This window comes from Culex pipiens, chromosome 3, assembly GCF_016801865.2.
Source record: "Culex pipiens pallens isolate TS chromosome 3, TS_CPP_V2, whole genome shotgun sequence".
NCBI classification, from domain to species: domain Eukaryota; kingdom Metazoa; phylum Arthropoda; class Insecta; order Diptera; family Culicidae; genus Culex; species Culex pipiens.
This window is the reverse complement of record NC_068939.1, coordinates 29,139,309-29,261,204: the sequence shown is the minus strand read 5'-3', so window position 1 is coordinate 29,261,204 and position 121,896 is coordinate 29,139,309. Positions and strand designations below refer to the sequence as shown.

General features: G+C 36.8%; 3 protein-coding genes, 1 long non-coding RNA gene and 1 pseudogene across 6 annotated transcripts; 3 read left to right on the top strand and 2 right to left on the bottom strand.

Annotated features, from left to right (window-relative positions):
• The first annotated feature begins 15,545 nt into the window (after positions 1-15,545).
• On the top strand, positions 15,546-22,746 carry LOC120426220 (uncharacterized). Its single transcript, XM_039590942.1, has 5 exons — positions 15,546-15,713; positions 19,533-19,721; positions 20,180-20,255; positions 22,000-22,358; positions 22,568-22,746. The coding sequence occupies exons 2-5, from the start codon at positions 19,554-19,556 to the stop codon at positions 22,679-22,681; spliced, it is 717 nt and encodes a 238-aa protein (XP_039446876.1). The 5' UTR covers positions 15,546-15,713; positions 19,533-19,553; the 3' UTR covers positions 22,682-22,746.
• LOC120426218 (putative odorant receptor 83c) lies at positions 15,793-17,130 on the bottom strand (annotated as a pseudogene).
• A 573-nt stretch (positions 22,747-23,319) lies between the features above and the next one.
• LOC120426190 (uncharacterized) lies at positions 23,320-35,014 on the top strand. The gene is made up of 7 exons (XM_039590899.2): positions 23,320-23,621; positions 23,689-23,854; positions 23,916-24,021; positions 24,074-24,280; positions 24,474-24,715; positions 34,206-34,616; positions 34,677-35,014. Exons 1-7 carry the CDS (start codon positions 23,400-23,402, stop codon positions 34,880-34,882), a joined length of 1,560 nt encoding a protein of 519 aa, XP_039446833.1. The 5' UTR covers positions 23,320-23,399; the 3' UTR covers positions 34,883-35,014.
• Positions 34,888-115,821, bottom strand: LOC120426173 (pro-resilin). 3 transcript variants are annotated; one of them, XM_039590891.2, is made up of 6 exons: positions 115,070-115,819; positions 77,595-78,067; positions 77,258-77,535; positions 77,086-77,194; positions 64,303-64,953; positions 34,888-35,423 (listed from the first exon to the last, which is right to left on the bottom strand). In XM_039590891.2, exons 1-6 carry the CDS (start codon positions 115,094-115,096, stop codon positions 35,210-35,212), a joined length of 1,752 nt encoding a protein of 583 aa, XP_039446825.1. In that variant the 5' UTR covers positions 115,097-115,819; the 3' UTR covers positions 34,888-35,209. The 3 variants fall into 3 exon arrangements, with proteins under 3 accessions (XP_039446825.1, XP_039446830.1, XP_052566471.1); XM_039590896.2 differs by having other exon boundaries at positions 64,303-64,905; positions 115,070-115,818; XM_052710511.1 differs by having other exon boundaries at positions 35,233-35,452; positions 115,070-115,821.
• Positions 84,920-85,354, top strand: LOC120426200 (uncharacterized). Its single transcript, XR_005606668.2, has 2 exons — positions 84,920-85,124; positions 85,195-85,354. It is a non-coding gene; the product is annotated as an uncharacterized LOC120426200 (long non-coding RNA).
• Positions 115,822-121,896: the final 6,075 nt, after the last annotated feature.

Here is a 121,896-nt window from a genome sequence, read left to right as displayed (position 1 = left end):
ATTACATATTACAAATTACAAATTACAAATTACAAATTACAAATTATAAATTACAAATTACAAATTACAAATTACAAATTACAAATTACAAATTAAAAATTACAAATTACAAATTACAAATTACAAATTACAAATTACAAATTACAAATTACAAATTACAAATTACAAATTACAAATTACAAATTACAAATCACAAATTACAAATTACAAATTAAAAGGTTACTTGGGATAGGTTTCCTATGCAGATAGGACAAATTACAAATTACAAATCACAAATTACAAATTACAAATTACAAATTACAAATTACAAATTACAAATTACAAATTACAAACTACAAATTACAAATTACAAATTACAAATTACAAATTACATATTACATATTACATATTACAAATTACAAATTACAAATTACAAATTACAAATTACAAATTACAAATTACAAATTACAAATTACAAATTACAAATTACAAATTACAAATTACAAATTACAAATTACAAATTACAAATTACAAATTACAAATTACAAATTACAAATTACAAATTACAAATTACAAATTACAAATTACAAATTACAAATTACAAATTACAAATTACAAATTACAAATTACAAATTACAAATTACAAATTACAAATTACAAATTACAAATTACAAATTACAAATTACAAATTACAAATTACAAATTACAAATTACAAATTACAAATTACAAATTACAAATTACAAATTACAAATTACAAATTATTAAAAAAACATTTTTTACTGGTTATGTTGTCTTGCTATCATAAGTTTTGAAAAAAAAATGTATATGATTTGATGGGTGCATGTAATTCAATAACTTTTGGCGAAAATAAAACTTTTTCTGGTACTGTGCATCGAAAATTTTCAAAAATTCTAAAGATTTTTGAACAAACCCAAACATGCTAAAAATGATCCTAAACGCAGGGGATTGAATTTAAAATGGATTTAAGCTGGTTGCACTTTAAATTCCAATAAAATTTGAAGTTTTTTGAAAAAATATTTTTGATTCTTGATTTTTCCAGCTGATTTTGAAAGAACTTTTTGAAATATGTGTACCTGAATTATTCGTGCTTTATAAATAAATGAGTAGCCGCCCTGTCTTTTCCAGCAACCACTCTGTCATTGAGTGGCACAACCTTGTCCGTAAAAATAACGGCTTCTTCCTGGCAAATATAAAAATATAAAAAGAATACTCTTCCCTGAACAACTTCGAACAATGTAAAAATACCCTGCTCCAACGAGTTGTGGAAGATCTCCGCTGGAAACGCTGTGGAAAGAACTGTAACACAAAGTGTCTAAATTGGAATGCTTTCCTTCTGTTCTGCGGCAGCACATTCTAATCAGTGAAAACTTTTTCGAAATCTCAGCCCAGCTTCATCTCGTCCAATTTTACAGCCGTTCCGCAGGGTTGGCAAATTATTGATGTCGTCGGCCAAGTTTGCACCACATTCCCAGCTCCAGAGTTGAGCTCCCGGTGGAGCCATAACCATTCGGGAAAGTTTGTAATCTTTGCGAATTAATCGCAACGCCGTTTCTTGGGCGATTGTTGGACATTTAACGCTCAACGCGCCGCAGATTTTCACACTTATTTTTGGATTTATTTTTGGGTTTTGATTACGTGTCGGCAAATTAGGAGATTTGAAGAAAGCTCGTTTTGGGGATTAATCTTATTTTATTTGGCAAAAAATAAACGCAGAATTTCCGCAAACTGCCCTTGCTGAGAAGAGAAAACATAATTTTCCCAGAGGAAAGTCTACGAGCAGAGAGGCGGGCAGCGGCCAAAAGAGTTGGTTTTTATTTTATTTTTAAATTATAATCTTCATTGATTTTGTGATTCGCTACTTAAAACCACAAAATCAATGAAGATTATATTTTAAAAATAAAATAAAAACCAACTCTTTTGGCCGCTGCCCGCCTGTCTGCTCGTAGATTTTCCTCTGGGAAAATTAAGTTTTCACTTGTCAGCAAGGGCAGTTTGCGAAAAAATCACGTACCGTTCCATAATAATAAAAATTCTTTGCAGCAGATTGGCGCCAAAATTGGCAAAGTTGCCGTCATCGTTCTGCTTAAAATTCATAGTTCATAAGATTGGTCACGGTAATTGAATTTAAATCGAGCAGCACGAAAGTTTTCGCAGCTGCCTAGTGGGGGTAGCGTTTTTTTGTTTCAGTTTTTGTATTTTTTTACATTGTAGTATTTCTAAAAAATATTCCTATAAATTGGCTTTAACGTTGCAACAATAAAATTTCTTAACGCACATTCCGTGGAACAAAAAAAAAACAACAGGCTCACGGATATGAGATTATTTTTTGCTATTTATAGATTCATTGGTTCCCAACCAATGAAAATAAAAATTCCATGAATAATTAACCAGCTTGCATTCAACAGGTATTTTACAGCGCAAAACAAATCGAATCTAATTTATGTAAAACAAAAAAGATGTTCGAATTAAATCCATCAATTGTGATACAATGGGTTCTAGCCTTCCACTAGTTATTCTCAGGAACCAAAAGAAGAATGTTTTTATAATGATAAAGTTCTAATCTTTCTACAAATATTCAAATATTCAAATATTGAAATATTCAAATATTGAAATATTCAAATATTGAAATATTCAAATATTGAAATATTCAAATATTCAAATATTCAAATATTCAAATATTCAAATATTCAAATATTCAAATATTCAAATATTCAAATATTCAAATATTGAAATATTGAAATATTCAAATATTCAAATATTCAAATATTCAAATATTCAAATATTCAAATATTCAAATATTCAAATATTCAAATATTCGAATATTCAAATATTCAAATATTCAAATATTCAAATATTCAAATATTCAAATATTCAAATATTCAAATATTCAAATATTCAAATATTCAAATATTCAAATATTCAAATATTCAAATATTGAAATATTCAAATATTGAAATATTCAAATATTCAAATATTCAAATATTCAAATATACAAATATTCAAATATTCAAATATTCAAATATTCAAATATTCAAATATTCAAATATTCAAATATTCAAATATTCAAATATTCAAATATTCAAATATTGAAATATTCAAATATTCAAATATTCAAATATTCAAATATTCAAATATTCAAATATTCAAATATTCAAATATTCAAATATTCAAATATTCAAATATTCAAATATTCAAATATTCAAATATACAAATATTCAAATATTCAAATATTCAAATATTCAAATATTCAAATATTCAAATATTCAAATATTCAAATATTCAAATATTCAAATATTCAAACATTCAAATATTCAAATATTCAAATATTCAAATATTCAAATATTCAAATATTCAAATATTCAAATATTCAAATATTCAAATATTCAAATATTCAAATATTCAAATATTCAAATATTCAAATATTCAAATATTCAAATATTCAAATATTCAAATATACAAATATTCAAATATTCAAATATTCAAATATTCAAATATTCAAATATTCAAATATTCAAATATTCTAATATTCAAATATTCAAATATTCAAATATTCAAATATTCAAATATTCAAATATTCAAATATTCAAATATTCAAATATTGAAATATTCAAATATTGAAATATTCAAATATTCAAATATTCAAATATTCAAATATACAAATATTCAAATATTCAAATATTCAAATATTGAAATATTCAAATATTGAAATATTCAAATATACAAATATTCAAATATTCAAATATTCAAATATTCTAATATTCAAATATTCAAATATTCAAATATTCAAATATTCAAATATTCAAATATTCAAATATTCAAATATTCAAATATTCAAATATTCAAATATTCAAATATTCAAATATTCAAATATTCAAATATTCAAATATTCAAATATTCAAATATTCAAATATTCAAATATTCAAACATTCAAATATTCAAATATTCAAATATTCAAATATTCAAATATTCAAATATTTGAACATTTGAATATTTGAATATTTGAATATTTGAATATTTGAATATTTGAATATTTGAATATTCAAATATTCAAATATTCAAACATTCAAATATTCAAATATTCAAATATTCAAATATTCAAATATTCAAATATTTAAATATTAAATTATATTATATTAAATTCTTTAAAAGAAAAGTGGGTCTCTATGAATTTCACAATTTTCGTAAAAAATACCCTTCTTTTAGTAAAATATCATCAACAAAAATTTCCAGTAAATTTTTAATTTGAGACATTCTCGTCCCATCTTGGTTTGTTCCAAAGAAAATCCTGAAAGCAAAAGGATGTCTTGTAACCCCCTTCCCCTAGCATAGACTACTTTTTTGCACGCCAGAAATTCCCCGTTACGAAACCGGAAAATATTGCTACCCCTGGCGGAACGCGAGTAGCATTGCAAAGACCCATTAGAATTATGATTATTTTCATTAGGGAACCCCGCGGTGCGCGCCATCTAGCGTTTCAACCGTGCGTTGCGTTCTTTCAAATTCTTGTTGGAGAAAGAGGGAAGTTTTTTGCTGGTTGGACTGTTAAGTAGTGTGATTTTGTGTGACAATTTTATTATTTGATTTTTTTGCCAGATTTCGGTTATGGAACCTATCGTCACTTCAATCTTGAATTACAGGTATTTTCTAAGACAATTCAACTCACTCTGTTCTACGGTAAATTTCACGAGACTGAGCCCACTCGTTCTAAATTATTTTTCATTCCGGGAAGTTCAGGCAAGAACGCGTTACACTTATCAAATCTCGGCATTCACTCTTCAAACCACCTGGAGGCCTATTTGTGCGTTCAACGGGTGAGGTCTTCATAAAAGTATACGAGCATGTAAGGTTCACACTTGGGTAGGTTTTTCGCGGTTGGATTTTTGAGGAAATGAGAGTTCCAACTTTGAAGGAAATGGTGCTCAAGGGGAAACGAGTTCCACGAAGACTTTCTTACGAAATTGCGTTTCTCGTGTGGCATTGTGATAACCAGAATTGGAGATTTATGCAAATGAGTGCGATATGAACTTGTCACTCGCGAGCAGCTGTGTTTGAAACTTATTGAAGATAAAAACAAGAGTTAAGTTTAAGCACCCTTTAAAAGAACATAAATTGAGCCCAATCAAACTGATGAGGGCAAACAGAGGGAGGGAGTTCCCAGTCCTAAGCAAATGTTGGTCCAATCGAAGGGAGGGCAGAACTGACATCGACATCGACATTGGGGTTTGTCGGAGTTTTGAGCTGACGACAGCGCAAACAGACGGCAACCCTTTTGTGCTTTTCTCTGTGAAAATAACCATACAATGAATGGTTGATGGCATGGCGTGGGGCAAATTTATCGCTTCACGCAGTGCTGATAACGATGATGATAGGTAAACATTTAGAAAATTTGGAGATAGGCTCCGATACAGTGACGAGGATTATCACAAACTTTTTTTCAATGTTTTATTACATTTGCAATGCCATATGAAGTGTTTTCCAGTTGGAAAGTGTCTTTGTTTGTTTTGTTTTTCTCGTTCAATTTTTTACATCGTGTTTAACCTTGTCACCCAAATATTTGATAAATATTCCTAAAGTTTCCATATCGGGTTTTTGTCTAATTTTTACAAACAAAAAAAGATATGGATTTTTGTTAAATGCAGGAAATAACATGATATTTTCACTTCTTTTTTTAAAATTCAGATAAATTCAATTCAATTTCTTTAGAACCCAAGTGGCATTACCCGTTCAGCTGACAGCCACGAATCAGCTAGGATCTTAAGGTGTTCCCCTAAAAACCCAATCGCACTTACGATCAACCCAATTGCAAGCGCCATCCAAGCCGGTTTCAACGGTCTGTCTCTGGGCACAGCGATCCTTGAAAACATGGGAAAATGGGTGCAAAACGCTAGCAATGATGTTGATGTTATCTACACAGGATTCAATACGAAGTCGTAGGCACCCTGAACGGCTTGAAGTTTTTGTAGACAATCGTAGAAAATAAAAGCCGTCTCAGTTCCAAGGTATCGAGCCGTTTCATTCAGCCAATAATTGTTTCAAAAGAGATCATAGTACATATGATTGATGTAGAATATTTTCCTGCCCTGGAGTAAACGACCCCCATAGGAGAAATGGTAAATAATTGCAACATATTTGAAAAACTCCAGCAGTAAACTCCGTTATACTATGAAATTCGTTTCGTCACACTGTCCACGAACATTGTATTGCCCATCATGGTCCAACGCAGATGTGACATCATAATGTTCGTTGCTTGATAATTTGAATAAGAAGAATAAGAATAAGAACAAGAATAAATTGTGTAATATTCCGTCTAATTTGATGCACATATCTGGACAGTCTCACGAATAAACCAAAATTTGCACAGCAAAAAAATTCTGTGTAAAATCGCATGCAAAAGCATGCACATCAGCTTTGTGAGAAAAAGCATGTAATATTGTATGAGAAAACGTGTACACAAAAAGCATGTACCGAAGAAAAAAACTTAGGTCTGCTCATCCCAAAAATAACATTAATCCGGCGAGAGTCATGTTCAGATTACCAAGTCCGCGCCCCAACCCACTCGGCTATCTCGCCGCTATGAAAATAGTCGGATCAATGCCGATGTAACAGTAGGTTCTGTTAGTCGTATACTGTGTTAACTGCATACGATGTATGGGGAACCTACAGCTACATCGGTGAAGATCCAAATATATTAATAGCGGCGAAATAACCGAGTGAGTTGGGGCGCGGACTTGGTAATCTGAACATGACTCTCGCCGGATTGATGTTATTTTTGGGGTGAGCAGACCTAATTTTTTTTTCTTCGGTACATGCTTTTTGTGTACACGTTTTCTCATACAATATTACATGCTTTTTCTCACAAAGGTGATGTGCATGCTTTTGCATGCGATTTTACCATCGGATTTTTTGCTGTGTGGTTGTTTTGAATGATTTTATTAAGTTTTCACGGTTATTTGCACTTCCACATTTATCTAGTAATCAACTCAAAGATTAGCACATAAACACTGAGTCTTCCTCTTTCTGCTTGTGGATTCCGCCAAAACAATCACACTTGTTTATTTTTTGCTTCAACTTCCTTCTAAATTTTCTGTATTCTGGGTCAGGTTACTTTCTTGAAGTAGCAGCCGTTTTGAGTTGGCATCTTGGAGTATCGGTTTCCCCGGCAGCAATTCCACGGCTGCTCTTCCGGATAAAAATGTATAACTGCAACCAGAAACAAAAAGTAAACAAACAAGCTGCACTTTTCGTTTAGATCCGACCGCGAACATTAAAACTTACCTCTGTCAGCGTTTTAATCGTGCCATCCAGGCCTTGATTCCAACCTTTTCTTCGGTCCCTCAGCGGAAAAAAATATTCTCGTTGCCAAACATGAGCAATGATTTGACGTTTCAACTTCAGGCGCGTGAGAAAAAACACGTGGTATTATTATCGCGGGCGTTAATAATTAGAGTTCACGCGCGCTGATATGACCGCAGAAGAATGGCCGCATGACAGCCGCAGAACAAATTTTTGGCTGTTGTCAAAGATTGCCTTGAGTTTTCTGCTGACTTTTTGGAAAATATTCAAAACAAATCAGGTTGACAGGCAAATCAACGCTGAATTTCAGTTCAATCTGCTGATTTTTACACAGCGGTAGTTCGGCGGCTGTAACCTCCTGTCAGTCACAGCGAAGGAGAAAAGTGATTTTATCTCGCAATAAGCAATACATTATATTTGATGTAATCTATATATATAAAAAATTTCGACGGTTTTGTTCGAACGCGAATCAGTTCAGTACGGAGCATCGGATCGAGGTGCTTTTTGTTGCGTTGGGTTCGTATAGGCCCAAGGAAGGTTCTTACGCCAAAAAGTTACAACTTTGGCCACTCTGGAACCGATTCCGGAAAATCTGCAGATTGAATGGAAAAAGTTGCGAAAAATCAAATTTTGATCATAGGAGGCTGAACAAGGAAAAGCTAAAAAACGTCAACAAACGAAAAAAGGAAAAGACGAAGTTTTTCGGGTAAGGCTTGTGTTACATAGGTAATTCTCCGCCAACTCACACAGCAGTTACCCCGACATCGAAAAAAACACTAAAAAAGTTTTAAAAACTCTTCTTTTTCTTTTTTCCGTTACTCGACTGTAAAATTTTTTGGAACATGTTATTTTATGGGAAATTTAATGTACTTTTCGAATCTACATTGACCCAGAAGGTTCATTTTTTCATTTAGAACAAAATTTTTCATTTTTGAATTTCGTGTTTTTTTCTAACTTTGCAGGGTTTTTTTTAGAGTGTAATAATGTTCTACAAAGTTATAGAGCAGACAATTACCAAAAATAAATGATATATAAACATAAGGGGTTTGCTTATAAACATCACGAGTTATCGCAATTTTACGAAAAAAAGTTTTGAAAAAGTTACTTTTTGCGTTTCTCTTTGTTTCGTCGTCCGTGTCTGTCGTGGGAGACGATTAACGGCCATGATCAACGACGACCAACTTTTTCAAAACTTTTTTTCTTTAAATCGCGATAACTCGTGATTATTATAAGCCAGGGGTGCCCAACCTTTTGGCCCTGCGGGCCAGATGTGATGTTTCTGAAGCAGTGGCGGGCCGGAACTAATATTTGATAAAAGTTGAAAATGTAAACAAATTTTTTTTCAATTTTTTAATGATTGGGTTCGTTTAAAATAAATAAATACAAGAACTAGTGTTGCAAATTAGATTCATAAATCTTTATTTTAAGAATGAAAAACAAAAAATAGCATTCAAAAATGTGTTTATTTGACTTATTTCAATTTTTTTTGTTTAAAATTGTACAGTTTTTGTTTTTGACGATTGCAATTAAATACATTGATACAACAAAAAAATAAACATTCGAATTTCAATGCTCGTTGCAATTTTTTAAAGTTTTATTTCCTAAACACTACGATATAAAAAATCAATGAGACATGATAAAATTTATTCAAGCGAAATTTAGATTCGAATATCCTTGTGCACCTTCTTTAAAAAAAATTAAAAAAATATTTTAAAAAGATTTTGAAAACACACTTAATTTAAAAAGTGTAAAAAATATACATAAAATCATTTTCAGTTCGTTATTCTTAGAAATTCAAAGTTTATGAAAATATATATTTTTGTTCCCAAATTTCTTGACTCAATTTTAGACATTTTTTAATATTTTTAAAATATGTATTCTTAGTATGAATTATTTGCCTTTTTAAGAATTATTAAAAAAAAACTTTATCACTGAAACGTTGTTCTGGAAAAATACCTTAGTTTTTGCTTACATATATTTAAAAAAAAAAGAAAATAGAAAAAAAATCGATTTGAAGTAAACAGTCTTTTTGTACAATTTAGACAACAATCAAAGTTATTTTTAAAAATTTCCCAATTTTACGATAAGAGTTAAATGCAAACATGAAGAATGTTTTTATAATATGTTTAAATTTGATCTCAAGATTTTTTTTAATTCAGACAATCAATTTATTTATTTATTATTTATGAACAGCCTTAAAGGCCGGTCAAAGAACTATTTGGAAAAGCCGTCGCGGGCCGGATGAAATGGCTTCACGGGCCGGATCCGGCCTGCGGGCCGGACGTTGGGCAGGCCTGTTATAAGCAAACCCCTTATGTTTATATATCAAAATTTTTGTAATTAACTACTCTACAACTTTGTAGAACATTGTTATACTCTAAAAAAGAACCCTGCAAAGTTAGAAAAAACACGAAATTTTAAAATGAAAATTTTTGTTCTAAATGAAAAAATGACCCATCTGGGTCAATGTAGATTCGAAAAGAACATTAAATTTCCCATACAATGACGTGTTCCAAAAAAATTTACAGTTGAGTAACGGAAAATGGCAGAGTTTTTAAAACTTTTTAAGTGATTTTTTCGATGAAAAATACGTTTTTCCGGAATTCTGAGTACGCCATCAAACCGGGCGTCTAATTTTACATAAAAGTTCCTTTGACACAAAATTTCTATTTCATCACCGTTTCAGGCTGCCAATTATTGAAATACAACTCTTTTTTCGCATGCTCAAAAACGGAAGGGGTCGTACCGCACCTCCGTCACGAGGTATCAAAAAATGGACCTCGGATTCGTGATCAGGGACAAAAGTAACCCCTTAGGACAAAGTTTCAAGCAAATCGAAGAGGGGTCGGGGCAACTTTTCCCGATTTCGTGTGAGTTGGAAGAGAATTACCCACATCTTAAAACACGCTCCAGTTATGTGCATCAAATATAACGTAAAATCTGGTCAAAATAGATGTACTATCACATCAGACGTTCTGCATCACTTTTCCAATAGAAATTTTGACATTTTGTGTCAAATAAAATGTAAACTTACATCATAATCTCGTTTAAATAATTATTTTTCATGTCGAATGGTAAATTCCGTTAAATGCAACAATCATTATTTTTTAGACTGCAGAACTTTCGTCGCAGGGTCAAACAAGTAAAGGATCAAGCAAATTTGAAGAGCCGTTTCATAATGTTGCAAATACCCAACGTCATTTCCTAGATCTATCAAATGCAGCGACGGATTTTTGGGTATTTGCTTAAAATCTTCATGTTATGACGTACTTGGCAACACTATTCAGGCGGGATGATTTCAAAATGGCTTCCCAAATGGAACCACGAGGTTGTTGCGGAGCAACACTGTAAAACACAAAACTAAATGCTCCCGGTTTGTCCAGTGTTTCCGAGCTCTAGCTGGAAAACTGTACTTTATTTTGGATAGTAATTCCAACTTGAGTAACATTTGCCAAAACTTCTGATGTTTTGATGTGAAGGAGCAAAAAACAACAGATGGTTTTCATTTTAACGATTCAACTATACATTAGACTGGCTCGTCGTTAAATGTAAAAATTCAAATATGATCAAATCAAACCAGAACAAAGTTTTTATGATGTCTTTTGGGCCTCAAAACAACCCCTTAAAATTTGGGAGCGATTGGTTGCGTCCACACTTTGCGCATTGCATTTCAATTTTGTATGGGATTTAGTATGGAAAAACTGTCTTTTTTCATTTTGATTTTTATCTTTTTCATTTTCCACTAATGTTTTCAAACCAATAAATAGCGTTAAAATTGAGAAAATTCTCTTAAAACTTTCTCGAAGAAAGTATTGTGCTATCTTGCTCCTGTCAAAAGATACAGCGTCCTCAAAACTTGTCTAAAACGTATTTTTTCCCATACAAAATTGAAATGCAATGCGCAAAGTGTGGACGCAACCAATCGCTCCCAAATTTCGGGGAGTTGTTTAGGGGCCTAAAAGCTGAAATTCTGAAAATTGGCCATCTCGAGCCATTCTACTATACATTTAATTCGGTGAACTGATTGAGCTCTACTATGAATTCATACTGTTTTGTATTTAAGTGGTGAAAGTGATTTCGTATGAAACAATCGATAAAAAATATTACTTTGTCCAAAACACCAACATTTTAATTTGCAACCTACGCCTTCTACGACTAATTTTGTCAATAGAATTAGAAAAAATCTTAGAAATATGTTTTTTTCTTGAACGTAGCAATTTTAAGCATACGATCCGATAAAACTTAAATATCTGCATAACTAATATCTATTGTTCATTCGAAAATAATCCAACTATGAGCAAAAGTGTCAAAATACACTTTTCCAAACACAAAACTTTATAGCCCGCCAGCCTATCGAACTCCCCTATGGTTAAGTGAGATGGCTTAAGCGCCACTCCAGAAGGAGACCATCCACCTGTTTGTCGGTTTGCCCAGCCGTAGAGACCTCTCGAGGGGGGTTCAGTAATCCCGTTTCGGGACAGGGAGTTCTGTGGGGGTGTAAAACGCGTCGGAGGTACTCCGACTAGCGTACCAAGCCACTACCCAGGAAGGGTAGCTGGAAAAGAAACCGGAAACGGACTGGAGACCTCAGGGCGTGTTTCATCACCTGCGGCCTTCAACAGTTCACCTGAAACCGTTCTGCCAGAAAAATAGCCAATGGTCCAAGGGATTCGGAGCCCTGACTCCAGTAGAAAAATAAAGTAAAATAGAATAAGGAAAGAAAATCTACATTTATTTAATCGGTCGCGAATCAAAACATGAGTCGACTCTCTCGGTCACCCTAGCATAAGTGTTTGTTTTATAGCTACTGTGTGTCTAGGTTAAGTGCAGCAGGAAAAACATTTGTAGTGTTTTGTGTTCGTTTATTTACAGTGAGTCATACATGTTTTCGTACGTACGATTGTGTTTGCCGGCGATCCTCCCCTCTTCCTTTCCCTGAGATCCTGTTACTTCATCCAAAATCTACCGTGTGTTTGTCTTCCTTCTTCTCTCTTCTTCTTCCGGTTTAGGTGTGTGTGCTATGTGCGTTTTATGTGTTCATTTTAGGCGAGTCGGAACAGTCTCGACGCGCAGCGCCGCGCTACTTAGTTGGTAAGGTTGGTAGCGGGCGAAAAGGTGTGGGCCATGGTCTTACCACTAGTGCATGCTTTACTCACGGTTTGCGTTCGCTGTCGACGATCACGTGGTCGTCTTGATACCTGTTCTGCTGCTGCTGGTTTCGAAGAAACTCTGGACGGTTGCTCGGTTGGTGTTTTGCTGCGGACGGCGTCTACGACGTCATCACTTGCTGCTGCTGCTGTTGCTGCTCTCCGGTTAGCACCGGACGGGACTCGAGCACGTGGTGGGTCGCACCTGCGAGGGAACCTCGACGACCTACTTTTGAAGATCTGCTGCTGCTGCTCGGCGGGAACGCCGGTTAGGTTGCCCTCGTCTGCTGCCGGTTCGTGTGTCCGCCTTCGAGGCCGGACTTCTCTCTCAAGGGTTAACCTTCTTCGCCCACGTGGTTTCCTAACCAGGTTAGGTTGATGGCGGTTGGCGATCGCGATGGCGGATGCTGATCGCGATGGCGGTTAATTCAAGGACGCTGCGGTGACGGTTGCTGCTGTCCTGTTACGGCGTGGCCGTACAGTTCCGCTGCCTAGCGCGGTTTGGCGAGCGCTGGCCTTCGGCGGCGTGGGCGTTGCGGCCGGATCGAAGCGGTAGCTGGTCCCCGGTAGATCGGGCCGTCTTTGACGAGCGTGGCGGTGGATGCAGAGCTGGTCATGGGGCAGATGTTAACTTGGCACTCGCACAGGTGACCACGAGGTGGTCAGCGCACTTACCAGGATTTCTGGAACGCACATGCACACGGTCTTCACACACGCACACGACACGGCACTAGAACGATCTACTAATCTCGCTAAACTAGCTAATCAGGGAAAGGACAGAGAAACACATTACACTAGAGATAACCTAAAAAGACAAACTCATGGAAAACTAGAAACCTACAATTTAATCACGAGACGCGCACAATCGAGGGCCACTGGTGCCTCTTCCGCGGAACTGTTAAAAGTGAACCGTTGGGCGCGTCATCAGAACGCCGAGACTTATGAGAGGCTTCAGTTCCGAATTCCGTTCCCTCTCACGGTTACCCACCCTGGACAATAGCTTGTCATTCCCCTGGACCGCTTTACTACCTCCGCGATCTCATCACCCCCGAACCGCGAAAACGCGAAACTCTTCGCGAGATTCGTGCGGCTGGCTCTCCCCGATCTCCTGTGCTGGCTCACCTCAAGAGCAGAGTTTAAACCACTCGGCCATCTGGTTGAACGGGAAGCTTTTGGGATAACTGGCGCAAAAGGTACTCGGCATTTGAGTGACCAAAGGAATGAGCAAAGGTCACTCAGCAAGAAAGCTCTACTCTGCGGCGTGTACGTTTAATACAGTTTAAGTATTTTTACTTCCCAATCATACCGACTGTACTTTTTAATCCATATGTACTCGTTACAACTTTCTGAAAAAAATCCAAAAATTTTCCTGGTAGGTTCTATTTTACAAAACACCCTAATCGTGAACCATCGTGTCAAATGTAAACATCTACCAACATGAGCAGGACAGCCTACTTGTTTAAAAATACACATTGGCCCATTTACATTGTTTTGCTAGAATTAAATAATCGATCAGAAATGATTTGTTTGAATTGTAATGTTAGAATCACCATAGTTTTATCAAAATGAAAACATTATAAACTTCCAAAAAAATCACAACCCGAGCAGACGGAAATAACTTGGGAATAACATTTATTGATATTTGAAAATACTAGGTCAATAAAATTTTATGTTATTTATAACAAGATATGTTATTCGTCGTTATGATTTTTTTGTTATTGGATTGTTATTGTTATAACAGACTAATCACATCTTTAGTTATTCTTCGAACAAATCTTTGTTATTATTTTTTATTATTTTAACAACTAATCCGATCATCCCAATAACAGTTGGCGGTATTCTTCCATAACAAAAAATGTTATTCCAAAGTTGTTCTGGCTGTCAACCAATATTAGACCAATAACATTTTTTGTTATGATAACATAAACTGTTATTAAACTCTTATGCAAAAAAGGATTTTTCGAGAAGATTCCATAACACTTTCTGTTATTTTGACAGTACCGTCAGTGGGGGTGACATTGGGTCTTGGGGGTGAGATTGGGTAAAAATGAATTTTTACGGATTTTACCATTTCTCAGGTTATTCTCAATGAAACTGAATTCTGTTAAAAGGGTTGTGTAGGGGACATCTTAAGATGACTTCGCTGAAAAAATCTCGTTCCTAGAACAAATCCTGTCATTTTGGCAGCTGTCTAAAGTTGAGGTACGTTTTTGGCCAAAAATTGCCTCTCAAAAAATCATTGTTCTAATATTTTTGTTGGAATTGCTCGAAAACTATCCAAATGATTGAAAATTTCTACTTCAAACATTGTAGCATGTCAATACGATTCCCTCGAACAAGAAACACTGTTGGATAACTTGTTTTTACCATATCGTTGTATTTGAGCATCACTTTAGTTTCATTTGACCCAATGTCACCCCCTCTAAGAGGTGAGATTGGGTCAATTTTCAAACTATTGGCATTTAAGGTAGTGTTCATCAAAATCCACCATATTTTGGGAAAATGTCTAAGAACAAATCTACGTTGAAAGATTTTCGATGTTATTTAAATTGTTTTTGTTATTAAGAAATTACCAGAGGTGTATCGTTTTTTGACCCATAGTAACCCCTACTGACGGTATTTGTTATTGAAATGGCATGAATTTTGTTATTACCGTCTGCCCGGGAATCGCAAGAATTCATTACTCTGAAAATTGTCCACCTTTTTACAAAATCAAGATTTCCTCGAAACACTTTCGCACACTGTCAACACGCTTCTGCACTTCCAAGGATTCACTTTGTAAATTGCTGCTGCTGCTGTTTTCCATGCCACCGCGTATGACGCTGTTAGTGAATAAGTGTGTGTGGTGTGGGTGGTGCACGATAAGTATTATTTACAAAACAGTAAAACGTGGAAATCGTAACCGTCACCGCTCGTCAGAAATGGCAAACTAACACTGCACAAATACGCACACACATGTTGGGGTTGGGGGAAACACATTTTCAAGTCAAATATTTGTGCTGGATTTGTCCCAACTTTTACACCAACACTGCCACGGATGTAGCAGTTTTTCCTGGTGTCAGTCAGGTGAGGTTCACCTGTTTTTTATTGCAGTAAAGTTTTTTTTCCAGCGTGAAAGTTACACTTTTACAGGATTTTTATGTTTATTCATTTGATTGCAATGTGACATTGGATCGTGGCTGTGTGTGTGATAGTGTTTGAGTGTTATTTCTACAGTTGTGCGCAATTATTTTCATCAAACGGCCGTAAACGTAATTAATTTGAGTACACAGGTAAGCGAGTTAGGTTGATTATGAAAAGCGTTTTCCTTCTGTAGCTTAATTGCTTGGGTGTGTGCTTAGAGTTTTTATGTTCTAACCAACAAAAGCAAATAGTGCCATCACAAAGTTGTAGATGCTTCTCATGATCGACTCGTAGCTCTCGACGTCGAGCGGCCCGATCTTTCCGATGGTCAGCGTTGGAGCATTCTGAGCTGCTTGCAACATCAGTGTCAACTGCTTGGCCTCTTCTCCCGGCAGCTGGTACCACTTGATGTCATACAGAGCTTCGGTGAGCTTTTCATTCTGAAAGATAATTGTGATCATTGTGAGAAATTGAGATGTTTCTACTGATTTGTTACCTTAATTGTAATGACCGTTCCCAGCAGACAGTTTTGCGTCAGTTGCATCAGCAGAAACACGCTGAAGAAGGCTGCCATGTGGTCTCCGGTTTCGTAAATCGCAACGATCGTGCTGATGATTCCCAGCACGATGGATCCGATCCTGACCAAAGCCATAAAGTTGTAGCGATCTTCCAGCATTTGCTCGTACTCCCGCAGCAGTTGGTGAAGCTTTGCGATGCGGATCAACTTGGTCCGGATCACCTTCTGATCAGGTTTGGTTTGCTCCGTCGATTTCGTTAACCAATCCGTCCACGTAGGCAGCAATCGGGACGATCATCGCGATAAACAGACAGTCGATTCCCACGTATTTGCAGTATGCGATCGGTATTATGAACGCGTGCAAGGCTAGGTTCATCAGAAACCCAACCGTACTCCACTCATCAATGCCCGGAATCCGGTACAGAAAGATGAACGACTTCGTGCCGGAAATCAACCCAACGATAAACGGCGCCACCAAGATGAACCCGTTCGATCCACCGTACGACCCAATGATCATCTTCTGCAGGAACGTCGCAACCTTCAACAGCTTTGCCATGCGCGGTCGGTTCGTCAGATTTTTGTTCAGCAACTCAAAAACCTTCGTCGACTTGCCCTGCAGGTCCTTGAAGTTGCTCGGATTGGTCACACTCTGCAGCATCACGTGGAGTCCCTGCACCGGGAAGGTCGCGTACGGCAGAATCACCATGACCTTGAGCAAATCCGCACGTTCGCGCCACATAAAGTACACGACCTGGATCGTGGCGAAAAGAGTCACGACCCAGGGCACCAGCGTGCGGCCTCTGATTCGGTACCGGGGATCCAGCACGTTCATCCCTATGAGTCCGTACAGACGGGAACGGTTAGAGAAGATGCGATCGAACAGCTCCCGGGCTGGGTCGGAAAATGCTGGTTTGACCACGGTCACTTGCGCCATGTTACAGCGTTACTCAGGAAATGAGGCTCGTTAGCAATGAAGAGTCCTATTTTAATTATTAGCTTGAGTTTATGACAAAGAACTAGTACAAAGCTGGGATTTTATGCATCTGTCAACTTCCTGTCGGAGACAAACTACTATTATGACTTAGCATATATTTTTAGTTATTTTAATTAAATTAATAACTACTTCGCTGGAACATGACGTGCAAGTTTCTTTGTTTTTTACAAAATACTTAATCAATTTCTTATAATACATCATATATATGTAAAGAGGTCAAATTAATGTAAAAAAATCGAAATCTGACACATATCTATTTGATTAAAAATCGGCCTTATATTACTCTTGACAGTATCATCAGAAAAAACTCATTGACTGAGAGAGCCACTGTAACTGTATACAACTTGGATATTGGGTAATTCTCTACTAACTCACAAGAAATCGGGAAAAGTTGCCCCGAACCCTCTTCGATTTTCGTGAAACTTTATCCTAAGGGGTAACTTTTGTCCCTGATCACTAATCCGATGTCCGTTTTTTGATATCTCGTGACGGAGGGGCGGTACGACCCCTTCCATTTTTGAACATGCGAAAAAAGAGGTGTTTTTCAATAATTTGCAGTCTGAAACGGTGATGAGAAAGAAATTTGGTGTCAAAGGGACTTTTATGTAAAATAAGACGCCCGATTTGACGGCGTACTCAGAATTCCGGAAAAACGTATTTTTCATCGAAAAAACACTAAAAAAGTTTAAAAAATTCAGCCATTTTCCGTTACTTGACTGTAAATTTTTTTGGAACATGTCATTTTAAGGGAAATTCAGTGTACTTTTCGAATCTTCATTGACCCAGAAGGGTAATTTTTTTCATTTAGAACTAAATTTTTAATTTTGAGCAACTCTCTACGAAATCGGCCGATTTCGACCATTTTTATTTTTTGTATTTTTTTATTTGACTCAAACTTTGTGGGGGCCTTCCCTATGACCAAATAAGCTATTTTGCGTCATTGGTTCACCCATACAAGTCTCCATACAATTTTGGCAGCTGTCTAAACAAAAATGGTACGTACATATTCAAACAGCTGTAACTTTTGAGTGAATTTTATGATCAATTTGGTGTCTTTGGCAAAGTTGTAGGTATTGTTGAGGACTTTTGAGAAAAAGTAGGTACACGGAAAAAAATTGCAGATTTTTTAATCAACTTTTTTTTCACAAAAACTCAATTTCCCAAAATACGTATTTTTTGATTTTCGAGATTTTTTGATATGTTTTAGGGGACAAAAATCCGCAACTTTTGAGCCATAGAGAAACATGGTCAAAAAATCTGCCGCCGAGTTATGAATTTTTGAAAAAATAGTGATTTTTGGAAAAAATCGAAGTTTCATGCAAAAACAAGTTTGACATTATTTTTTAATGCAAAATTGAATTTGCAATCGAAAAGTACTTTACACATTTTTTTGATAAAGGGCTCCGTTTTCAAGATATAGCCACCGAAAGTTTGATTTTAGCGAAATATTTGCAGTTTTTCAATTTTTAAAAATAGTGACCTTAGTGACCATTTCTAAAAATATATTTTTTGAAAAGTTCAGAAAATTTGCTATAAAATTGTCTAAGAGACATTGAAGATTGGACCTCTAGTTGCTGAGATACAGCGGCTTAAAGAAAAAGAAACACGAAAATTGAAGTTTTCCAAGTCTCACCCAAACAGCCAACCATTTTCTAATGACGATATCTCAGCAATTAATGGTCCGATTTTCAATGTTAATACATGAAACATTCGTGAAATTTTCCGATCTTTTCCGTTTGTATCTCTGGCTCAAAAGTTGCGGATTTTTGTCCTCTAAAACTTATCAAAAAATCTCGAAAATCAAAAAAAACGTATTTTGGGAAATTGAGTTTTAGTGAAAAAAAAGTTGATAAAAAAAATCTGCTATTTTTTTTCCGTGTACCTATTTTTTTCTCAAAAGTCCTCAACAATACCTACAACTTTGCCGAAGACACCAAATTGATCAGAAAATTCACTCAAAAGTTACAGCTGTTTGAATATTTACATACCATTTTTGTATGGACAGCTGCCAAAATTGTATGGAGACTTGTATGGGTGAACCAATGACACAAAATAGCATATTTGGTCATAGAGAAGGCCCCCACAAAGTTTGAGCCAAATAAAAAAATACAAATAAAATTCATTTCCGGTTTTGGTAGAGAATTGCTCTTTTAAAATTTCGTGTTTTTTCTAACTTTGCAGGATTATTTTTAAGAGTGTAACAATGTTGTACAAAGTTGTAGAGGAGACATGGATAGGATGAAATATAACTAGCAAATTAACATAAAACCAACTAGCCTCCCCCAGAAAGGAGAAAAATAAACAAATCAAACAAAGGACCCTAACAGAATTTCGTTGGATCATCGCGGAGTGGGGCATGTTTTTGGGGTTGTAATTAGGCTATTCGAGGTTGATTCATCATCTTTTTTGTAACTTACCTTTTGTTCTACATCAGCGCAGTTTCCCTCGCATTTTCAGAATTACATCCCGCACCAATAAATGGCCATCAAACTGCTCTTTCTGGCGGGCTCCATCCTGCTGTGGCTACACTGGCTGCCCGCGACCGATGTGGCCAATTCGTACTCCACGGTCATGTGCCACCGGTTCCGCAACGCTTCTCGGGCCACCGTGTACGACTTTGTGACCTACAGTGACCTGGTCGACAAGGTATGTAGGACATTTACCGCTCTAAGTCCCTATTTTCGATCTATTTGGGTCGAAAATGGGAACAACAGCCTTTCATACCGTACTTTTTATTGCTATTGTTTCCCCCGAATTTCAGCTTTATTCCTTCAGCACTTGTCACTTGTGCGCACACAAAAATTTCGAGCCGTTCGAAACCGTCAAGTTTGAAGAGGTGGCCGGCAGTAACGGGGACCGTTTTTGGCGGTGCGATTTACTGCCAGTGCTGCTGTAAAGTGCCCGACTGCACTCTTCCTCGTTGTAAAATAACATTTCCACTTTTGGGAGGAAAAATATTTGCTTTATAATTCATCGCTTGACCCAGATTACGAAAGGTCCTGGCATCGGTTGTAGGCTTGGTTTGTTGATTTTTTTCAGTTGAGGTGGAAATTTGACCTGGATTATTTTTTTGGCCCTCGCTGCACCGGTAATTTATGCTTCAGTGGATGAGTGCAGTGTCGTTTGTTGCTACCGACCAGAAGCCGTTAGGAGTTGGAAAGACTTATAAAGTTGTTGTTGGTAAGTGGTTGTTGATGAAAACTCTTCTTTTTAAAGTGTTTGAACTTATATTTAACCATCAATTTGGTCGAATCGAACAGTATTCTAAATATAGACAGAAGTTTCTAGAGTACCGTAAAACGGGGTGACTTTGATGGCCGGGGATGACTTTGATAGGTTTGCGATTTTTCCGCAAAATGAAGATTACAATTAAAATACGTAAGGAATGGTTTAGAAACATACTGACCGTGGTAGAGAAGTGTTCAAAGTACCTCAAGAAAAACTTTTCATAAAATTTTGACAAGTTTAAAAAGTTAGTTAACTATAGTTAAGAAAATGTTGATGAAAGTCATTATTTTATACTTCTCAAGGTGTCATGATTTTCTCAATGAAAATGATTTTCAATCGGAAAACGGAATGCATTTTCGGATTCTTTGGACAATTTTCCACTAGAAGAAGGTTTAAAAAGTTGTAAATAATAAATAATATGTGTTTTTGAAACACAATTAAAAAAAATCTCCAAATTTATAGGCAATTTCAGTTGATCAAATTTCATGTATAATGTGAAAACTTGTGATTCGTGCTTCGAATTCAGTATAAAATGCAATATAAATCGATAATTTTATAAACAAAACTAGTTTTAACAAATTTCAGGCAAAATTCCGACTATTTAACAATTTTACCTAAAATTTATATGTATTTTGCTAAAAAGCTTATACACTTAGTTAACTAAATATAAACATTGATTTTGTTTTGCTTAAGAACTATATCAGCTACTTTAGTGATGGTACATTTAACGTACAAATAAAGTTTGAACATCTGAAATATGATTTTAACAAGAAAAACTATGACTATCAAAGTCACCCCGGAATTAAAACTAAGAATTTTTAACGTAACTATTTTTCGAAACATTATTAAAAAAAACTTTTTTTCCGAAATAGTGCTTGGACTTTGTTTGGCCTACCAGTACATGTTTTAAAAATAATAATCATGAGAAAAACCTTACCTGTTGGAAAATATTCTAAAAACAAATTAAAATCCTATCAAAGTCACCCCGGTTTACGGTACATGAAAGATTCAAATTTGGAAATCGTTGAACAAGTTCAGTTGTTCTTTGAATGTTATTGCACAAAACATTGTGCAAAAACATATCTTACATGAAGGATGAGCAATTGTTCCTATTTGCCCCTTGTGGTTCATAGTTTGACCTTATATAAACAAAAACTAGGGCACACAACAACAAACTTGTTTTATTTCTGTTATAAACAGAAGTTCCAGCCTTTATCTTTTGAAAAAAAAAATAACTTATTAAAAAAATCAGCCCTGTACAACAAGCGATAATCCAAGCAGGACGAGCTGTTGCACAACCAGGAAGGAAAAAAATGTTCAGGTGGTTATGTTACAGACATGACCAGTATAACAAAGAGCACTTTTAATAAAAAATAAATCATTTTTCATGTCTGATATCAAAAACCATGAATCTTGAAAGTTATATTGCCCAAACTTCAATCCATCCATGAGAGGAGGTTGTGGCAAAATCGATCCGAGGAACTTTTACATTTATGAAGAATAATATTATTTTTTTGCTAGTTTTTTAGATACAAGAAATACGAATTGAGGTTCTAACGTCCGTAAAATTAAAATAATAGAAACCAAATATCCTAATAATCCACACAAACAATATATAAACAGTCACTATTTATTATAATAAATTGTATTATGTTAAATTAAACGCTTTGAAATTCATAAAATACACACCCCCCAGATTCTGCCACCGTGGTCCACTTCACTGTCACCGACCACATACCGGGCCACCACGTCGGGCTGGAATCGGCCATAAATCTGCTCTGGCCGCGGTTGGAATTATGGTTCTTTGCCAATCCGGCGGTAACCAATGCCACAACCACCGCCAATGGCACCGGTGCGGACTATCGGTCGTCTGGGCAACGACGCCACCACCTGGCAGAGGAGGAAGGGGGAACCACAAATGTCATTAGTGGTGATGCGGAACGCCATCATCATCAGCCACGGCGTCTGGCGGCTACAGCAGCCGTGGATGGCGGCCATCATCGCAGCAGTCTGGGCTTGAAGTTTTATTTCAAGCATAACTCATTTTTATTTCAGGTGATTATGGGGTGTTGAATGAGAGGGGGGAACTGGGAGGAATTTTGGGATAATTTTTTTCGTATTTTTGCTGAGGTTTTGGACTCTTTTACACATAGATTTCAATATACTGAAATAAAATTTAAATTGTAAAATTTATTAGAAATTGTTTTATGTCATCAATAATTTTTCTTAAATATCTAACATATTCATTTTAACTCTTTTCTCAGCACACTCTTGGCCCCCTGCTACGACACGTGTTCGGACGTCATTTCCGGCGATCGCTGCGGCATTTGGACGCCATCTTGACCGAAATGGAAGCTCATCGTGTGCTGTACTCTTGATGGATTGGGTTTATTTTAGTTGTAAAAGAAAATAAAACAAGAATCATATCCATTCCGCCAGTGGATTCTCCGTCGGTCTTTGAAATCTTTGAAGAATTGGCCCAGCAGTCACGTTGAAAATCTGCTGCAGAAAGGTGGTTGCCATCTGAAATGGTTTCTTTTTAAAGTTTGAAGTTGTTGGCCTACAGTTGGGTTAATTGCCTTAAATAAATTCACCGCGTTGTCACTAACTAATGATGGATCCATCGGAATGCACAAAACATTAGAGCAGTAGAGAACGGTTGGAAGCTGGAGAGGTTCTGACTGAAAATGTTCGTTATGCTCTAAAAGCGTTACGCTCATTAAACTTGGCAACGTTGCAATCGCGATCTGAAAAGCCGATGTTGAAATTTATTAGGGTCATTTTTAATTGACATTTATCTAGTGTGAGTTAAAGTAGACCAATCTTGATTTGTAGATTTTTCTCAGTAAAAAAATTGGATTGCTATGTCAAATCAAGAATAAGACCACTTACCTTTAAATCAATATCTCGTTAATTCTCAAACTCCCTTCCTTCGGCATCTACCGATATCTTATCTTATCAAGTACCTTTCCCAAGTCAGACCCCGGCGCACCGTCAACAAAAGATAACACCACCTTCAGTCATCAGTCAACACTCGGAGAGTCCAACGCAACAACCGAACCGCTGAATGCCCTAAATTTGAGGTTATGTCGCGTTATGACAAATTCTGTCCACCGTGAAGAGTCCACCGCCGTCATCGCCGTCATCGACAGCGCAATGTCCCGCGATCGTGTCAAATATCAGCCGCTCAATTCCCGGTCCAAACCGTGGATCGTGGCCCACTCGCTGTTCTCGAACAGCTTCGTCCGGAAGTGGGGCTTTCTGTGCATTGTGCTGTGCTGTCTGTTGGGCTTTCTGTTCTATCAGCGGGTTCTGTACGTGAGTAAAGCGCGCTGTTATGGCTGAACTGTCAAAATGTTATGGCAAGTTGGGGTTCTCTTTATAGCAAGAGTACATCTACCATACGTTGCCGCTGTTCCAGCGCAGCGTCAAGCTGGAGTTGGCCGTGGGGAAGGAACCGGTTCAGCCGGACCGCTGGAAACCGATTGGGGATCCCCAGCTGAGATATCAGATGTTCTCGGCCTACTTTGATCCGAGGTTGGAGATAGTGGGTAAGTTTGTGGTTTGGAGTTTTTTTTTTGCGCTGAAATTATGGAGTATCATTCTATTCAGAGGGTCTTCCTACGAGCAACAACGGAAGGCTTCCGATTGGTAGCGTCAGAGTTTTCGCGGTTTTACCTTTGAAGATTCGTCAGATGGAAGTGTTCTGCCATTTTCGGTACGTTGAACGAGCTCTTGAACAAAAATCCACTTGAGAAGTACTCTTTTAGATACGCTGAAGGTGAGGTCGTCCGCAAACGAGCAGACTTGGTGGAAGCGGTTCACGAGAATTTCGACATGCCCTTCTCGGCTACATCGGTGGTGTGCAAGCTTACAGGGGACAAGTCCCAGCTTAAAATCCAGCTCCCTTACGAAGTTGGCCTGAGCTACAACTTTGAGCCAAGCATGATTGATGCGACCAGCTTCGTCCAAATCCAGTGAGTATTAATGTCCATCTAATTGCAACCGTTTAATTAATCCCAAGATTTCCACCCACTCATCATTCGAGTCACGTTTCCCGGGGGTGGATTATCCCTTGAACCTACGCTAATTGTCGGCAATTTTCTTTCCTTTTTGCATTCCACCGTGTTAATTCGAATCTTTACCTGGCCGAATGGCGACTAATTTCAGCTATCCCCGGGGCAACCTCCTGCTCCGGATGAACCCGAGCCGGGATTTGGCAGTTTGCGTCGGGCCGGTACATTCCAATTATAGCAACGCGGCCCGGATTGTGGAATTTGTCGAGTACTGGCGGCTGCTCGGGGCCGAACGGTTCTATTTGTACAATAAATCTGTCACGGAGGACGTGAGCCGGGTGCTGGGACACTATCGGGAGCGGGGGATTGCCGAAGTGCTCGAGTGGAATCTTGAAGGTGAGGCTTTAAAGCTAAGAAATGAGCACAGCACAAAATCACGAATGTCATCAATCAGAAAAATACCATACTCCAAATCAATCATAAGAAACCTAAAAATTTAATCTTAGCAACTGATTACAGGTGGTAAAACACAAAGGAATAAAATTACAACATCAAAAATACATAATATACCTAAATTGATTTGCAATAATGGAAACAGCATGTAATTCCATCGGGTACCATATGTTGGCCTATCGGCCTTTTGACATATTGCAAAATTTATTTCAATTTCAATTTAATTCATGTATTATTAGAAATTTACATTTCATATGCCAAATATAACATTTTCATTTTTGAGATTTGAAAAGATCTTTCAAATGGGATTAATTCATAAGCCTTTCATGGAGGGCACATATTAGGATTGCCCGAATTCGTGCTTCGATCTTTAAAATATGATGTCTTTGGGAAAGTTTTTCCAAATTTAATGAAGGTTCTACATCCAAAAAATGGTAAAAAAAAACTTAAACAGTTGCCTTTCTCCATACATTGCCACGATTTTTCCCATACAAACTTCAAAGGCTTAGAGAGAGAGAGAGAGAGAGAGAGGGGTTCCCGTAATCAGAATGAGCTCAAATTTGGAATTTAGCCTAGTGATGAGTAAATCTTTGATTTCAGGTGGTTGCCCCGAGTAAGCCCAGTTTTGGACAACCCTTGTACATATGTTTTGATTTAGCTAGCCTGTTGAAGCAATTCTAAGGGAAAATCGCGATATGGAGGCAGCAAAATATTATTCAATTCAATTCGGTTTTATTTGTGAATAATCAAATTACAATTTGTACATATTATGAACCTAACAGAGTTTTTGTTTTCATTTCAGCTGTGTGTGTCTTAATTCGGGTTAGAGCAATTATTACTGTTAATTAAATGCACAAACAAGAGTAAGAAAAAGTTTTCAAAAAACTTACGCATTTGCTAATGATAGGGGATAGGAATAGAAAAAGCTTACAACTAGATCACAGCAAAATTTAATCAATCATAGATGTGCTTGATCATCAGCTCCACAAGGGCTAGGAATTGCTCCGCTTTGTTACGGCAGGTCCGAAATCGCGTCATCATCTCCCCCGCGAGAGCAAAGAACTCCGGCAGGGTAAAGAGATCTTCCCCGGTGACTTATTGCTGGGCCGCATTGCCGCTACCGGCAGCGACCACGCTGGCGAACGATCGACCCCATCCAGGAGGGAACGCTGGGTTGTCCGCTGGAACCGTACGATGACTAACAGCCGGCACGGTTACGCTCGTACTTCGCTGAGGAGGGTGGGACGCTGCTGCTTTCTTTTCCCTCTTTTCCTGCTCCTCGAGGTAGGTTTTCCGTGCGCTGCATCCACGGTAGTTGCTGGTATGGTTACCTCCACAGTTGGCGCACTTGATGCGCGCCTTGGTTTGCTCTGCCTTGTCGCCCAAGTCCGCCTTGTAGGCAGTGCGCACGCCTCCGAGAGGTGTGTTTCACCGCACTTCACGCAGCGGGGCGGGAGGTTGCAGTTCCGCGAGCCGTGGCCAAATTTCTGGCAACGGTGGCATTGCGCTGCGTCCGTCGGGTTCTTTGAGTAAAACCGCCAGTTTACCCAAAAACTGTCCAACGCCTTAGTTTTCCGCAGGTCTTGAATTTTGACGGTGCCGCGGTCAAAGTACAACAGGTACAGTGTGTGTGTACCTGTGACCGTTGTCTTCCGCGAGAGGACTTTTATGTCACGCGGCGTAATTCCAGCACCCGAGAGGTCCTTCTTTAGGTCGGGGATCGGGCGGTCTTGGTACCCCTGCAAGACGACCTTCACGGCAGTCTTCTGCACGGGGTCGAATGTGTAGAACTTGAAGTTTTTACTCTTCAATTTCTCCACAACCAGCTCGAAGTTCTTGCTGTCAAATGTGTAGACTTGCACTGACGACTTACCGATTTTCAGACAATATCCGAGACCTTCCAGCAACTCGTCAATATCGTCCGTCAACGTGTCCAAAACATAGATTGGAGGTGGTCTACGTTCCTTTGGAGAATTGTTCGTTTTTGACGTCGACACTTTCTTCCGTGCACCTCCATCGTATTCGTCGTCGTCGGTAGTGCTGCTACCGTCGGTGTTGTTGTTGTTTTCTTCGTCGTCGCTCAGCATCTGGAACTCTGGAGCAACATTTGAAAAGGGCGCATAAGCATTTTGACAGCTGCAACTATTTTGCAATTTCCCAGGCAATAGGCAACTATTTGACAAAACCCATAGTGTTGAATGGTAGCTGTGGAGGTCAGCTATTGTTTCCCATTTCGAATTTTGAGAAAATGTTAACTGAAGCTTGAGAAATAGCAAAATAGTTGAATCTGTCAAAAAGCTTATCCGCCCTTTTCTCGTGTTGCTCCAGAACTCGTTCCTGATGGGAATGTTGGCGGACGTTGACGTGTTGGTCGTGGCACCGGAAGTACCGGAACGGGTTCGCACTGGTGATCTTGGAACATATCCGGGATGTAGTAACTTTTTGTCGATGCCTTCTGCGCTCACGCTCCCCTGCGCGATGGCGGTCGACACGGCGTTGGTTTGTTTACCTTTTTAGACACGGCCGGTAGACGAACTTCGCGGGTTTTTCGAGGCCGCACTCGAACTGCCACGGCCACGGCCGGCCTTTGGCATGCTGCAGGAGCAAACTCGCGGGTAATCACGGTAGACTACGGCGGAAAATTTCGAAAAAACGATAGAGCACTGAGCACTTGACTGCTGCTTGCTCTCGTGCGTACACGGAGGTCGAGCAAAATATTTTAAATCGAGAACACCCATGGAAGGTTCATACGTAGAAAGTTGTGTTTTTCCTTCCTGGTTAAGAATATGTTCAATTCAAAATAGTCTATCGGTGAAAATTGCGTCTTCCAGGAAAAAAAAAAATGTGCTTTCAAATATTAAGTAGCATAGGAGGAGGTACATGGTGGCTCAAGTAAAAACTTTTAATTTGTTTATAAGCCTTATTGATAGCCGCAATATTTGTCGTGATTCAAAATGTTTTAAATTTTCTTTATCTTAGATTAGCAAAAATTTTCAATAAAATTTGTTTTATTTTTTATTTTTATTTAGTACCAGGCGTCTCCACTAGTATGATTTTTTTTTTATGAAAAACTCAATTTTCACCGATAGAATATGTTGAATCAAACATTTTCTTAGTAAAAAAAAGAAAAAAAACATTCTACGTATGAATCTCCAAAGGGTGTTCTCGATTTTTAATATTTTGCTTCCTCTATACCGTGAAAATTGTTTGAGAAAAAACATTCGGAAATGTTATTTAAGCATTAAGAATCTGCAAATTGGATGAAAATAAGAATCCTCCCTGAATACTTAACTGGCCAAACAGACGAGATTTTTCCTTAGTAAATTGTGTGTGGAGTGATACACCCTATTGCGATGTATGTGAGCGTACTCCACTGGATCGAGTCGAATAGGCCCCTCGTACGCTGGGCTTGACGCAGCCATGCTCTGACAGCGCATGGACGCAGCCACACGAACGGTGCGGTGACAGCTGACAAAGCAGGTCCAGCTCCCGTCCTCTTTACTCGTGTGACGCTCGGCCGGGTCGGATGTGAGTCCGCACCGATTCTCCCGGCGGGCGATTTCCCGAGTGGGTTTATAGACTCACACATTGGCGACCGTGACGGAGTTGAAATTTTATTTTCAACTTCAAAGAACCATCGGGAAATCGCCTGCCGAGATGTTTCTGGTTCAGATTTGCTTGTTTGGTGATGAAAAAAAGATTTTTTGTTTTTTTATGGAGGAAGGATTGGAGTGGAACAAATTGGGAAAAAAGGAGCGAGCGTGATTATTTGATTTGACCGAGTTGTCCGGAGCACACCGTAGAAAGTAAAAAACATAAAAGTGTTGCTGAGGATTTTAAAAATGTTTTTTGTTGTGGAAAAGGCTTGTTCGGTTGGTAAGTAAAGTGAAACTGAGTTTGACAGAATGGAATTTGGTTGAATCGCGTTGGGCACGGAGGTCAGATGGGCCTGCCGTGGAAAATAGCCTGGAAGGCCGCGATTGGTGGAACGTTTTGTCGCGTTGGGCACGGTGGGTCAGATTGGCCCGCCGTGGTAAATAGCCTGGAAGGCCGCGATTGTTCCAAGAAAAAATGAATCGCGATGGGCACGGAGGTCAGATGGGCCTACCGTGGGAAATAGCCTGGAAGGCCGCGATTGGTGGAACGTTTTGTCGCGTTGGGCACGGTGGGTCAGATTGGCCCGCCGTGGTAAATAGCCTGGAAGGCCGCGATTGTTCCAAGCAAAAATGAATCGCGATGGGCACGGAGGTCAGATGGGCCTGCCGTGGAAAATAGCCTGGAAGGCCGCGATCAGTGGAACATTTTGTCGCGTTGGGCACGGTGAGTCAGATTGGCCCGCCGTGGTAAATAGCCTGGAAGGCCGCGATTGTTCTAAGAAAAAATGAATCGCGATGGGCACGGAGGTCAGATGGGCCTACCGTGGGAAATAGCCTGGAAGGCCGCGATTGGTGGAACGTTTTGTCGCGTTGGGCACGGTGGGTCAGATTGGCCCGCCGTGGTAAATAGCCTGGAAGGCCGCGATTGTTCCAAGCAAAAATGAATCGCGATGGGCACGGAGGTCAGATGGGCCTACCGTGGAAAATAGCCTGGAAGGCCGCGATCAGTGGAACATTTTGTCGCGTTGGGCACGGTGAGTCAGATTGGCCCGCCGTGGTAAATAGCCTGGAAGGCCGCGATTGTTCTAAGAAAAAATGAATCGCGATGGGCACGGAGGTCAGATGGGCCTACCGTGGGAAATAGCCTGGAAGGCCGCGATTGGTGGAACGTTTTGTCGCGTTGGGCACGGTGGGTCAGATTGGCCCGCCGTGGTAAATAGCCTGGAAGGCCGCGATTGTTCCAAGCAAAAATGAATCGCGATGGGCACGGAGGTCAGATGGGCCTACCGTGGAAAATAGCCTGGAAGGCCGCGATCAGTGGAACATTTTGTCGCGTTGGGCACGGTGAGTCAGATTGGCCCGCCGTGGTAAATAGCCTGGAAGGCCGCGATTGTTCTAAGAAAAAATGAATCGCGATGGGCACGGAGGTCAGATGGGCCTACCGTGGGAAATAGCCTGGAAGGCCGCGATTGGTGGAACGTTTTGTCGCGTTGGGCACGGTGGGTCAGATTGGCCCGCCGTGGTAAATAGCCTGGAAGGCCGCGATTGTTCTAAGAAAAAATGAATCGCGATGGGCACGGAGGTCAGATGGGCCTGCCGTGGAAAATAGCCTGGAAGGCCGCGATTGGTGGAACGTTTTGTCGCGTTGGGCACGGTGGGTCAGATTGGCCCGCCGTGGTAAATAGCCTGGAAGGCCGCGATTGTTCCAAGCAAAAATGAATCGCGATGGGCACGGAGGTCAGATGGGCCTGCCGTGGAAAATAGCCTGGAAGGCCGCGATCAGTGGAACATTTTGTCGCGTTGGGCACGGTGAGTCAGATTGGCCCGCCGTGGTAAATAGCCTGGAAGGTCGCGATTGTTCTAAGAAAAAATGAATCGCGATGGGCACGGAGGTCAGATGGGCCTACCGTGGGAAATAGCCTGGAAGGCCGCGATTGGTGGAACGTTTTGTCGCGTTGGGCACGGTGGGTCAGATTGGCCCGCCGTGGTAAATAGCCTGGAAGGCCGCGATTGTTCTAAGAAAAAATGAATCGCGATGGGCACGGAGGTCAGATGGGCCTACCGTGGGAAATAGCCTGGAAGGCCGCGATTGGTGGAACGTTTTGTCGCGTTGGGCACGGTTGGTCAGATTGGCCCGCCGTGGTAAATAGCCTGGAAGGCCGCGATTGTTCCAAGAAAAAATGAATCGCGATGGGCACGGAGGTCAGATGGGCCTACCATGGGAAATAGCCTGGAAGGCCGCGATTGGTGGAACGTTTTGTCGCGTTGGGCACGGTGGGTCAGATTGGCCCGCCGTGGTAAATAGCCTGGAAGGCCGCGATTGTTCTAAGAAAAAATGAATCGCGATGGGCACGGAGGTCAGATGGGCCTGCCGTGGAAAATAGCCTGGAAGGCCGCGATCAGTGGAACATTTTGTCGCGTTGGGCACGGTGGGTCAGATTGGCCCGCCGGGGTCAATAGCCTGGAAGGCCGCGATTGTTTCAAGGAAAAATAAATCGCGACGTGCACGGAGGTCAGATGGGCCTGCCGTGGAAAATAGCCTGGAAGGCCGCGATCAGTGGAACATTTTGTCGCGTTGGGCACGGTGGGTCAGATTGGCCCGCCGTGGTAAATAGCCTGGAAGGCCGCGGTTGTTCCAAGAAAAAATGAATCGCGATGGGCACGGAGGTCAGATGGGCCTACCATGGGAAATAGCCTGGAAGGCCGCGATTGGTGGAACGTTTTGTCGCGTTGGGCACGGTGGGTCAGATTGGCCCGCCGTGGTAAATAGCCTGGAAGGCCGCGATTGTTCTAAGAAAAAATGAATCGCGATGGGCACGGAGGTCAGATGGGCCTGCCGTGGAAAATAGCCTGGAAGGCCGCGATCAGTGGAACATTTTGTCGCGTTGGGCACGGTGGGTCAGATTGGCCCGCCGTGGTAAATAGCCTGGAAGGCCGCGATTGTTTCAAGGAAAAATAAATCGCGATGAATACGGAGGTTAGATGGGCCTGCCGTGGGAAATAGCTTGGAAGGCCGCGAATGTTCCGGAGAAAAAATGAATCGCGTTGGGCACGGTGGGTCAGATGGGCCCGCCGTGGAAAATAACCTGGAAGGCCGCGTTTGGTCAAATGAAAATAAATGCTGCGATTGGCGTTACTGAAATCGCTAGATGTATGGTAGGTCAGTCTGTCCAGCCGTAGTTTAGAAAATTGTGGTTCAGACTGACTCTCTGTGGTTGAAAATTTTGAAACGGGCAAAAGGCGAGAGATGTAGGTGTAGGTTATTGAGATTGCTTTGGGAAATAGTTAAAATATAGTCACGAATGCTCTCGTAGTGAATTTTGTGACAAAGCAGTGAACAGAGGATGATGCATAATGATTTGTTAAAGGGTAATTTAAGTTAAGCAAAAAGATGCAAGGAATATTGAAAAGTTTTAAGGATTTTAGGAATTTCTGTGCTGTGTTTGCCAGAATGTAGCTAAATAAAGAGAGTGGAAAATAAGACTTGAATCATTTGGTAGTGTAATGTAAGCAACTCCAAAACTTAATTACGATAAAGTAGGTTATATGCCAGAATGGTTTACAGAAAGCAAGATAAAAAAGAGAGAGAGATAGATAGATAGAGAGACAGACAGAAAGATAGATAGATAAAAAGAAAGATAGATAGGAAGAGAGATAGAAGGATAGATAGATATAGAGAGAGATAGATAGATAGATAGATATAGAGAGAGATAGATATATATAGAGAGATAGATATATATAGAGAGAGATAGAGAGAGAAAGAGAGAGAGATAGAGAGAACGAGAGAGAGATAGATAGAGAGAAAGAGAGAGAGAGAGAGAGAGAGAGAGAGAGAGAGAGAGAAAATCACGAAAATAACAATCCTTACCTAGAAAAAAGAAAATTAGCTAATTTCAAATGGTGATTTAGTCAAAGCTGAGATGGACTAACAGTGGGCCAAGCCATGAACCAGCAGTTTAAATCGATGCGTTAAGTGATATGCTTGTTAGAAATTCTAACGTATCCTTCTTTTCTTTGATCAATGTTGGCAATGGATCCGAAGGTAACCGGGGATTTTTTTTTTTGGTTTTTATGAAAACTTTTGCAGATTGCATAGGAATGCCGTTATGTAGTCGTGGTATTTATTTCATAGTTCAATTTTTTCAACAATATTTTTTATGGAGAAGAGGAGAGATGTGTGGAGTGATACACCCTATTGCGATGTATGTGAGCGCACTCCACTGGATCGAGTCGAATAGGCCCCTCGTACGCTGGGCTTGACGCAGCCATGCACTGACAGCGCATGGACGCAGCCACACGAACGGTGCGGTGACAGCTGACAAAGCAGGTCCAGCTCCCGTCCTCTTTACTCGTGTGACGCTCGGCCGGGTCGGATGTGAGTCCGCACCGATTCTCCCGGCGGGCGATTTCCCGAGTGGGTTTATAGACTCACACAAATTGCATTTAATAAAAAATCAATGAGCAAACAAGATAAGTTTTAAAATATTGAAAACGTTAAATGGAACAACAACAATCAAGCATGCATTGTGTTAGTTAATTAGTTAGTTAGTTAAAAAATTAACCTCTAATTGGTGATTGTGTTACGTTCCCAAAAAACAATTTCCCAGAATGCAGCATTTCCTAGAAATGTTAAAAGCAGAATGTAATTAGAAAAAAAAATCTTAGAAATTAAACATCACATCATCTTACTTTATATTTTCGAATAGTTATTATATTTTTAAAAAGAATTTTAAAAGGTAACTACAAAAAACTACACTTAGGAGGGGGAAAGAAACAAAAATATTTTTTAGAGGATTTTTAAAAACTTTTTCGTACTGCTGTCTATTGTACTTAAATGAACTCATTGTTACCTAAAAAAACGCGAATCTCCACGAACGAGTTTCACATCTTCATTAAATTTCGAGTTTTTTTTTCCGGTTATGAATCAACTTATTGAAACTACCTTTCATGGCCAAAATATTGGCATTGATGAACTAGTTCAAAATTTTTCTATGATTCAAGCCATTTTAAGCTAAATAAAATTTAATAACCAATTAGGTTACTGAAAATTTTCCCACAGTCAAAGTAAAATTCAACATTATCAAATTCAATTCAATTCAATTCGGGTTTATTTGTGAATAATCAAGTTACAATGAGTTCATTTAGGTACATAACAGAGTTTTGGAGTTCCTTTCAGCTGTGTGTTACATCGTAGTTCAATCGAAGGCATTATTACTTATAATTATTGAATAGACAGAGTAAGAAAAAGTTTTCAAAAACCGTACAAAAAAAAAACATTATCAAATTTGGCTGTAAAAAATGTCTGTTTGCAAAATAAGTTGTCTTCGAAATGATGAAAATCAGCATCAAACTTAATCTAAATAATTGAAAAACAACATAACAAAAAAATCACAATATCATTCAAAATCGACGTTATTTTGAATGGCGCTGATAACAAAAAAAAACATTGTTCAAAACAATTTTGAAAAAAAGATATCAGAAATTAATTAACAAATGCATCTTTAGGTATTTCTATTACAGTACAGACTCGATTAACCAAAGGCCTCAGAAAATAATATCGGATCATCGGATAATCACGATATTTTTATTATCTTATTTTTATTGTCGAGTTTGCATGACCTCTAAACTACGTAGAAGTGATTTAGAAATTTTAAATCCAAGATGGTGGCCAAAATGGCTGTCATTAACAATTGAAAAAAAAATATTTAATATATTTAATTGGCAATCAACTATTAAAATTTTACAAAAATAAGTTTATGCGCTCAAAACAAATTGAGTGAATGATCAATAAAAAAAATGTTTGAGATTTATAAAAAAAAATATAAATGTTTTCACAGGTTACAAATTTGAGCAAGAGCTCCGCTACGAGGGCATCTTCGCCGCTCTGAACGACTGCCTGTACCGCTCCACCCTGGTCGGGGACTTTCACTTCACGGCCATGGTCGACCTGGACGAGTTCCTACTACCCCTAGAGTCCGCCTTCGACGGTGAAAACCTCGTCCAATTCCTCCACCGCCGGGACCGCTTCGACGTGCACTCGTTCAACTTCGCGGCCGTTTTCTTCTACGGCTTTTACGAGGAGGACTTTTCGCGGGTTCCCCGCGGGGCCAACAACACCTACCTGTACACGCAGGTCCGCACCGTGCGCACCAAGGAACCGCTGATGCATCACAACCGAAGCAAATACGTGGCCAGCGGACGCACCGTCATCGAGGCGGGCAACCACTTTGTGTGGCGGGCTTTACGAGGTGCGACTGTTTGGATGGATTTGTATGGAGGGGAATCTAATTTTGATCGTTTTTTTGTAGATACCAAAGAGTTGCGGATTACGGAGCAGGAAGGTTTGCTGTTCCACTACCGGGACCGGTGCGTAGGTTATGGCTGTGAAACGTTCGTCGAGGACAGTCGTGCCCGCCGCTACGAAGGAAAGATCTGGCGGGCAGTTGAAAGCACGTGTCGACAGATCTTTCCCCAATATGGCGGACAGTGCCCGCTCGGGAAGGAAAACAACTAGAGAGCTTCCATCAGTTACGTTTATTGCTACCAATTTCTTACGGGATTATAAATAGATTTACTTCCTTACGAACTAAGCTAGATTAAGTTGTATACTTAAAACGAGAAATACACTTTCTGGTTCTGTATGTTACGCCCCTGTCGTAGTTTTGGTTTTTGTGTGTCGTCTCTTCTTAAATTTATTCGAGTTTTTTACTTTACTTTTACTTCCTCCTACTTGGTAAACTTAAGGCCCGCTCTGCACTCTAAACTTAAGCAAATTCCTCACCAAGTCCGTTGTTCGTATCGCGTCAGGATTAAGGTTCCATTATTCATTCTTTTCCGTTTTTCAAGACTCACTCTTCTGCGGGCTGTCATGGCCTGCTGTTGCCTTGCTGTCAGAATCGCCACCGTTGCCGTTGTTGTTGTCGTTGTCAGCCGCCTGCAGCTCAGCGGTCGTGGGTTGCTGCTGTCCGCCGACGGAATTGCCCGTGTCCCGGTCCATGAGGTAGCTGGTGGCGCCTAGAGATGCCGACGGGCGGGGACGTCCACTATAGGCAGAGCTAGCAGGGGGGACAGAAGAAGCGAGGCTCTAATTTTAATGGGCGGGCATTAGCGAGTTCCCCCCTTAAAACAAGGGGTGGGGGTTAGGAGAAGCGCGCAAGCGGAAGTTATTCGACGGTTTTCCTTTTTTCTCCGGAAAGCTTCAACTGAAAATTTGCATTATTTACAAACGCTTGAAGCTGACGGCGTGGAGCTTGTACTCAGCACCAGATTGGTGGATGCTTTAAAAAAGTTATGCGATAACACTCTTTGAAAGCTTCGTCTTGTTAACTTTTGTCAAAATCATTTCAATTTAGGGTTAGTTGAAAAAAAAAACATTCGTTGTTATTTTTTGTTGCTGTTTGATGGCTGCTTCGAACTTATTATCTAAACGAAAGAAAAATATAAAAAAAAAACAGCAAAACTTTTCCATAATAACCAAACATTAAAGTGCACATAATGCCATAAAAGTCTCACAAACAAGCGTTGTTACCGAAAACTGAACACTACCTAACACACACACACGCACACAAAACTTGTCTCTAAAAACGAAAAACTATAACCCCACTTTATGGTCCTCATTTAGAGCGGCTTGAGCCAGTGCTAATTTATAACCTAGTTTTTTTCGTTTTTCCACACATACACAAAGGAGAAACTTTGGCAGAAGCTCTCCACTTGGCTTTGGCTCACCCTTCAAAAGGAAAAGAAAATTATTTTTCTAACGATAAATTCACCCAGCAGTGCTTTGTAATACTTTGGTATTTTAGATATATTCTTACGATTTCTTGTTTTAATCTGGGTGCAGAATAGTGGTTCGCAAAGCGGCCTCAATTTAGAACTGTCAAAGCGGAACCAATTTACTGTTTGCAAAATGATACCAAGAAGTGGCAAGTATTGTAATCGATCTATAATTTATTTTGTCAGGATTAAAAAAATGACTCGAGCTTTTGAGGTATTCGAAGTCAACAAATCTTAAGATACAAAGATACATAATCTCGGAACTTCCATTCGGTTGTTCTTCTGGTTCTCAAAATTCCACCCACTTCTGACGCAATTTTTCGTCACGTGGAAAATAAAAAAAACAACTTTTAGCCGCCCATCGTTTAGTCTACGAACAAAAAATGCGCTAGGCACTTTATTTTTCAGTGAAAACTTTAACATTAACAGATCCAAAATGTTTCAAAACAAGTCACTTCAGCAGCAAAAAATATGTCACGCTTGAGCTTGAACAAAGCCTTCTACTTTGTTTATGTTTACAGCAGTAGTGCACTTGTAGTAGTGAGGAGCAGTTGGGAGCATTCGAAAATCACGTTACGCATTCTGTCTTTTCAGCACCCAGGTTTTAATCAATCTTTTTTTTTACAAACCTTGAATTTGAGCACAAATCGAAAAATAACATAAAACTTTAAGAATTCAAAAGTTCGTTGATTCTTCAAACATGTTTGAAGCTTTTTGATATATTTTTATTTAAGTTTCGCTTAAAATATTAAATTCAGATATTTTTAATTCCCGAACTTGACCAGGGCTGAGGGGCAATACCTTTGAATAAAATTTGAAATATTCTATTTTGGTCTTATTTGCTTGAATTATTTGGAGGCTTACTTAAGACATTTGCAGCAATTGACAAACCAAAAATGTTATCGCTATACTCGAAAATCTGTATTTGATTAATATAGTGTCTTCATTAAAGTGAAAGGTGATAAAAAATATAGTAAATGAGCAAACAAAAAACAATTTTCAAAAAAAAAAAAAATATTTCTAAAGATTAAATTATGGGTTATTCTTTTCGATTTCCGTGGAAGGGGTAATTTTAGTCCCTGATCATGAATTCGAGGTCAATTTTTCGATACCTCGTGACGGTGGGGTGGAATGATACCTTTCATTCTTCTATATTTTCAATAAGACACGTATTTCGGCGATTTGTAGCGTAAGGAGATAATAATTTGATGTCAAAGGGAACTTTTGTGTGAAATTAGACCCCGGCCCACTCAACATTCCGAAATTTGTCATTTTATGGAAAATTTAATGATTTTTTTATTCTGTAACATCATCAAGTTTTCAAAGGTCTTTTCAAAAGTATAATCCATTTTTTCAAAATGCAAGATTTCTCGGATGAATTTTCAGAAAGCCGTAAGAGCCACCGTGACCTCTGACATTAACTTTCGTTTTTCTCGAAAATGAAACAAAATTTCATATTTTTTTAGTTTGGGGCACTTGAAGGAAATGTAGATGAACAATCTCGAGCATTTTTGATTTTGGTTTTTCATAAGTAGGTATTTGTACCGATGCAAAAAGGACTTTGTTTACCAATGGCTCTTATGGCTTTTTGAAAACTAATCCGAGAATTTAATCTAACATTTCAAAATAGCTAACAACACTAATTCTGTCCCTCATCGAATGGCGTGATTTTAAGAGTTGAAAAGTTAAATCGATGAGACGAACTTGTGAGTGATAGTGGCCAACGGGGAGATGGTGGAGATATCCGGGTTTCCATGTCTATTGTAGAACCAGCTGTTGCTGCGTTGCTGCATATCCGGAAAGACGTCGCTGACCAGGGATAGAGCCTATATCGCCCAGATGACGAGAAAATCTTGGCTGATTTGATGCGGCCGTTGATAAGGATAAGAACTTAGGAGCTGCCGATTGGAACACAATATGGATGTGTCTTTTGAAGATTTCAATATTGGCTGATTCTCGGTGAGAGCTTTCCATTATTATTTGCTAAAAGATTATATTTCCCTATATTATTATACTATGAATTAAATAGCCCTCCTACCCCTTCCTCACTTTCCCATTCCATAATCCCATTTTGCCCAATTCACCTTCCCCCCTACAAATATTATTATCTACCAAATTTACACTAACACACCACACCTAACTGATCCGGAGCGTTTGGTACGGTATGTCCACGCATCCTTCCTACCCTGTAGATTCTGTGGAATGTGATCCGTTCACAGAATCCTCTTTGCGATAAACACAACGCAGTAGGGCTGGCCGCTTTAATTTTTATATAACATTTTCGGGTGATCTCGGATTTATTGCAACTGTTAATATTGACTAGAAAAGTGCTTGGAGCGTAATCTAATCACAAGACTTTCGTCGGACTGGCTGCGTTTGTGTTAGATTAGAATAGATTAGATTGAATAAAAATATTTTCAAAGGTGAAACATTAAACCAACTTTGGCTGTAATTTTTACTAACATTTCCTATATTGTATGTGAAAATAAGTATGCAGTACACGGGGTTGGGCACATCGTTTATCCGTAGGGCATATGGAGCAACTTCCGTAAATATGGTAAATATCGGTTAATCCAATGCACGATTATGCACGGCATGCGCGGGTTCAAACGAAATTTTGACCAGTGTGGAATGTGACGTTTCTACACATCAGCTAGAAATGTCATGTCTAGCTGTCATTTGTTTTGTGTTGGACGAAAACGCGGATTTCGGCAAAAAAAAAAAAACAATTTTGTGCTAGGCCAGGTTTTCGATTCCTCCTGTCCTCCTGTGCTGAACATTCAAAATGTTCCTTTGCCAGAACGGCCAGAACCCAACAAGCACTGTAACAATAGAACTGATTGGGCCACGGGGTTGGGCACATCGTTTATCCGTAGGGCATATGGAGCAACTTCCGTAAATATGGTAAATATCGGTTAATCCAATGCACGATTATGCACGGCATGCGCGGGTTCAAACGAAATTTTGACCAGTGTGGAATGTGACGTTTCTACACATCAGCTAGAAATGTCATGTCTAGCTGTCATTTGTTTTGTGTTGGACGAAAACGCGGATTTCGGCAAAAAAAAAAAACAATTTTGTGCTAGGCCAGGTTTTCGATTCCTCCTGTCCTCCTGTGCTGAACATTCAAAATGTTCCTTTGCCAGAACGGCCAGAACCCAACAAGCACTGTAACAATAGAACTGATTGGGCCACGGGGTTGGGCACATCGTTTATCCGTAGGGCATATGGAGCAACTTCCGTAAATATGGTAAATATCGGTTAATCCAATGCACGATTATGCACGGCATGCGCGGGTTCAAACGAAATTTTGACCAGTGTGGAATGTGACGTTTCTACACATCAGCTAGAAATGTCATGTCTAGCTGTCATTTGTTTTGTGTTGGACGAAAACGCGGATTTCGGCAAAAAAAAAAAAAACAAATCAAAAATAATGATATGTGATAATTATTACAGATTAATTAAAAATAAAAGGGGGTGGGGGAGTAAAGTTCTTGAAAAGCCAAAGAAAGGAAAGTTGAGATCGACTGTTCTACAGTGAGTGTTCCGACGAGTGAAAAATCGCGGCCCTCGCTTCCCACTGCTTAAGGTTTTTTCCGGAACCATCAGTTTGTCTGCGGAAGATTCTAGGTAGCAGGCATAACCCTGACGGAACAATACCACCGAATCGCCCATCTGCTCGTTGCATGGTGCCTTGTGATGGATAGAAAGCCAATCTGGGGGACGGAGGTTTCTCCGTTGCAGGTGATTGGAATCGTACGCACCTTCAGACTTTGCCAATTGCTAATCCTGGACGGTCAGGAGGAGATTTCGGTTGATCAGTATGTGCAACGTTTTACGTGTCTGCGCAGGGATGGAACCGCTTGGATTGCGTCCCGATTAGTGTGACCGAAAATCCGAACAGTTGGAACTGTCCATAACCATGATTAATTGCCCAAAAGGGTCCAACTCTTCCTCTATGGTTGTTGAATGTTTCTGATGAAGACGATTCGTGCTGCTCTGGAGTTCGTTTTCCCGTACGGCTCTCGTTATGTAAGCTGTGGCGATTTATTTCAACAGGTCGTAGAAAATGGTTCCAGAAACCGTAACGGAAATACACCTGTTAAGAGACTAACGGAACTTCACCATGACTCTTGTTCAAGCAGTCGTAGGGCAAAGGAAGTGGTCAAAAGAATCGGTTCCAACTGCTCCTAGGTCTCCTGTCCCGATGTTCCGATCAACCCAGCGTTCCGTGCCACCCAAAAAATGTTGCCGGAGTCAAGAGTCAACAGAAATTAATTTGTTTGTACACAAACAGCAGAGCGCACGTTTGCAATGTCATCGATGACAGCTGAGAAAAACACTGAAATAAAATTCATAGAGAAATTGTGCATGCACGTAAATATGGATGCACATACGGATCAACATATGACATAAATGCAATATATTCGGAGTGACCACCTCGTGATGCAGTACTTTTTGTACTGTTCCTCTACGCATGTTTAGCAAGTTTCTCTTTTTTCTATAGTATTTTTTTAATAACAATCAAAAAAAGAAAAAAATGGCTGTTAAAACATAAAAAAAAACAATATAGACAAAAGGTAATGATAGGAGGTGATAGGAAAAACTAAATTCTTTCAGAAAAAAGCATAAACTAAACAAGATAAATAAGCGATTCTCTACGAAATATGTCTTTTTTCTTTAATTTTAATTTTTGTATTTTTTATTCCGGCTGAACCTTTTTTGGCGCCTTCGGTAAAAGTCATTTTGCAATGCGACTATTTTCAAAAAAGTTACCTAAACTAACTAACTTGACTAACTTGAAAACGGTGCACTTTATCAAAATTTCACTAAAGTACTTTTAGATTGCAAATTTGATTTTACTTCGAAAAATGAAGTTGAAAAATTTTACGAACAATATTTCGATTTTTTGAAAAAATCAGTATTGGTTCAAAAATTTATAACTTGGTCAAAAATTTTTTGCCCATTCTGTAAATTTCTGAAAAGGTGCCATTTCATGTTCCCTAAAACATAAAAAAAATAAAAAAATGAAAATAGTGTTTTTTTCAAACCAAGTTTTAGTGACAAAAAGAGTAATAAAAAATCATCAAAACAATTTAACCGTCCATCATTTTTTTAAGTGTAGTCCTTATCCATATGTACAACTTTGCCGAAGACACCAAATCGATCAAAAAATTCCTTCAAAAGATGCAGATTATTGAATTTTCATATATCATTTTTGTATGGACAGCTGCCAAATTTGTATGGAAAATTATATGGACAACCCAATAATGCGAAAGGGCTTCTTTGGGCATACCGAAGGCACCAAAAAACTTTCAGCCGGAATAAAAAAATCAAAAAAAAAACTCAAAAAATTGCTCAAATACAAAAACACACGAGAAAAATTGAAAATTTCGAAAGAATCAATTGGGCTGTAGAGGTTGAATCATATTTAATATGTTTTGGCTCATTAAAAAAATATATTGCATTTTTGTGAAATTCTGATTTCAGTACCGTCTTGTTTTAATTTTTATTCATTCGAAGTGAAATTTTCTAATGAGCTTCAAAAAATCGAACCTTTCTTGTATTTGATTTTTAGAACTGATTGAAAATCAATAATTTCAAAAACATGTCATTTTTGCCTCCAAAAATTTTGTTTTAGTTTATTGCAAACAAGAAGCATTTTAATTAAAATTCTGTGCTGCCAGTTGTCTAGAAAATTGTTACTATTTGAAGAAAATTAACGTTTTTTTCAAGAGAGTGAAGTGAATTTTTATTTCTCATGTATAAACATGTAATAAAACTGTAAAAAACAACACACAAAGGTTACAACGTGAAAAAAAATAGCTGGCACCACTGCCGCTCACACCCAACCATCCAGCGTGGAAGAGACATCCATAACGGCAGTAAAGGGAGCAATTAAAAAGTTTTCCCCCCGGGGCAACACTGCGCTGCTGAAGGATACAACTAAAATTTGCCTTCGGCGCTATCGGTCCGGGCAAGTTTCGCTGCAAGGATTTCTGCAGCAACAGCAAAGGCAAGTGTTGCCAGCTTCTTGCTGGTTGGGCGATTGATTGAACTAGACACTTTCTCACAGGCTCAGGCACAGAGGCTGACGGGGGCAAGTTGTTTGGAAAATAAATGCGAATAATCAATCTGGCATTTCCGCAGTAGCACTGTGTGTGTGTGTGTGTGTGTGTGTGTGTGTGTGTGTGTGTGTGTGTGTGTGTGTGTGTGTGTGTGTGTGTGTGTGTGTGTGTGTGTGTGTGTGTGTGGCGCAGAGAGGCGCAATTTGTTTGGGATTTGGTCGAGGATTAAGACATTTGTTACCGGACGAAAGACGGAAGAGCCTGCTTGTGTGTGGAAGATTTGAACTTTAAGTTGAAAAGATTTACGAGCTGCTGCTGGACGAAAGCAGCCAGCTTTTTTAAACTTGAGACTTAGCGAATTTATAAGTGAGCAATTCTCTACAAAATCGGTCTTTTTTCTTCAATTTTAATTTTTGTATTTTTTAATCCGACTGAAACTTTTTTGGTGCCTTCGATATGCCCAAAGAAGCCATTTTGCATCATTAGTTTGTCCATATAATTTTCCATACAAATTTGGCAGCTGTCCATACAAAAATGATGTATGAAAATTCAAAAATCGGTATCTTTTGAAGGAATTTTTTGATCGATTTGGTGTCTTCGGCAAAGTTGTTAGTATGGATACGGACTACACTGGAAAAAAATGATACACGGTAAAAAAAATTTGGTGATTTTTTTATTTAACTTTTTATCACTAAAACTTGATTTGCAAAAAACACTATTTTTAATTTATTTTTAGTTTTTGATATGTTTTAGAGGACATAAAATGCCAACTTTTCAGAAATTTTCAGGTTGTGCAAAAAATCATTGACTGAGTTCTGAATTTTTTAATCAATACTGATTTTTTCAAAAAATCGAAATTTTGGTCGCAAAAATTTTTCAATTTTATTTTTCGATGTAAAATTGAATTTACAATCAAAAAGTACTTTAGTGAAATTTTGATAAAGTGCGCCGTTTTCAAGTTATAGCCATTTTTATGTAACTTTTTTCGAAATAGTCGCAGTTTTTCATTTTTTTAAATTAGTGCACATGTTTGCCCACTTTTGAAAAAAATATTTTTGAAAAGCTGAGAAAATTTTCTATATTTTGCTTCTTCGGACTTTGTTGATACGACCTTTAGTTGCTGAGATATTGCAATGCAAAGGTTAAAAAACAGGAAAATTAATGTTTTCAACGTCGCACCCAAACAACACACCATTTTCTAATGTCGATATCTCAGCAACTAATGGTCCGATTTTCAATGTTAAAATATGAAACATTTGTGAAATTTTCCGATCTTTTCGAAAACAATATTTTAAAAATTTTCAAATCAAGACTAACATTTTAAAAGGGCATAATAATGAATGTTTGGCCCTTTTGAAATGTTAGTCTTGATTTGAAAATTTTAAAAATATTGTTTTCGAAAAGATCGAAAAATTTCACAAATGTTTCATATTTTGACATTGAAAATCGGACGATTAGTTGCTGAGATATCGACATTGAAAAATGTTGGGTTGTTTGGGTGAGACTTAGAAAACATCAATTTTCCTGTTTTTAAACCTTTGCATTGCAATATCTCAGCAACTAAAGGTCGTATCAACAAAGTCCAAAGAAGCAAAATATAGAGAATTTTCTCAGCTTTTCAAAAATATTTTTTTCAAAAGTGGGCAAACATGTGCACTAATTTTAAAAAATGAAAAACTGCGACTATTTTGAAAAAAGTTACATAAAAATGGCTATAACTTGAAAATGGTGCACTTTATCAAAATTTCACTAGAGTACTTTTTGATTGCAAATTCAATTTCACATCGAAAAATAAAGTTAAAAAATTTTTGCGTCCAAAATTTCGATTTTTTGAAAAAATCAGTTTTGATTAAAAAATTTATAACTTGGTCAATGATTTTTTGCGCAACCTGGAAATTTCTGGAAAGTTGGCATTTTATGTCCTTTAAAACATATCAAAAAATAAAAATAGTGTTTTTTTGCAAATCAAGTTTTAGTGATAAAAAGTTAAATAAAAAAATCCCCAAATTTTTTTTACCGTGTATCATTTTTTTCCAGTGTATTCCGTATCCATACCTTCAACTTTGCCGAAGACACCAAATCGATCAAAAAATTCCTTCAAAAGATACAGATTTTTGAATTTTCATACATCATTTTTGTATGGACAGCTGCCAAATTTGTATGGAAAATTATATGGACAAACTAATGATGCAAAATGGCTTCTTTGGGCATACCGAAGGCACCATAAAAGTTTCAGTCGGATTAAAAAATACAAAAAAAAAATCGAATGACCGAAATCCTAGAGAACTGCTCAAGTAGTAAACTTTTATCCAAGTTTTTTTTTTCATTTGCAATATTTTGCAACCGTCAAACCCAAAAGTCCAAAAACTCAAACTCACCCAACGAATCTGCAATACAATCCTGGTAACATCCTGATTCTGGTCAAACATACTAGAAAATTTTGGCAATTTACATATCAGATCGTATCCCATTTCTATCCTTCCACCTAGCGTAATCCTGTGATGTTACGACTTTGACCCACCCACCAGCTCAGTAGTTGCTGGGAGGAAAGTACCTCTTGAAAGCTTCCAGGTATACAGCATCACACATGGCTTCCATACGAATGAGCACTTGTTTTCGTAAAGTGTGCTCTGACTGCATTCCGGGTATTCGCTTTTATGTGAAAAAAATAACGAATTTGTTATGCTTGAAAGCCATTAGGGTGACCCAAGTTCGTAAAATCTATAACTATTTGCGGTAATTAGTAGGTAAATGCTCCCTAAGAAATCTCACAAAAATTACGCTCAATCCCACTGCCATCAAGGCCGGTTTGAAATCGTCATAGTTAAAGTTGCATTTCTCGCTGATGCCCAAACTTCCCAGGTGAAAGGCATAGTTAAACATTATGCTGCATTCAGTGGTCGGTCTCTCGAAACAAATTTTAAATTTTCGTGTTTTTTCTAACTTTGCAGGGTTATTTTTTAGAGTATAACAATGTTTTACAAAGTTGTAGAGCAGATCACATCAAATCAACTTTGAAGGTCTGTACCGAGCTCCAGGGTGCTCCAAATTTCAATGATATTTAAACCAAAAGATGCGCAAGGATCTAACCTACACGCCAATGATGTTGAAAACAAACGCTTCAGTGGCCAAAATGCCTCAAAAAGTGACATTTTTGAAAAAATCTTTTTTACGGGTTAAATCCCATTTAAAATTCAAATGCAAAGCGCCAGCTCCTGTTACGTCCAATCAAGCTCATATTTTGGATTTGGGCTTAGTATGCCCACCGAAACAAACCCTTAAATGCCCGCCAACAAGTCATTTTTGTTACATCCTAGTGCCTACCTTTTATTAACGAAACGATTCGAAAAAAGTTAATCCATTATCCAACTTCTATCACAAATCAGCGCATTATCATGGTCATCCTAATCCCAAAATCACTCAAAGCTACCTTCCACTGGAAAAGTGCTGACTGGGGTGGATTTGCCATGCATTTGCTCACGCTTCATATCTTCAATTTCCGCTTGCCCCGCTAGCAGTGGTGACGATGCCAAAGGAAGTCGGCGAGACCACACCGCCCGAGCTTGGATGCACTCGTGCTCAGTCACTCCGGAAAGCTCAACAAATATTTACAATTTACATACATTTTGCCCGAACACATTCGCCTTACATACAAACAAACGCAGACGGCTCGCTGCGGAAGATTCGAAGAGGACAGGATGCTCTCTCTATCGAGCGAAAGCAAAAAAAAGGAAGTCCGACCTGAAAGGAGTTGCACATTGCATTTCTGCAGTAACTGCACAGTTAGAGAACGAACGGAAGACGACTTTTCGAACGTTGGTGAGGCTTGCCATATTTTAGTCACAACCCTGTATGGGATGGATAAGTGAGGAGCATGGAATAAGAGATGTTTAAATAATCCAAAAGAAGAAGGTTATCTGTAACACCAAAAAAAATATTAACTATAAATTTTAAATCTAAATTGGAAGTCAGAAACAGTCAAGAAGACTATCGTGAAAGAGAACTTTGCAAAATTGAGACTCGCTTTAAAAATAAATGTTCCTGAAGTCAAGCAAATGGAGACAATCTTGGTGATGTTTAGCAAACAAAAACAAAAGAATTTCAATGGGTCATCCATAAACCACATGGACACTTAAAAAAGGGGAGGGGCGCATGGATGGCCCCCAAATTCCCTCAAAGGGTCTGTTTTGCAAGGAAATTGTATTTGCCAACCATGAGAAAGAGAAAACATTGACAATCGAAAACTATTTTTGAAAAACAGAAATCCAGGAGACTCGCAAGGAAGAATTTCATCGTGCTTGAGAAGATATCGAGAAAAGAAGAGCAGTGAAGTATGCGCCAACTCACAGGAAATCGGAAAAAGTTGCCCGAACCCCTCTTCGATTTGCGTAAAACTTTTTCCTAAGGGGTAACTTTTGACTCTGATCACGAATCCGAGGTCCATTTTTCGATATCTCGTGACGGAGGGGCGGTACGACCCCTTTTATTTGTGAACATGCGAATTGAAAAATTACAAATATAGTATCAGAGATTTGGTAATTTTCTTTACTTAACTGTAATTTTTTTTTGGCACATGTCATTTTATGGAAAATTTAATGTATTGCCAGTGGGGGTGAGATTGGGTCAAAGTGATTTTTTACGGATTTTACAATATTTCAGGTTCTTTTCAATGAAACTAAATTCTGTTAAATGCGTTGTGTAGGGGACATCTTAAAATGACATAGCAGTTAAAATCTCGTTCCCAGAACAAATACTGTCATTTTGGCAGCTATCTAAAATTAAGGTGCGTTTTTGGCCAACAATGACTTTTCAAAAAATCAAATTTTTGATATTTTTGTTGGAATTGCTCTCAAAGTACCCAATACGATTCCCTCGAACGATAAACACTGTTGGATGACTTGTTTTTACCATATCTTTGTATTTTAGCATCATTTTAGTTTCATTTGACCCAATCTCACCCCACAGAGTAGGTAAAATTTCAAACGATTGGCATTGAGTGTTGGGTTCATCAAATTCCATTATATTTTGGGAAAATTTTAGTTAACTTTCTAAGAACAATTCAACGTTAAATAATTTTCGATGTTATTTAGAAATTACGAGAGGTTTATTGTTTTTCGACCCGAAGTAACCCCACTAAAGGTACTTTTGGAATCGTCAATAACGCAGAAGGGTCATATTTGCATTTAGAACCTAATTTTCATTTTAAAATCTCGTTTTTTTCTAACTTTGCACAGTTATTTTTTTTTAGAGTGAAACATAGAGCGTCAAATTTCCCGTCCCGGGAAAAAAATTCCCGGGAATTCCCAGGATTTCCCGCAAAAAATATTTCCCGTGTCTCGGGAAAATTGTCAATTTCACGGGAATTCCCGAAATTCAAGCGGAAGTATACATTTTCTTAACTTTGTGGAACCATTTGTTTGAAAATGCTCTGAAAAATAGAAAATAAATTAAGAAACACAACATAATTTTGTTCATTTCAATTTCTTGTTCAGTCCATATGGAATTCATCAGATGATCAGAAAATTTGATATTGAGATTTATAGCTGATAATATTAATTTCTGAAGCATCTGGAAAAAGATTTATCTTAATGAAAATAAATTATTTCAACTTTGGTAAGCATTTTAAGGAAAAATTGGTGTTATTTAATTAAAATAAAAAAATAATAACCCTTTCCTGCCAAAGCAAAATTGAGATTTTTACGTTTTTGTATACCATGATCGAATGAGATGAACATTGAATTGGTATTTATCATTAAATATTTTAAATAGGTGCAAGAAGAATTACTTTATTTGTTTAATACCTAGTATTCAAGAAATTACAATTTAATTATGTTTAGTTATGAAGCACTGGTGCACAATTGAGTGTTGAAGTTAAATATGAAAATATATAAGATCGATTGTGGAATGGTGTTAATTTATCGTAAAATTTAAATCGTGTTTTTCATCTCTAAAAAAAATTCAACCGAAATCAATCATAAACCTGAAAACCATGTGGCATAAATAAAAACATTAGAAGAAATCATTTAAAATCTTTTTTTTTTTGTTACAAATACATAAAAATTAAAACAAAAACTCCGAAAAATCCGAAAACATTTAGTTTTTACAATTGGGTTTTAAGAAAAACTAAAAAGCTTTTCTTTTCTATTCAACAGCTGTTCAACCCTCTCAAACTGGTCACAGAGCAAGTTAAAAAGAATTTTTTTGATTGTGGAGCATGGCTTCATTTTACTCACTGTCCAAACACTTTGATAAAAAAATTACTTCCCAACAAAAATACCTGAGATTATTTTTTGATTTGTTGTACGATTTGAGCCTATCAAATTTGATAAATTATAAACTCACTTGAAGTTGTATGATTTGTTACATGCATTCAAGCTTTTAATTGCTATTCACACTTATTTTAACGATTAAAATCCCTATCCTATACAATTTTGTTGCAAAATATTGATCAGAGCCAAGATCAGAACGATTTCAATAAATTTATAATTTACCGGGAATTCCCGGGATTTCCCGAGTAATCGGTTGAAAATTTCCCGTTTCCCGGGAAATTTTAAACCCCGGGAAATTGGACGCTCTAGTGAAACAATAATCTACAAAGTTGTAAAGCAGACAATTACAAAAATGTTGATGCATAAACAAAAGGTGTTTGCTTGTAATCATTACAAGTTATCGAGATTTTACGCAAAAAAAGTTTTGAAAAAGTTACTTTTCTTGTTTAACTTTATTCCGTCATTAGTGTCTGTCGCAGGTGATCATGGTTGCCATGGTCAATGACGACCAAATTTTTTAAAACTTTTTTTCGGAAATAACTCAATTTTTAATTGTTGCCAAGGTTCTACAAAATAAAAAAAAGAATTTTCATGACTAAGGCTACCAATTGTAGGATTTTTTCCTTACGGATTTTGGCCCTCTTCGCGGATTTTTAACAGGCCGGATTTTTTGTACGGATTTCTTCATGTAATACTTATCCAAATGCTCGTTTGGATAAGTCAAACTCGTGTCTGTTTGGATACGTCAAATCTAGAGTTTTTTTTAAATGGTCCCATAAGCTATTGTGTTTCACATGTTTAGATGACCTATTCAAAACAACTCTAGAAATTCACTTCGACGAATCTCCCTATTACTGCCCATAAATGAAAATTCGGCTATTATGCCAAATCAAGTATTCCGAGAAAAACGCGTTTTAGTGTTTGTCACCAAATCTCCGTCAAGGCAATTTCCCATAAGAGTGGCATATTAGCCGTTTGGTTTTTCGCATCGGCAGCCTAGTCTATAAACTATTTCAGTGAAATTCAAGGTACAGAAGATGCGTTGGAACATCCTCTATCACCTGGTGCTAATATCTCGTTTTTGCCAAAAGTGGATATTAGCCGTATTTTCAATGGTGGGCAGATTAAGGGTCTCTAATACGGATTTGTACGGAATTTTAATAATGAAAATAACAGCTTTTTTATTTGAACTGCTTTTTTAATCGGTCAAAGCATTTGCTAATAAAACATGTTTATTTAACTGTCAGTTTGATTTCAAAATGATTATTTGGCAGCACTTGCTGCTACGGCAGGAAAAATCAGGGTAGGCGTCGCGACGCTCATATAGGGGCAGGGGGGGGGGGCAGAATGGACCAGGGGGGCAGAATGGGCCGCCCTTGGGTTTGGGCTTTAGAATGGATTTAGACCAACTGTAAGGCAACGGTCTTATAAAGGACGTCAAATAACATCACCATACCGAAAACGACGTTTGAATTCATTTTATTTTTCGAATTATGAGCAAAAATGTAAATAATTGACAAAACCACGCAAATGTTGTTTATTTCGAGGCTTCTAAATAAGCTTTCTGAAAAGTATGATTGTTTGTAAAAGTTTGTTCAATGCTTATAATGTTACTAGAGGTTACTACCAAGGTAAACAAACAACAACGGAACCTTCAAATCATTTAGAGGCTTGGTGGTGGAAGTGTTAAATTAAATTCCACTTGGGGGCAGAATGGACCACCCTTATCCTGCCTTATAAAAACATTCAAAAGTCACGAAATTTGAGCTAAATGGATTGTTTCACTCCTTGTAGCTTCACAAATCACGTTTAATGCAACATTAGTTGATTTTTTACTTGTTTTGATGCTTATTTGTAAAAATAGTTTCTTATTTCAACATTTCAACACTATTTTCAAAAATGTTTGTTTTGTTAAGTGACTATTTTTATAAAAGTTGTCTAACTTCATGGAAACTATGTTAGAAAGGTCCCTTAAGTCATTTCTTATCTCCCTTCAACGTTGTATTAGACGAAATGGCTTGTTTTCTAAGGTGGCCCATTCTGCCCCGCACCCTAGAAAAGTAGTCGAAAAAACTTTTTTTTTAAAGTGGCTCAAAAAAAGTTTTAAGCTAAAAAATTTCATCAACCAAGTATATAACATTGAAGGGAACATCCCAAAGCATAAGCCTACTACACTGAATTCATAAATTTTTATGTTTTCTATGGTTTTTGGCGCATTTTACTTAGGCGGACCATTCTGCCTCCCCTGCCCCTAAACAAGCAAGCTGATGGTTGCTAGAAATGCTTGAAGAAAAAGTTGAAGTTTTCAGCGGCGGCGTTATGAAATCTGTAACATTTTAAAAAGTGGTCGGATCTTTTCGCACTCTTCGGCAAAGTTGTTCCCTGGAACACGGACTATGAGCTCATGAGGTTTTTGTAAAATGCAAAAATCGTGATGGGGCTCAAAACTAGCAAAAACCAAACGGGTTAAATTTCATTTAGAATTCAATAAGTATTTATTAAAATAAAGCTGGTGATTTTTTTTTGTGAAATAAAAACCAAACTAATATTGAACAACTCTATGCAAACCACATCACAATTCATTCCAAGAGAAAGTCATCGTCCTTCTCGACGCTCACCCGGTGTGTAACAAAACAAATTTACATTTTATCTCAAGTGATAGGAAGCACTCTTTCTTACCAGCCCACAACAACAGGATCCCTCCCCCCTTCATTTCCAACCTTACGTTTCAACCCAAAAAGCAAACCAAACAGGACAGGAGTTTCTGCCTCCAAATGCAAGTGCATTTCGGGGTTCTGTTTGTACTTCTCGATTCCGAGAATTGCCCGAATCCTGGGAAAAGGTGGACTCTTTTTTTTTCTTCAACCATGTCCCCAGTCTTGGTCAAAGCACAGTCGGGGGCCGGTCCGGAAGTTCTATCTTCATCATGGCTTCTTCGTCTTCCTCTGTGAGGTATAGAGGGGAAGAAATCAACGACTGGAGCTAGGACACGTGTTTTGTTAGCATTTTGCAGTCAGTGTCACTTTGCTACAATTGAATTTATTAGCTCGATCCTTGGGTCTCCTCCTGCTAAGGCAAATGGAAGCCATTTTCAGTACTGCTGCTAACTTTGTCAGAGAGAAGGAAATATCTCGTAAAACATACGTGAAGAGATGATGGCTTTTTGGGATTGCCTTAATAAGTCAGAGCCTTAATCCGATTCACCACTCTAGGAGAGATGCATTTTATGCTAATTGTGTTGAAAAATTCCATCCGGAAAATTCTGGGAAATTCTTTCGGGGGGTTAAACTAACGAGCAGCAGCGTGTCTGGATTTGGATATCAAACACATTTTCTTTCGGTGAGTGAGAGGAAGTTCTCGCTTACGGTGGAACTGTCTACATTCTTGAGGTGTGCCTCGAGGAATGTATGAATCTTCAGGTGGAAGTCTAAAGGATTCTCGGAACCGGTGCGTTTGGATTGAAGCCAGATTAAGCTTTCGAGGAATTGTTTGGATAAAACTGCTAACACTTCATTTAAATTCCGAATTAAATATTAACATTTATCAATTTCACAGAAAACCATGAACACTTATATTGTGAGTTCGATTTTTTTTTATAAAAATCTGCAAGATATAAGAATATAAAAAATAAAACCAAAATTGCTCCCATTCTCGTCCTCGAATGTTCCGCAAAATTCCTTTACTGCTGCAGTCATTTCTCAGGCACGGTTGTTGCAGCGAAAAAACCCATCAGGTGCAATGCACATTAGGCCGTCCCAAAAAAATGAAAAGTTGTCAAATCTTCGGTGCTCACCCCTTGAATGATAGATTAGGATATCAGGAACAATGTTTTCATACAACAAAAAATTCCCAAAAATGGTTTACAACTCGCGCGCGGAGCTTGAATGAAAATAGTGCATTTTTCGAGTATTTTTCAGAAATGCGAGTAACAATCATACTAAAGTCATTCAAATTTGGTCGCCTTGGGCTTCAAGTTATAATTTAAGGTCCCCTGAACAAATTCCTGTCAATACATGGTCCATAAAAGCTTGTGTTTGAGCATGGCAGGGCGTTTTAGGGAGAAAAATTTGTATTTTTTAGCTAAAAATTTTCACCAATCGCTCCCCAAAACGAGCCAAAAAATTTTGCAGCCAAAACTAATGCATTCAGCTTATAGGAAATTTTACGGAGATCACTTTGCTTTTTTTAACATTCAATTTATGTCCACGCAAATCTGAGATATTTGCATTTTAGTGAACAAAAAGTGTCGAATTTTCAAAATTCGTAGTATATAAGCGCTTTTGACATAAAACATGGACTACTATGATTACAAACGAGAAGGCATATATTTTGGATATTTTTATTTTGCTCCCTCAAAAACGATATTTGTCAATAATATTTCATGAAAAAACATGAGATTTTCTCACAATGTGACGTAAATGACATATTTATAAGTACTGCTCTGTGCTCTTCTCGATATGAACAAATAAAGCTCTAATGGGTAACTTTTTTTGAAAAAATAAGTTTTTTATAAATTTATTTGTTTTATTCGAAAAAAATCATGTTCACAGCTTGGAGATATGAACTTTAAAAAAATTTATTTTGATTTATGATTATTTGTCGTTTACGTCACATTGTGAGAAAATCTCATGTTTTTTCATGAAATGTTATTAACAAATATCGTTTTTGAGCGAGCAAAATAAAAATATCCAAAATAAATGCCTTCCCGTTTGTAATCATAGTAGCCAATGTTTTATGCTAAAAACGCTTATATACCAAGAATTTTGAAAATTCGTCACTTTTTGTTCACTAAAATTCAAATATCTCGGCTTTGCGTGGACATAAATTGAATGTTAAAAAAATCAAAGTGATCTCCGTAAAATTTACTATAAGCTGAAAGCATTAGTTTTGGCTGCAAAATTTTTTGGCTCGTTTTGGGGAGTGATTTTTGATTTTTTTGGATAAAAAATACATTTTTTTCTCCCTAAAACGCCCTGCCATGCCCAAACACAAGCTTTTATGGACTATGTCTGTATAGGAATTTGTTCAGCGAACATTAAACTATAACTTGAAGCCCAAGGCGACCAAATTTGAATGACTTTAGTATGATTGTTACTCGCATCTCTGAAAAATACTCGAAAAATGCACTTTTTTCATTCAAGCTTCGCGCGCAAGTTGTAAACCATTTTTGGGAATTTTTTGTTGTATGAAAACATTGTTCCTGACATCCTTATCTATCATTCTAGGGGTGAGCACCGAAGATTTGACAATTTTTCATTTTTTTGGGACGGCCTAATGCACATGCAATTTTCGTTTTTTTCCACATGCAGAGTTTTAGTACTGGAGAAACGAATAAAAAAAACGTGCTACGAAAATTTCCTTACACCACTTGGTTTCTCAACTTTTCGTTTTTCGTCTACTGGAAGGGGGGAAAAGTGTGCAGAAAATTGAACGTGCGAGGAACGACTCTGGAGGTGGGGCAAAACGGGACATAATATATTGTTATGGTACTTTTTGGCTGAAAAATAAGAAATATAGCAAAAAAAGAAAACACTTCCCAAAAGGAAAAGGGTGCGATTCTGTCTGATGCTATTAGCGAACGGAAAAGCACTTTTCCTGCTGGCGGAAGCAAATTTACTTCAGGGGAGATTTTTTCCTTGCTTCACTTTTCTCCCAGAAGAACCATGCATCTTCCAGTAGCATGTGAGCAGTGGTGGGTGTGCAGGCAATGCATTCTTGTGGTGGTGTGCCGTAGAAGAGCTCAGAAAAGTGCAATTTTCGTTGCATTCACCGAAATGCACCGTTGCGATGCTAAGCTGCCTAGCCGGGGATTGGTTCGATCTGCGGGGAGTGATTGAGTTTTCTCACGAACACCACTTGGGAAAAATCGTAAGTGCATGATTTTTCGACGAGGTTTTTTGACGTCACGTGAGAAAATTAAGTACTTGTAAGTACTTTGCATTCAATTTCCGAAATGAATTATGAAAAAGGTTAAGGTTATTGTTTCTTTGTTTTTATTTGTTAAGAACCCAATCTTAGTCTGTTAAATAAACTAAATTTAATATTTTTTAACAAAACAAACCTGTTAACATTAAACAACCTATGTACTCAATCAATTGTTAAAAAAATTGTTTTGGTAAACTTGTTCCCTGCATTTTTGAGTTACTAAAACCAGTTTTTTGTTTCATTGAAAGTTTTAGTATTTCGTCGATGGATTCCTTTAAAATATTTGTAAAATTGCTTGAGGTTGTTCTTAATTTAAATAATTTAGATTTTCGATTTCTTTCATTTAACATTCTTATTTTATGTAATTTATGAAAATTAACAAAACTCATTGCTCCGGCAGAAGTCTCAGCGGTTAGTCGTGTTTTTTCGCGGTGTGTTTGGTGCGTTTTTCACGGCGATTCCGAGGCGTGTGCGAGCGGACAAGCCCGTTCCGGTGGTCAGAGAAGCCACAATCTGGTCGTCGTGGACACGGCGGCGTTGCAGCAGCGGAAGAGGAACGAGTTCCTGCATCCGAGCAGCAGCAGCAGGAGTGAGCAGCAGCGGCCGCGGAGGCAGCTGAGGCGAGAGACGGTCGTTGGTCGGTGGAATCGGCCCCGGAGAGTCGACTGCGGTCGGCGGACCAGTTTTCGGCCAGGCCAGGTCGGAGACAACCCCGTTGTTTACGTGGCTGGCAGCAGGCAGCACAACAACAACAACAAGCGCGCGCAAACGAGCTTCCCGCGCATCCCGCTGCGGGCGGCAGCCAGTGCGGCCAGTTCGGCGGTGAGTGCGAAAGGCGAGTTTTTTGTTTTCTTTTAGTTTTTTTTTTCTTTTCTCATAGTTTTTTTTTTTCCTGTTAGATTTTTTTTTCTCATTTCTTCTGCGTTATTTTAGTCTTATTTTTGGTTTTGATTAGTTTTCTTCCGTTTTTTCCTCAATCATGGATCCGACCGAGTCGGAACACGAGGAATCTGATTTCGATTCAACCATTGATGGTGACGAGGACGTGGAAATGGAGGACTCTGTCTCGGGAGTTCCTTCAAACACCACCAACAGGGACCACTTCCTGAAGGATAAGGATGCTGACGGTAAAGGGGGATCCACGGACGGGTCTAAGAGGAAGAAGCGAAAGCGTCCTAAATCAGATCCGAATCCGGTTCCCCCTCAACCACCGATTCCTCCCTTGACTCCAGATCCCCCCTTGACTCCAAACCCAATTCCTTCTCCCAATCCAGATCCAATTCCTCCTAAAACACCGGTGCCGAATCCGGATCCAAATCCCCCTCCGCCCCTGAATCCTCATTCCCAAAAACCGATTCCTCGTCCTCGTCAGTATCAAGAGGGATCGCAAACGGAATGGGTGGTCTTCTTCCGGCCCAAACAGAAGCCGTTAAACTTTGTACAGATCACCAAGGATTTGCAGAAGCACTATCCTGGGGTGGTCGAATGTACCAAGCTGAACAAGAGCAAGCTCCGCGTGATCGTGAACTCCGCGGTGCAAGCTAATCAGATCGTTACTGATCTGCGGTTCAGCATTGAGTACCGTGTTTGGATTCCGGCCCACAAAGTCGAGATCGACGGCGTGGTGACCGATGACAGTCTGTCGCTTGTCGACCTCTCAAGGGCGGTGGGACGCTTCAAGAACCCTAAACTTCCAGCTGTGGAGGTACTCGAGTGCCGGCAACTGGGCAACGTCACCACCGAGGGTGGCCAGAAGAAGTTCATTCCTTCTGCCTCGTTCCGGGTGACTTTTGCAGGGTCAGCTCTGCCGGACTACATTGAGCTGTACAAGCTTCGGCTTCCAGTTCGATTGTACGTTCCGCGAGTGATGAGCTGCGAAAACTGCCAGCAGTTGGGACACACCAAGACCTACTGCAGCAACAAGAGCAAGTGCTCAAAGTGCGCCGGCCCCCACAAGGACGTGGAATGCCAAAAGCAGGCTGAAAAATGCCTGCTTTGTGGCGGGGAACCGCACAAAACTCGGCAGTGCCCAAAGTACAAGGAGCGCGAGGACAAGATGAAGCGATCCTTGAGGGAACGCTCCAAGAAGTCCTTCGCGGAAATCCTTAGTCAGGTGACCCATCCCAATCGCTTCGCTCCTTTGGCGGACGAAGATTCGGGGGACGAAGATTCCGATGTGGAGGTCCTCTTCCAGAGAGACGAGGAAAGTGACTCTTCCGGGCCAAACCCGAAGCGCAACAAGGCTTCCAAGTCCAGGAAAGCCGCTGGCGGCAAGGGTAAGGAAAGTGACTCGTTGAACTTCGAGGAGGATTTTCCTTTCGGTCCGTCGGGTAAGCCCGCTCCGAAGCCGGTACCGAAGCCAGTTCCCAAGCCGCTGAAGCCCGTTCCCAAGCTGCCAAAGATCCCCCTGAAACCGGTTCCTCAACCGAATCCGATCACCGATGCCTTCAAAGGAGTCCTTCCTTTTTCCACAATCGTGGAATGGCTGTGCTCTTTTGTGAGTGAACCGACGCGTTTAATCATAAAGCGGTTTGAGCCTCTCGCTAGACACATCGGGAAACAGCTTGCTAGCACGATGCCCCTCTTGTCGTTCATTTCCTTTGATGGGTAATACACCAAAAACGAAAAACGGCATCTCCTTTCTACAATGGAATTGTAGAAGTTTAACCCCCAAGTTAAACGATTTTCAACAATTCGCATTTGAACGGGACTGTGATGTGTTTGCGCTGAGCGAAACGTTTCTTATCGGAGATGAGACGCCAGCTTTCCGGGGGTACAACATCATCACAGAGAGCAGGGCAGGGCCAAATAGAGGTGGAGGCGTACTGATTGGGGTCAGGAAATGCCACACTTTTAGAAAGGTCACGCTCCCGAAGCTAGGAGGAATCGAAGCAGTCGCAGTACAGGCCAGGATCAGAGGACTGGACATTTGCATTGTGTCCGTCTACGTTCCTCCACAGGTGTCGTTAACTCGACAAAAGTTGTGGGGTATGCTTGAGCTGTTGCAGGCTCCGCGACTGGTTCTGGGTGACTTTAATCTTCACAGCACCGAGTGGGGAAGTCACAAGACAGACCCTCATCTGATTCATGAACTGTGCGACGACTTCCAGATGACCCTCCTAAACAGGGACAAGCAAGTTACGCGGATTGCAACACCACCAACGTCATCCACGTCCGGTACGAAGGCGAGTGCCATCGACTTGTCGCTCTGTTCCAACAGTCTGGCAATTCTTTGTGACTGGAACGTGCTCCAAGATCCTCGTGGCAGTGATCATTTGCCGATCGCTATTCTGGTTAGCCATGGCCCACAGCAATCGACAACGGTGGAGATGCCTTACGATCTGACGCGAAATATCGACTGGAAACAGTACGCGGAGGCAGTCTCCATTGGAGTTGAGTTGCAAGCAGGGTTGGTACCGCTTGAAGAATATGCGTTTCTGGCTAATTTGATCTATGACAGTGCGTTACAAGCTCAGACGAAACCCGTCCCGGGACCGTACATCCGAACGCGCCCTCCACTTCCCTGGTGGGACAAGGAGTGTACGGATCTCTCGGCGGCCAGGTCAGAAGCTTATGTGGACTTCTGCAAGTGTGGAATCCGAGCGAACTTCCAAAAGTACAGAGCTCTTGATCGCAGGTACAGTAATACTCTGAAGCGGAAGAAGCGAATGTACTGGCGGGAGTTCGTTGAAGGACTACCAGCAGATACGTCCATGAGCACTCTGTGGCGCGTTGCGAGGGCCATGCGTAGAGGTTCCGTTCCGAACGAGAGTGTGGAAAAATCGGACAAGTGGATATTGGATTTCGCCAAGAAGGTGTGCCCGGACTCGGTGCCGACACAACCATCATTCGACGTTGTTGATGGGAGCGATTCTAATCCTCCCTTCTCGATGGTAGAGCTCTCCATAGCACTATTGACGGGCAACAACACTGCTCCTGGTCCGGACAAGATCAAGTTCAGCTTGCTGAAGAATCTTCCGGACGTCGCCAAGCAGCGTCTGTTGAATCTGTTCAACACGTTGGTGGAGCAGAACATAATTCCACACGAATGGCGACAGGTCCGGGTGGTTGCCATTCAAAAGCCCGGTAAGCCGGCGTCCGACCACAACTCGTATCGTCCAATCAGCTTGCTGTCGTGTCTACGCAAGTTGCTGGAGAAGATGATCCTCGACCGCCTCGAACCATGGATGGAACGAGAGCACTTGCTGTCAGACACGCAGTATGGCTTCCGGAGAGGCAAGGGAACAAGCGACTGTCTAGCCTTGCTGGCCACAGGAATCGACATAGCCCGTGGTAAAAAACAGCAAATGGCTTCTGTCTTCCTAGACATCAAGGGTGCATTCGATTCAGTCTCCATCGATGTGTTGGGAGTAAAGCTGCGGCGGAGCGGTCTCAATCCGACGATGTGCAACTTCCTCATCAACCTGTTGTCAGAAAAACACATGCACTTTGTGCAAGGTGATCTGGCAATCACCCGGATAAGTTACATGGGTTTGGCACAAGGCTCACGCCTAAGTCCATCCATGTATAACTTCTACGTCAGCGATATCGATGATTGCTTGACCGGAGACTGCACCCTTATACAGTACGCAGATGACGCAGTGGTTTCAATCGCTGCCAAGAAGGAAGCCGATCTGCTAGAACCCTTGCAAGATACCCTGAACAACTTGGCCCATTGGGCAGTTGGAAAGGGTATTGAATTCTCTCCGGAGAAGACGGAACTGGTCGTTTTTACGGGGAAGCATGAACCGCCGCAGCTCAATCTTTCTCTTTCGGGAAAGACTATCGAGCAGTCGGACCACTTCATGTACATGGGTACCATCTTTGATCAAAAGGGAACATGGGGGAAGCACATTAACTACCTGAAGCAAAAGTGCCTGCAAAGAACTAATTTTCTGCGCAGCGTCTCTGGCAACCGGTGGGGTGCTCATCCTTCTGACCTGCTTCGACTGTACAAGACAACGATACTTTCGGTGCTGGAATATGGCAATTTCTGCTTCCAAACAGCTGCGAAATCACGCTTGTTGGTTCTCCAGCGGATACAGTACCGAAGTCTTCGTATTGTCTTGGGATGCATGCACTCAACTCACAACATGACCCTCGAGGTCTTGGCGGGAGTGTTGCCTCTGCGAACTCGTTACTACGAACTGTCTTACCGGTTCCTGATCCGGTGTGATTACAGGAATAAACTGGTAATTGACAACTTTGAAACGTTGCTGAACCTTCACGTTGAGTCTCGGCGCATGCTTCTATATTATGACTTTATGTCATCGTGGGAGTGGAGCCCGAGCACAACGGTACAGCGCACGCCTGCGTTAACCAGCAGCACCCTGATTGGCTTCGACACGTCCATGAAATCCGATACTCGCGGTATCCCAAACCATCTTCTGCGGGGAGTTGTACCGTCGATCTTCGCATCAAAGTACAACCATGTTCCTCCAAACAACAGATTCTTCACCGATGGCTCCAAGCTCGACGGCTGTACGGGCTTCGGTGTTTATCATGAATCTTATCAGCTGTTCTTTAAGCTGAAGGACCCGAGTTCGGTTTACGTCGCAGAGTTAGCCGCGGTTTACTGCGCACTGCGAATCATCGAGACCATGCCACCTGACCACTACTTCATCTTCACCGATAGCTTTAGCTCTGTTGAGGCTATCCGGACTCTGAAGCCGACCAGGGAGTCTACGTTTTTCCTCACGGAAATACGTAAGACTTTAAACAACCTGGCGGCTCAGTCCTTCAACATCACGGTGGTGTGGGTCCGCGCTCATTGCTCGATTCCGGGTAATGAAAAAGCGGACTTGCTCGCCAAGAAGGGTGCTGAGAGTGGAGACATTTTTGAAAGGCCAATTAGCCTACAAGAATGCTACGGTTTTCCGAGGCAGCGTGCGCTTCTGGATTGGCAAACACAATGGGACGGCGACACCAAGGGACGTTGGATGTATTCCATACGACCTAAGGTGCAAAGAAAAGCCTGGTTCAAGGGAATGGACTTGACGCGTGGATTCATCAGAACGATGTCCCGCCTTATGTCGAACCATTACTCGTCCAAGGCTCATCTTTACCGTATCAACATGAGTGATACGAACCTTTGCGACTGTGGGCAGGGTTATCAGGACATCGACCATCTCGTATGGGCGTGTCCAGATCACCATGTTCACAGAATTAAGCTGAAAGATACCCTCAGGGCCCGAGGAAGACCACCAGAAATCCCGATGCGAGACGCGTTATCTCAACTAGACCTTGATGTTCTCTATCCGATCTATCAGTTCCTCTTAGATTCCAAAATATCCATTTAGTTTTTCTTCAGTTAGTTTTCCTTCAGTTAGTTTTCCTTCTGTTAGTATAACTCGCCTTCGCACAAAGCCGTCGTTTCTGGTTTGCACCGGAAGCAAAGCAAGAACGCCCCAGCAGCTGGACACCGAGTTGCGGCTGAGGACAAAAGCAAAGGCCAGCAGAGCCAACCAAGACCCCTACACAATCCCCCTTTCCTTCCCACGCCTTGTCTTTAACATCAATCCCTTCCCTACTAACCCCGAGTAGGCCGCGGGTAATCGGCTCCCCTCCCACTAACATTTACACACAAGATCCTCTGTAATTATTAAGTCAAATGTAATTACAAAAGCCGACTCGGTCCTAACCAGGTCCCAGTACCGAAAAGGACCTAATAAAAATAATTTTATGAGAAAAAAAAATTAACAAAACTGAAAATCAAGAATTTGAAACATTTGTAATTTTTTTTCGATGATTTTACGAATTAATTATTAATACGAATTATAATAACCTGAAAAATCGTCATTTTAAAATTAAGTATTACTCTTCAATGGCTGTATCTTAGGAACGAAAAGATCAATCTTGAATATTTCTGAGTAAAATTTGTATGAAATTCTCTCATCCTTTAAAAAAAATTAGAATACAGCACAAGTCAAAAATCGAAAACTGATTATATTTTCTCAAAATCAAACAAAAAATGGCTTTAACTCGAAAATAAACTAATTTTAAATTATTTTTCAGTTGCAAATTTCATTTTTCAAAAATAAAATATTTTTTCAATTTCCTAAGGCATTAAGCTTTGCTTAATTGACTAAAACATTTACAAAATCTAATAAGGCCGTTGCAAATATTTTTTTTTTCGTTTATGTCCCTCGACTCTGGTCAAAGTCGAAGGAAGGGGGGCAAAAAAATAAAAAGTTTAAAAATGTAAATTACGAGCCATAGTATTAACATTTGAATAAAAAAAGTGTTTAAAAGTGCATTTAACACCGTCCCCAGTTGTTTTGCAATCATTAGTTTTCAAAATATCTAAGTATTGACGAAACTTTTTTTTTCTCCGAAAAAAAAATTATGCGGTGCTGTACAACAAAGTTTCACAAAGAATCTAAATAATTTTAATCGATTTTTTGATCGATTTGGTGTCTTGGGCAAAGTTGTAAGTATAGATAAGGACTACTTTTTGTCACTAAAACTTGATTTGCAACAAACAATATCCTTAATTTTTTTATATTTTGATTTTTCTCCGAAAAAAATTTATGCGGTACTGTACAACAAAGTTTCACAAAAAATCTAAATATTTTTGATCGATTTGGTGTCTTGGTCAATGTTGTAGGTATAGATAAGGACTACTTTTTGTCACTAAAACTTGATTTGCAAAAAAAAACTATATTTTTAATTTTTTTATATTTTGATATGTTTTAGGGGACATCAAAAGCCAACTTTTCAGAAATTTCCAGGTTGTGCAAAAAATCTTTGACCGAGTTATTATTTTTGTAATCAGTACTATTTTTTAAAAAAAATCGAAATGTCGGTCGTTAAAAATTCTTCAACTTCATTATTCGATGTAAAATCAAATTTGCAATCTAAAAGTACTTTAGTGAAATTTTGATAAAGTGCATCGTTTTCAAGTTAAATCCAGTTTTTTGAAAATAATAGCAGTTTTTCATTTTTTTAAATAAGTGCACATGTTTGCCCACCTTTGAAAAAATATTTTTGAAGAGCTGATAAAATTCTCTATATTTTACATTTTTGAACTTTGTTGATACGACCCTTAGTTGCTGAGATATTGCCATGCAAAGGTTAAAAAACAGGAAAATTGATGTTTTCTAAGTCTCACCCAAACAACCCACCATTTTCTAATGTCGATATCTCAGCAACTAATGGTCCGATTTACAATGTTTAAATATGAAACATTCGTAAAATTTTCCGATCTTTTCGAAAAAAATATTTTCAAAAATTTTAAATCAAGACTACCATTTTAAAAGGGTGAAATATTGAATGTTTTGCCCGTTTAAAATGTTAGTCTTGATTTTAAATTTTTGAAAATATTTTTTTCGAAAAGATCCGAACATTTCACGAATGTTTTATATTTTAACAGCCCACTCTGGAAATTTCTGAAAAGTTGACATTTGTTTTCCTCTTAAACACATATAAAAAAAAAAATATGTTTTTTTGCAAATCAAGTTTTAGTGACAAAAAGTGAAATAAAAAATCACAAATTTTTTCACCGTGTATCATTTTTTTTTTCAGTGTAGTCCATATCCATACCTACAACTTTGTAGAAGACACCAAATCGATCAAAAAATTCCTTCAAAAGATACAGATTTTTGATTTTTCACATATCATTTTTGTACGGATAGCTGCCAAATTTGTATGGAAAATTATATGAACGAACTAATGATGCAAAATGGCTTCTTTGGGCATACCGAAGGCACCAAAAAAGTTTCAGCCGGATTAAAAATACAAAAAAATAAAATTAAAAAAAAAGACCGATTCCGTAGAGAACTGCTCAGATGAAAAATGGCTTCTTTGGTCATAGCATAATAAACCCCCACACATGTTTTGGCCAAATTAAAAAAAAAAATCCAGGCTAGTTTTGGAAATTTTGATTTTTGGGTCATGATACATCAGCCCTGAAAGGGTTAAAGGGAGATCAAGTCACCACACCACTAATATTTTGAAACTTCTTTTGCTCAAAATACTTTTTTTTATCAAACTTATATATATAAAATAAAGATGGTTTAGTTTTTAAGCTTCCAACTCAAGCAAAAATTTAATAGTTTTGTTATAAACTGTTAAATTAAAAAAAAAACGTTTTGATTTATTAAATAGGTCTTCTTCATAACTATTTTTTCTCTTTTTATTATGCATTCATTAGAAAAATCTTAATAAGCTTTTTTCACAAAAAAAACTGTGATAAAAAAACAATTGAAAAAATATGTTTTGGAAACAAATTTTTCGATTTAACGGTGCACATCAACCATAGCTTTTGCACCCAGATTTTTGTTACAGACAATTTAGTATCTTCAAAACTACGGGTACTATCGAAATATTTTTTTATTCATCCCCTAAAGTACTGTCCACAAAGCAATTTACAACAAAGTTTGATTAATTTTACAATCCCGTTATTGCAGGATTGGGTTCGTAAGTTTGACAATTTTGGAATAAGAAGACAACAACTTCCTTCGTTGCTGTGCACCCTTAATTTTTTAATGGGTTGTGAATCGGAAAACATGAAAAATATGAATGATTACACGCTCTAATTTTTTTTAATGCACGCGAGATTTGTCTTGAGAATTATCGCGATTATCAAAAAATCGATTATCCGATAATTTAAAAACAAACATATTTTTATTTCTTATACTCTAATCTTTGACATCAAATTAGAACAAAGTGAGCCAAAAATAGTCAAATTAGAGTAATTTATTGTCTTTAATCTAATAGCTGTAGTCTCTTTTTTTAAATTGAAACCCACTTGATTTATGCATTCACCAAAATATTTAAATATAACAAATTTACTATAGAACCCCTGAACCTCAGCCAATCCCCAGCAACGACAGCATCGCAAACAGAACCCGTCCAAAAGAAAACACACTCCCTCCAAACCGTCCAAACTGTGTACTCACTTTTGCTGCCGATCGCCCCCGTCCGGCCTGTGTCCGGCTGATCCGGCAGCGCCACCGGCACCATAACCAGCACCCCGGTCCCCATAGTCTGGCCTTCCGGCGGAATGCGACGACGACGACGAGGAGTGTCCTCCGGCCGCCGACGACGCCTGGTGGTAGTCCTGGCCGCCGGAATGACCGGAACCACTTCCCGTAGATCCTCCCGCTCCACTCAGGTAGTTCCACGAGCCGGGCCGCCCATGGTCACCGGCTCCACTGCCGTACTGGTGCGACGGATGCTCCTGTGGCCGGTTGTACCCGGACCCGGTTCCGGTCGGTCCCGCCGGGTAGCGCTGCTGGCAACACTCGGAACAGCACGGCCTGTCCGGTCGATGCTCGCTCGGCCCGCTAGGTTGCTGGTGGAATCCGATCGGTTGGCTGGTGTAGGTTCCGGCCGGGCCCGTCGGAGGCCCTCCCGGTCGATGAGCTGCGGCTGGTGGCTGCGGTGCGGGTTGATAGTGGTGGGACGAGGACGGTGCCGGTGCTGGCTGAGGATATCCCGGTGCGGATGGTGATGACGGTGCCGATGGGGACGATGATGATGATGAGGATGAGCCTGGCCGACTGGCGAAATAGTAACCACGGCCAGAGTTATCAAAACCGGAAGTTCCACTGAGGGATTGGGTTGGGGAGTTGGGGAGGATGGGATTTTTTTGTTTTTGTTTTTGCAGGGAAGAAATGGGACATTCAAGTGCGGATTCCATAATCGTAGTTTGGAAACTAGGTTGTTGGTAGCATTTCGAAATGGCACTTTTACTAGGGAGTTACAATTCGAAAAGTCATCTCCAAAGTGCCATTTTCAATTGTTGATTCAAAAATTTGTTAGACAATGTTTTAAGATGCGATTTTTGCGTGCATGCCATGCGGTGGTGCAAAAGAGACGGGGAGTGGGTTAATGCTAGGAAAATTGGATAGTTTCAGCAATAGAGACGGACGGAGCTGAAAAGTTTGCAAACTGTGCTGATCTAAATACGATGGTTATTCCATCTGCGGAGCAGAATAGTAGTTTATGCAACAAGTTGCAAAAAGAGGATTTTTTCAGCACGAGTCGTACATTTATCCAACGAGGTTCACCGAGTTGGATAAATACGACGAGTGCTGAAAAAATCAAGTTTTGCAACGAGTTCCATACAACATTTTTTGCAATTTCGAAAAACACCCATTGAGTGAAATTTTAAGTCGAATTTTCATGTATTTTGTCAATAAATCGTTTAAATCAAAAAAATGTTGAAAAGTGTTACTTTTCAAAACAAGTGCTGAAAAGTTCAACTTTTCAGCACCCATTTCAGTGCTGAAAAGTAGAACTTTTCAGCATTTATTTTGAAAAGTGTTGCTATTCGATTCTGTTATTTTTGGTACAGAAAAGTAGGCTATTTCGTCGTTCAAGAATGACAGGAAAAGTAAGTAGTTTCACGACGGAATTGCAAAAACAAAGTTTTTCAAGTGCGCTCAGCACCAGATGTTAGTGTGCGGTTAAAACAAGTTGTTGGTCAATGGTTGGTTGATACTTTTTAGATCTAAAAACATGGTTCATATTTTGTAGTATTGCTTTGCTGATTCATGTTTGAAAAGCAATGAACAACAAACAACTGTTGATCAACTTTTTATTTTCATATTTATTACCCAGAAAAAGCGCTGCACTACCAAATATTTTCTTCGTGTGTTCCACTCAAACGTGAATGTATATTTTATCACAATTCTTCATAATTTAAAAACACATTCTTATTTGGGAGAAAAAATGATGCCCCATAAAATATAAATTAGCAATTAAATTTCATTTAAGAAGCTTACGAAAGCCAACCTGAGCACCTTGCTTTCCTTCGCGAAAGCGTCAAGTTTACATTTTATTCTTTCAGTCATCTTTCATAAAACATCAAGAAAACTTTCCCAAAAGCGTCTTCTCTCTTTCGCTGTACAAATCCCAGCCTAAAGAAGAAGAAAAGTAAAGATTTCCACTCGAGGCAAGAAAATCCCTCTCTTCTCCAAGAAACCATCCTCCAAACACTTGAGCCATTATCGGTAACCACCGAACTACAAACTTGCCAATTTTTTCCCCCTCTAAAGCTGGCTCTCTCTCTCGAGATGCAACTTTTCCTCCTTCAACGAGCGGAGTAAAAAAAACTAGCTATTGAAAAGTTGCTTCAACATTTCCACCATTTTGTGAGAGCCGCCTTGGGGGAGGAAAGGAATAAAGCGGAAAAGGATTTATCCGGATTGGCACCATTTTTCGAGTTTTCCGAATCAACCGCACCGACGACGGCGGCGGCAGTCAGTCAGGCTAGTTAAGTTTGGATGTAGTTATTGCAGTGATGTTTAAATTTTTGAACGAGCGCAGCAAAGTTGATGTTGTGTGGGGAAATTAAGCTGGATTTTTCGTGGATTTTTCGCAGTGGAAAAATTGAGGAAATACAACGGTTGAGTTAAATTTATTTTGGTATTTGGAATTCAAAGAAAACTGGGAGTTAGCAATGCTCAATGCTCTGTTTTTTGGTTTAATAATTTGATACCTCCAGCTCTCCACGGTTTCTTTAATATCGATAAAGAGAGAATCCACTGTATGCAATTTGAAACTCTATTATATATATTATTAATTAAAATTGCGTTCGCAAAACCATAATTCCAATAATTTTTTTTTTTACTCTTGAAGCGTTAATTGTGATTAGTAATATTGAATGTTTGGCCCTTTTGAAATATTAGTCTTACCTCAAAATTTTAAATAATATATTTTTTTCTAAAAGATCGGAGAATTTCACAAATGTTTCATTTTTTAACATTGAAAATCGGACCATTAGTTGCTGAGATATCAGCCTTTGAAAATGGAGGGTTAGTTTGAGTTGGACTTGAAAAATTTCAATAATTATGCTATTTATTTTTTTTTACCTCTACTGCTCAATTTTTTTCGATTTTTTTTATTTTTCCCTTGTTCAGTTGCTCATTTTGAGCAACTTTTGTTCTATGAAAAACTTTACTTTTCTTGTTAAATGTTTTTCTTGTTTCGTTTTTAGTTTTTTAATTTGCATTTATCTTGTTTAATTTATTTTTGTTGCTGATAGTATTTGGCTTATTCTACCACCTTTTATCATTACCTTTTGGCTATATAGTTTTGACGTGTTTTTACAGCCACTTTTTCAATGTTTTGTTTCTTTTTCACATTTTCTACTATAGAATGAAACCATTATCAATTAAATTATAAAAAAAATCATAGAGGCATAGTCTGGGACAATACAAAAATTACTGCATACTTTTTTAACATAAAATATAGAAAATGTTATTGAAAATCACAGCCAAAGTCGACCCCAGAAAAAATGACATTTTTTAAAACATTGATAAAGTCACATAAAACAAGTCACACTTTTAACCATAACATTTTCAAAAATTTTATGAGTTCTTCTTTCCAATGTTTTTTGAAGATCTAAAATTGGATGATTTTTTTTGTGATTTTTTATATCGAAGCCCGCCTAGAGGCGGGTTAAGGGAGGGTTAAGCCGCTGTATCACAGCAACCAGAGTTCAGTTTTCAATGTCTTTTAGACAAATTTGTAGCAAATTTTCTGAAGTTTTATTTTTTTTCAGAAATGGTCAGTATTTTTTAATTCGTAAAACTGCTAAATTTTCACTAAAATCAAACTTTTTGTTGCTATACCTTGACAATGAGGCACTTTATCAAAAAATTTGTTAAGTACTTTTTGATTGCAAATGCAAATTTACATAAATAATTAGGTCAACACAATTTTATGTATGAAAGTTTTTTTTTTTTTCAGAAAATCAAGTTCTTTTTTCAAAAAATCATAACTCTGCGGCAAAATTTTCGACCATACTTCTCTATGGCTCATAATTTGCGGGTGTTGGTCCCTTAAAACATATAATTTTTGTTCTAAAATAAAAAAATATGTATTTGTAAAAAATGAGTTTTTTTCAAAGTCAATAAAAAATCTGCAAGGTTTTTTTGGAGTACCTTCAGTCCTTATTCCCAAGACACCAAATTGATCAGAAAATTCATTCAAAAGTTAAAGATTTTCGGATACTGGAGACCAGTATGAGTGAACCAATGACACAAAATGACTTCTAAATTAGTCATAGGCAAGGCCCCCATAAAGTTTGAGCCATATAAAAAAACATCAAATTAAATCCATTTCCGGTTTTGGCAGAGAATGACTCTAGAGATTACAAAAATCAACATTTTGTTTTAATTGATTTTTTTCCATACAGTCCAGACTCGGTTATCCGAAGTTTCGAATATCCGAAGTTCTATTATCCGAAGTTCGATTATCCGAAGGTTTATATGGGACTTCGGATAATCGAATCATAACCAAAAAAAAAATTTCGCGTTATTTAATTTTCTTACATACAGTATGTAAAAAAAGTATTTACACCCCTTGGGCACTATGCACATTTTGTGATGAAACATGTAACAATTTAAAGTTTGACAGAAACCTAGTACTACGTTTTGTTCAGAAACTTATGCCGAACATTTTGCTACAAAATGCTCATGAAAAGATGATGTCTATAAAAAGTTATATAACAAATACTATTACTGAAATCAAAAAAGGTGCAAAAAAAGTTTGTACACCTTTTGAAAAATTAACATAAATAATGTTATTTGTTGACAAATCACCATAAATCCAGTCTCCCAACTCCAAATAGGCATCCTTGACTGATTGAAAAAATAATTTGGATTGAATATAAAGTTTACTAACTACTTAGTATAATAGTTTATATAACTCTGGAAATTCTATATAAAACTTATCTAATCTTAATTTTGCAAACTTTTAATTCAACTAAATGTCAATATATTACCATAAAATTGCTAAATAAACATTTTGGAGTGGGTATAACACCATTTTGGGGGTCTTTGTATCGATAGAATAGATTTTTCGTTGGAATTTCGTACCAACCCGGAATTACGTCGTCGGAAAATCCGCCGACATCCGAACCGGTCCACAATTCACAAGTCAACCTATGTGGCATCGGAAAGGGCATAAAATTTCCGATCTTTTGATACCCAGACATCTAGGTTTTCTATAAAACCCACGTTTTTAAATACCTGGGCAAAAAGTAAGTTTGATCCACGAGAACAAAAATTACGAAAGTCCATACATTTTTGGCAGGTTGCTCAAACGAAACCATAACAACGTTTTTGCCTAGGTATTTAAAAACGTGGGTTTTATAGAAAACCTAGATGTATGGGTATCAAAAGATCGGAAATTTTATGCCCTTTCCGATGTCACATAGGTTGACTTGTGAATTGTGGACCGGTTCGGATGCCGGCGGATTTTCCGACGACGTAATTCCGGGTTGGTACGAAATTCCAACGAAAAATCTATTCTATCGATACAAAGACCCCCAAAACGGTGTTATACCCACTCCAAAATGTTTATTTAGCAATTCTATGGTAATATATTGACATTTAGTTGAATTAAAAGTTTGCAAAATTAAGTTTAGATAAGTTTTATATAGAATTTCCAGAGTTATATAAACTATTATACTTAGTAGTTAGTAAACTTTATATTCAATCCAAATTATTTTTTTAAACAGTCAAGGATGCCTTTTTGGAAATGGGGGACTGGATTTATGGTGATTTGTCAACAAATAACATTATTTATGTTAATTTTTCAAAAGGTGTACAAACTTTTTTTGCACCTTTTTTGATTTCTGTAATAGTATTTGTTATATAACTTTTTATGGAAATCATCTTTTCATGAGCTTTTTATAGCAAAATGTTCGGCATGAGTTTCTGAACAAAACGTAGTACTAGGTTTCTGTCAAACTTTAAATTGTTTACAAGTTTCATCACAAAATGTGCATAGTGCCCAAGGGGTGTAAATACTTTTTTTACATACTGTATAACATCTTTTAACAATTCTGCAACCTAATTTTAGTCAAATTTGAATGGTTGAATGCCTTTTTAATTAAAAATGCATTTTTTTAAATATTTAATCACCGCCATTTTGGCCGCCATCTTGGATTTAAAATTTCTTAATCACTTTAGAGTAGTTTAGGGGTCATACTTAAGCTCAACAATCAAAAATAAGACAACGAAAATTTTTTTTTTCGTGATTCGATTATCCGAAGTTTCGATTATCCGAAGTGCAATTTTTGCAGGCCTTCGGATAATCGAGTCTGGACTGTAATAGTCGCTTTAACAGTTTAGTAACAAAAAATGAAAAAATGAAACTGATTAAATTTTTCTATAATTTTTTTTAAGCCACCGTAGTAACGTCTTCAAATCCAACGAGAAATTTGACACAAAAAAAATATGTCTTTTTCAACCGGAATCAAAAATTCAAACCCAGATGCGAAATCAGGGTCCAAAATTACCCCTTAGAATAAATAATACAGTTTACCGATTTCCTGTGGGTATCCTTATTTCCTCAGGTCAAACCAACTTAGATTGCTTTGCTTTAATTTTTCAATAAATTTTGAAAAATCTTAAAATATTTTATTTAACTTTAATTTTCACTGTCCCTGTTTACATGAATGTCCCATGTGCCTTTTCATAATTTTTGGGTTATTGATGCAGTTTGGTTCAAAATCGTTTGAGAAATCCGTTTCTTTACGTTTTTCTCACCTTGCTGTTTTTGCATTTGGGACATTTATGCGAACATGAGCAGCTTAGCACCAAGAGAAAAAAATTTCCACCACATTGAATAGTATACAGTTCTTAAATTTATAACCCGGGTTATAATCGCAATTATAAAGCGGATTCAGTGGCAAATTATTTTTTAACTTAACTTAAAGTTTGTGGTAATATTCCAGGGTCGTCACTCCTAAGGTGTCTGATAAGTTCCAGTTTGTGATTATACACTACCTTCCCTTTACTGTGCAATTGAATCCAGAAGAGAAACGATCAGCAGTTGTCTTCGTCCGAGCCGGGATTTGAACCCCAATCTACCGCTTAACATATTTTTTCCCTGTATTTTGAGCTACAAAATAAAGAACCTTTGATTAGATGAACAAACCATGACTTTTAATGACCATTAAATGAAAAATTAAGGATAAAAGGTTCCATGAAAAAATTCTCTGACCTGGTCATCCGCTAAGGAACATCGTTCCACGGGGCATACATTTGGTCCATTCGATCATTAAATGAGAAATTGAGTGCACTTTTACGGTTCGACAACCATCGTAGCTAGGGCCACAGTCAAATAGATTTGAATTGTTGTTCGTCTGTTTTTGCTAAATGTTATTGCAGCGTTTGATATATTTTTTCCCAATTTTCGCATTTATGATGAAATTTTAAAAAATTCATCCACTTGTCTGTGACCTGGATGCCGTGCACTCTAAAAATGGAAATTGCTTCCTGACCGGACGGGGGCTGCTCCCAGTTTTGGGCAGGAATTCACCGCCGAGTTCTTCGCTCTGTGGAGTGTGATGTACACGGTTTTAATCGCAGCCTGGCGGCGGCGCAGTCAGGATAATCGAACAGTCATTAAGCTCAATTTAGGGCCTTTCATTAAAAGCTTTTGCTCGTTTGCCTTCTGCTCCCCGGGAGAGGGGAAGGGGAGGGAGGAGGTTGGTCAATTTCAGAGTAATGTTTTGCGAAGATTCAATTTCGTGGTCCTGTTTTACATCAATTAGAGCTGAAATGTTGTTTTTAATGTTTTTGTTTTTAAAGCATTAAATGAAATTGACATTTTAATCACCCTGAAATTTTCGGTTCCATATTGTACTCATCATCATGAAAAAACGTTTAACATAAAATTGCAGAGAAATTTTATGCCTGAAGAACTTTTAATGACGAAACCATCCCAATGACACAAAAGTAATTTCTTTGTAATGGTATGCAATAGTTAAATGCCAGTGATCAAAGATAAACTGAGTACAGCAATCAATAACATATGCAGAGCTAGCAAAACTCTTCTTCTGGATTTGAAATGACAAAGATTAAGTTCTCAGGCCTCAAGCAAGATTGCTTTTTCATCGACGCTTCATAAATTCATTTAAATTGATTTTCCCAATCGGATTAATGATTTGCATTGTGTTTTTGTTGTTATAAAAAATCAAGTATTAAGAACTGTATTAAAAGAAGATTAGGCAATTGAAATATGGCTAAAATTAAAACCAACTTGGCTTTGAAGTTTCCCTCACCTTATATGATTTTAATTAATAATATTTTCACCTGTTTTCACAGTGCCATATTTCAATTGATGGTTTTCCATATCTATGCAGGATATTTCTAGCACAACCCACCGACATCTTTCATTCAATGCCACTCATAAAGGTCAGTCCTACCATCCACTAGAAGCTAGAACTGGAAAAGCTGAAGATTTTTCCTCCCGTCCGCTTTTGTTTCCGCTGTCACCGGCAGAACGACAGAAAAGCGCTTCCTAATGGACCCAGAGCTTTTCTCCTGGCATGCACATTCCTTGATGGCTTCACACACAGACACACACACACACAATTAGTGAGTGATTTTTGTGTTCTGGGACGGATGGTGGGACTCTTATCCACATTTTCCCCTCCCTTTTTCTTGTAGGAAATGGGTTAAAACGCTCGTATGTGGAGTGTTGTTGCTCTTGGGGGGAAAATAGTTCATTAGTGCAATACAACAATTTGACCAAAGTGGTGGTTGGTGTTGGCCTTTGTTCTATTCTTGGAAAATGATTAAAGATGAAAATGAGAAAAGTGATGAAATATTTGTGATGAAGGATTTGAATTCCGATCCAGAAAAGCTTTACTTTACACTAGACTGTGTCAATATTTAAGGTATATCGGTATGTCCTCAGAATATTGAAAAATCAGCATGAAAAAAAAAAACATATTTTAATGTTGACAGACTTTCAAACAATCAGCCACGTTTTTGACGTTTCAAAAAGGTCATTTATGACGTCATACTAATAGATTTACAGTCCAGACTCGATTATCCGAAACTTCGATTATCCGAAGTTTCGATTATCCGAAGGTTTGTAGGGACTTCGAATAATCGAATCTCGAACAAAAAAAATAGTTTTTTTCTTTTTAAATTCGGGTACTGCGACCCCATTTTAGTCAAATTTGAATATTTGATTGCCTATTCAATAATAAAATTCATATTTTTCAATATTTCGACACCGCCATATTGGCCAACATCTTTGATTTACAAATTTTAAATTACTTAAGCATAGTTTAAGGATTCTTTAGCTCAACAATCAAAAATCAGACAGAAAAAATAAAAAATAAAATTTCGTGATTCGATTATCTAAAGTTTGGATTATCCGAAGTGAAATCGGATAATCGAGTCTAGACTGTATTTCTTATAAAAACATCAAAATTTTAAAATTATTTTTAATGAAGAATGAGAAATATTCACAAAAAAATCACTTTACAACATTAAAAAATAAAGTTAACATTGAAAGCGGAAAAAAGGTTTTCGAGATATCGTCAGCTGATCATAACAAGCTAAGTAGGTGACACTTAAAAAAACTTATTTTCATTGATTCGAATTCGATTCGAAAACCTCTGAAACCAATTGTTCGACATTTAAAATAGTTGCAGGAAACTTCTGCAGCTTTTCAAAATAAAATATTTGTAGTTTTACAACCTATAAGTTACTGTAACTCAAAAACGGAGCATTTTCGATACTATTATCAAAATTATGGCGTCCATTTCCCGGGAAACGGGAAAAATATTTTTTAAACCCGGGAATTCCCGGGATCCCGGGAAATGTTTGTATCAGTAATAAAATCTATGTTTTCATTATATTTGTTATGTTTCAAGCTAAAATCATAGGATTAGCTTAATAATATTAATTGGTGATAATCTACACTTCAATCTATACAATGACGAATGTTTTTAAATAGCCTAAAACAAATTAAAAATTGATAAAAATCATTTTTTGTCTTTGTGGTGTTTTGGATTTTAAATCAACTTCAATTTTAATTCCAATATGGTTTTTCTTGCGATTAAAATTACATGAGTCCTTTGAAAATATTTCTTTTATAATTTTTGTATGTGGCATGAGTAAAACAACTTAAAAAGTTTCTTTTATGTGTCTAAAAAACAAAGAACGACAACAGGTAAAATGATACCAGTCAACGTAATATTTAAGATTAGTTTTGAATTCATTGTTTTATATAAAACATATTTTACAAATTAACTTCAAGTTACTACCGCCAACCGGGGGAAAATCGGGACTAAAGTCTGAAAAGGTACAGGAGATTTTAGAGCATTACATTTGGAAGTCGGTGTACTAATTGTTTTGTTCAGTTCCTGTTTTAACCGAAGTCATCCAAAATATTATGCACTTTTTTTGCTGCTGAATAGCATTTGTCCTTATTTGAGTCCTTACATGAGATTTTTTTAAATTTAAAATCGTAAATGTACGTTGATATATCCATTCCATTAAAAAAATAAAAGAGAAAAAATTTAAAGCGCTTGGCATTTTGCGGACCTGTTAACTAAAATTATAATAATTTTTCCTAATAAGGCAAATAAATGCTGATATTTGCCGAATACAAATTTTAATGCATTTTATCGATTACTAAGTATTCAACTGTTCTTCTATTTTAATGCTTCTTATCGATTACTTAGTATTCAACTGTTCTACTATTTCCACAACCAAATCTGAATTTCCAGACCAAAATATGATTCTTTTTTTCAATTTAGGGAATTCCCAGGATAAATCATAGGAAATCCCAGGATTCAAGAATTCCCGATTTTGGAAAAAAAACCGGGATTTTTGTCCCGGGAATCCCCGGGATGGACGCACTTATCAAAATAACATCTCTGGAACCAGATTTATCACCATCATGCAGAATGGCTGCCTTTAAGAGTTCCATAAAACAAATCAGAACAAATCAAAAGTTAAAATATACGTTTTTGGGAACTAAGCGAACCAAATCAAATAAAGAAATGTTTATTTGAGTGCAGCTAAGCCTTCAAAACGATCAGAAAATGTACAAATTTAAAGATAGCAGAAGTTATCTTGCAATGTACTAAAAATCAAAAATCATTGCTGCAAGATAACTTTTTATTACAGAAGTTATCGTGCAGTGAGGCTTTTTTCAAAAACCATCGAATCTGCACTTTCACCTTCTGCAAGATAACTTGAAGTCGATTTCTGCAAGGTGACTTCAGCTCGAATTTTGCAAATTAACATTCTGCAAGATAATTTCAGCTCAATTTTTGTAAAGTATCTTTCTGCCAGATAACTTCATTTGGCTTCATAGAATTTGGCTGCTTGATAATTTGAATTTAATTCATAATAAGTAATGAAATCATTTAATAAATAGATTAAAAAAAAAATTCCGTTCTAAAATTGATTACATGCTTGATAACTTCAGTTGGTTTTATATAACCAGACTGCAAAATAATTTCGAAATAATTCAAAATAATTGACCGAATAGTTTTTAGGAATATGTTAAACAGAATAATTTGCGTTCTTAAAATTTTTTACTTACAAGATAACTACAGTTGGTTTCATAGAACCTGGCTGTATGATAATTTAGATTTAATTCAGAATATATGATGAAATATTTTTAAGGAATAAATTAATTAAAATAAATTCCGCTCTAAATTTTAATAATCTTTTCAACCTCATTAAATAGCAGCAGAATTTTATTGGTTCATCTAAAATATGTTTTAACAGGACTAAAACAATAATATATTTTTTAGAATTCCAAAAATCTCACCAATTGTTGAATCGAAAACTGAAAACTTAATTTGCAGGAAATCATATTTTTTTCAAAAAATCATTCCTCTATAATATACTCTGATACAAGATTTTTCACCACCCTTAACTGCATTCGCATTTTTTGGTCTCCTAAAACATATGAAAAAATCCTTTTAAACAAAAAAGGCTTATTTGAGAGTTGTTATTGTATGTAAAACTTTCGATGCAAAATGGCTTCTTTTAACAAAAATTCATCAAAAAAATAAATAAAAAAATTTAAAAGGTTTAAAAAAACAAAAAAGATGAGAAACCTGTTACTAACAGGTTGTTAGAAATACAAACAAAAACTTGATTCGATAGAAATAATAATGAAATGTTTTGAATAATTTTGTATCAGTAAATGTCAGATAAATGTTTGCTTTTCTAGCACGATAAATTTACAGAAATTACTCCAAAAAGTTACTTTAATTTTGAAGTTCTGTATTTATTCGTTATATTGCTTCAAGATAATGAAAATTCATTAGTTTATTTCAACATTATCCCTGAAAACGTAATATTAAATTTTCTTTGAACCGATCTACTGTGAGACTAATGTAAATCCGAATGGAGGTTCACACATACACAAACACATTCTCCATCAAGACCTGTGCACCGTTCCGGAACGTTGACAAAAAGCCCCTCTTGTGGGTCCACACCCAAAGGGAAAAAAAAACTTCTCACTTTAATTGAGTAAATGGTGCCGGTTGGAAGGCCTCCGGCAAGGACTTTTCTCACCCTCTCCCAGTTACAGACATCCACTTACACACACACACACAAATGTATTTTTGAAAAGGGGTTTTAAAAGGTGTTTACATACAATGAAAAAAATAACGAGTAAGAGCTATTGAACACCTGGAAGAACACTGCTTTGACTAGGAGGCATGACGAGGGACTTACTCTTTACAATTCTGGGAAAAGGGGACTAGACTACAAGCTTTAAGCTGCGGTTGAAGCGGATCCTGGAATTGGGCCTAAACTGCAAACGGGTTATTTGTGGAATTTGGACTGAATTTTCAAGCATTTTTGATTAACGCGCGAGGCAAAGCGAAGCTTTCAAAGAATCATTATTGAATACACTTTATAAAATGGGTTAAGTTGAACTAGTCGACGTTATACCTGTACGTTTCATCCCAGGGCCGGAAGTTCTTGTGATCATAACCATATCCGACGCGATTGCGATCTTCGTAGCCACCTCCGTAAGCACCGGATGTTCCGTAGTAACCACCTGCGATTAAAAAACGAATTGTTAAAGTCAACCAACCGATTCGAAGATCCCAATCGCTCCTACCTCGATTACCGTAACCTCCAGCTCCACCGGCACCGCCGCCCTTGGCCAGCATCATGTAGTAGTCGTACTGGGGATCCAGATTGTCGTACCCGTTGCCGCGGTAGCCCGGGTAGGCACCTGCTGCCGGAGCCGGAGCCGCGGGGTAGCCACGCATCGCGTACGGATCAACTCCGGCGCCTGCACCTGCGGTGGGGTAAGCTGGCCGGTTGTCGTAGTAGCCCCGCGTCGACATCGGGTAGTAACGGTCGTCGTACCGGTTCATGTAGCGATCGTCGTATCTGCGGGATAAATGGTGTTGTTTCAATGACGACTGAAACCCTTTTCTAAAGTTACTCACCCCATCATCATGCCCATGTAGTTCGGCCTCATGCTGCTGTAGTACCCATCGCCACCACCCCGCGAGCTCATCCGATCGTCGTAGTATCCACCCTCGGGCCGGTAGTACCAGTTCCGGTCATCGTAGATGGACCCCCGCCCAGCGTAATACCCGTGCACGCCCAACGGCCTCCCGTACGACCTCATGTCCCGATCGGCGTACCCGGAACCGGATCCACCCCCGCAGCTGCCACACCGTTGCTCCCGGTTCCCGTACCGGCCATATTCGTCCCGGGTGCTCCGGTAAAGACTGCCCAGCGTCGGTCCCGTGACCAGTTGCGAGGAGGAGCCGGACGACGAAGACGAGGAGCCCCCGGGTGAGGAGGAACCACCCTGGTGGTGGCCACCAACGGTATTTTCGCCACGGTCGCCATCGCGGCCACCGGACAGACTGGCCCCGGAGGCTAGCGAGGCCACCAGCGCACAGGTCAGCAACTGTGTCGGGGGAGAGAAAGAGGGCAAAATTAGAGGGGTTTAATGAGAAAATAACACCGAACAAAAAGGTAGAATTTCATTCTGATGATGATGATGATGACGGGCGAATGCACCAGTTGGTGCATCAATTGAGAAATGGCATTGGCTCATTGTTGGTGGGATGCTGAAATCTAGCTCAATTGGAGTAACATGTAGCATGGAGGAGAGGAGAGACGAGATGTAACCGTATGCGAATTCGTAGTAACTCGATTTAGTTTAACAGTAAAATGGTTTATTCTGTTTGACAACCCACATTGGATATGGGGTTGTGCTTAAGTTTTGCTGAAAATTCTAATGTTTTACATTCTGAATACATGCAATATTTTAAATTTGAAAAGATATAATCTCTTTTTTTTTTGTTTTTAGAAAAACCATGAAAAATGTCTGGATTTCTCGATACATTTAAAATCACTTTTGACAAAATCCAATATCCTTACAAAATTTTAATAAAACATCTTTATTCTACCTTATGTGGATTAATTGAACCATGCACTAGGCATAAAATCAAGAGGTTACTGGTTCCAATTTAATGGCGGACAGATTTTTTTTTAGTTTTATGTTTAAATAGACAAACAGTCGAAAGTGCACTCTTCTTTTTTTGTAATATTGTTGTGAGTTTTAAACAACTAAAAACATTTCATTACAAACATAAATAGTTCTTTCGATAATTTTATGAAAAATATGACATAAATCATATCTTTTCTGTTTTTCCACTCATTTAACATATATCTGTTTTTTTTTAATTGCATTTTTTTTCTATTTTTCAAATATGAACATTTTTGTCATTAAACTGACATCTGAAATATTGCGTGAGTTTTTTCAAACATACAAAAAAAATCAATTCATTTTTTTATAATATAAATGTGTGTTTTGAAAGAATGGAATTTCAAACATGTGCAGTTTTTTTTTTATTATAATCTGACTCCTAATATATATATTTTTAATATTTAAATTTAAAATAATTCAAATCAAGATTTATATTTTTTATGATATATTAATAATTCAAATCATTGTCAACAAGTTTCGTAAGTTTATTGAAAATCTGCTAAAATATATATTTTGGAAATTTTCAAAGGTTAGACTCGATTTGAAAATTCTGAATTATGTTAAATGAAATATCCAGTTGGAAAATCAGGTGACACTCAAAAAGCTAATTTTTCATAAAATCAAAAGAATAGGAGGCCAACAGTCCAATCAACAATGCCTTAAACATGAAGTTGTGAAATTTTTTTCTGTTTAAGAATAGTAGTTTATGCAACAAGTTGCAAAAGAGGATTTTTTCAGCACGAGTCGTACATTTATCCAACGAGGTTCACCGAGTTGGATAAATACGAAGAGTGCTGAAAAAATCAAGTTTTGCAACGAGTTCCATACAAATTTTTTTGCAATTCCAAAAAACACACACTGAGTGAAATTTTAAGTCAAATTTTCATGTATTTTGTCAATAAATCGTTTAAATCAAAAAAATGTTGAAAAGTGTTACTTTTCAAAACAAGTGCTAAAAAGTTCAACTTTTCAGCACCCATTTGAGTGCTGAAAAGCACCCATTTGAGTTTGAAAAGTGTTGCTATTCGATTCTGTTATTTTTGGTACAGAAAAGTAGGCTATTTCGTCGTTCAAGAATGACAGGAAAAGTAAGTAGTTTCACGACGGAATTTCAAAAAATATGTTTTGCATTGTGTTTTTCATTCGCGAAATACCTGCAAATAAAAAAATAACATAAAAAAATAAAATTCTCTTCTTCAATTTATCAAAAAGTTTTCATTATCGATACAATATTCTGTTTCAAATCAAAATAATATATTCTCATTCTGGATTACCATATTTCCAATATTCTCCGAAAATCTTTTATTCTAAATTTAAACTCCTGTATAATAATTTCCACCATCCTAGATTCTAGCGAAATGTCACCTCTGTTGACAGTGCTCTAAAATATTTCAATAAATTTCGAGAACAAAAAAAAACGAAAGTCAGTTTGTATGAACTCTATTTTGATTGCAAAAAAATTAAGACTAGTGCATATTTTATTTAACAAAATATCCATTTAGTTTTTCTTCAGTAAGTTTTCCCTATGTTAGTATAACTCGGCATCACACAAAGCCGTCGTTTCTGGTTTGCACCGGAAGCAGAGCAAGATCGCCCCACCAGTTGGACATCGAGTTGCGGCTGAAGACAAAAACAAAGGCCAGCAGAGCCAACCAAGACCCCTACAAAATCCCCCTTCCTTTCCCAAGCCTTGTCTTTAACAGCAATCCCTTTCCTACTAACCCCGAGTAGGCCGCGAGTAATCGGCTCCTCTCCCACTAACATTTTCACACAAGATCCTCTGTAATTACACTTAGCATTAAGATCAATGTAATTACAAAGGCCGACTCGGTCCTAACCAGGTCCCAGTATCAAAAAGGATCCAATAAAAATAAAATTTTATGAAAAAAAGTATTTAAATTTTTTTGTCAACGTTAATGTGGTCAAACTCCAAGTATATTTTTCATAATATAAATAAGGAATATCACAGAAAACTTGGTACATTTTACGAAAATGCAATTATCACAAATTTGCATAATATCAAAATCTATGCAAAAAACTTTTAAATGCACGACATTTTTCGATCAGTGGTCCCAAAATTCAAAATAAAAGTATACAATATTAAATTTCGACTGAGGTCATATTTCCAACGACTCCAACTCCGGCTTTCCGAGTTTAGCCGACTCCGACTCCGGCTTTCAACAAATGGTAAACTCCCACTCCGACTCCACATATTTTTAAATGTTTCAAGAGATAGTCAACTATTACTTTGAAAACATTGATAAATAGGATTATCTAAGTACTTTCAAAGTGTCATGTTTTCTTAAGGAAAATAAGTTCGAATCACAAAACGGAAAAAAAAGTTTCTAGGTTACAACAAGTTTTATTTGTTATTGAAACAGAAATCAAATAATATCTCCAGTATAGAAGGCATTTTCAGGAGAACAGTTTTGTAACTAAATTTGGATTTATTTACTTAACCTCAAATTTTCATTTGATTTATTAAATGTCAATAAAGTCGTTGCAAATATTTTTTGAAGTTTTGTCCCTCGGCTCTGACCAAAGCCGATGGGAGGGGGGGAGGTGGGGGGTGTAAAAAAATAAAAAATATAAAAATTTTAATTACAAGCCTACGTTTCAACATTTGGATGAAAAAAGTGTTTTTAAATGCAGGCAAACAGTTGCTTTCCAATCATTAGTTTTGAAAATACCGAGGTATTAACGAATTTTTTTTTCGCAAAAAAAAACTTTCGTGGGACATTGATGATAAACGCGGGGAAATGCATTTTAACTGGTTTTCAGTTGATTAAACTTAAATTTTCATTGACATTTTGAAGTTTAAAAAAATATGTTTGTTTTGCCCTCTGATTATTCAGGCCAACGTTGAAGTAAACTTTGAAAAATATTTGCAACGGCCTAAATTGAAATAATAAATAGTTATTCTTTTAATATTTCATTAAAAGAAACCGCAGCACAATGACTATCAAATTCAACTGGTTTTTTATGAAATTTTTAGTTAGTTTCAATTTTTTTAAATGCAACACTTTGTGTTTGTTTGTACTTAATAACAAACAAAATGCGCATGTTGAGTTCCAAGCAAAAATTTGTTCATTGTTTATTGAAAGAGTTGTACTGTCAGTGACTTTTCCAATTTCAGTGTCATAAATTTGTTTATGTACCTCGTAACTTATATCCTGAAAAAAATATTTACTAAAAACCTCCAAGACATTTGCTTTTGGGGTAAAAGATAACTGTGAAAGAACTGGGTTAAATTTGGTCAAATTTGAATTGAAAGGGTACATAGGTTAAAGGAAGCAGTCAAGAATCATTTGAATATTTCTGACCGCAAAACCAATATTGGGTAAGAGAGGGTTATCATTTTGCGATCATAGTGAAATAACACAATTGATAAAACTTTTCAGAAATTTCCAGGTTGTCTAATCTAATCTAATCTAATCAGACCCTAGCGCAGCCAATCTTTCGAAGGGATCCTGGAGAGTGCCTTAGGTTAGATGACGCCTAGCACTCTTCTTGTCATTTATTAACATTTGTAGTGCGCCATTGCATTGAAATGCATTGAAACATCACAAGCGTTAAAGCGGCCAGGCCTACTGCGTAAAGCCGTATCGCAGAGATGACTCGTAATTGGGTTGAGTTTGAGCACTGAGTGTTCGAACAACAACACAATTCTGAATCGACAGGGGAGGAAGAAGCGTGGGGACACACCACCATACGCTCCGAGATTTTGGTTGTATTCGTTGGGAGCACCATGCTAAGAAGGTTTGGTACTTCGGAACCCTCTGGGATGGGACATTGTATTTCCACGAATGCCCTGGACACTATTTGCCGTGGTTATAGCGCCACAACTCGCTCTCTGTAACAGTATTATTAATTCCAGTCCACGCACACCAAGTCATCATGGCCTAGTGGTTAACATTTTTGCTTACCAATCCAAAGGACGGGGGATCGAACCCCGCCTCAAGCGACTTTTGATTTTTCGTTCATATTCATCATTTCAAATTTATGTGTTCTTAACTTTCTCGTTGGGAGCAGATGGGCATCGAACCCAGAACCATTCGCTTACAAAGCGAACACCGTAACCAGTCAGCCACGGCCGCTCCTTTTCAGAAATTTCCAGGTTGTGCAAAAAAAAATCTTTGACCGAGTTATGAATTTTTGAATCAACATAAAAAAATCGAAATATTGGTCGCATTTTTCAACTGCATTTTTCGATGTAAAATCAAATTTGCAATCAAAAAGTACTTTAGTGAAATTTTCATTAAGTGCACCGTTTTCAAGTATATAGCCATATGTAGGATTTTTTTTAAAACTAGTGCACATGTTTGCCCACTTAAAAAAAAATTGAAAAGCTGAGAAAATTTTCTACATTTTGCTCTTTTGAACTTTGTTGATACGACCTACAGTTGATGAGATATTGCCATGCAAAGGTTTAAAAAGCAGGAAAATTGATGTTTTCTAAGTCTCAGCCAAACAACCCACCATTTTCTAACGTTGATATCTCAGCAACTAATTATCCGATTTTCAATGTTAAAATATGAAACATTCGTGAAATTTTTCGACCTTTCCGGAAAAAATATTTTCAATTTTTTTAAACCAAGACTAGAATTTCAAAAAGGCGTAATATTGAATGTTTGGCCCTATTCGATTGAAAAAATCAAATCTATTTCCACAGACTTCGAAAATCGTAATTTAGTCATAAGTAAAGATTCTTCCGCATCAAAAAAAAAAATCAACAAAAAATCGTTATCCAAGGTTTCAGAGGATCGCTCTATTTAAAAACTAATATTTAAATTAAAATATGAGATAGCGGTAATTTCTAAACAAGATTGACATCAGATTTAATCGTGCTCAACGTCAGCTCAAAAAAGCATTCAATTGATCTGACTGATTGATACTAATTAGTTGTGATCGATTAAAACGGCACCGTTCAACAAACCTTAACACAATGCATAGCAAACTTACAATTTAAGCCAGGTAAAACATACACTTTGTTGCTTGAAAATGGCTAAAATATTAGAACCACCCTCAATCACCATGCTGAACCACTGCACCGTCTGCAAATTTCCCAATGCAATTACAACTTCCAACGTTGCTGCAGCCAGAACAGCGTTCGCTTTCGTCGCCGAAATGCGGGTCAAAATTGTAACATGACTGATTCTGAATCGAAGCGGAATGATCATTCCGTCATCACCGAGAGGGGGGAGGTCCAGGTAAAATGGCCACTTTGCGATGAATGGAGGTGTAACTCCACCACCAGGCTCCTACGCGTGGCTGAAACGGGCGCCAGAAATAGGCGTTTGCCCACGTCAGCCGGAATTACTGCTTTTAGTGGAAATTGGTTTTCCAGCACGCTGTCCGTTGATTGTGTGAATGTGGCAGCGAAATCTGGACGGGCGCAGCGAGAAACGGTAAATAAAATGTGCTTCTTTTTTTGTTGCAGTTTATTTTTAATGTTATTTTGCTGGAAATGTGTGGGTGGTGAAAAGTGACACACGTGGCAATGGGTGCGGGGGGAAATAAATTGCTGCATTTTTCGCTGGCTGGCAACACTGCTGGATGCATTTCCACAAACGCACAGTTCGTGTGCGATATAATTGTTGTGAACTGCTTTTAGATAAAAACCGAATGACATCGATTGAAATGAGTTTCATGTGGGAGTTGGGGTTTGGTGAGTGGTGCAATGATTTTTGACCCAAAATGTTTTAATTAAATGGAAAAAAGTTGTTTTGTAGAAATATCTTGAAGTTGTTTGCAATGGCTAAACTAAAAACGCAAAAAATCAATAATGAAGTAACTTCACAGACTTCATCACCAGCTTCCCGTTTTCCCAGGCTTCGAAAAACGCTGAAAAAGCCAGCAAGTGGGAAAAGTTGATGAAACCACAACAAAGTTTTCCGCATCGAACTCCAGCAAGGCAGGCATTTCCTCGTTGAAAGGTGAAACCATGGAAGTCTTTGATGGTTGTGCTAGCTGCTTCCGACACATTACAGGTTACATGTTTTGTAGTCTGGTAAATTGACGCGTCTAATAATGGAAAATTAATTAATTTGTTTTCGACGCGGTTTCCACCAGGAAACGTGTCAACTTCGGAACACGTTGTTGCTTTCTCGTTTCAGAACCACTATCGAGAGTGTCATAAACAGGCATCAAAGTAAGCTTTGACATGTGTAGGTCGTAAAACTGCACCTCAAGAGTCACGAAGTCGTGACCTGCTGCCAGGCAATTTTAACTATTTAAACCAACGCAACGCCTACTGCATCCATCACAGGCCAGTTGCACGTTCTAAACAACACAGTTCAACCAGTAATCGATCCAAGATGACCGCTAAAACTATTTTCCTGCTGGCGTTCCTCATGGCAACCCTGACGGTGCAAATGACGCCAGCTTTTGATCTGCCCCCGTTGGGTGGTGGAGGTCTTCCCCCAACTGGGGAGCTGCCGATAGCCGTTCCGGACACCCACCATCATCTGGAGTAAGTTTTTTTTTGTCAAACGTCAATTTTAGTTAGGTATTTGTTAAAATAATATCTTTTTTCATTACAGAGGTGCCGGTCACAATCCTGCTCTTGACCACCATATAAATGAGGAGCATCAAACTGGAAAATGATACAAAAATATCACACTTCTGATATTGACCTACTGGCAAAGCAAACGGATAAAATGTATAATCGTTAATCAATAAACTTCATTGCTTGCACTTCAATTGATATCGTATTGGTCTTTTTAATGAATTTGTCAAAAAAATCTTCAAAGCATAATGCATGAAAGTCAATAATATGGGCTTTTGAATAAAATATTTTCAAACAAAAAAAGATATAAAAATAAGAGTTCAACAAATTTTGTTTAAAAACTCTCAAAAATTCTATTTCCTCTGATCGATTTGGTAGCTTTGGCAAAGGACTTTTCTGAACAAATGTGTACACGGAAAAAATATTCCCATGTTTTTATATCTAACTGAAAGTTGAATCCCCAAAATTGATTTTTTTTTTCAATTTTTAGAAATTTTGGACATGCTTTAGGGATGTCAATCCACCCAGCAGGGCCGTTTGGCCTAATCAAAAATCCAAGTATGCAGAAGTTATCTACCAAATTGGTGCATATGTCTACCTTGAAGGGTTTTAAGTCTACCTCAATAGTTCAATAAGTAGCATTTCCCTGCTGAAAAGTTACGTAACGAATCTGCAACCAAAATTTCCCTTTTCTTTGTTTTTTTATTATTAAAGTACTTTAAATATCGATTTTAACCACGGAATCGTGTTACTAAAAAAACATTCTGGCCCAATTAGCCCATACTTAAATTGAAAAAAGTGATAAAAAAAATTAAAATTTGAATGCCGACTGGTTTATGCACAAGCCCATAGTGTGTGGTGATGGGAATTCAAGTTTAAGATACAAATTATGTTTTTTTTCGAAAATATGAAAAATCTGTACTATAATCATTTTTTAAACATAAAAGATATTGCAATCAAAAAATTCTTTTGATTTTTTTATGTTATAGCTTGAATATATTTTTTTGTATTTTTTGGGGTTTTTGAGTTAAAAAAATGTATAAAAATCTTTGAAAGAACTTTTCATTTAATTCTTTCTGCATAACTTTGAAAATCGGTCTAATTGTTTCTGAAATACAGTCTGACAAAGAATTCAAATCGATGAAAATTTCGCTTAATTAGCCTATAATTTTCAACTGACGATGTCTCGGAAACAATTGGTGCAATTTTCAATGTTGTAAATTGAAACTTTTGCAAAATTGCCTAAACTTTCAATAAAAAGATACTCCAATAAAATTATTATTTGGACTAAAATATGAAACAAGGCAACTTATCAAATTTCAGAACCATTCAAAAGATAAAATTTATTTCAAAATTTTAAAATTTTTTAATTTGCCATCGCGCAGGGGAACGTGAGCGCAGAAGGCATCGACAAAAAGTTACTGAGCAACTCTATTCGGAAATCTATATACGGGGCCTTCCATATGACCAAATAAGCTATTTTGCGTCATTGGTTCACCCATACAAGTCTCCATACAATTTTGGCTGCTGTCCATACAAAAATGGTATGTAAATATTCAAACAACTGTAACTTTTGAGTGAATTTTCTGATCAATTTAGTGTCTTCGGCAAAGTTGTAGGTATTGTTGAGGACCTTTGAGAAAAAATAGGTATACGGAAAAAATTGCAGATTATTCAACTTTTTTTCGATAAAACTCAATTTCCCAAAATACGTATTTTTTTGATTTTCGAGATTTTTTGATATATTTTAGGGGACAAAAATCCGCAACTTTTGAGCCATAGAGAAACATGGTCAAAAAATCTGCCGCCGAGTTATGAATTTTTGAAAAAAATAGTGATTTTTGGAAAAAAAATCGAAGTGTCATGCAAAAACAAATTTGGCATTATTTTTTAATGCAAAATTTAATTTGCAATCGAAAAGTACTAAACAGATTTTTTGATAAAGGGCTCTGTTTTTAAGATATAACCGCTGAAAGTTCGATTTTAGCGAAATATTTGCAGTTTTTAGATTTTTAAAAATAGTAACCATGAGTGACCATTTCTAAAACTATTTTTTTAAATTTCAGAAATTAGCTATAAAATTGTCTAAGAGACATTGAAGATTGGAGCTCGGGTTGCTGAGATAGAGCCACTTTAAGAAAAAGAAACACGAAAATTGAAGATTTCTAAATCTCACCAAAACAACCCACCATTTTCTATTGACGATATCTCAGCAATTAATGGTCCGACTTTCAATGTTAATGCATGAAACATTTGTGAAATTTTCCGATCTTTTTGAAAAAAATATTTAATTTTTTTTTAAATCAAGACTAGCATTTTGAAAGAGCCAAACATTGAATATTACGAAATTTCCCGGGAGTCTCGAGTGAATTTCCCGGGAATCGAGAGGTCCAAAAATTCCCGCTCGTCACCCTATATTGAGGAGGTAGAGATAATATCACAAATGTTTCGTTATTAAATAACGATATTTGTGTAATAAACCCGATGTTTCATTTTTTTGTCAGAGGCTGCTCCTCAGTAAAAAATACGACCTCAGATACCTTCTGATTCGATTCCTAAGGCAAACATAAGTAACTGTGAAAATGTTGTGCGAAATCGGTTAAGGGTTGCTTTAGATCGTTAAAGTAGGCGATACAAAATCTTTTCGTGCAAAAATTTCTTCTTCAAATCGCTAGTTACTTGTCAGGGCTAACTCGGATCGTTTTGTGGTTTATCATTAAATTTTACATAAGAATCTCACACTGGAATTTTGAATTTTTTGCTTTTTCTCATACATTTTTGCGGTTTTCCCATACAAATTTCAACGATAAAAAGCGACCCTTACACCATAAAAGAATCAAACCAGGGTATCTCTTAAGATTTTCTGAAATTTTATTTTTTTCTCGTCATCGTACTGCTCCTCCATTTACGACTTTTTTTTTCAATAGACCAGACTGATTAAAGAAGGTATGACTAAAAGTAGGTATGACTTCTTTAAGATGAAAAAAAATTGAATAAAAAATACTTTAAACTAGTTTTAGCTTGAAGAGTATGTGAGTCTTCGTCAGAGGCGTACTAAGGCCGGGTGTCACCCGGGGCGGGCTGCCCGGTGTCACCCCTCACCCCCCCCCCCCCCCGTCCTTCTCACAACCCCCATTCTAGGTTTAATCCCACCAAACTTATGTCACATGCACACTACGAATAAAATGTGTAATATTACGTCTAATATGATGCACATATCTGGAGCGTCAAAAAATAAGTAAAATTACATCAGATTGTCAATTACACGATTTATTAATCGTGCCGTGACCGTATAATTTTACACGTGCTTTTGTTTCAAATAATAAAATATTTTATGAGCATGTTCTTGGGATGAATCAAAATATGGTTGTTTTCAATAATTTTATTGTCATTCATAAGCCTGCACTTCAAAACATTCACATTTCACAAAGCACCAAATCACATTTTAAAGCAAAACACTGACTTTTCCTGACTACTCATACCACTTCACCAAATCCAATTGGATTTCGTCACGATAGTGAAAACCATCTAATTTCTTGCCCCACAGCTGCAGCTTTGGCTACTGACAACGTCCCATCATTAGTTCTGCCGCGACAGCTCTTCCGGATAAAAATCAACATCTGACACCTGAAAGAAAAATAAGCACATCAGCTGCAGTTTTCATCGGGATTTGACCGCAAACAATAAAACAAACCTTTACCAGGAATTTCCTTATGCAATCTTGGCCTTTTGTAACAGATTCCAAACATTTTTTGAGCCCCTCAGTGAAAAAAAACTACTCGCTGCCAAACATGGACAACCTCATGTCTGACGTTTTGACGTTTCTGCTTCAGACGTGTAAGAAATAAAACGCGTGACATTACATTAAATTTGATGTAAAGTTACATCTTAAAACACGCTCCAGTTATGTGCATCAAATATAATGTAAAATTAGGTCAAAATTGATTTATTATCACATACATACATTTACAAAGTTGTGCTTCAGATTTACAATAGAAATTTTGACATTTCGCGTCAAATAGAATGTAAATTCACGTCAATATTTCATTTACATTATAATTTTTTACATCAGATTGAGAATTCCGTTAAATGTAATATTCATATTTTTTTAGTGTGTGGTATTCTTCTTACAAACTGGAATTCTAAATAATACTCTGCAATGAGCAAAAATCTAAATACAAATATTTTTAATAATGAAAATTAAACTTTTTATATTAAAGCAAAGACTTTTTCAAAAAGTGTTTATAATTTGATTTTTTTCTCATATGTAAATACACGTATTATAATTATCGAAATAATTATATCGAAGAACTAGTTCAATAAAGAAAATATCATTCAGCTCGGCGATTTTCCTTATAAATAACAGATTTTTTAAATGAAAAATATTCAGAATATATGTTGTGTCATCAAATACACAATACATTATTTTGATCGTTTGATAGTGTTTACACCGAATATTCTTTTCATCAAAATCAAAATCATTTCCTTAAAATTTAGAAAGATTAAAAATTCATATACGCTCAACAATCGATACGAGATTGAAAAATTCGTAAATTTTGAATGCTGATTTAAATTCAAATATTTATTTATTTTCCAAAATCTTTGGAAGCTAAAATAATTGTCAGTTTAAACTTAAAAAGAATTAGAATAAATTAAAGCTAAGCAAAATATTTTAAGCGGTTAAGGGTAGGATATTTTGAAACGTAAATTTCCCGTTGTTTTTTTTTAGAAAAGACACTTTTAAGTTTTTTTTTTTCTAAGAACTGCAGATAAAAAAAAACATTTTTGGACTTAGGGTTTCTTGAATTGAAATTTTTGACACCAGATAAACTGACATTTCACTAGTTTTTTTAAACATTCCAACAATTAGTTTGATCAAATCTGTATTCTTTGCGATCAAAAACGTCATTCCAAGTTTTTTTTTGCCCCGCGGAATTTTGGGCGATTTTTTTAAACGCTCAAATTGCGCAAATTGAATCGAGTAGGGGAACAGCATCTAATTCCAGCGTGCCTCTAATGTTGCCATGTCAGCACTTTGACATTCAATTACAGCTCATTAAAAGCGTTTTCAACAGAAATCGAGTGATAAATAGCAAACATACGAGAATTTCCCCTACTTCAAATTTCTAGGATCATTTAGACATTCTTACAAATCAAAAAAGAAAAAAAGAATCGTCCAAATTGATTGAATTATGCACAAGAACCAGCGAGTAGAAGTTGCCGTTGGGCGTCCGTGTAAGTTTGACATGCGTTGGGTGTTCCAGTGTTAACATAAAACTTCAAGTTGCAAAAATTTGTTAATCAAATAAAAATGCACAATAATTTTCTATTAAGTTATCAAAATAATTAAAACGAAAAAAACACAAAAAGGGTAAATTTTTCAACTATCAATGAATTTTATTTCAACCAATAAATTAATTTTTATTTTTTTGCTTTAAATATATAGGGTAACTATACCCTTTCTCAGCCTATTTCTATTATCGGCCTATCAGCACTTTGATCATGAAATACAGCTTTCATAAAGTTTTTTGACTGTTCTAAAGTAATAAATAGCTCAAATAAAAGTGAGCAAGCAACTCTCCATTATTGATACATCTGAAAATGTTGATTTAATAGCGGAAAACGGCAAAAGTGATGAGAATTGGTCGAACGGCTTAGTGTGATTAAAATGGGTATATTTCCCCTATGTTCATATAAAAAAAAACAGTTTGTTCAAAAAATCTTGAAATGGTTTAGTTTTTTAAAATACATTTTTAATTATTTTATGAATTAAAAATTGGTTCCGGAAAGATTAAGAACTCGGTGATGTCTTTAAATGAGAATTGAAATGTTATTTTTTTATTGTGCAAATATTTTTGATGCATGTTACCCATCAATCAAAACATCAGAATTAAAAAAAGTGGTTAACACTGAATCCAAATACTTGAGACGTTTTGCATTGAATTTTCCTTGAAAAGCGTTAATTAGTTTCATTCATATTTTGTTTAATTTTGCTGAAACATTATAGAATCTTTCCGAGGACCAGACGAATCATAAGTATTGATGAGGGAAGTTTAGAAAATTAGTTTCCCTTTTTTGCAGTGTTAACTGCATTTTTTTGTAGGTATTCTGATTTTTTGATTGATTGATGGGAAATCATACATCAGAAATATTTGCACAATTTAAAACAAAACAAACATCTAAAGACATTTACAAGATCTGAATCTTTTTGTAATAAATTTTTATTTTATGAAATAATTGAAAAAACTTTTGAAGATGTATTCAAAAATAAATTAATCCACTTTAATTTTTTTTATCAAGCTGTTTTTTTTAAAGAATCTATTATAATGGATTTGAATTCAAGAACAGAATGTTGAAAAAATCACTGATTTTTCAAAAATTATCTTACTGTTTTCAGAAAACTTTTTTTTTTTTCTTAAGACTGAAGGTAGAGGTAGATTCACCTTTCAATATTTGTTCAATATTTGACAAAAAGAATGGAGTCAACTTAGTTTTTTTTAATTGCTCTCCTCAGGTATTGAATGGATTTTCACGCATCTTTGTATTTGCAACTTTAATATTATAAAAAATCTGATTTTCAAATGAACAAATATATATATTTAATATATTTAAAGCTTTATTTTAACACTGGAACACCCAACGCATGTCAAACAACTTAATTCATTTTATTTATTTAATTTCAGAAAAATAAGTATTTTTTTCATTTTTCAAGAGAGTGCCCATTTATGGAAACACTTGCAGAATTTGAAAAAAATCAGACAAATAATAGTTGAGATATAACCTTGCTGACAAAAAACATTGAGAAAAAACCTCTATTGAAAAATCAAAGGTATTTGAAAAAAACATGAAAATACCTTTGTAATTTTGAATTTTAAAATTTCCAAAATCTTAAGTAAGAGAATTTCATATCTTTTCAAATCAACAAAAATGTACATCCTTGGGACTACCTTATAAAAAAAAGCATTGGTCCTTTATTGCCTTTAACTTTAAAATAATGCCTTTTAGTAAATTTCTAAAAACTTTACAATAGTTAAGTTTACTATATAATTATTTTGAAAATAAAAACAAAAAAATGCTTTTGAAAGTGCTATGAGAACATCCTAATATTTTTTTAAAATCGCATTTTGTATCATACCGCCATGACATTTTTTGACTATCTCTTTCATAAAATCAAAAGATGTGTTTTTGATTATCTTAAATTTACTATAATCTAAAACAAAAAAAAACGAATACAAGGATTTTCATATAATCTAGAAGCACGGCAACAATACGAGCAAAGATTGCGCATTCTGTATTTTAATGTAATTGCCGATTACTCTACCTTTTTTGATTTACGGTGCTGTTTTTCAACTAAATTGCATGTGAAAATATCAAAATGGTTTTTGTGACAAGTAGTTTAATGTTTCGTTAATTTATATTTTTAATTGATCATAATTTAGGATATTTGTTCAAATATCCAACGTTTTTGGCATGGATGCTTTTTTTTGTTTATTTCAATTAAAATAGGGTTTGAAAAGGTTTTTGGGCACTCTTGTCGAGTCTTACTCTACTTACAATTTTTGTATGGACAGTTGCTAAAATTATATAGAGACTTGCAGGCTGGTCTCGCGGGCTGGTCTTAAGATTACTGTGGAATCTGGCCCATGTAGGATTCTTCTTATGAAGTGGGTCTCGTGGCGCAGGGGTAGCGGCTTCGGCTGCCGATCCCGATGATGCTATGAGACGCGGGTTCGATTCCCGCCTTATCCACTGAGCTTCTATCGGATGGTGAAGTAAAACGTCGGTCCCGGTTTCTCCTGTCTCGTCAGAGGCGCTGGAGCAGAAATCCCACGTTAGAGGAAGGCCATGCCCCGGGGGGCGTAGTGCCAATAGTTTCGTTTTTTTTTATGAAGTTGTTTAGGAAAATGATGAATATGTGCTTTTATAAACAAAAATAATAAAAAATATGAAATTTAATAAAAAAAATTAGAAACTACAATTACATTTTAATACCTAATATATTTATGAGTATTCGGAAAATATTGAATAAGCATTAGCACATTTTCCAAAAAGATTTATTAAACGTTAAAAACTAAAAAATATAAGTGAAGGGAAGATAATGGAAAAAAAAATATTTCCTTTGTTGAAACATAGATTCTAACTATATTCAAAAAGTAAATTTTATTAATTTCAAAATCATAATTCTGTAGACCCCTTCGGATATGCCTGACAATTTTTAAAATAAAATTTCAAACATGGCCGTTAGTGCTCGGTCGAAGGAAAGTTCGATAAAACAATTTCATTGAAACAAAAATAATAAACAATAAACAAATTTAAATTAACCTGACAAATGGCGATATTTTTAAATCTATATTTTGCAAATAATATCTCGAATCATGTGTATCTCTCTGAAATCAATACTATCTAACAAGTAGGAGTTACAAATTTTAATCATTATAAACAAAAAAAATCATAATCCTAATAAATGTTGTTTAGGAAACGAATTCGGATTTTTCGTACCTATTTGAAATAGTCGTTAAATTTCCCATCAAAATTATTATTTTCATGTTAAATTCTACTACCCGAATTAAAAAAAAAAGATGATACAATTATATTTCATATAATTTGTATGTTTATTCCTTATCTTTTTTATCTTTTATTAATAATTATGAAATGATACAATTTGGTACAGAAAATAGTCAAGAATCTAATTAAATAAATTTTTTAAGAATTTTCAATTTGAAATATTCTCTGTCAATTTAATGAAAAAGAAAACAATGGCAACGTTAAGATTGTTTTGTATCTCTCATTATTGCCTAGTAAAGATTTAGTTGGAATATTTAATTATTGAAAAAGCGTGTGTTTTCTTCCAGTCAGATCGTTAAGATTAAGAAAAAAAAAATATTGAGATCTTTTTCTACAATTAAACACTGAATTTCGAAAAACATCATAATATGCATTGTTTTGCAAAACATAAATTTCTCAGTTGTTTTATTAATTTTTCAATTCAAAGTGTTTTTGCCTTCCTCACTGAAACGAAACTATTGGCACTACGCCCCCCGGGGCATGGCCTTCCTCTAACGTGGGATTTCTGCTCCAGCGCCTCTGACGAGACAGGAGAAACCGGGACCGACGTTTTACTTCACCATCCGATAGAAGCTCAGTGGATAAGGCGGGAATCGAACCCGCGTCTCATAGCATCATCGGGATCACTGAGGTAAGGCTATAATCCTGCTCTAAAAATGAACTGTGTAAAAAAACGTCGTAGACCCACCTTCATATATACATATCGACTCAGAATCGAAAACTGACAAATGTATGTGTGTATGTGTGTGTGTATGTGTGTGTGTATGTATGTATGTGACCAACAAACTAGCTCATGTTTCTCAGCACTGGCTGAACCGATTTGACCCGAACCTGTTGCATTCGACTTGGTTTAGGGTCCCATAGATCGAGTTTTATACAGATTGAAGTTTCGATAAGTAGTTCAAAAGTTATGTATAAAAATGTGTTTTCACATATATCCGGATCTCACTTAAATGTATGTAAACTATGTCCGGGTCCATCATCCGACCCATCGTTGGTAAGGTTATCAAAAGTCCTTTCCATCGAGTCCACAACATTGAATATCTGGCAACCCTGTCTCGAGATATGGCCACTTAAGTGATATTGATGTACTTTTTGGAAGCCGGATCTCACTTAAATGTATGTAAACTATGTCCGGGTCCATCATCCGACCCATCGTTGGTTAGGTTATCAAAAGACCTTTCCATCAAGTCCACAACATTGAAGATCTGGCAACCCTGTCTCGAGATATGGCCACTTAAGTGATATTTATGTTCTTTTTTTAATCCAGATCTAAAAAATAGATGAAATTTGTGATGGTAATGAGTGAGGAAGGCTCCAACCACATAGGTGGATTAAGTTAGTTTTTTTTATTATTTTTGCTTTCAATTGATACATTGCCGAAGAAAACGAAAATAAACTCACATTCTGAGAAAATTAAAAAAAAAATTCAAACTCAAGTGTGGTTTGTCACAAGAACATTTTTATGAGAAAACATTTTCCATTTAACTCTTTTAATAAGCTTGTACATTAATAATATAGGGGTGACACCCCTTACATATTAGCATCTTTATCAAAATTTCTTTATTTGATGATCGGGTGTCACCCCTGAAAATTAAATTTTTGAAGTCTTTAGTCTTCATATAAACATGCCTTTTTACTAACTGTTAATACTTAACTTCATTATTATAAGTATACTAAATATGTAAACATATTCTAAAACATGATTATTACTTTTGGGTGTCACCCCCATCTAAAATGAATGTTTCAGAAAATTTTACTTGTATGTTTTGTTTATATTAGTTAGATACTTGATGAATTTTTATGAACATATTTTAGGTCAATTATATTTTTTTCTTCATCCGAGTCAGGTGTCACCCCATCAGCTCGGGTGTCACCCCAAGATGGGTGACACCCGGGGCGGGCCGCCCCCGCCGCCCCCCCCTTAGTACGCCACTGGTCTTCGTTTTCAATACAATATCCGCCGGCCGACATTGAAATTATTAGAAATTTTTTAATTTGCATCTGTCATGAAGTATGCTGATTTTTTACTATAAATGCAGTTAAATCAACAATATAAGCGACAAAATAAAATTAATTTTATGTGTCCCCTAAAAGTCACATGCTATTAACTTTGCAAAAGAAAAACATCCCGTTTTCCCTCGAGCCACTAATTGGAATCGAACTCGAATATTTGCTAATTGAACACTTTTGAGGTTTGCGCCACCACCGACGTCGTTCTTCGCACTGGAAACTTTTCATTCATTCATTTTGCACAGCAGATATTTCTCCAAAGTGCGATCCGGTGGGACGACCCACCAACCCGGCTAGCGAGTCGAATTCAAGGAGCCAGGTCAGCCACAAACTGGTCCCTCCTGCGCCACCTTCCTCAGATTCAGTGGTCAACTCCGAGTTGAGTTGGGGCAAGAAAAAGAGAGAGCGAAAGCTCTAGGAAAATTCAATTATCTTCTCTCGACGAGTGGAAATGGAAACCTCACGGGAGAATCGCTCGGTTCTCGGTTTTTTGGTTCTGTAGCTTCGTCGAAAGGTGAGGGTCCTCCAGGAGCATCAGGTACATGACTACAAATGTCGTCGTAAATATTCATTTGTGGTGTAACGGTTTCTCGTGCGCGTTGAATAGCATTTTCGTGTTGTTTGAATTAACTAAACTCAGCACGTATTAAAAGCATGTAGCCTTGTTTCATGATTTTTGTATTGAACCAAATATTCTTTTCATCCCTCTTAATTTCAACCATCTTTCCTGCAATACCCATCCCAAAAGCTCCTTCATTTCGGTTTTAATCCCAATTGATCCCAAAAAAAGAAAAGCTCACATACAGTTTTCCCGATCACGAAATATGGCATGTCAGATAGCCGGTAAACCATACCTCTTTTTCCAGGTCATCCCCGGCTAACGAACGAACGCAAGCACCAAACAGGTCGAGTCGTCCATCTCTAATGTGTCGGAAGAAAAGTGCTGTTGCGTGTGTCTGTTTGTTGGGCTCTGAGTTCACGATACGATGAGCTGCCATTCTCACTTGAGTTTTTCCGGGGTGGAATTTTCCGACAGAGATAATAGGAGGTGATTGTTAAAATCTTGGTAATATTTCAATCTTAAAAAATCTTATTCCAACTTATGTTTCAGCAGAAATGTAACATCAATTTAAATAAATTCTTATATTTACATAATATACTTTTAAGGGGTTACATACGTGAAGAAAATCACAAAATTTCATAAAACAGAAAATTTATCAAATCCGCCTAAATGATGATTTTCAAACACTCGTGAAAGTTTCACGAAGATATTTCAAGTTTAAACTGAGTAGGAAACGATTTAAGCTCAAAATTTAAATTGAGAAAAATCATTGCAAAAACATACACTACCTTTTGAACGTAAATTGCGATAAAATTTTACATAAAAAAAAGTATCGTTCAATTTTAACCCAGCAGTTTTCGTACTTTTTTACAGTGCGCAGTTGCTTTGTTTTGGTTCCGTAATGAACAGCTGTTCTTTTGTTCTGGCTTTGTTTTGGTGCCGTAAATGACAGCTCTCTTTTGTTCTGGTGCCGTCATTGACAGCTGATGATGGCTGCGGTTGAGCTGCCTGTAGTGAGATATAGATGTCGCCCCCTGGCTCAAACCAACCACTGGAATTTACAGTTAAGAAAATTTAGAAAAAGAGAGGCGAGACGAATTTTACTATTTTTATTTTTTTAATGTTTCAATAATAGAGAACACCAGAAAACCTTTCTAAGTGATTTGTTTTCAATAAAGTTCAAGTGCTTTTTTCAGTTGACGAAACATCAAAGGTTGGGAGAGGTAGAATATGCTTCAAAAAATATGTTGAGCGGTGAATTCGTTATTGCATTTATAATAATTTTAAGCATGACAATGCTCTTTAAAAATAATGTTTTTTTTTCGAAAAATTTAGTTTTTTTAGTACATAACATACAAGGATCATTTAAAAAAAAGATAGAATCAATTTAATAAGTATTTAGATTTTTCATTTCATTTCATTTATTGGATTGTTTTGGCAAAAACATCAGTGCAGTAATTAACCTAAGCTGAGATATGGGATACCTTTCAACAGCTGGCTAATTCAAACGGTGTTAGAGTTTACTGGTACACGGGAGAACAAATTGAACAGGGGAAGGAAAATAGTTACAAAATAACCTTCGAAATTACTAATAGATAAGGGATAGTTAGAGGAAAATCAGTCAAAATTAAGATTTTTTTAAAGGGAGCTATTTTTTGGTATGAAACTTAATTTGCAGACAAAAGAGTTGACAGAATAGTTTGCCAAATTAATTATTTTAAGTAAAGTAAAGTAAAAAATCATGTTTTTTTGTGTCTCCATAACATTTTTAAAATTCCACATCCTAACCTACAACTTTGCCGAAGACATCAAGTCAATCAGATATCAGCTCAGAATGTCAATCAGAAAATAGATTCTTATGATACAGTTCTTCAAATATTTTCAGAACATAATGTATTTCAAGCAATTTTCCCATCTTTGAACAAAAATAACAAAATCATGAAAAAAGTAAATGATTTAAAAGTGAAAAAAAACAGAACCGTACAAAAATATTTATATTCAAACGATGCAAAAATTTTTGGTCCCTCGGCTATGAAAATTTTTGGTCCCTCGGCTATGAGATTCAAAGGGGCAAAAAAATAAAAAAAAAATAAAAAAAATAATGAAAAAATTAAATAAAAAACCTATGTTTCAATATTTAAATTCATCAAGAACATTCTACAATATGTCAGTAGTTCAAAAAATAGATTCGACAAAAACAAAAAACAAGCAAAAAAACGTCAACAATTTAGAAAACTCAAACGATTTCTGAAAAAACTCAAGCATGCATAAAATGAATTTTAACGCAAGGGAGTGCATTTTCAATTGATTTCAGCTAATTGCATTAAAATTTCAAAGTTTTAACATAACAAAATCTTGCCCCCTGATTTTTCGGGTCAATTTTGAAGAGGAGGGAGGGGGTTTTGAAGTTTATGTTCCTTGACTCTGACCAAAGTTGAGAGGGGTGGGGGAGGGGGGGTTGGCAAATTAATGAAAAAGTAAAAAAAAGAAATGACAGACCATGGTTTCAACATTTTAATGAAAAAGTGTTTGAAAATGCATTATACACCTGTTCAGTTGTATTGCAATGTTTCCAAAATATCTATGTACACAGAAAAAAAAGTTGAATTTTGGAATGTTGAAAATTGGTATGTTGAATATTAAATCTTTTTTTGAGTAATATTACATAAAATATGTGAACTTGATGAATATTCCTCACAAACTGATAAAAATTCATCATTTTTTGCCACAAAATCTGTCACCATTTCCTGATGAATATTACCATCAATTTTTTTCTGTGCTTTGGCGAAAATTTTATTTTTGCGAGTAAACATTTTTTTTTGTGTTGACATTTTTTTTCGAGTAAACATTTTTTTTGTGGTGGTGTATAATGAAATTTCATAAAATTTGAAATATTTTAAAAAGACCCCAAACATGCTAAATATGATTATCAATGCAGAAGAAGACATTTTAGGTGGTCCTCAGTTGCACAGAAAAAAAATGATGGTAATATTTATCAGGAAATGGTGACAGATTTTGTGGCAAAATAAATGATAAATTTTGCCCCAGACAATGATGAATTTTCATCAGTTTTTGATGAATATTCATCAGGTTCACATTTTTACACATTTTTTATGTAATATTACACAAATAAAGAGGTAATATTCAACCTACCAAATTTTCAGCATTCCAAAATTCAACTTTTTTTTCTGTGTGATTAAACTTCTATTTCGACAGAAATTTTTCAAGTTTAAAAAAAATGTTTTGCTCACTGATTTTTCACATTAATTTTGAGGGGGTTGAAGTGAAGATGAAGGTGGGAGGTGTTGTGAAACATTTATGAAGTGTAGAGAATGCAAATAAAGAAAGTGATTTTTTCCATTTAAGTCATTGCTTGCCAACTCACATAGCTTTTGCTCCTCGAAAACAAAATGAAAAATCAATTTTATTTTATTTTTCTGCTCCTTAAAAATATCTAAATAAAATTACTAAAAACCATCAAATACATTCAATTGTCTGTGACCTCCATCCATCTATTCACTCCTTTCGACGTAGTGTATGCAGTCTTGCCCTGTGTAGGGGAAATATGCCCATTTTAAGCCTAATAAGCGGTCGTGTTTGAATGATGCTGGATAATCTGGATTGTTCCTTTAACCCTTTCAGGCCTGATGGGTCATATATGACCCATACCGAAATTCGGTTGTATAAAATCACACAGTGCTCAAAACATATAACATTGTTCAGCAAAGTTGTAATTTATGAGTTTCTCTACCTAGGAAAAAATGTTTGAGTGGTTGTTAATGGCCTTTTTGACGACCTAGAACATCCTGAAAACCTGAAATTTGGAAACTTCAGAAAATGTTGAAGATAATTCAGGTTTACAACGATTTTTCAAGGCAAATGAAGTTTAGTTATTACCAGTCACATCCTCACGACCATTTGGGACCACTTCGATCCCTTTGGATCTCTTTTGGGATGATCTAGGTCCTCCAAAGTGTCCTGGAATACAGATCTTGGAGTCTACCGCCGTAACAACAAGATTCTACCAAGTTTCCGATCATGGTTCATATTCAGTGATGTCCCTGGGACCCTTTGGCAACACTATGAGCTATGTGGGTCACTTTTGGGATGATCTGGGTCCTCCAAAGTGTCCTGGAATACAGATCTTGGAGTCTACCGCCGTAACAACACGATTGTACCAAGTTTCCGATTATGGTTCATATTCAGTGATGTCCCTGGGACCCGTTGGCAACACTATGAGCTATGTGGATCACTTTTGGGATGTTCTGGGTCCTCCAAAGTGTCCTAGAATACAGATCTTGCAGTCTACCGCCGTAACAACACGATTCTACCAAGTTTCCGATTATGGTTCATATTCAGTGATGTCCCTGGGATCCTTTGTCAACACTATGAGCTATGTGGATCACTTTTGGGATGGTCTGGGTCCTCCAAAGTGTCCTGGATTTCAGATCTTGGAGTATACCTCCGTAAAAACACGATTGTACCAAGTTTCCGATCATGGTTCATATTCAGTGATGTCCCTGGGACCCGTTGGAAACACTATGAGCTATGTGGATCACTTTTGGGATGTTCTGGGTCCTCCAAAGTGTCCTGGAATACAGATCTTGGAGTCTACCGCCGTAACAACAAGATTCTACCAAGTTTCCGATTATGGTTCATATTCAGTGATGTCCCTGGGACCCTTTGGCAACACTATGAGCTATGAGGATCACTTTTGGGATGGTCTGGGTCCTCCAAAGTGTCCTGGATTTCAGATCTTGGAGTATACCTCCGTAAAAACACGATTGTACCAAGTTTCCGATCATGGTTCATATTCAGTGATGTCCCTGGGACCCGTTGGAAACACTATGAGCTATGTGGATCACTTTTGGGATGTTCTGGGTCCTCCAAAGTGTCCTGGAATACAGATCTTGGAGTCTACCGCCGTAACAACAAGATTCTACCAAGTTTCGGATTATGGTTCATATTCAGTGATGTCTCTGGGACCCTTTCACGAACACGAGAAACCAATCCGCGGACGTGGAGATAAGTGAGATTGAGGGGAAACCTCGTATATTTTTGACCCATATAGAGTTCGATACCGATCATATAGCCCAAATTTCAGCTCGAATTTTGCCTCAGACTATGTTAGCGAGTAGAAAGTTGCAGTTGAGACATTTCTCCGTGTATTGCTACAGAGTTTTTCAATGCTCAGATTCAGCCGCCCACAGATCGTTCGAGAGATTGAATGTGTTGGGTTTTGGGAGGTTTATGACTTGAGCAAATACAACTAACGCTGCAGTCAAAATCCTCCCTCGACCGCCACCTACCCCTTTTGCCTCGCCAGATGGGATTCAAGCCATCCTTTCGCTTACAAAGCGAAACCCGCCAGGAGCTGGCACCCTTTAGCATTACTAGACTCCAAGAACTGTATTCCAGGACACTTTGGAGGACCCAGATCATCCCAAAAGTGATCCACATAGCTCATAGTGTTGCCAACGGGTCCCAGGGACATCACTGAATATGAACCATAATCGGAAACTTGGTAGAATCGTGTTGTTACGGCGGTAGACTCCAAGATCTGTATTCTAGGACACTTTGGGGGACCCAGAACATCCCAAAAGTGATCCACATAGCTCATAGTGTTGCCAAAGGGTCCCAGGGACATCACTGAATATGAACCATGATCGGAAACTTGGTAGAATCGTGTTGTTACGGCGGTAGACTCCAAGATCTGTATTCCAGGACACTTTGGAGGACCCAGAACATCCCAAAAGTGATCCACATAGCTCATAGTGTTGCCAACGGGTCCCAGGGACATCACTGAATATGAACCATAATCGGAAACTTGGTAGAATCGTGTTGTTACGGCGGTAGAATCGTGTTGTTACGGCGGTAGACTCCAAGATCTGTATTCCAGGACACTTTGGAGGACCCAGAACATCCCAAAAGTGATCCACATAGCTCATAGTGTTGCCAAAGGGTCCCAGGGACATCGCTGAATATGAACCATAATCGGAAACTTGGTAGAATCGTGTTGTTACGGCGGTAGACTCCAAGATCTGTATTCCAGGACACTTTGGAGGACCCAGAACATCCCAAAAGTGATCCACATAGCTCATAGTGTTGCCAACGGGTCCCAGGGACATCACTGAATATGAACCATAATCGGAAACTTGGTAGAATCGTGTTGTTACGGCGGTAGACTCCAAGATCTGTATTCTAGGACACTTTGGAGGACCCAGGACATCCCAAAAGTGATCCACATAGCTCATAGTGTTGCCAAAGGGTCCCAGGGACATCACTGAATATGAACCATAATCGGAATCTTGGTAGAATCGTGTTGTTACGGCGGTAGACTCCAAGATCTATATTCCAGGACACTTCGGAGGACCCAGAACGTCCAAAAATGAAATGTAACTTTTTTTTGCCTGTTTCTGTTTACTCATGGAAAAAATGAACTACTGGTACCAAAATTGTATATTAACACAGCTCAGAAAAATTCAGGCCTGAAAGGGTTTCATTGTTTATTTTCACTTTTATTAAAATTTATGCTATTCCTTTTACAAGCATTTAAAAAAAATATTTCAAAAATGCATTCTTATCAGTCGAGTGCATTGGGCCACGCCCATTTTTCTATTTTCAGCTAAGTTCTTTTTTTTTCTTCCAGCGCTCTTTTGGGTCTGCTTAGTGCTGCAAAAATTGATGAAATTTTAAGCGAACACTCACGAAAAGTAGCATTTATGGCATGTTGGTGGTGTTGGTGGTCACCCTTTGTTCTTTATTTGCCTTCGCTCCTCGCTCGGTTTTCTTCAGCCTTCGATTGGAATGGGTAGTCAAAATTGAAACGTCAAAAGACTTTGCACGTTTGTTTTTTTTGATGGTGCTTGCTAATTATTTACATTTTTCGGGATTATTTTTCAAGTGAGTGACTAAGTTATGGTCAAAAGAACATGTTGCCGGTAGTTGGAAGCAATTTTATATCTTAAGCGCTTTGAATTCGTTAGCGCAAGTGAAAAGAGATTGATGGCGACTTTCGTTAAGCAGTTAACCTCTGATCTTGCGTGTGGATGTGTGTGCCACCAAAATGATGAGAAATGGTCTCGCAAAATAGAAATTATGATCAAAAATTTAAATTAAATTTGATCTTTTTGGCCAGTAAATAGCATTAATTTGCGTGCTTACTCGAGGCGGTGCTGTTGCTGGTAAGTTTAAAGCCTAAATAGTATTTTTGGAGCTTAAATCGAGCATCAAACTCTCCATATGACGAAGATAGGTGTTTGATTAGAAAGGGTACATTTTCCCAAGTCTCCTGGCATATCTGAGCTCAGCTAAACAGCCAGGCCCGCCGCAACAGCACCCCGCCCGTAAGTCCGAATATAAAATATGTTACACCATCGAGTTTCGTAGTATCTGCGTGAAACACGACCCGGCCAAGGATGATACGCTGAAGGGGTCAGAGGGCTTCTATTCGACCTAATAACATTCTGAGCATGGAATTTCCTCCTTGGTCAGAACCATTTTCGGGTAGGATCAAGCTCAATAGACTACGGTCGGTGTAATGAAGTAACTCTTTCCCCCATTTCTTGCTGGCCCCGGTGAACGTAAAGCCATACGAATAGAAGCAATATTTTTCGTTACTTGAACGGTACGGGAAACGATGAGTTTGTGGCATGTTTGCTGAAGCCGTCATGACTTGGCCCCGATTCCATCAATTTTTGGGGGAAATTTTGATGGGCGGTGGCGTGTTGATGAGAACTTCTATCACGTGTCAATGGGAGGCCACACGAAATGTTGGAATTGCAGTTTTCATTTTGCATAAGTTTTGAAATGACACAGTGAGCAGGATTGACCCAAAGTCAATTTCGTTGTGTTACTCTAAAACATTCAGGTTTATCAATTATTCTGTTGCTGATGACACGGTTGTCCCAGTTTCCGGACGAAATTGTCACTTTCCGTAACTGACAAGTTTAGGTTGGTTCAAATTATGGTTTTAATCGAGCTAAACACATCAAATTTAGTTTGAATTCCCAAGAAATTTGATTTAGATGATATTTTGTTGCCGTAACTAATCCTTGGCAGTGTTGCCAGAGTTACTTTATCTTTATTAATCTCAATAATAATTAATAGAAATTGAGAGAAGTTCTACTTGAACTAGTCTGAATGACTCCATTATCACCAAAGTCTGCATTTTCTGACCTGTCGTTCTGCATCCAGTACATGTTCCGTCTATTCTCAACCAACTCTGTCACACTCTGAGCTGGCAGCCTGCTATGTGTAACTCCGTCCTAGCCGGGGAAGGTTCTCGCTGTGCATGGTTAATAAAGCGTAACGCGTAACCGTCATCACTTGTCGCCGACGACTTGCGTCCCATGTTCTCTCCTCTCATGGGTAGTGTAGCGACATATTCACGCAATTAAACGGCACGGTATGCATTTGTGGAATCATAGAATCATGACCATCCGCAACGCGGGGCTCCACGTGGGCGGTCTGCTCTGACACCAGCTGAACATAATCGACGGAACAATGCGCCGGGAAGATTACAGCGTTGAACCAGACCAGATGAAGATAGGGACCCAAGTCCAAGCCCGGGCATGGACAATGACATGAAAGTTACAATGCTTTAGAAGCTTATTTAATTGCTAAGAAATTTGAAGATTTAACCAGCTGCATACCTTCAGGGGCAACCGTCATAAACGTTTAAATTCAATTACCGCTCTCATCTCCACTTTGCAATCAATTCCATTTCCGGGGGTCACACCCGGCTAATCACCCATTTCCGTCCTCCCGGTGGAAATGGCCCACTTTTGCCGGAGCTGTGAAGTTTTTTGCTTGGCCCCCACTCCGTCGGCGGTTCTAAAGCGCATGTTGCACGCAAGCTTTGCCTTTGATTTGTGTCTCATGCAACGGTCTTCATAATCGCGTTGGCTCAGCCCACTCTCGACACGAGTCACTATTAAAACTTATCATAATGGCTGTAATTAACTAGAGCTCGAACGGGTTGTTGGGGGTGTTCAAGGGGATTTAGTTGGAGATTACATGCATGCACGTTTTTTGAGACGGTGGGTTTCAGAAAGATATTTTCTCCAAATTCATGACATCTTGTAAACCTTTCAACTCTGAATTTGTTTTGAAAAATACTAAGTTACATTTTAGCTGAAAACACACCGCGCGCTCATTTCAGACAAAGTCTACGCCATATCGTTCCCGTGGATCATTCCCCACTCTCGTGGAAGAATAGCAAAGGGGTAGAACAAGATTTAATTAACGCAGCCAAGAAGCGACTTTGAAACTTCAAAACGCTCTTCAAAGTGTAGCGCGAAACTGTAACGCTGTGCCGAAGGGTTGTTGGCTAAAGGAAATTTAATCACTTGGCACATGGAAGGAACGGGGGTTGAAGAACCTCTCAGCGAGTCTCATATTCAGAAAGGGGTTGAAGATGACCATGAAGGAGTAACCACCACCCGCGCGCCCTTAAGGCGAAGACGGTTTCTTTTGTCCGTTCCTATCGAACCGAGACCATCGCGCATCGTCATCATCATCTTCGACAGGGAACGTCTTGGTGTGGAGCTTTCCCAGGAAAGCTCTGCTGCAGCAGTGTCTCTGGAAGTTCTGGAGCTAAACCGGGTCATCAACATTATGTAGTGTCGAGTTGTATGGAATTTAATGAGTCGTGTCTTGTACAGGATATCGATGCTACAGTAGCAGATGCTGGTTTGATGGTTGCCCTAGGACCACTGGGAAATTTTGGCATACATATAAAAAAAAGATTAAATTTTTAAATTCAGATGATCAAAAGTAACATTATCAATTTAAATGATTTTTGCATGTTTTTTTTCAATTTTTGTTTCAGCTATCAAGTTTAAAATGTGGCAACATGTTTTAAAATTTAATTATTTCAGCTTATGTTCATGAGGTCAGAACTTCCGTACACAGAAAAAATCAACTCCCAGAATCGTGAATTGTGTTACTGAATTTTAGAATACAGCCATGCCTCGGTTTTGCACGCCTCGGTTTTGCACTGCCCCGGTTTTGCACCGTTCAGCTGCCTCGGTTAAGCACGGCCCAGTGCTTAACTGAAGCACAGAGCTTATGGGATTTTGGCTATATGGGAGACATTGGCTATAATTCTATGAATAATCATGCAAACATCAAAAAATTATAGTGTTTTGGAATCGGGATGATGTCAGCTATCCATTAAAATTATTATTTCATGAAAATTTTCACAAAAATACGTATTTTTCCTGTATTTTGAAAATGCATATTTTTTTCTCTAAGGAAACCAAAATATATTGTTATTGCAATATATGTACCAAATGATCAGGTTTTTTTTCATAAATTTTGGATGTAACAATAACATTTATAGAAAATACTCAAAATTTTCACAAAACTACGTATTTTCGAAAAAAAATACTCAAAATTTCAATTTTTACAATATGGGTATCAAACGATCGGGATTTTTTCATACATTTCGAATGTAATAACAACATTTTTAGAAAATACTCAATATTTTCACAAAACTACGTATTTTTGAAAAAAAATACTCAAAATTTTATTTTTTTACAATATGGGTATCAAACGATCGGGATTTTTTCATACATTTCGAATGTAATAACAACAATTTTAGAAAATACTCAAAATTTTCACAAAACTACGATTTTCTGAAAAAAAGTTCTCAAAATTTCCGTTTTTACAATGTGGGTATTAAACGATCCGGATTTTTTCATACATTTCAAGTGTAATAACAACATTTTTTTGAAAATACTCATAATTTTCACAAAACTACGTATTTTCGAAAAAAAAACACTCAAAATTTCCGTTTTTACAATGTGGGTATCAAACGATCGGGATTTTTTCATACATTTCGAATGTAATAACAATATTTTTTGAAAATACTCCAAATTTTCACAAAACTACGTATTTTCGAAAAAAATACTCAAGATTTCCGTTTTTACAATATGACCTTTTAAATTAAATTGAAGCATAGTCTAAATCTTCCTGTTCAGCGAATTTCGCCACAAGGAGAAGACGATGATCACGATACCAAAGCGATCTAAATATACTGTTTTCAGGCTGGAATAGATACCAAACTGTCACACGTAGCACTACGGTGGTTTGAGATATCAAGGGCCTCAGTGGTACAATTGGCGATGCGTCTCAGTACTAATGAGGTGGTTGCGGGTTCAAGTCCCGTCGTCCCATAGAAAAATCGGACACATGACGATACAAAGTAACAATTAAGGAAAAATTCTCAACCATGTGATACTCATATTGTAAAAAACTGAAATTTGGGGTATTTTTTTTTTCGAAAAAAACGTTGTTTTGTGAAAATTTGGGTATTTCCACAAATTTGTGTTATAACTTTTGAAATGTATAAAAATCCCGAACATTTGATACCTCTTGTGAAAAACAGAAATTTTGAGTACTATTTTTTTTCAAAAATACGTAGTTTTGTGAAAACTTTGAGTATTATCATTTTTTTAATGACTTTCGAAATGTATGAAAAAATCCCGATCGTTTGATACCCATATTTTAAAAACGGAAATTTTGAGTACTTTTTTTCAAAAATTCGTAGTTTTGTGAAAATTTTGAGTATTTTAAAAAAATGTTGTTATTAAATTTGAAATTCATGAAAAAATCCCGATCGTTTGATACCCATATTGTAAAAATTTAAATTTTGAGTTTTTTTTTCGAAAATACGTAGTTTTGTGAAAATTTCAAGTATTTTCTAAAAATGTTGTTATTACATTTGGAATGTATGAAAAAATTCCGATCGTTTGATACCCACATTGTGAAAACGGAAATTTTGAGTATTTTTTGGAAAATACGTAGTTTTATGAAAATTTTTAGTATTTTCTAAAATTGTTGTTATTAGATTCAAAATGTATGTAAAAATACGTAGTTTTGTGAAAATTTTGTGTATTTTCTAAAAATGTTGTTATTACATTCGAAATTAAATTTTAAATTTGAATTTTAATTTTTGTATATTTTAATGCAACTGAAACTTTTTTGGCGCCTTCGATATGCCCAAAGAAGCCATTTTGCATCATTAGTTTGTCCATATAATTTTCCATACAAATTTGGCAGCTGGCCATACAAAAATGATGCATGAAAATTCAAAAATCTGTATCTTTTGAAGGAATTTTTTGATCGTCTTCGACAAAGTTTTTTTTTTGATCAGTCTTCGACAAAGTTGTAAGTATGGATACGGACTACACTGGAAAAAAATGATACACGGTAAAAACAAATTTGGTGATTTTTTATTTAACTTTTTGTCTGTAAAACTTGATTTGCGAAAAAAAACTATTTTTATTTTTTTTTATTTTTTTATATGTTTTAGAGGACATCAAATGCCAACTTTTCAGAAATGCCCAGGTTGTGCAAAAAATCTTTGAGCGAGTTATGAATTTTTGAATCAATACTGATTTTTTCAAAAAATCGAAAAATTGGTCGCAAAAATTTTTCAACTTCATTTTTCGATGTAAAATCAAAATTTGCAATCAAAAAGTACATTATTGAAATTTTGATAAAGTGCACCGTTTCAAGTTAAATAGTCGAAGTTTTAAATTTTTAAAAATTAGTGCACATGTTTGCCCACTTTTGAAAAAAATATTTTTGAGGAGCTGAGAAAAATCTTTATATTTTGCCCTTTTGAACTTTGTTGATACGACCCTTAGTTGCTGAGATATTGCCATGCAAAGGTTTAAAAACAGGAAAATTGATGCTTTCTAAGTCCCACCCAAACAACACAAAATTTTCTAATGTCGATATCTAAGCAACTAATGATCCAATTTTCAATGTTAAAATATGAAACAGTCGTGAAATTTTCCGATCTCTTCGAAAAAAATTTTTTTAACCAAGACTAACATTTTAAAAAAGCGTAATATTGTATGTTTGGCCCTTTTGAAATGTTAGTCTTGATTTAAATATTTAAAAAATATTGTTTTCAAAACGATCGGTAAATTTCACAAATGTTTCACATTTAAACATTGAAAATCGGACCATTAGTTGCTGAGATATCGACATTGGAAAATGGTGTGTTGTTTGGGTGGGACTTAGAAAACATCAATTTTCCTGTTTTTAAACCTTTGCTTGGCAATATCTCAGCAATTTAAGGTCAAAATAGCAAAATATAGAGAATTTTCTCAGCTTTTCAAAAATATTTTTTTTCTAAGGTGGGCCAACATGTGCACTGATTAAAAAAAAAATGAAAAATAGTGACTATTTTCAAAAAAGTTTCTTAAAAATTACTATAATTTGAAAACGGTGCACTTAAACAAAATTTCCCCAAAAAACCTTTTTTGATTTCAAATTTGATTTTACATCGGAAAATTAAATTGAAAAATTCAAAAAATCTATTGATTCAAAATTTCATAACTAGTTCAAACATTTTTAGCACAACCTGGAAATTTGTGAAAAGTTGGCTTTTGATGTCCCCTAAAACTTATCAAAAAATAAATAAAAATAATGTTTTTTTTTTGAAAATCAAGTTTTAGTGACAAAAAGTTAAAATAAAAATCATCAATTTATTTACCGTGTATCATTTTTTCATTGTAGTCCTTATCCATACCTACAACTTTGCCGAAGACACCAAATCGTTCAAAAAATTCCTTCAAAAGATACAGATTTTCGAATTTTCATACATCATTTTTCATGTATGAAAAAAATGCGCAGTTGTAAAATCATTTAATCTGCTTTCAAATGAAGACTAAAGTGAATCAATATTTGAATTATTCTCATTAACTGTTAGTTAGTTTCTCTCAGTGTTGTGTTTCTCCCAACACGGAGTAGCACGAATTTTCCACACGATAAAGATAAAGTGAAACTGCCGCTGCTGATCCTCGATACTGGCCTCGTAAAAGAGATGTCACACCCATTAATAGAACAAATTTTCCAGCATCCTTCCCACACGGACCTTTCTAGATATAGTATCATTATGGTAACACATGGCTCCTTTGGCTCTTCAAGCAAACCCGATTGTTGTTGGGGTTAAGAAAAATGATATCTTTTTTTTGTTTTTGCACCGAAGACAAACTCATTTTTGTGCTTTTTCAATACTAATAAATAAATTATCAATAAAAATACGAATATTCGATTAAAATTTCCCGCACCTGAATTAACTTTAAGAGTTTTTGACAGTGTTTTTCAATAACGTATGAAAGGGTCTCGTACGAGAAAGGGATTCACCCAATAGATCTTTGTGCCGGCTTTGATATCTGATCGCTTATAAATACTTTACAGCGGCTTACAAAAGCAGGGGATTTTGCCCTTAAGGTGAACCCATATTACACACAGACACACATGAGAAAGAGTACGATTGAGTTTGAAAAGGCCCTTTCTTACCTGTGTGGGCGGTTGGGATGAATGGTCATTGGGTTCGAATCTATCTTGATTTGTTGTTACTGGTCCAATTTTGTGTGTTTGAAATTGAGGTAAGATTAAGGTTTCGTTTTGCTGTCTTTTAAGGTGGGTTTTCGGTTTCAATTAAGAAGGCTGGTTTGGAGAAAATATTGCAAAAATATGTAATGTAAATTATGACTACTTTAAATTGATTTACAACATTGAAGAATTTTCAGAAAAAATCTCTAATAATTAATTTCTGACAAAACATCTTTGAAAGGTTCTATCAATCGTTAACGTTTGAAAATTCAATTCGAAAAAAACATGAGGAAAGTCAAAGCATCAACTTTCCACTCCATTTCACCTGATCCACACACACGTCGATGCCATATTGGCTCAGTTGGAGTAGAATAAACAAAGCAATTACATTTTTTGCTGGTTTCAGTTGGACTGGCCCGGAGGTCCACCCCCGCCAGCATTGACCACATGACGAATGACACCGGGTTTTGTTATTGTTATGTCGGATACAAAAAAATCTCAAAAATTTGAGACCTTTTAAAAATTTGTGCTAAAATTTTAATTTTGATTTTACACATTTTCGAGATTTTAATAAATTAAAATTTTAATTTTTATATTTTCAAAATAATACTTTTTAAAAACCTTTTATGTGACTTTCCTCAAACTTTTTCCCTTTCCCGTTGGCAGCGACAACACACTACTGTGTCACAATCGGACGTAATTTAATCAATAAATCAACAGGCATCACAAGGACTCTACTGTGGTGGACACAACTATCGTGGGGCTGGAGGGAGGACAAAACCACAGAGCGAACGTTGCCGGCGATACCAAAGTGGAAGTTTTGCATTTCAACAAAGCTTGGAGAGCTTGCACTCGTCCGTCGTGCATCTCTCCTGGGGGAGGACCCTTGGCTGGTGTTGTCTAAGCATGATGAATTTGCTAAAACTTTTCGATGGGGAGTGCCAAGGGTCAGTTTTGTTATTGTTTTGGAGATCACTTTTTCCAACAAAAAAATAACACGTAAAACGAATGGTTCCGAGAACTCTCCACTATTTCACCAAACAGTAAATCTCAATTTATCGAGTTCATTCGGGGAGGAAAATTTAGTTTGTTTGAACTGGATTTGAAGCATTCCTCAATCAACTCGATTTTGATCTGCAGTATCATCTGATGGGATGAAATCCCCGCAAATATTGTAATGCAAAAGTGGTTTGGCAGAAATCAACAAGTCAAAAATCAACAAATGTTGAAAACAAACTTTCGTCGAAGCATTCCCGTGATTGGAAAAATTTTAAAATGAAATTTAAAAAACATTGTTTTCATTTACATATGGGATCACAAAATATTCAAGGTTTTGGGTTATTTTATTGAATAATGAATCAAGGAGATTATTCAAAAGTTTGACTTGCACCACTAAATATATTTCATCAGATCAACAATGAGAATTAAACACAAACTCCGTTAGTGTTTGAGCGGTAAAAGAACATCCACTAATTAGTCTAATCTCGATCAACGAGAACAGTTGACCTCACCTCGTCATCGCAGTTTTGTTTTTGCACTATAAGTGTGTTCAACCCTCACAAACCCATGTTTAGATTATGATTTGTAATCCGAATAAAAAATAATTAGCATTTTTTCCATTCATTTGTTGCATAATTAAACACACGACTTTATTCTATTATCTATTAATAGAAATTATGCTAAGGGCTTTGGTTCAACCAGTGCAGAAAAAGTTCACAAAAAGCAAAAAGCATCTAATCTGACGAAAAAAAAAATTTTTTTTGTTATACAGCTCAGCTTGAAACCAGTTAATTCCAGTTTTTACAAAATTGATCAAATAATAGTCTATGTGAAACGATTGTGTAACCTCATGACAAATTATTGCCTACTGGGTAAACTATTACATTGAATAATGTCACATATACAATAAAAATTGTTAATATTTCTAGGATTACTGTTTCACGCAAGCATTGAAAAGAGGAATAATGATAATGATGTTAAACTTTCAACAATTTGCAGCCTGAAATGGTGATGAGATGGAAATTTGGTGTCAAAGGGACTTTTATGTAAATTTATTCACCCGCTTTGATGGCGCACTTAAAATTCCAAAAAACGTTTTTTTTTATCGAAAAATAACACTTAAAAAAGATTTAAAAACTCTGCCTTTTCCTGTTTCTCAACTGTACATTTTTTTTGGAACATGTCATTTTGAGGGAAATTTGATGTACTTTATGAATCTAAATTAACCCAGAAGGGTATTTTTTTCATTTAGATCAATTTTTTTCATGTTAAAATTTCGTGTTTTTTCTAACTTTGCAGGGTTATTTTTTAGAGCGTAACAATGTTCTACAAAGTTGTTAAACATACAATTACAAAAAACCATCACGAGTTATTGCGATTTTATGAAAAAAAAGGGTTTGAAAAAGTGATTTCCTTTTTGCGTTTCTCTTTGTCTCATCGTTCGTGTCTGTCGTGGGTGACAATAAACGGCCTTGACTTTTTAGAGAGATTTTAGAAACCTAAACAAATTATAAAAAAGCAAAAACATTTATCGCTGCACATCCCTAATAACATATTTGCTAAAAGATGCACTTCTGAGAAATTCAAGCAAAATGTAATTATAGGTAAGGTTTTTGAGATCTTTAATTTTTTTATTTATTTTGGTGAAACCTTCCCCATGCATTCTCACTACGTTGAAATCCCGAAATATATTTTAAAGTGAATTTTTTGTATGTCTTAGGAAAATTAAAAAGGGCATTCTAATGCGCTTGAGTTGAGGCTAGTACAATTTCTGGTACCGTAAAACGGGATGACTTTGATAGGTTTGCGATTTTTCCGCAAAATGAAGAGTTAAAATACGTACGGAATGGTTTAGAATCATACTGACCGTGGTAGAGAATTGTTCAAAATACCTAAAGAAGAACTTTTCAAAAAAAATTGAAGAGTTTAAAAATTTAGTAAACTATAGTTAAGAAAATGTTGATGAAAGTCATTATTTTAAACTTCTCAAAGTGTCATGATTTTCTCAATGAACATGATTTTGAATCGGAAAACGGATTGCATTTTCGGATTCCTTGGATAATTTTCCACTAGGAGAAGGTTAAATAAGTTTGTAAATAATAAATAAAATGTGTTTTTGAAACACAACTAAAAAAACAACCCCAAATTTATAAGCATTTTCAGTTGAAGTTTTAACAAATTTCAGGAAAAATACTGGCTTTTTAACAATTTTACCTAAAATTATAAGTATTTTGTTAAAAAGCTTATAAACTTAGTTAACTAAATATAAACATAGATTTTTTTTCTTAAAAACTATATTAGCTACTTCAGTGATGGCACTTTTAACGTACAAATAAAATTTGAACATCTTAATTATGATTTTAACAAGAAAAACTATGACTATCAAAGTCACCCCGGAATTTAAACTAAGAATATTTAACTTAACTCTTTTTCTAAACACTATTGAATTTTTTTTTAAAGATAGTGCATGGACTTTGTGTGGCCTACCCCAGTACATTTTTTAAAAATAATAATCTTGAGAAAGGTTTTACCAGTTGGAAAATAATACAAAAACAAATTTAAATCCTATCAAAGTCACCCCGGTTTACGGTACCGAAGCTATAAATTTAAAAAAATGTAAATTTTGGAAAAAAATTAAAAATTTAAACAAATGTTCAAAAATCATACTTTGCTCTTTTCTTCAAGAATAATTAGTAATTTTAGAATCAAGAGTAACCTTTCAAAACGGCAAAAAAACTTTCTTTTATATTATGGGGGGTTAGCTTATAAAAGTCCGAAAATATTTTTAAAGAAAGAAGCAAAAAAATATCGTTAAATTTTTATATTTTAACATTGAAAATCGAACCGAGGATTCGAGATAGTACGAATTGAAAAGTGCTTATAAACCAGCAGCAGTCCGATCATCAAAGTCAAATATGTATTTTTTAATTGCAGGAAACCGAACATTTTTGTTATACGCCTTTAAATGTTTATAACTTTAAACGGTGAAATTTGTTGAGTAATTTAAGCAAATAACATTTTCCAACCGAAAATATATTTTTTTATTTTGTTTTGCAAAATGCTAGATTTTAAAAAGAACTCATTCTTATTTTGACAAAAAAAGAAGGAAATATCAGTAAAATACCGGCCATAGTTGACTCCAATAATTTTTTTTTTTGTTTTTTTTAAGACAAGGGAAAATTTATTGTAAAAGGTTATTAAGAGATCAAAAAAGACAAATCTCGTTTACTTTTTCTAAAGCTCCTATGTACAAAGGAAACCCATGGCGCATTGGTGTTTTTGAAAAAGTAAAATAAGTAAATGAAAAAGGTAAGAAAAAAAATAGTTGATGAGATACATTCCAAATCGTCCAAGTTCAGCCCTTACAGGGAGTCATCTCATGGGTCAACCTCCTAAACTTGACATCACTTACCTTTCGAAAAACTGCATCAACGGCCATTGTGGTGTGGGAGTGTGTCGGGGTTTTGTTTCAATTTGGCTTTTCCACGTGCAAAGCCTCTCCAAACCTCCACCAAACCTCGTTCAGTTGGTATGGGAACGAGACCCCAAGCTCAAACTGCTTAAAATTCAGCAACTTCTTGCGCCTTACACCCGCGTTGACAACCGTGGGTTCTTCACTCTTTTTGCGTTTCTTCTATGTTTTAATAATGCCACTACCTGGCTATCAGATGTAATAACCGAACACGCGAAAAGTCCGAAAAACGATTTCCATAAAGTGCCAATTAAGAGACCACCAACAACACTACTGAAAATGAAACTAATACTTTGCCAGAAGAGAAGAGAAGGTTACATAAATGACGCTTGATCACTTTACTGGTTTTGTTTCAATTCACTTCTCTGTTGAACATTTTATTCGTCCCCAAAAATAAAATATTCAACGCAAATTCTTGGTTTTTCTGTTTTTCACTCTTTTGTTCGATTTGGTATTTTCGGCCTAGTCAAGGCTAACACTTGTTTTGTGATTCACTATTTTTTGGGTCACCTTTCCAAAGGGCACAACTACCGATCTAAAATTAAAACACTGTTTTGTTGTCTCCCCTCCAGCCGGTACCAAATTTGGAATAAATTAACGCCACCAATGATCACCTCTTTTTTCCACTGAAACAAAACAAAAAAGGTGGTCGAAAATTTAAGCCGATCCCAGCTTAAGCCCCAGCGTCCACTCGACCTGGCGGTTGAAGTACGAATAAAGCCAGAACTTTTCCGCCAACTCTATTTTATATAATAGAGTCACACTCTCGCGCAGCACTCACCTAAACCGAAAACTATTTAACTATCATCATCATCCGTGGGCTCTCCGCTAAAACATTGTTGGATTGTTGTGGATTGTTGTGTTTAGTTAAGAGGGGAACCTTAATATGAGAAAGGAAACCATTTATTAAAAATTTTAGGTTTTAATAGTGAGCTTCTGATGATTCAATGTTATTTATTCAAAATCAATTTTTAACTTATTTGTCACAATTTTATAAATAAAACAAATTGAAATTCTGGAATTTTTCGGTTTTTAAAGTCATTCCCATAAAATCAACCAGATTTTAATTAAAACAACTTATTTTTTCTGATTTTAAGAACTTAACCGACTTGCCCTTCCCACACCACAGGTTCCCTACTTTAGGTTCACGTACGCAGCATCGGGGAATCAACCAGACCAGAGAGCCCGCCGCATACACCTGTCATTATCTTGCGCTACCTGGTTCAGAACATTAGCGGCGGGAGAGTTCACGATGTGCGTTGGTCGTTCAGGGTGGTGAATTGCTAATTTCGTGTTAGTTCTGGTTACACCTGAGGGGAGTTGACTCGCCGTTGATGGCCGACGACCTAACCAAATACAAACCGAATCCATGGCAAATTAGGGGAGAGGCTCCGTGACCGCGCAGATTTTTGGCTTTGGTTTGGGAATAGTGATTAGATGATTTTGAGTACATTTAAGGGGAAAAAATGGTCTGATTTACTTAGGAACAGTGATGCAAGCGCTGGATAGTAGAAACAGTCGATTTTGAAATTGTTTCGAATTTAACAACCATTTTCTCCCTGGTTTCGGCAACACCAGGTTTTGAGAATTGAAGAATTATAGCTTTCAAAATGCTAATGAGTAATTCTCTACCAAAACCGGAAATGGATTTTATTTGTATTTTTTGATTTGGCTCAAACTTTGTGGGGGCCTTCCCTATGACCAAATAAGCTATTTTGCGTCATTGGTTCACCCATACAAGTCTCCATACAATTTTGGCTGCTGTCCATACAAAAATGGTATGTAAATATTCAAACAGCTGTAACTTTTGAGTGAATTTTCTGATCAATTTGGTGTCTTCGGCAAAGTTGTAGGTATTGTTGAGGACTATTGAGAAAAAAATAGGTACACGGAAAAAAAAATTTGCAGATTTTTTAATCACCTTTTTTTTACTAAAACTCAATTTCCGAAAATACGTATTTTTTGATTTTCGAGATTTTTTGATATGTTTTAGGGGACAAAAATCCGCAACTTTTGAGCTATAGAGAAACATTGTCAAAAAATCTGCCGCCGAGTTATAATTTTTTGAAAAAATAGTGGTTTTTGGAAAAAAATCGAAGTTTCATGCAAAAACAAGTTTGACATTATTTTTTAATGCAAAATTAAATTTGCAATCGAAAAGTACTTTACAGATTTTTTTGATAAAAAGCTCCGTTTTCAAGATATAGCCACCGAAAGTTTGATTTAAGCGAAATATTTGCAGTTTTTCGATTTTTAAAAATAGTGACCATAGGTGACTATTTCTAAATTTTTTTTTTTTTTTGAAAAGTTCAGAATTCAGAAATCTCACCAAAACAACCCACCATTTTCTAATGACGATATCTCAGCAACTAATGGTTCGATTTTCAATATTTAAATATGAAACATTCGTGAAATTTTCCGATCTTTTTGAAAAAAATATTTTGAAATTTTTTTGATCAAGACTTGCATTTTAAATGGGCGTAATAATCAATGTTTGGCCCTTTTAAAATGTTAGTATTGATTTAAAAAATATTTTTTTCGAAAAGATCGGAAAATTTCACGAATGTTTCATATGTTAACATTGACAATCGGACCATTAGTTGCTGAGATATCGTCATTAGAAAATGGTGGGTTGTTTTGGTGAGATTTAGAAAACCTCAATTTTCGTGTTTCTTTTTCTTAAAGCGGCTCTATCTCATCAACCCGATGTCCAATCTTCAATGTCTCTTAGACAATTTTATAGCAAATTTTTTGAACTTTAAAAAAAAAAAATTTTTAGAAATGGTCACTCATGGTCACTATTTTTAAAAATCGAAAAACTGCAAATATTTCGCTTAAATCAAACTTTCGGTGGCTATATCTTGAAAACGGAGCCCTTTATCAAAAAATCTGTAAAGTACTTTTCAATTGCAAATTCAATTTTGCATTAAAAAATTATGTCAAACTTGTTTTTGCATGAAACTTCGATTTTTTCCAAAAATCACTATTTTTTCAAAAAAATCATAACTCAGCGGCAGATTTTTTGACCATGTTTCTCTATAGCTCAAAAGTTGCGGATTTTTGTCCCCTAAAACATATCAAAAAATCTCGAAAATCAAAAAATACGTATTTTGGGAAATTGAGTTTAAGTGAAAAAAAAGTTGAATAAAAATCTGCAAAAAAAAATTTCCGTGTACCTATTTTTTCTCAATAGTCCACAACAATACCTACAACTTTGCCGAAGACACCAAATTGATCAGAAAATTCACTCAAAAGTTACAGCTGTTTGAATATTTACATACCATTTTTGTATGGACAGCAGCCAAAATTGTATGGAGACTTGTATGGGTGAACCAATGACGCAAAATAGCTTATTTGGTCATAGGGAAGGCCCCCACAAAGTTTGAGCCGAATCAAAAAATACAAAAAATAAAAATGGTCGAAATCGGCCGATTTCGTAAAGAGTTGCTCTAGTTTTGATTTAAAAATTAAATTATTGTAATCTAAAAGAGCAAACAAATTTAGAAATGTTACTTTATTTAGAATAGAAAATTTTATCAATAATTTCCACAATAAATTGAAATTCAAGGCTAATAAGGTTGGTACAAATATTTTTTTAAGTTTTTCTCCTTCGGCTCTGGCCGGAGTCAAAGACGGGTGGAGGGGGGAAAAAAATAAACTGAAATAACAAGCCATAATCTATGAATTTAAATAGAAAAAGTGTTTTAAAATGTATTTTACACTTTTTAAGTTGTCTTACAATCTTTAGTTTTCAAAAAAGTAAAATTTGACGAAAAAAAATTGCGAAAATAAACTATTTACGATACTGTAAATTGAAAATTTTCAAAAATTCTAAAGATTTTTGAATAAACCAAATCATGCATAAAATGGTTGTAAAAGCTGATTGCCCTTGAATTTCCATTGAAATTTTGAAGTATTTTGAAAAACATTTTGTTGATCCTTATTTTTTGCTCCGATTTTGAAGGGGAGGGGACGGGGGGTGACAAAAACTTTAAAAATATTAGAGGGTAAATCTGAGAAAAACTGTTTTTTTTTCAAAAAATGTTGAACTTTAAGAGGCTGTATCTCATCAACCTGCAATTTGATCAACAAAGTCTAAAAAAATCTAAAATAAAATGTTGCAGGAGTGACTTCCATTGTGGGACATTTTTAAATTGCAAAAACTGAATATCTTTTGAAAATTTTAACTTGAAATTTACTATAACTTGAAACGATTCACAATATTAAAAAAAGGGTTAGGTCATTTTCGTTTGCAAATTTTATAATGGCATCAAAATTGAATTTGTATTATTTTGGATTCAATGTTATCCGAAATTCACAAATCTTCAAAAAAAATCATGGCTGCTGTACCAGATTTTGCGTCACTTACGCGCAAAAGATTCTTTTGTGTTTCCTAAAACTTATCCTAAAATTATAAAAAAAAGAAAAAACAGGAAATGCATCTTTTAGTGACGATTTTTTTTTTTAATCTGGTCCTTATTTGGGGAAATTCTTGTATGTTTGGCAGGTTAAGCACTAGCTCCTAATTCCATCCGATTTGCTGATTTTCACTATTTAAGCAACTAAATTGGCAAAACTTTTGATAGAAACTTGTTTGCTCACTTCTTATTGAGATATTTATCGCTCGATTCCATTTGAAAACGCTTTTAATGAGCTGTAATTGAATGTCAAAGTGCTGATATGGCAAGCTTATTACTTTTTATGTTCGTCACCGAATCTGCATAAAGTCAATTTCCCATAACAAAAGAACCTTAGCCGGTCGCATCGGCAGCCAAAACTAATTTTAGTGATATGTTCAGAAGATTCGTTGGAACATCCTCCATCGCCTAGTGCTAATTTCTCGATTTTACCTGAAGTGGATATCAGCAGTTTTTGTTTCAATTATGAGCAGATAACCTGCAACTTTGCCGAAGACACCAAATCGATCCGAAAATTCCTCCTCAAGATACAGATTTTCAAATATTCACATGCCAATTTTGTATGACCAGCCCTCCAGTATGGAAAAACTAATTATACAAAATGTTCGTCATCCAAATAAAAATAAAATTACAAAGAATAAAAGATTTGCGTAAACGCAGAGTACTTAAATTACTTACTTTTTGTTTTTTTTTAATTCTTCTAATGATTAATACTCTTAAACTTGCTTTCCAAAGCTCTACAATATCTGCAAGTTTCTACCATCAACTCAGAAGCCACAGCCACAAAAACACTAACCTTAATTGGCGTGGCAAGTGCGTGCCAAGAATTCACAGATCGTAAACTAAATCAACTCGGCCGTAAAGCCTTGACATGCCACCAACTGCTGCAGTGCTTCGCTGGCCGGGTCATCAACTTGTTAACTTAATTATCTTTCAAAGTTTACTTAATTGCAATATTCTATTGCTAAATTCATCAAACATGTATTACATTCAAACAAAAACATCAATTTTTCAAATTTCCCCCAAAACAAAGCCTAATCCACCCTGCTAAAGTTATGCAAATACATCCTTCCTCGTTACAATATTCATCCGCTTTTCGTCACGTGTCGCGAAAATTTCATCAGCCCAAAGTTTGACGTGCCGCTGTCATCGGGCTGACAAAGAAGACAGCCTTCGATTTTTCCTCTCAGTTCGATGGCCTCCACCGATGTATATGTGCAAATCAAGGAGGAAAAGTTGTTCTTCTCTAGCGGCTCGTTAGTGCCATCACCACCACCCACCACGCCACAATGAAGTTTATCATTGGTGAGGCCAAAGTAGGTAGTCGTTGCGGAACTGTGATTTTCAAGATTTTTTTGTGTGCTGGAAACTTTGTATTTTTTCACAATAATTCTTATAAATAAACATTTTGTTTCGTTATAAGTTTACATTGTTACACTCTAAAAAATATTACAGGGTTAGAAAAAACTCAAAATTTTAAAATGAAAAAATTACGCTTCTGGGTTAATAATGATTCGAAAAATACATTAAATTTCCCTTTGAATGACATGTTCCAAAAAAAATTACAATTGATTAACGAAAAATGGCAGAGTTTTTAAACTTTTTTTGTGTTTTTTTCGATGAAAAATACGTTTTTTTTTGGAAAATTGAGTACGCCATCAAATCGGGCGTCCAATTTTACTTAAAAGTCCTTTTGACACCAAATTTTATTTCATCACATTTTCAGGCTGCAAATTATTGAAAAACATGTCTTTTTTGCATGTTCAAAAATAAAAGGGGTCCGTCACGAGCTATCAAAAAACGGACCTCGGATTCGTGATCAGGAACAAAAGTTACCCCTTAGGACAAAGTTTCACGCAAATTGAAGAGGCAACAGGCAACTGTTGTGTGAGTTGGCGGAGAATGACCCATATTACATGAATAAGTTGGGTTTTTAATGCTCATGCTCAAACTAAATCACATTTTTGATAAAAATACATACATTATATCGCTGTATAAGCATAGCATAGCATAAGCAGTTGCTACTCCGTTATTGACCAGGACCTCCAGAAGTTACATCCACGAGCCGTGGAAGATGAGTGGGTGCTATCTTTCCTCGCTTCGCAACTTCTCAAAGGCCCCTATCATGCTGATCAATACCGGCGCCGGCCACGACCAGTGGTAGGGTCACGGGGAAGTGGATGGGAATGTTAGTCCGATACTTGAGTGATAGAGACCGCCCAATCGACTGCTTCTCCGACAAAGTATCACATGAGTTTTGAGGGGGTTAGTAGATGGATATGAGGTCAGGATTCACGAGTGGCAGTGATGTGACCATGAGCATTTTGTTTATCGGTTGAAATTTTTTAA

Excerpts from the sequence above, each read along its gene's own strand:
- LOC120426190 (XM_039590899.2), top strand. The coding sequence starts at position 23,400 with ATGACAAATTCTGTCCACCGTGAAGAGTCCACCGCCGTCATCGCCGTC. Across the intron at positions 24,022-24,073 it reads GAAGTGTTCTGCCATTTTCG|ATACGCTGAAGGTGAGGTCG; the intron begins GTACGTTGAACG and ends GTACTCTTTTAG. Across the intron at positions 24,716-34,205 it reads GCTCGAGTGGAATCTTGAAG|GTTACAAATTTGAGCAAGAG; the intron begins GTGAGGCTTTAA and ends ATGTTTTCACAG.
- LOC120426220 (XM_039590942.1), top strand. The coding sequence starts at position 19,554 with ATGGCCATCAAACTGCTCTTTCTGGCGGGCTCCATCCTGCTGTGGCTA. Across the intron at positions 19,722-20,179 it reads ACAGTGACCTGGTCGACAAG|TGGATGAGTGCAGTGTCGTT; the intron begins GTATGTAGGACA and ends TTTATGCTTCAG. Across the intron at positions 20,256-21,999 it reads GACTTATAAAGTTGTTGTTG|ATTCTGCCACCGTGGTCCAC; the intron begins GTAAGTGGTTGT and ends CACACCCCCCAG.
- LOC120426173 (XM_039590891.2), bottom strand. The coding sequence starts at position 115,096 with ATGGCCGTTGATGCAGTTTTTCGAAAG. Across the intron at positions 78,068-115,069 it reads TTGATGCAGTTTTTCGAAAG|TTGCTGACCTGTGCGCTGGT; the intron begins GTAAGTGATGTC and ends CCCCCGACACAG. Across the intron at positions 35,424-64,302 it reads GGGGGCGATCGGCAGCAAAA|CTCTGCCTATAGTGGACGTC; the intron begins GTGAGTACACAG and ends CCCCCCTGCTAG.